Genomic DNA, 144179 nt, shown 5'->3' on the forward strand with positions numbered 1-144179 from the left:
AATGGATGGGGTATCTGGACGAGCACTCAGATGCTGTGCAGACCAGCTGGCGGGGGTATTCACGGATATCAGCCACCGCTCTCTTCAACAATCAGAGGTTCCTATCTTCTCAAGAAGACGACCATCATCCCAGTACCAAAGAGAAGCAAAGCAGCGTGCCTTAGTGACTAAAGTGCGCTGGCTTTGACATGCATCATTATAAAACGTTTCGAAAGGCTAGTCATGGCACCAATCAATTACAGCCACCCGGACTGCCTGGGCCCACTACAGTTCGTCTACCGCCGCAAATGTTCACATCAGACGCCATCTCCCTGGCCCTGCAGTCAACCCTGGAGCACTTAGAAAGCAGAGACACTGAAGAAGGGAAAGGGTTAAAGTTTTTTGTACTCAATGTATTTTGTACCTCAGGGTTTTAATGTATTTTGTACCTAAAAGGTTGAACTTTGTACTTAGAATGTGTCACAAGCATAACCCTTCATTGTGGCTAATCTCCTCAGGTTTATACTGTTTTTGACATGAATAAAGTTATTCTTATTTGTACTGCTTCTGACATTAATACAAGTTAACTTTTATTCTTATTACAATAGATAGTCAATGTAAATGTGAGTGTGTTTGTGAAGTCTTACCTTTCCTACAAGTTTGCGTGTGGTTTGCAGAAGACAGGCGATTCCATGGTGTGGAGCGCGATATCAGCCGTTTGAAGAGCAACTCCTGTTGAGGCAGCTGGCAGAGCATCGGAACTTCACAGGGGAACCGCTGGAAGACCAGAAAACAGAAGACCTGCGTTTCGTGTGCTGAGGATGCCAGGTACACTGGTTTATGGTCAAGAAGCTATCAATGTATTTTTTGTAGTTGGTCTGGAAGCTTGCTTCGTGACCAGCAGTTGTAAATTGCATTTCTGAGTCGTGACTGGTCTGGGGTTTGACTCATGGCCAGACCAGCGTCGTGACTGGTGCTGGGAGACATAATGTACATATATCCCCATTTTTCTGTGTTCAGAGAGAATTTTGGCTTCCGCTTTCAAGGGGTCAAGTCCTCCCGCAGGCTTGCGAGAAAAAAGCCTTACTGTTTTTTGACTCAGACTAGCCTTAGAGGTATTTTTACCGACTTCAGACACCTTTGACTGATTCCTATTTATTGACTGCAGCAGGGCCTTCAACACCATTTGTCCTGCGAAACTCGTCTCTCAACTCCCTGGTCTGGGCCTCAGCTCCTTTCTCTGTGACTGGTCCTGAAATCCTCAACCCACAGACTCAAATCAGTAAGGATAGGCAACAACACCTCCTCCACGATTATCCTCAACATCAGTGTCGCAAAAGCCTGAGTTCTCAGCCCCTACGATACTTCTGATACTCTTACGACTGTGTGGCCAAATTCCCCTCCAATACGATTTTCAAGTTTGTTAACGACACCAATGTAGTGGGTCGAATCTCAGACAATTCCGAGACAGAATAGAGGATTCAGATAAAGAATCTGGTGAACTGCTGCGGCGGCAATAATCTCTCCCTCAGTGTCAACACAACGAAGGAGATTGCCATCGACTTCAGAAAGCATAGATGTAAGCACACAGCTGTCTACATCAACGGGAGCAAAGTAGAAAGGGTTCAAGCTTTTCAGTGTCCAGATCACCAACAGCCTGTTCTGCCCAACCTTGCCAACACCATAGTTAAGAAAGCCCACCATTGTCAGAAGAGAAAGGAAATGTTTCATTTCAGCTGTGACTCTCACGAAATTTTACAGGTGCACCATAGAAAGCATTCTTTCTTGTTGTATCACAACTTGCTATGGCTCCTGCTCTGCCCAAGACCGCAAGCAACTATAAAATATCGTGAAGGTCGCCCAATCGATCACGCAAAACAGCATCCCATCCAGTAATCATGTCCACCCTTTCCGCTGCTTCAGCAAATTAGCCAGCAGAACTAAGGACCGCTTGCACTCCGGACATTCACTGTTCCACATTCTTCCATCCAGATAAACATACGAATGTCTGAGGTCATGTACAACCGACTCATGAACAGCTTGTTCCCGGCTGCTATCAGATTTGAATGGACCTAACTTGCACAAAGTTGATCTTTCTCTCCACCCTAGTTATGACTGTAAATCTACATTCCGCACTCTGTCGTTTCCTACTCTATGAACGGTATGCATTGTCTGCAGAGGGCGCAAGAAACAATACTTTTCGCTGTATGCTAATACATGGACAATAATAAATCAGATCAATTTAATTCAAATCAACACAATCAGACACACAAAAGCAGTGGAAGGCGAGGTAGGAAATTGCAATGCTCAGATACAAATATTGAATTCCTCCGTGACCATGGCGGAAATGCCAGATATCTTGTGGACGTGCAATATTTCTCCAATTTTCAAGAAGGGTGGCAGAGACCAACCAGGAAACCAATTTGCCGAGTCTCACGGCAGTGTCAGCGAAACTGTAAGAGACATTTCTGAAGGAGAGTATCAATATAAACGTCGAAACTCATGGGTTTATGACAGATATTCTTCATGGCTTTATTAGCGGCAGGTCACGACTAAGAAATCTGTGAGAACAGTTCCGAAAAGTGATGAACTGTGTGGGTTACAGAAGTTTAGCTGATGTTGCTTATGTGGATTTTCGCAAAGTATTTGATTATGTCCTCTTTTGGGAGATTGAATACGTTCATGAAATTAAGGGAAAGATGGTAGATGGTTCATAAATTGGTTTAACGATAGGACAAAATCGTGGAAGCAGGCAATGGCCTCGTTGAATTGTCACCAAACCATTAATTCAGAAACTCAGCTAATGTTCTGAGGACCCGGTTTCAAATCCCTCCACGGCAGATGGTGGAATTTAAATTCAATAAAGAAAATCTGGAATTATGTATCTGCTCATGACCATGAAACCATTCTCGATGATCAGAAACACCCATCTGGTTCACTACTGTCATTTAGGGAAGGATGTCTCCTGCGCTTACCTGGTCTGGCTTACATGTGACTCCAGAGCCACAGAAATGTGGTTGACTCTCAACTGCCCTCTGAAAAGACCTCGCCTCGGACAACAGGGATAGGCAATAAATGCTATCCAGCCAGCGACGCTCATGTCTCATGGGTATATAAAACAAGGGTAGCAGGCTGTTCGAGTGAATGGAGGCACGTGTCCAGTGATGTGACACAAGGATCAATACTGAGGCCCCGATTCATCATTATAGACGTAACTGATACACAGCTGGGAGTGTTGCTAGTGCAGTTCGGGGGGTTTAAACTAGTATGGCAGGGGGGTGGGGATCTAAATATTAGGTCTACAAGTGTAGAGGCTGGGGACGAGCTTGGGGCTGGGACAAGGCTGGCAAAGAAGGAGAGCACTCTGGGGGAGGATGACCTCACTGGGCCTGGATGTCTGGAGTGCTTATACTTCAATGCAAGGAGCGTAGCAGGTAAGACAGACGAACTTAGGGCCTTAATGCTCACGAGGAATTTGGATGTGGTTGCGGTGACAGAGACTTGGTTGAAAGAGGGACAGGTCTGGCAGCTGAATATTCCGGGGTACAACTGTTTTAGGCGAGACAGAGGAGGGGCCAAAAGAGATGGGGGAGTAACAGTGTTAGTTGGAGAGCATATTACAGCGGTGCAGAGGGAGGAGAATTCAGAGGGGTCGTCTAACGAGTCACTCTGGGTGCAGCTTAGAAACAGGAAGGGCGCAGTCACTATGTTGGGGGTATACTACAGGCCCCCCAACAGCCCAAGGGAAGTGGAAAAACGGATATGTCAGCAGATACTGGATAGGTGCAGGAAAAATAGGGTTGTTGTCGTGGGAGACTTCAATTTCCCTGGTATGGACTGGAAATCACTGAGAGCTGGGACTCTGAATGGGGAGGACTTTGTAAAATGCGTACAGGAGGATTTTCTGGAACAATATGTAGATAGCCCGACTAGAGAGGGGGCTATACTGGACCTAGTACTGGGGAATGAGACCGGTCAGGTCTTCAAAGTTTCGGTTGGGGAACATGTGGCAAATAGTGACCACAAATCTGTTAGCTTTAGGATCGGGATGGAAAAGGATGAGTGGTGTCCCAAGGGTAAGATGCTGGATTGGGGGAAGGCTAACTTTAGTGGGATTAGGCAGAAATTGGCAGCTCTTGATTGGGAGAGACTCTTTGAGGGTAAATCCACATCAGGCATGTGGGAGTCTTTTAAGGAACAGTTGTTCGGGCAACAGGACAGGCATGTGCATGTAAAAAAGTAGGATAGGAAGGGTAGGATTCGAGAACCGTGGATAACCAGGGAAATTGAGGGACTGGTCAAAAAGAAAAGAGAGGCGTATGTTAGGTCTCCGCAGCGAAAAACGGAGGGAGCTCTGGAGGAATACAAAGAAACTAGGAAAGAACTCAAACGGGTAATTAGAAGGGCAAAAAGGGGTCACGAAATGTCCTTGGCAGACAGGATTAAGGAGAATCCCAACGCACTTTAGTCATACGTTAGGAACAAAAGGGTTGTCAGGGAAAAAATCGGGCCTCTCAGGGACAAAAGTTGTGAATTATGCTTGGAGCCCAAAGAAGTAGGGGAGATCCTAAATGAATACTTTACGTCGGTATTCACAAAGGAGAGGGATGTGTTGACTGGGAGTGTATCGGAGGGGATTGTTGAACCGTTGGAGAAAATCTCCATTACAAGGGAGGAAGTGTTAGGTTTGTTCGAGAATATAAAGACTGACAAATCCCCAGGGCCTGATGGAATCTATCCAAGGCTGCACAGGGAGACGAGAGATGAAATTGATGGGCCTCTGACGCAAATCTTTGTCTCGTCACTGGACGCAGCTGAGGTCCCAGACGATTGGAGGATAGCTAATGTGTTCCCGTTATTTAAGAAGGTTCGGAAGGATAACCCAGGTATTTATAGGCCGGTGAGCTTGACGTCCGTGGTGGGGAAGTTGTTGGAGGAGATTCTTAGAGATAGGATGTATGTGCATGTAGAAAGGAATAAACTCATTAACGATAGTCAGCATGGTTCTGTGAGAGGGGGTCATGCCTCACTAACCTGGTGGAGTTTTTTGAAGAAGTGACCAGAATGGTTGATGAAAGAAGGGCCGTGGATGTCGTCTATATGGACATTAGTAAAGCGTTTGACAAAGTCCCTCATGGTAGGCTGGTGAAAAAGGTTGGATCTCATGGGATAAAGGGGGAGGTGGCTAGATGGGTGTAGAACTGGCTTGGTCGGTTGCATACTTGGACACACGCATCTCCATTAAGGACGGTCACCTCAGCACCTCACTGTACCGCAAGCCCATGGATAACCTCACGATGCTCCACTTCTCCAGCTTCCACCCTCAACACGTTAAAGAAGCCATCCCCTACGGACAAGCCCTCCCTATACACAGGATCTGCTCGGATGAGGAGGATCGCAACAGACACCTCCAGACGCTGAAAGGTGCCCTCATAAGAACAGGATATGGCGCTCGACTCATTGATCAACAGTTCCAACGCGCCACAGCGAAAAACCGCACCGACCTCCTCAGAAAACAAACACGGGACACAGTGGACAGAGTAGCCTTCGTTGTCCAGTACTTCCCCGGAGCGGAGAAGCTACGGCATCTCCTCCGGAGCCTTCAACATGTCATTGATGAAGACGAACATCTCGCCAAGGCCATCCCCACACCCCCACTTCTTGCCTTCAAACAACCGCACAACCTCAAACAGACCATTGCCCGCAGCAAACTACCCAGCCTTCAGGAGAACAGTGACCATGACACCACACAACCCTGCCACAGCAACCTCTGCAAGACGTGCCGGATCATCGACACAGATGCCATCATCTCACGTGAGAACACCATCCACCAGGTACACGGTACATACTCTTGCAACTCGGCCAACGTTGTCTACTTGATACGCTGCAAGAAAGGATGTCCCGAGGCATGGTACATTGGGGAAACTATGCAGACGCTGCGACAACGGATGAATGAACACCGCTCGACAATCACCAGGCAAGACTGTTCTCTTCCTGTTGGGGAGCACTTCAGCGGTCACGGGCATTCGGCCTCTGATATTCGGGTAAGCGTTCTCCAAGTCGGCCTTCGCGACACACGACGGCGCAGAGTCGCTGAGCAGAAACTGATAGCCAAGTTCCGCACACACGAGGACGGCCTCAAACGGGATATTGGGTTCATGGCACACTAATTGTAACCCCCACAGAGTTTCACTGGCTGTCTTGTCTGGAGACAATACACATCTTTTTAGCCTGTCTTGATGCTCTCTCCACTCACATTGTTTTGTTTCTTAAAGACTTGATTAGTTGTAAATATTCGCATTCCAACCATTATTCATGTAAATTGAGGTTGTGTCTTTATATGCTCTGTTTGTGAACAGAATTCCCACTCACCTGAAGAAGGGGCTTGCAGCTCCGAAAGCTTGTGTGGCTTTTGCTACCAAATAAACCTTTTGGACTTTAACCTGGTGTTGTTAAACTTCTTACTGTGTTTACCCCAGTCCAACGCCGGCATCTCCACATCTTGGTCACAGAAGACAGAGGGTGGTAGTGGAAGGGTCTTTTTCCGGCTGGAGGCCTGTGACTAGTGGTGTTCCGCAAGGCTCTGTATTGGGACCTCTGCTGTTTCTGATTTAAATAAACGATCTGGAAGAAGGTATAACTGGGGTGATCAGTAAGTTTGCGGACGACACAAAATTGGCAGGACTTGCAGATAGTGATGAGCATTGTCAGAAGCTACAGAAGGATATAGATAGGCTGGAAATTTGGGCAAAGATATGGCAGATGGAGTTCAATCCTGATGAATGCGAAGTGATGCATTTTGGTAGAAATAATGTTGGGAGGAACTTTACAATAAATGGCAGAACCATAATGGGTGTAGATACGCAGAGGGACCTGGGTGTGCAAGTCCACAGATCCTTGAAGGTGACACCACAGGTGGAGAAGGTGGTGAAGAAGGCATATGGCATGCTTGCCTTTATAGGACGGGGCATAGAGTATAAAAGTTCGGGTCTAATGTTGCAGATGTATAGAACTTTGAGGCTTTGGAGAGAGTCCAGTGGAGGTTTACCAGGATGTTGCCTGGTATGGAGGGGCTTAGTTGTGAGGAGAGATTGGGTAAACTGGGGTTGTTCTCCCTGGAAAGACGGAGGATGAGGGGAGACTTAATAGAGGTGTATAAAATTATGAAAGGCATAGATTGGGTGAACGGTGGGAAGCTTTTCCCCAGGTCGGTGGTGACGTTCACGAGGGGTCATAGGTTCAGGGTGAAGGGGGGGGAGGTTTAACACAGATATCAGGAGGACATATTTTACACAGAGGGTGGTGGGGGCCTGGAATGCGCTGCCAGGCAAGGTGGTGGAGGCGGACACACTGGGACCGTTTAAGACTTATCTCGATCGCCATATGAACGGAGTGGGAATGGAGGGATACAAAAGAATGGTCTAGTTTGGACAAGGGAGCGGCACGGGCATGGACGGCCGAAGGGCCTGTTCCTGTGCTGTATTGTTCTTTGTTTTTTTTTGTAGAAACATAGAGTATAGGACCGGGAGGCGGGCGTTTGGCCCTTCGACCCTGCTCCACCATTCATTACAATCATTGCTGAACGTCCAACTCAATATCCTAATCCGGCTGTTTCCCCATAAGATTTGATCCCATTCGCTCTAAATAGGGAGGCAATGTCCCAGTGGTATAATCACTGGACTATTAATCCAGGAACTCAGTTTATGTTCTGGCGAGTTGGGTTCGAATAACGCCACGGTGACAGGTGTAATTTGAATTCAATAAAAAATATTTGTAATTCAGAGTCTGTGGATGACCATGAAACCATTGTCGATTGTCAGAAAAATCCCTTGGGTTCATTAATGTCCTTTAGGGAAGGGAATCTGCCATCCTTACCCGGTCTAGCCTCCAAGAGCCACATCATTCCGAATGACTCTCAAGTGCTCTCCATGGACAACTAGGGACGGAGAATAAATGCTGGCCAGCCAGCGACGCCCATGCCCCATGAATGAATGCAAAAAAATGCTATATCTCGCCGCCTCTTGAATACATGCGATGTCTTCCAATCAACTACTTCTGTGGTGAACTATTCCACATGCTCACCACTCGTTGGGTGAAAACATGTCTCCTCACCTGCGTCCTCAATGGTCGACCCTGATTCCTCAGACTCTGACCCCTGGTTCTTGACTCCCCTATCATCGGGAACATCATCCATGCATCTAAGCGGTCTCGTACGTTTAGAATTGTATAAGTCTCTCCGAGATCCCCACTTCTTCGTCAGAACTTTCGCAAAAACAATCCTAACCCAGTCAATATCTCCTCGTACATCAGTCCCGCCATCCCTGGAATCAGCCTAGTCAGCCTTCGCTGCACTTCCTTGTGAGCAAGGACATCCTTCCTCAGAAAAGGAGACCAAAACTGCGCAGAACAATCTAGGTGTGGCCTCACCAAGGCCCTATATATTTGCAACAACAAATCCCTACTCCTGTACTCCAAATCTCTTGCAATGTAGGCCAACATACCATTTGCCTTCTTTACTGCCTGCTGCACGTGCATCCTTACCTTCAGTAACTGGTGCACAAGGACAGACTGGTCCCGCTGCATGCTCCCCTCTCCAATTTTATAGAAATTCAGGTAGTAATCTGCCTTCTTGTTTTTGCTTCCATAGTGAATAAGTTCACATTTATCCAAAACACAATGCATCTGCAATTGAATTGACCACTTACCCAACCTGCCCAGATCATTCTGAAGGATGTCTGCATTCTCGTCACCCTCCCACCAACTTGGTATCATCTGCAAGTTTTGAGATGTTACATTTTGCTCCCTCGCCCAAATCATTAATATACATTATGTATAGCTGGGGTCCAAGCACCGATACCACTGGTACACCACCAGTGACTGCCTGCGAAGTTGAAAAGCACCAATTCATTCCTCGACTTTTTATCCTCTCCGCCAACCAATTTTCTATGCATCTCAATGCACTTCCCCGAATTCCATCCACTTCAATCATGCCCGAATCTTTATTCTGCTGGACTTTACAACATTTACATAACAGTATCATTAATCAATCTAAATATAGGTTTGCAGATGTGATGACTCGATAAAGCAAATTACAAGGGACAGCAATCAGAACCAGTAAGGAATACTATCCTGCTTGAATACTCTGAAGTACACATTGTATTCGCCACTCTAAAGTCATCCAATCCATATCTCTGGAGAGCCAGTGAAGCGCCGGTAGAATGACTTTTCCATTGCTGCAACATTACGATCTATTGTTTTCAGGTTCCAATGCTTTGTAATAACATTAATGTCTATTGTTCTGCGATTCTGATCAGTTTCTGTAACACCCCAATCCATTGTTCTCACAATCTGATGCATTGTTGGAACATTCAAATCTGTTTTCTCTCATATTCTACTGTATCTTCTCCCTGATTCTGGACCACTGCTTTCTGTTCATGCTGGAAATGTTGTTCCTGCTGACACGGAAGGTATCGCAAAAGATGGAACCAAATGTAAGGGGAGCATGGAAACCCTCCAATGTGAACTTTGGCGTTCATGAAGCTTCTGATTCATTGCAGTCACTGAACAAACAGGTCTACCTAATCCCTTTCAATCCAGCACTTGTTAAACAGCTATTAAGCAGAACATTTACCCGGCCTGAATGTGATGCTGAGAGAAGAAATGGTGATACGGTGATGGCACTGACCAAAATCGTTCAACCCTTCTCGCACATGGCAATAGTTCAAAAGACTGGACGTTATACATATTCCAATGTGCTAAAAATGGGAGTAAGTGATAAACTGTTGTACTGTCTAACAGTCAGAATTATTCTGCCAAACTTCAGGGGCGTTAATGTATGAGCAAATAGTATGTGCCTCCTGGAGCAACTTTGGCTTTGTAAAGAAAATCCAACGCGAATAATCCAAAGGAAAATCGTAAATGGAAAATTGCATGTAATTTTTTTATGCACTCGTGGCGAATGTATAGGGAGAATCGTCTTGAAGATTTTATGTTGATCAAACAATTGAAAGCCGGATGGGAGGATGTGCTTCAGGAGAATGCAGAGTTATTTCAAAGTTATTTGGATAAGTTGAATGAGTGGGCAGATCATTGCAGAGTGGATATCACGTTACCACTTTGGTACCAAAAAAGGAAGGTAAATTGTCATTATTCGAATTGCCATAAATTAGGAGAGGAAGATGTGCAACGAGAGCTGGATGTGCTTGTAAACCAGTCACTGAAGGCTGCAGGTGCAGCACGCATTAGAAAAGGCAAATTATATGTTGGCCTTCATAGCGAAAGGATTCCAGTAGAGGAGCAGGGCTGTCTTAATTCAGGAGTTTATTGAGGCCACACCTGGAATATTGTGTGCAGTTTGGGTCTCCTTATTTGAGGAAGGATGTAGCTGTCCTACGGGAAGTGTAGACAAAGTTGACCCGACTGACTATGAGCATGGTGAAACTGATTTATGAGGAGACATTTTAATGGTTAGGGTTGTATTCACTGGAGTTCAGAAGCATGAGGTGGGATCTCACAGAAACTTACATAATCCTATCAGGGCTAGTCAGAGTAGATTCAGCAGAATGGTACCGGTGGTGGGGGTGTCTAGATCCAGGGGTCACACTGTGAGGGTACTTGGTAGTCCGGTTAGTAAAGAGATGAGGGGAAAGTTCTTCACCCCAGAGAGTTGTCAGCCTATGGAATTCGTTAACACAGAATGTGATGCAGCCAATCCCTTGAGTGTTTACTAAAACACAGTACGATATAACACTTGAGGTGAATGAGCACAAATTATGTGGGAGGAATCTGGGATCAGGCCCTTGAGCTGAATGATCACCATAATCATAATGAATGGTGGAGCAGGTTCAAAGGGCAATCGCCTGCTCCTATCTTCTGCGTTCATTTGTTTCCATGATATCATGTGTCATGTAATGATTAATTTATAGGCCACAGAACACATGGGTTAAATAAACAAGGGGTACTAATTAGGAAGGAGTTTCATTGCGCCAGGTCTTATTTCACAGCGAATTCATGTTGCAATTCGTGATTGTCTGACATCCTGATCACGTTTCTATGCTGACAGTTTAACTCATGATGCTTTGACACATTTCACTTCTTGTTGCTGTGTTTTTCCTGGTTAAGATATCACGTCATAAACTTTTGAATTCCCAGAATTTAAATGGTCATTTGTTTCCGCACAGATATTTTGAAGTGAGGTCCTCGCACTTTACAAATTGTATACACATCCTCAGAAAGGTAATGTGGATAATTATGCAGCCAAGAGGCAGTCAGAGAGAGAGAGATAAAGAGATGCAGAAGTGGTATAGATACGTATGGGGATAACAGGCTGTTGGAGCACAATGTGTGTCTCGATGTGTGAGAGGCGGGAGACAGCGGGGAAATGGATGGAGCGATGGAGATGGATTGCAAACATATATCAATGAGTCTGGTTGAACCCACACATTGCTGTCATTTATGAACTCAGGTAATGGCTAATTGTTCCAGAGTCAAGTAAACCCAACCTTCACTTAACCACGCATCGACAGAAAAAAATTGTTAATAGTCACAAAAACTCTCACTATTTACAGTTATGAAAATCTCATTGGGAAATACGCAAATATTAAATCTTCATTGAGGCAGCGATTTTCTGTTTATATATTTTTTTCGGACCCACTCTTCCAATTGATAGATTTAATCTGGATTTCTGTTGCCAGCACTTGGTGTGAAGTGTGCAATTTGATTCAACATCACTTTGATTTGATTTGATTTATTATTGCCACTTGTCTGAACAGACAGTGAAAAGTATTGTTTCTTGCACGTTATACAGACAAAACATACCGGTCATCGAGGAGGAAACGAGAGAGTGCAAACTGTAGTGTTACAGTCAGAGCTAGGGCGTCGAGAAAGATCAACTTAAAGCAAGGGAAGTCCAGTCAAAAGTCTGACACCAGCAGGGAAGGCGCTGTTCTTGAGTCGGTTGGTACGTGACCTCAGACTTTTGTATCTTGTTCGCAAAGGAAGAAGATGGAAGAGAGAATGCCCGGGGTGCATAGGGTCCTTAATTATGCTGGCTGCTTTGCCAAGGCAGCGGGAAGTGTAGACCGAGTGGATGGGAGGCTGGTTTGCGTGATGGATTGGGCTACATTCACAACCTTTTGTAGTTCTTTGCGGTCTTGGGCAGAGCAGGAGCCATATCATGCTGTGATACAACCAGAAAAAATGCTTTCCATGCTGCATCTGTAAAAAAATGATGAGAGTCGGAGCTGACATGCTAAATTTCCTTAGCCTTCTGAGAAAGTAGAGTTGGTGGGCTTTCTTAATTATAGTATCGGCATGCGGTGACCAGGCACGTTGTTGGTGATCTGGACACCTAAAAGCTTGAAGCTCTCTACCCTTTCTACTTCGCCCCCGATGATGTAGACAGGAGCATGTTCTCATTTACACTTACAGAAGTCACTGGCAATCTCCTTCGTTTTATTGGCATTGAGGGAGAGATTTTTGTTGTCGTACTGGTTCATCGGATTCTCTATCTCATTCCTGTACACTGCCTCGTCATTTTTTGAGATTCGACCCACTACGGTGGCATCGTCAGCAAACTTGAAAATCGAATTGGAGGGGAATTTGGCCGCAAAGTCATAGGTGCATAAGGTTTATAGTCGGAGGCTGAGAACACAGCCTTGTGTGGCACCGGCGTTGAGGATGATCGTGGAGGAGGTGTTGCTTCCTCTCTTTACTGATTGTGGTCTGTGAGTTAGGAATTTCAGGGTCCAGTCACAGAGGGAGGTGCCGAGGCCCAGGCCACGGAGTTTGGAGATGAGCTTCATGGCTATAATAGTGTTGAAGGCTGAGCTATAGTCAATAAATAGGAGTCTCACATAGTTGTCCTTGTTATCTTGGTGTTCCAAGGTTAAGTCCAGGGCCAGGGAAGCCGTGTCTGCTGTGGACATGTTGTGGCTTTAGGCAAACTGTAGTGGATCCAGGTAGCCCGGGAGGCTGGAATTGATTCGTGCCATGACTAACATTTCAGTTTTTTTCTCGTCCACCCTAATAATTTGACATTCTTAGGTATCTGTCCAGTGGTAGCTTGAACGTTGCGATGGATATCTGATAAAAGACAATTTCCAAATATCAGCAGCCTATGAGCCAAGGCGTATATCCCCATTGTAACTCCAACATTATCTGAATGATTTTAAATTAGTAAACTCGCGTTTGCATCTGTTGTCGCCATGCTGAAAATATTATCCTTCCCCATTGCTACAACACAGGTACTCATTATTTTGAATGTACCTCTCAAATCGACACGAGGGCTTACCAACAGAACAAAACAACAACTCAGAATTGTGCTGTGCATGCGGCATAACGTTCCAATGTCGTTCGATTTGTTGTCCAAGCCTGTGTGTTTTAAGCTCTGTAACGAATAACCATACAATGTCGACTTCAAGTACATCAACACAATTTCCTTTATTCTGTACTAACTTAAACAACATGAACCAAATACTCACTATCTGTTACTTCACTTATCTGAAGTTTTACTTCCACTTGCAATTAAAGCTTGGCCAGAATTTTGTTGTCACATGGAATCAGTTATTTGTTCGCTTCTCTTTCCTGATGTTGTCTCTTGTGAGCTTGGTTCCCGGGTTCTTCACACTGCCTTTCTGAACAAGGTATTTGCGTCCGCCAAGTGAAAACTCTAAATGTTCCTTGATAACGAGCCGATGATGTGACCAGAATCCCAATTGTACCGTCCGATTAGGCCAATCAAGTCCATCCACAATATCATCATCGGTCACTCCTGACATAATCTCTCTCGGCCTACTAAGTGCATATTGTTTACATCCCAATGGCCAGCTCAGGAACACTGGCTCCCAAATGCCTGTTCAGAACGATTCCCTGCCAAGAACTAGCTGTTGCATCTGACACCTTCTCTCCTTTGACAAATTCCAGGTCACTGGCCAGAACGAAATCCCAGCATAGTGAAAAAAAAGCTGCAACCAAAAATCAGGTTTGCTCAATTGAGGATCTTTCAACATATTGAAAATTAGTACTCCATTCAGCCACAGTATACGACAATCAAAGCATATTACCTGAGATAACGAAACATTTAATATTCGGGCAGATGATGATGATGTGGGTCTGATCAAATGTCTTCATGACAAACAGACAGCCAAGAATTTCAGCCAAATATTGGAATTGGTTTTCGATTCATCAAATTTGGAATTTGGGCTGGGACACGGGCCTTGGATTTGGTGAAGGAGTCGTGCACATGATATTTTAGTGCTGTGCTCACGAGCACTGGAAATGGTGATTGAGTCATGAGTCTTGGAATTGGTGCTGGAGTCAAGGCTTTTGACATTGGTGCTGGAGTCCCTGTCTTTGCAATTGTTGCTAGAGCAACGACACTTGGAATTTATTCAGCATACATTCCACATAATCTTATAGACAAATGACTTCGATGAAAACGTAGCTGGTCTGATTAGCAAGTTTGTGGATGATACTAAGATCGTTCGAGTTGTCGATAGTGATAAATATTTTCAGACAATGCAGCAGGACATCGTTCAGCTGGAAAATTGGACGAAGGAATGGCATGTCCAGACAAATGCGAGATGATGCATCTTGGTAGATCCAGTTCAGGTGGGATCTATGAAATAACTGGCAGAACCATAAGTGCCACAGTCAGAGAGAGGGATTTGGGAGTACAGGTCCACAGATCCTTAAATGTGTCAGCACATGTGGAAAAGGTGGTGAAGAAAGCTTATGGCATGCTTGCCGTTATCAGCCACGGCTTTGAGTAAAAGTGTTTGCAAATTTTGTTGCATTATATAAAACGTTGGTTTGGCTACATTTGGAAAACCGTGTTCAATTCAGGTCGCCACTCTACCAGAAGGACGTGGAGGGTTTGGAGGGAGTACAGTAAAGGCTTTGTTCTGTGTTCATTGATTAGGGAGTGCTAGTGTTTAGAATCGGTTCTGGAGCCAAGGGATCATTTGTAGCCAACTGATTGTTCCCCTGTTAATGATTAGTTTCACCACGCAGCATTTCAAACTCAAGTAGCACAGGTGGCTTGTCAGATCCTCCTTTAGAAGGCAGAGTTCTCCTCTTCATGTCCTCCTCGAGTTCCGGTGCATCCAAATTTCCCACCTAAAAACATTCAAATGAATCCTCTGTTGGTTCTGCAAGTTCGAATTTTAGACAGTCACTCAAACGCACTTTATATTCCTGCCTAATTATTCAAATCCGTTCCCACATGACGTCTGTATTTTACTGGGGTGGCACGGTGGTACAGTGGTTATCACTGCTGCCTCATAGCGCATTGTTCGATTCCCGGCTGAGGTCAGTATCTGCTTGGAGTGTGCTCATTCTTCCAGTGCATGCGTGGGATTGTGTGCTCCGCTTTCCTCCCACAGTACAAAGATGTGCGGGTTTGGTGAAATGGTTATATTAAATTGTCCTTTACTGTCAGGGGACTAGCTGGCATAAATGCACGGAGTTATGGGGATATGACCTGGGTGCCATTGCGGTCGTTGCAGCCTCCATGGGATAATGGCCTCCTGCAGCACTGTAAGATTCTATGATTCTATGACAATTCGCTGTGGCGAATTTTCTGGTCGGTATTTGACATTAACATAAGTAAGATTACCATTGTTTATATAATCCTGGTTATCGCAAAGATTATCGAATACTGACGAAAAAATATTGTTCAAAAATAAACATCTAAAAATCGATGACTGAGCAATGAGTTTTAAATGTTCATGGAGGGATTTCCGGCTCTAATATTCCAGCAGTAGAACGCCTGTCCGCCATTGGCTGAAAGGATGAAACATTGAAATGCCCTTTCCAAGAGATTTTTAAACAACGTTTTTTCGTCAGTATTTGATAACCTTTGCGATAACCAGTATTCGATAACCAATTAGATGCCTAATTGTGTTAATGTCAAAAACCAATCCAGAAAACTCGCCACAGTGAGTTATCATAAAATCATGGAGGGATGGATATATCTCAGGTGTTTGGCCAGCTATAAGACATGACAGTGATAAGGAGGTGAGTTACCATGCGGGATGACGTAGATGAATTCATGTCAGAATCAATGGAATATATTACCCTGGAGAAAGCAAATAGATGAGTAATGTGAGGCAACAATGTTAAGGATTAAGAGGAAGAAAGTTGGGTTGGATTATTAATAAATTCAGAACGAATCAGTTCTATGAGACACGTTCAAAACTGAGAGCGACATGGTTCTGCTTGGAACCATTTCGTGGTCACGAATTGAGGGAAGGTTGTTGTTTTTATAACACATGAACCAATTGAACTGCCAAACAGTCTTGAGGGTGCGAGTGGCCTCATCATGAAACTCTGAATATTGCTCTGGTTTATTTTCATTTTGATTTGTATTCATTTCCATATCAAAATCTACAGAATTGATGGAATTTAGCACGGCCATTGTGCCGAAGGAGAATGTCTTTTGGACTGTGGGAGGAACACGGGGACCCCGGCAGAAACACACTGAGACAAATGGAGAAGTTGCAGACTCCGAACAAACATTGACTCGAGCAGCGACTCGAACCCGAATCCCCGGAAATATGAATGGAAAAGGGATTGAACATATCGTTATGTTAATTTTGTAGTGAAAAAAATGAAGAAAATTTGAATTAAACATATTACACAAACACACACACACGCTCACACATACACACTACACACGCACACACACATGCACACACATGCACACAAACATGCGCAGCAAACTTGCATTGACACATGACCCCTTTCAAAACTAAGGACATTTCAATGTTCCGTGTCTGTATCTCTCTTATTCCTGCCTATTCATGTATCATTCGGGATGCCTCTTAAACGTTGGTATTGCATCTGCTTCTACCACCTCCTCTGGCAGCGGAATCCTGGCCTTTTCCACCTTCTGAACAAAAACAAACTTGTCTCTCACATCTTTAAAATTTCCCCCTTTTCCCTTCAACAAACATTCCCTAGTATTTGACATTTCCACCCGACCCAGGGAAAAAGGAACCGACTTTCAATTGTATCCATGTTTCTCATAATTTTGTAAATTTCTATCCGGGCGCTTCAGAGCCGCCGACATTCAAGTGAAAACAAATAGTATTTGTTCCAATCTCTCCTTATAGCAAATAACATCCAAACCAGGAAAATTCCTGGCAGTGCGCTGATTCGAACTGTGCACGGTATTCCAAATGCAGCCCAACTGAAATTCCATAAAGCTGCAAAATGACTTCATTTTTTTGGCTCCATGCCCCGACCGATGAAGGCAAACACTAAGTACCATTTTTATTATCGTATCTACTTGTGTTGTCATTGGAGGGGAATATGGACCTGTGCGCCGACATTGCTCTGTATGTTAACGACTCGAAATCTCCTTTCACTTACAATAAAATGCCACACTGCATTCGACTTTCCAAGATTAGATTTGCAGATTTGCGAGCGCTACATGGGAGGGTTTAAACAAGATTGGTTGGGGGTGTGATTCTCAGCAGCAGGGAAGCAAAGGAAGGGCAAATGAAAGGAGGTGCAGTGCTCAGCAACAGCAAAAAGAATAGATATGATAGGCAGGAATATAGCAAGGAGTGGGGAAAACCTTTTGGATTGAATTGCATCTCTTCAATACTTTGGGGATAACAGGTCAGGCACATGCACTCAGAGCATGGATAGGAACATGGGACTGGCATATTACAGCGATAACTGAAGCATGTCTAATGGAAGAACAGGATAGCAGTTTCATGTTCCAGTGGATATTTGCTTTACATAGGAAAAAGTTAGAGGAAAGAGAGGTGGGGAGCTGCATTTCTAATGAACGGAAGCAGCACGGCAGTATTCAAATAATTCATTGTTGTGAAATAACCGAGGGAACATCCAGCGAGGCTTTATGAATGGAACTAAGAAATAAGAAGGGGATGGTGAACTTACTGGGGTTGTACCATTGGCCCCCAAATATTCAACGGGAATTGGAAGAACAAACATGCAGGAAGATTGGGTTGACTTACAAGAGTAATCTGGTTGTCTTGGAACAAAGAACAAACAACAAAGAAAATAACAGCAAATTACCGCCCTCCAAGCCTGCACTGACCATACTGCCCGACTTAACTAAAAACCCCTACCATTCCGGGTACCATATTCCTCTATTCTCATCCTATTCATGTCTTTGACAAGACGCCCCTTAAAAGTCACTACTGTTTTCGCATCCACTACCTCCCCCGGCAATGAGTTCCAAGGCACCCACTAATCTCTGTGTAGAAAATCTGCGTCGGACATCTCCTTTAAACCTTGCCCCTCGCACATTAAACCTGTGCCCCCTAGTAATTGACTCCTGGGGAAAAGCTTCTGACTACCCACTGTGTCCATGCCTCTCATAATTTGGTAGACTTCTATCAGGTCGATCTTCAACCTCTATCGTTCCAGTGAGAACAAATCAAGTTTCTCCAACCTCTCCTCACACACAATGCCCTCCATATCAGGCAACATCCTGGTAAATCTTTTCTGCACCCTTTCCAAACGCCTCCACATGCTTCTGTTGGTGTGGCGACCAGAATTGAACATTCCATTCCAAGTGCGGCCAAACTAAGTTTCTATAAACCTGCAACATGACTTGGCAATTTTTAAACTCAACGCCCTGGCCGATGAAGCCAAGCATGCCGTGTGCCTTCTTGACTAACTTCTCAACCTGCATTGCGACTGACAGTGACCTGTGTACCTGTTCACACAAATCTTTTGCTTGTCAATACTCTTAAGGGTTCTGCCATTTCCTGTATATTTCCTTTCTGTATTAGAGCTTCCAAAATGCATTACCTCACATTTCTCCGAATTGAACTCCATCTGCCATCTCTCCGCCCAAGTCTCCAACCGATATATATATACTGCTCTATCCTCTGATGGTCCTCATCGCTGTCCACACAGCCACCAGTCTGAGTGTCGTCCGCAAACTTACTCATTAAACCAGTTACATTTTCATCCAAATCATTTACATATATTATAAACAGCAAAGGACCCAACACTAATCCCTGAGGAACGCCACTTGTCACAGCCCTCCATTCAAAAATGCACCCTTCCAATGCTACCCTCTCTCTTCTTTGACCGAGGCAGTTTTGTGTCCAACTTGCCAGCTCAACTCCGATCCCATGCAACTTCACTTTCTGCAGCAGTCTGCCAGGAGGGACCTTGTCAAAGGCCTTAATGAAGTCGATGTAGCCAACATCCACTGCCCTACCCTCAACAATCATCTTCGTCACTTCCTCGAAAAACTCGATCAAGTTCGTGAGACACGACCTCCCCTTCACCAAACCTTGTTGTCTCCCACAAATACGTCCACTCATTTCCCAGTGGGAATAAGTCCTGTCTCGAAGAATCCCATCCAATAATTTCCCTACCATTGATGTCAGGCTCCCCGGTCTGTAATTACCTGAATTATCCTTGCTAGCCTTCTTAAACAAATGAACAAGATCGGCTATTCTCCAATCCACTGGGACCTCCACTGTAGCCAGTGAGGATACAAATATTTATCTCAAGGCCCAACAATATTCTCCCTTGCCTCTCTCAGTATGCTGGGGCATAACCCACCAGGCCCTGGGGACTTGTCTACCTTAATGTTTCTCTAGTAACCCAATACCTCCTCCTTTTTGATTTCAACTTGACTCAAACTATCTGCACATCCTTTCCCAGACTAATCATCCACCAAGTCCTTCTCTTTGGTGAATACTGACGCAAATACACATTTAATACCTCACCCATTTCCTCTGGCTCCACGCATAGATTCCCTCCCTTGTCCTTGAGTGGACCAACCCTCTCCTTGGCTACCCTCTTGCTCTTCATATATGTATAAAAAGCCTCAGAATTTTCCTTAATCCTGCTAGCTAATGCTTTTAGGGACCCCTTTTAGCCCTCCTTACTCCTTGCTTTCGTTTCTTTCTACTTTCCTTGTATTCCGCACTTGCTCCATGTTTTCCCAGCCTCCAATCTTTGACCAATGCTTCCTTTTACTCTTTGACTAGGCTCACAATATCTCTAGTTATCCAAGATTCCCAAAGCTGCCATACTTATCCTTCATCATTACAGGTGCTGAATCCCTATCAAATTACACTTGAAAGCCTCCCACATACTAGATGTTGATTTGCCCTCAAATATCAGCCTAACATTGTTGTAATTAGTCTTCCCCCAATTTAGCTCCTTAACTTGAGGACTACACTTTCTTCATCCATCAGTACATTAAAGCTTACTGAATTGTGGTCACTGTTCCCTAACTGCTCCCGCACTGAAACATTGACAACCTGGCCGGGCTCATTCCCCAATACCAGGTCCAATATGACCCCTTCCCTAGTTGGTCTATCTTTGAAGAAGCCCTCCTGGATGCTCCTCACAAACTCTGCCAAATCCACGCCCCTGGCACTAAGTGAGTCCCAGTTGGTACAAGGGAAATTAAAATCTCCCATCGCAACAACAAATTTTACACCTTGCCAACATCTGCCGACATATCTTTTCTCTATCTCCCACTGGCAATTGGGTGGCCTATAGTAAACTCCAACATTGTGACTACACCTTTCCTATTCCTGCGCTCTACCCATATTGCCTCGCTTTATGAGCCCTCTGAGGTGTCCTACCGGAGTACAGCTATGAAATTCTCCTCAACCAATAGTGCAACTCCTTCAACCGTTTTACATCCCCATCTATCCCAACTGAAGCATCTGTATGCTGGAATGTAAAGCTATCAACCCTGTCCTTCCTTTAACCAACTCTCTGTAACGTCAACAGCATCGTAGTTCCTACTGCTAATCCAATAGTACTAGGTCCATTTGCCTTACCTGTCACACTTCTCACATTGAAACAAAGGCACTTCAGTCGACCAGACCTTCTTTGATTAGCAACCCCACCCTGCCTGCTTTTTCTCTGAGTCTTACGGGCCCTTCTCTCTGGTTCCCCTTCAGCTAATTCACCTTTGATTTTGTTCCCTCCCCCCTGCCAAACTGGTTTAAATCCACCCGTGTAACACTAGCGAAACTCCGGGCAATATATTTGTACCTTTCCAGTTTAGCTGCAACCCGTCCTTCGTGTACGTGGCCCATCTGCCCCGGAAGACACCCCAATGGTACAGATATCTGAAACCCTCCCTCCGACACCAGTTGTTTTGCCACGTATTGAGTTGCACTATCTTCGTATTCGTAACCTCACTAGCACGTGGCGCAGGGAGTTATCCTGAGAATAAAATCTGAAAGGTCCTGTTTTTTAACTTTCTGCCTCACTCCCTAAACTGCTGCTGCAAGAACACATCACTCTTCCCACCTGTTCTTTGGTACCAATACGTACCACGACCTCTGGCTGTTCACCCTCTCCCTTCATAATGCTTTCTGTCCGTTCAGTGACATCCTGGACCCTGGTACCAGAGAGGCAACATACCATCCTGGAGTCTCTTTCACATCCACAGAAACGCCTATCTGCACCCTTAACGAGAGTGTCCCCTATAACTATTCCTCTAGTCCCCTTTGTCCCTCTCTGCTTAACAACAGACCCAGCCGTGATGCCACTGCTTTGGCTGCTGCAGCTGTTATCCCCTGATAGGCCATATCCCCCAACAGTATCCAAAACGCTCTACTTGTTCGAGAGGGGGATGACCACAGGGTATTCCTGCACTGGCTGCCTGCCCATTCTGGCGGTCACCCATCTATCTGCCTGCAGGTTCGGTGTGACCATATCCCTCACGCTCCTATCCATGACGCTTTCCGCCTCCTTCATGCACCTAAGTGCATCCAACTGCTCCTCCAACCTTTCCATGCGGTCTGTAAGGAGCAAACATTGGGTGCACTTCTTCCACATGTAGTCGTCCGAGACGCTGGAAGCATCATAGTTCTCCCACATCTCACACATGGAGCACTTAACCCCACTGACGGACATTTTGAGCACCAAACAAATTTTTTCAGAAAATTTATAAAACTCTTACCTTCACTTTTACCTTCTCACAGTGGCCTTTTTTTGGTTAGAGGAGGAGAGAGGGAGGGAAACACTAATGTAGTGTTTCCGCCTTACCACTCCTTGACACAAGATCTTCTGCTTCCCACTTTTTGGCAGATGTTGCTGGTCCGATTTCTCCCAGTCTTAGTTGGGGATTTTAATTTCCCTAAACATAGAGTGGGACTGCCAACGTTTTACGGGCATAGGTGGGGTGGAATGTCATAAGTGTGTTCAGGAAAGTTGCTTCAGGCACTATATGGCGGGTCCTACTTGTGAAATGGCAAAATTTGTCCTACTCTTAGGAAATAGGGCAAGGAAAGCAACTGAAGTAAAGGTGGGGGACCACGTTGGGACAAGTGACCAAAGTTTTATTAGTATTATAATATTGATGGAAAGGGAGAAATCTGGCTCACAGGTGCAATTCTAAAGTCTTGCAAGGTGAATTATGATGGAATTAGACTGGAGCTTGCAAGCGTTGATTGAAGTAGCTTTTTTGAATACAAAGGGACCTCCGGCACGTGGGAGGCCTTTAAAAGAGGAAGAATGGAAGCTCAGGTTCTATATGTTCCTGTTAGGGTAAAGGGCAGGGCTGGCAAGATTTGGGAACCCTGGATGACAAGATATATTGTGATTTTGACCAGAAAAATGAAGCAAACATGGCACAGGCACAAGCACCGAGAATCAATGGATTCCCTGGATGTGTCCAGGGGGTACAGGGTTATTCTCAAGAAGGAAATTAGGAGGGAAAAAAGTGGGCACGAGGTAGATTTGGCTGAGAGGATTAAGCTGAATCCAATGGGATTCTTTAAGTATTTGAAAGGGAAATTAATAACTAGAGAGAGAATTGGACCCCTCAAGGACAAAAGCGGGCACGTGTGTGAAACTGGAGGAGATGGTTGGGGTTCTCAAAGAATATTTTTCATCTGCGCTTACTGTGGAAAAAGGATATGAAGATTGGGAACCTTGAAATGTCAGTGGTGATATATTGGGGACAGTTTGCATTACAACAGAGGAGGTAATCATAGACATCATAGAAACCCTACAGTACAGAAAGAGGCCATTCGGCCCATCGAATCTGCACCGACCACAATCCCACCCAGGTCCTACTCTCATATCCCTACATATTTACCCACTAATCTACGCATCTCAGGACACTAAGGGGCAATTTTAGCATGGCCAATCAACCTAACCCGCACATCTTTGGACTGTGGGAGGAAACCGGAGCACCCGGAGGAAACCCACGCAGACACGAGGAGAATGTGCAAACTCCACACAGACAGTGACCCAAGCCGGGAATCGAACCCAGGTCCCTGGAGCTGTGAAGCAGCAGTGCTAACCAGTGTGCTACCGTGCCGCCCCTGTTAGTAATGAACTTATTAAAATATATAAAGTTGGATAAATCTCCTGGTCCTGACCACATATGTCCAAGGATACTGCCTGAGGCTAGAGAAGAAAATGCGGGGGCCCTGGCCAAGATACTTGCCTCATCATTACCCAGGGTTGAGGTACCAGAAGACTGGAGGTTAGTAATTGCTGTGAACTTATTTCGGAAGGCTGCAAAGAAAAACCTGGGAATTATACACTGGTATTCCTTACATCTGTCTTGGAGAAGTTGCTGGAGAGGTTTCTAAGGGACAGGATATACAGACATTTGAAAAGACAGGGCTTGAATCGGAGTCGTCCTCATGGCTTTGAGCATGAGAGACCATGCCTTTCAAATGTTTTAGAGTTATTTGGTGATGAGGCCTGGAAGATTTTGAGGACAGCGCGTTAGAAGTAGTCTAAGTGTACTTGTAAGAGGCATTTGATGACGCTTCACGTGGTACACTGCTCAGGAATGTTAGATCACATGTTAGCGAGAATAGGACCCCACAAGGACAAAAATAGGCACGTGTGTGAAACTGGAGGAGATGGTTGAGGTTTTCAATGAATATTTCTCCTCTGTGTTTACTGTGGAAAATTGATATGAAGATTGGGAACCTTGAAATGTCAGGGGTGAGCTGGCAAATTGATTATACAATTCGCTTGACGACAGAAAGCAGGGGATAACGGTGTTAGGATGCTTGTCAGACTGGAAAGCTGTGACTGGTGGTGGGCCTCAAGGATCAGTGCTCGCCAATTGCAGTTTGTCAGCTATTTCAACGATTTGGATGAGAATGTGCAAGGCATGATCGGTAAGTTTGCAAATGACATTAAAATAGTTGGTGCTGTAGACATTGATTAAGGTCATTAAAATAGCAGCAGCATCTTGATCAGTGGGGGAAGTAGTCCCATAAATGGCAAGGGGAGTTCAGTACACATAACTGTGATGTGTTGCATTTTGGAGAGTCAAATTATGGTAGGACTTTCATGGTGAATGGTAGGACCTTAGGGAGTCTCGTGGAACAGAAGGCAGTTTATGTAAACGGTTCTATCAAGGTGGAGTCACAAGGTCGCAAGTACAGTGAATACGGATTTTGGCATGCTGGACTTTATCAGTCAGGGCATTGGGTATAAACGTTGGAAAGTAATGTTGCAGTTCCACAGGACGTTGATGAGGCCGCGCCTGGACCCTTGTGTTCAGTTTTTGTTGTCTTGTTGTAGGAAATATTCTATTAACTTGGATAGTGCAAACAAAATTTACAAAGATGTTGCAGGACTCAAAGTACTGAGTTATCGGGAGAGATTGGACGGACATACTATTTCCATTGGAGCGTTGGAGTTTGATTGGTGATTTGATCGAGGTGCATAAGATCATGACAACTATGGATAGGGAGAATGCACTCAGTATTTTTTCCAAGTGTTGGGAAATTGAGAACTAGATGGCATAGGTTTAAGTTAACAGGTGAAATAATTAATGGCAACTGGAGAAACAACTTTTTTTTAACACTGAGGGCGGTACACATGTGGAATGGGCTACAGATGAAATGGTTGAGACATTGACGACATTTAGATGGTAATTGGACAGACACATGGATAGAGATATGGGTCAAATACAGGAAAATGGGTTTAGTTTTGGTTGGCATGGACCATTTTGGGTGGAAGGCCCTTTCTCTGTGCCATAGCTTATATTAATCTCTTATTAATTCATCTCCATCCCACAGTCTCTCGGTAATTCCTGCAGCCTCTCTAATACACTGTACGTGGTCTGGCACACTTCAATTTCAAACGCAATTATTGTATTTCAATTAAATCTTTGCCAAATATCTAGCACAGCAATTCAGCCAGTTGCAATTCCTCGTGAGTTCTGTAACTCTGCAATTTTTAATGACGTGTGATGTAAGTATCTATTTCCCTTTTCATTCCTCTCAGGCACTGCATTACCGATTATAAGGAATTACTCCATAAAACAGTGTTCCTGACTTCACCATTGGTTATTTTTGCAAGGATAATATATCTATGCCCTTTGATTGCGGACATTACTGCCAAGGGAAGAGTTTCCCGGTGTTTACTTAGTAGAGCTGTTACGATTTTGAATAACACTAATGGGCTGCCATATGCCAACTGCTCTCTATGAGGGACAATCCCCGCTGTTCACGCCACTCAACAGCTTCTAACCTGGATATATCATTTGTAATATTTTGATTGACTCCCGAAGACCATCACTTCCTGCCGGAGGTGCAGTGCTCATAACTTTCACCAACACTCCAAGTGAGACGAAGCGCGAGCTTCATAACAGGATATTTTCGCGGAAAGTACCACACCTTTACTGCTGAAGGTAGCAATGCTGTAGGATTTTCTAAACAACTTCAGAGGCTTCACTTCTCCGTTCATTTTTTTGATTACATATGGCTCTCCGGAGCCATCTTTGTGTACTCGTTTTGGAACTTTGTCATTCATTTGACATTGTTTCAGACAGTGCTTTCACAGAAATATACCACTTCTGTCTTCTCTGCATTTCCAACAAATTGCCGTTGGAATTTGTTCGGCCGAAATAAGCCGTCTTGGTGTCTATTCCTGTTTTCAACACATTGTATTTCAATGTTTCTCTCCATGTATCTTTTGAAACGTTACTCTCTACATCCAAGTCGCGGCCAATAATATAGAGCCGTAGAGTCATGAAGGTTTCCAACATGGAAGCAGGCCCTTCGGGCTAATTTGTCCATGCAGCCCTCTTTTAACCCCTAAGTCCATATTGCCCGCCGTTACCCATATCCTTCTATGACGTCTTACCTATATAACTGTCTAAATGGTTTTGAAAAGACAAAGTTGCACCTGTCTCCAATCGTCCCCCTGACAGCTTGTTCCAGACTCTCAACACCGTCTGTGTGAAAATGTTGCCCCTCTGGAAGCTTTTGAATCTCTCCCCGCTCATCTTAAACCTATGTCCTCTGGTTTCAGACTCCCCTACCATTGGGAAAGGATGTTGACTATCTCGCTGATCTATGCCCTTAATTGTTTTATAGATCTCTATCTGATTACCACAAAGCGTCCTAAAATCCTGGGAAAAAAGTCCCGGTCTCTCCAGCCTCTCCTTATTTTTCAAACCATCAGGTCCCGATAACATCCAAGTAAGTCTTTTTTGCACTTTTTCTAGTTTAACGATATCCTTTATGTACTAGGGTGACCAGAAATGTAACTGCATTGCAAGTGTGGACTTAATATTGTCCTGTACAACTTAAAAAAGATGTCACAACTCCTGTATTCAATGTCATGACTATTGAAGCCAAATATGCCAAATGCCTGCTTCACCATTCTGTCCACCTGTAACTCCAATATCAAGGAGCAAGGAACTTGGACCCCGAGATCGCTTTGTTCTATAATTCTCTCCAACGCCCTCGCATTAACTGAGTATGTTCTGCCCTGTTTCGCTCAACCAAAATGCATCACCTCATGTGAAGCTAAATCAAACTTCATCTGTCATTAATTGGTCTAATGGGCGAATTAATCAAGATCCCGTTGCAATCCTGGATAACCTTCTTCACTGTCCACTATGCCACCAATCTTGGTGTCATCCTCAAACTTGTTAATGCTGCCTCCAAAATTCTCATCCATAATAATTCATATTAATTATAAGTAACAGTGGACCTTGCACCGACGACTGAGGCACAACGCTTGTCACAGGCCTCCAGTTTGAAAAACAACCCTCTACGTCCACCCTTTGTCTTCTGCCATTAAGCCAATTCTGCGTCAATTTGGTTCCTCAGCCTGTAATCCGTGAGATTTAACCTGACCTTACAACCTTCCACGTGGCACCTTGTCAAAGGCCTGGCTGATGTAGAAAACATCAAACTGCTCTGCCCTCATCTAACTTTTCGTTTCCCCTTCAATAAGCTCAGCTAAATTTGTGAGACATGATTTGCCACTCACAAAGCCATGATGACTGTCCCTGATCTGTCCTTGCCTCTCAAGTGCCTGTAGCTCCAGTCTCCCTGAATACCTTCTAAAATCTCACCCACTACAGATGTTAAGGTCATCGGCATGTTGTTCCCACGCTTTTCCCTGCAGCCCTTCGTAACCAAAAGCACAAAATTTACCATTCTCCAAACTGCAGGCACCTGACCTGTGGCTATCAATAATTCAGACACCTCTGCGAGCGGACGCACAATTTCGTCGCTGGCCTGCCACAAAGTCCTGGGATACACTTCTTCACCTCCCAGAGATTTATCTACTTTGATGCGTTTTAAGACTTCCAGCAGCTCCTTCACTGTAATATGTGCACTCCTAAAACCATCACTATTTATTTCCCTCCGTTCACTAACATCCATGCCTTCCTCAACAGTAAATACTGATGTGAAATATAATTTTGGGACCTCACTCATATGTAATGTAAAATAGTCTCCCTTGGACTTATTGTTGCCGAACACAGGGTTCTACTTTCCCTTAGCACCTTCATCCCACCCCGCCACCAAATAGAATCCGTACACGCCAGAGAAACCCAACATTTCAGAAGGAGACTATTCACCCCATCGAATCTGAACCCACCCTACGAAAGAGAAGACTTAATAAGCCCACTGGCCTGCTGCATTCCTGCCAACCCGCACGTTTACTAAGGCCGATCCACCTAACGTGCACATTCTCAGGCTGCGGAAGGAGACTGGACCACCCGAAGGAAACCCATGTTGACACCCGGAACAAGTGCAAACTCCACACAGTTACCTAAGACTGTACTTGAACCCGGGTCCCCGGCACAGTGCGGTAGCAGTGCTATATGAGCAGAAATAATTGTGTATAAACTTGTAGAAATAATTTATGTGTGCTGCATTGAGCAAAAGATGTGTCCATGCTGCAACTATATATTTAACTTGGTGCGTCTCATGTTTGTGTTTTAAGTCCTACTTGTAGGACTAAAATTATCAATGATTTTCGAACGTCATTTTAAATCGTATCAACTGAATCAGTCCACTATCTTTCCTATTAAATTTGCACTCTCCATTTACTCCAACAGGAATGTTCCTTACACCATGTGCTCAATATGGCGTGAGACAATTGCTACATATTGTCGTTGTGACTTGATTAGCATTTCCGTACGGAAACAGAACTTTCTGCTGCCTGCAGGGTGGATAGCTAAGTCGCATTTTGCTCAGAGGTCAGAAGCACAAGTCATACTTTCCAAAAAAATGTGAACGTAATTAACACCTCGCTGATGAAGAATGGTGGTGGTAGGGCGCATTGCGCTCGGAGCAGTGAACAACTTTGTGCTTTCGGCCAGTGGGAGTCACATGGGCCTGATGGACAGCGAGTAACTTTGGGTCCAGTTCCGTGGGAACAATATTTACTCAGTGCAGCTACTGTGAAGAACTTGATCAAACACACTTTTAATGTGATGCTGGTATGACAACATTTTGCTCTTTAAAGGTGCAGTCTCTTTGTGCTGGCTGAGCTTATTTGTGCTTGGCCTGATGGGAAACAATTTGTTCTGGATTTTGTGGAGCTCACTTTGTGCGTGATAGGAAAGGAAATACACATTCCATGTTGAATTTGTGGGTGACAGAGAAATGCAAATAATGGAAAAATGTTATCCTTGCTTTACAGGAATATGTTCTTCCTGCAGAGCGAATTTGGGAACATTTCTTTGGTATTGCCATTCATGAGCAGTCATCTATTCTTGACTGGATCTCGCAGTCTGCCATTGTAGCTCTTCGGCATTTAATAATATACCTCCTGTCTTTTTATGGTTCATTTGTTTTCTGGCAATGGATGATGATAAGTATAAAGGCTAATTTAAGATGAAAATATCAAACTGTATCATTGACCTCATGAGAAAATGAGCCGAACACAATATGGGACAAGATTGAGTACAAATGCAAAAAAAAAATCATCTTGAGTTCTTCTTATCCTGTAATGAATGTTACTATTATTACAGTAAAATATTTCACAAGATTCTTTAACTGCACTCTGAACTTCGTTTGCGTGATTGAATCAATAAAAGCGTTCATGCAATATCTTAATAGCTGCGGCATATATGCACGAATGCACAAAATAAGGTATTGATAAAGTCTCAAACATGAAACTCACATTCTCCGCCATGTTGGACACAGCATGAAAACAAACCATAACAGAATGAAATTCCAGGACATAAAGAAGACAGCAAAATATACGTTTTCCTTCATCCCTCCATCTCTTGATCTTTGCGATTCTTCATAATATAGCTGCGTAGTGTCATGCGAGCTCTGCTTACCAATAAAATCATTGAGAAGCATAAATAGACCAAATGGAAAGCATGGGGTTGGAGGATCATGTCCACAAATCTATCAAAGTGGAGTGTAACGGTTAACCAGACTGTGCAGGCGGTGGCTGAGTAAAGCATGAGTAAAGCTGAGTAAAGTCATAGATATCAAACAAGGGGGTGCATTTCATTAATGCATTTGACCTCCGGCTAAGTGGCTGGCATTATTTGTGAGTGGTCGGGACAGAGAGATGGAGGGAGAGACAGAGAGAGAGACATAGACGAAGCGAATACTTGCCTAAAACTCTCCACCTCACAACATTGCTAGCGATGTGAAAGAACAACCCTTTTTTAACACGTTTTTAATCGACATTCTGGGCACATGGCCATGACCTGCAAGTTCCTGTCATGCTCGATTGATGCTTTGCCAACGTGGACTTTGCATTTTTTCAAACAGGACACAGAGTAAGAAAACCTCTCAAAGTTTTTGCTCTGTCAATCTCTCCTCCCTCTCTGTCTCTCTGTCTCTCGCTCTATTATTCTCTCCTCTCACCGCTGGTGCCGCTGTCTCACAACGCCCCACTCCACTCTCCCCCCAACCCCCCTCCACCCCCCTCCCCCCCCCGCCACCTCCCCCACCCCCGTCTTCTTCTGCTACAAACGCCAAAAGCTGACAATATTATCCAATATTCACACTTCAGCAGCCACGTCCCAGATGGAGGCATGGGAGTTCCTAAACTCGTCTGAGGATCACAAATAACAGCACCTGAATTAGAGGTGAGCCGACAGCGGATGGTGGCACAAAAACTGATTTGTTATTGTCCAGTGGATGTCTATGCAAAGCCAACGTCTCAACAAAACACATGAACTGTTCTGCCAGAACTCCCCAGGATGAACGAAAATTTTGCAGGCTATTCTCTGGGTTAACTGGGTTTCTTTCTGGTTATAATGATCATTTTAAGACTGACTGCCACCTTCATTGTCTGCTTAGTTCAGGGAAGGCTTTAGAGTTTTGAGGAGTTTTCAGAATTGGGGCGATTTGTCGTGCTTTCAATAGTCCAAAGTGGTCGGGATACTACTTGATTTTGAAACTGTTGTAGACAATGGCTTTTAAGTGGAATGCACCAAAAGGCAACCTGTGACACCATGGGTGGCATAACTGTACAGACGTGGAGGAGGGAGAGGGTCGGACAATAGTGGGAAGGGACTCAATTTCAATGGGGCAGTGAGGTGTTCTGGTCGCCACAACAGTGATTTCAGGATTGTATGTTGCCTTCCTTGTTTTTGTGTCCAGTATGTCACAGAGCGGCTGCAGAACATTTGGAAGGGAGGACAACATGCTGATCGTCATGGAACAAACAGGTAGAAATGGCATACGTAAAAAAAGAGCTTATCAACGCTGAATACGGGATATGTTTGAAGCAGAACCTCTGAGGCAATGATATCAGATTATGCCAATTGCCATACATTAGAGGAAACAGAAGTAGAAGGATAGGTATAATATGTTCTTTGCTCGAGAGAGATTATAGGAGGATGGGTTTCAGATTCTGATTAGGACAGGTTTTGGTAAGGTGGCGATTGTACAAACTTGATTTATTCCTCCAAAAGACTCAGGGACAATATTATTGTCAGGGTGATTGCAACTGCTGGTCAAGGGGCGTTAAACTTGTAGGACTGAAGACTTGTAGATGGATTTCTCAGCAGTGCGTTGGAGGCGATGGAATCTGGGTTAAATCTAAAGGCGGAAGAAATGAACTGAAGCAATGAATAAATGGGAGTAAATAGGTAAAAATAAACCGTGGCTCTATTGTCTCTGGAGATGGGCTGAATGTGCCGAAAAACTGTAGGAATACAAAATTGACAGTTCTGTATCCGAAAACAGCCATGATAAATGAACTTGCGGTACACATAGAATTAAATCGGTATGATCTCATAGTGATTACAAAGAAATGGCTGCTTTGATGTCAAAGTTGGGAAATCAATAATCAAAGTTGATGGCATTTAGGAGGAGAACTTGTGAAGGATGATAGAGTGGGGTCACTGTGCTTACAAGAAAGGAAACTAGTACAGTTCTGAGGGTCAATCTACGAAAAATATAGGAACACAGAAAATAGATGCAGGAGTAGGCCATTCGGCCCTTCGAGCCCGCATCATCATTCGATATGATCATGGTTGATCAAGTACTTTCAGTATCCCATTCCCACTTTATCTCCATTTCCCTTGAACTCTTTCATTGCAAGGACATCGGCCAGCTCCCTCTTAAACATATCTAACTAATTGGCCCCAAAATATTTCTGTAGCACAGAACTGCACAGGTTCACAACTTTCGGAGCGAATTAGTTCTTCCTCACAGCAGTCCTCAAAGGCTGGCCTCTTACTCTTAGACTGTGACCCCTAGTTCTGGACTTCCCAAACATAAGAATATTCCTCCCGCATCTAGCCTGCTAAGTCCCATCAGGAATTTATATTTTTCTTTGAGATACCTCTCATTCTTCTTGGAGGACACAGAAACACTCCGGTGGAAGTGACAAATAGCATATAGGTAAGAAAGTGGTATGAGTATTCCAGAGACCCTAGAAAAGTAGGCACACTGAAGGAATGTGTTTAAAAAACACGCTTACAAATGTTTATTTGGACTGCACTGAGTTGATCATTGCTTCCTTTAAATTTCATGTCGATTGGATGACTGGTGCCAATGACATCGGTAAAAAGCACATTAAAATAGAATATGGGGCGGTTACGTGATACATTAAGAAACAGGGCTTCTGAGGTACTGATCTCAGATTACGCCCACTGTCATACATTTGCGAGAGCAGGAAAAGGATAGATAGGATGAGTGCTTGGCAAGAGAGAGACAGTAGTTGAACGAATTTGGAAAAGGCAGCCAAGGGAGTGAGTTTTTAGAATGCATCTGGTATTTTTTTTATTTTGAAACAACATGTGATGGAACTTTCTATGGATTAGTCTATTTTAAATTTGGTGGCGCGTAATGTAGGTTTCACAATTATCCAAAGGTTAAAGCAATCCCAATAAGTAGTGATCACAGCATGAGTGAAAAAAAGTAACATTCAGCGAAAGTGGGAGCAATTAGGGACTGAAATGTCATGGTTGGACAAAAACAAAGGGCATTAGGAAACGGTGAGGATGGAATTGAACAAACGTTCTTACCTTAATTGCCCTGTGAAACTTGCAAGAAACTCACGTTTCCAGCCAAGTAATTTCGAAAGATGTGCATCATGAACAGAAAGTCTTACCAGTGACATCAGAGTGATGTCCAGATGTGGTTGTTTCGAGTGAAGGCATATTTCAGCAGAGAGGTGAGTACCTATCTTATTTCATTCAATCGGTGTACGGAGGTTGGATGATTAACAGTTAGAAACGTGATATGAATCATTTATTGAATTAAACACTTCGAATAAAAGGATACTTCAGCGCACTCTTCAACTGTTGCCTGAACTTAGTCTGGGTCACAGCGTAAATTGCAGTGTTTGTACAACAACTCAGGAGCTGCATCATCAAACCCAATTCCTGAACATATAAATTAATAAATGGAGACTCATACCCAGAATCATGCATTAAGCGCCATACAGAGTAAACCATTGATATTGACCATAACAGGATAAAATTGACAGAGATAGCCAAGAGTAAAACAATGGATTTCCATCGACTTTCCATCTCGGGGTCCCTGGAACTCTCCACATTGCTGTGAGACCGGAGTCTCCTGCGGGCTCTGCTGCTCACTACAATGTGCTTCACGGTGCACATATTGAGCAGCAGAATGAGGATAAATGGAACACATGGGTTTAACATATTGTGGAGAAACTCGATTGCTGTCCAGACTGGCGAATCAAGAACAGCCATTGTGTGATTACAGAACCAGCGGCTGTTGTTCAGCGAATAATAACGTGTTAACATAAAATACCAGAAAACGTTTTTTAAACAACTCAGTACAGTCACTGTTCCCAGGACCACAGCGGCCGTTTTCTCGCTGCAATATTTAATTTTCAGCTTCGGGCAACAAATCAACACAAACCGATCAAAGGTGAAAGTGATGGTGAACCAGACAGAACAGTCAGTTGCTGCATAAAGCAGGACAGCGTGGATGTTACACACTGGGATGTATGGCAGGAACCCAAACTTTTCTGGATAAGCAATCGGAACCTGTCTCAAAATCAGGTCAAGGATAACGACCAGTAGATCCGCCAGTGCCATTGCCACCAGGTAACCTGTGACACATTTGGACAGACCACAATTTTTGCATTTCAGGATCACAATTGTAATTAAGTTCACTGTGAGGAAGAGTAATAAATAACCACGTTATACATCAGATTGCGAGGAGCTATTGGTACTTTCCTAATTGTCATTACATGCTGTGATATGCTGAAATCCATATCCCAGAAAAAGAATCACAAGGTTTGTGATACTCTGGAAAGAATCAAGAGATTTTGTTTTTAAAGTTGAAGGTGAGGAGGGAGAGGGGGAATGTCGTGGCGCAGTGAGCTCGGATGGAATAGCATAAAATGCAGGTGCGAAGAGGGAGCTGGGAATAACAGGATGGGTCTAAGTATCATCGGTGTGTTATAACCAGAGGATTTGTCATAATTTACGTTGATGTCCCACTTCTGCACTTGCTGCTACAGGATTATTTTCTGCGAAAGACTGATTCACCCTTCCAGTGTTGTGTTTTAACATGCAACATATATTTTTAGTAATAATCATTCAATGGCTTCTCTTGTAAATTCAAGAATCAAATCAACTGATAATTATATCTTTTTTACAAAGCGAGAAATGCTAAAAGTAATATGCACTCACTCTTCAAGCACACAATTCACACAAAATAAATTAAAAGTTCGAAGAATCAGTATGAACTGCTATTGTTATAAGTGTAGAACAGAAACGTTTCACTTATTTGCAGTCCTTACATGGTGGAAGAAAACTTTGTGACCAGGCAGAATTCTCCACTTTTTTGAGGACAAAATTAACGTTTGAAATTATATTTGAACATCTGTAGCGAAGTAATATAATCACTGAGAGAAACATACACACATGCACATAATCAATAAGCCTCGACAGCTCCTCAAAACTTTAACTCAACTTTATTCGGCATGACCTCCCTCTGACGAAGTCATGCTAACTATCCCTGATCAAGCCTTGCCTATCGAAGTGGAGATAGATGTTCCTCTTCAGAATTTTCTGCAATTGTTTCCCTAAAACTGGCGTAAGGCTCACTGGTCTGTAGTTCCCTGGGTTATCTCTAACACTTCTTAAATAGCCAACCTACATTACCTGTTCTCTAGTCCATTGTCAACACCAAAGGGGCCAGAGAAGAAATAAAGAAATTGGGGCAGAGCCCATGCAATCTCCTCCAATGCTTCTCACTGCAGCCCGGTATTCAGATCAGTCGGAGCTGGAGATGTGACCACATTTAATCCTGCAGCACCTCAAAGAACTTGCCGTCTCTGTGTCAATTTGATCAGCACTTCGTTTCTTCTCCACCTGAGCTTTATATCTCGATCCTCACTCTCTTTGGAGAAGGCAGATGTCTCTGGCGTCATCCACAGATAGCCCTCTTGCTACCTAATGGGCCCTACTCTTTCCATGGTTATCTTTTCATATTGATATACTTATCGTATATGTTGGGGTTTTCACTACTTATACCATTCGGAGTGTTTTCCTATCTCATTTTGTCTTTCCTAATTACTTTCTTAATCTTCAGCTGGCACTTCGTGTACTTAGAAATTTCCTCCGCTGATATGCTCCCCCTGCACCTGTTAAAGGCCTTCCTTTCCCTTTTCATCGAATCCTGAAATCTCTGGCCATCCATAGTTCTCTGGGAAAGTTACTCCTATCGATCACCGAAGAGGAACATGCAGTGCTTGTCCCCTCCCCATTTCCTTTTTGAGAACTATTTGCTGCTATCCTACAGATCACCCGACTCGCAGCTGATCCAAGTCGACTTCGGCCAGAATCTGCATTATTTAATGAAATCTACTCTCCCAAATCTATTTTTGCTACTTTTCTATTTATTTTTCAATAACAAGCTTAAATTATACGGTGTTGGGATCGTTATCATTAAAATACTCTTCAACCTACCATCTCAAGCACCTGTTCGGATTAGCTATTATAATTATCGGTTGTTCTTAATTTTAAACTCTTCCGTGACTCGTGCCCACTTTTGCTTTTGAATAGCCCTCTGACTATCTGGCAGTCTATAATAAACACCAAAAAATGTGGCTGTCCCCTTTTCACCTCTATATCGACCCACAAAGCTAAATTTGATGCCCCCTCCAAGATATAATCCCTCCTCACTGCAGTTACTCAGTCCTCAACACTCTTGAAACTTGACACAGCTAACCTCCCTCTGACTTGATGGTTTTACTGCATAATACTGTGCCTTTATTCTGCTAAGAGTCTGTCCCCCCCCCCCCTTACCTCACCCCTCCCGCCCGCCAGCCACGCCCCACCGAATTAGTTCAAACTCCTCTGAACAATTGTACCAAACGTCCAACAATGATGTTAGCCACGCTATGGTTCAGATATGGACGATCCAACTTTTACCAGTCCCACGTTCCGCAGAAATAGTCCCAATGTTCCAGGAATCTAAAACCCTCTACGCCACACCTCATCATTACGAGGCTCCTATTTCTGTGCTCGGAAGCAGTTGGAATTGGGAGTAATCCGGAGACAGGAAAGTTAGACGTCCTGCTTTTCAGTCAGCTGTGTCGCTCGTGGAAATCTTGATGCATGACATCATCCCTTTTTCTACCTCTGTCATTGGTACCATGACATCTGCCCCTACAGGATGCCCTGTAGCCCTTCAGTGACACCCTGTACCCTAACACCAGGGACGTAACACACTATCCTGGAGTCAAATTGACAGGCAAAGTAGAGCCTGCCTCTTAGTACCCTTATTACTGTTCCCCTTCCTCTCTTTTCCCACCAGTACAGAAAGCTTTGTTCCATCTGCGCTCCCTGGACGAGCCAGGGCCTTCATCAGTCTCCAAAATGGTATTCCGATTTGAGAGCGAGTACCAGGGGATTCCGGAACTATGGAACTATCTGCCCACATAATCTGGACACGCTGGTGACCACCCATTCCCTTCCCTCCTCAGTTCCCTCCAGCTACGGTGTGACAAACACGCTAAACATGCTATCTACAATGCTCACAGACTCGCCCATGGTTCACTGCTTTCCCAGCCGCTGTTCCAGCTGATACCCGATTTTCCAGGAGCTGCAGCTGGGCACATTTCATGCACAAATGCTGGCCCCGGACATGGAAAGTGTGCGCGACCTCCTAGAAGGCTGCGGGCTCTCCTGCCATGACTTAACCCTTTTTAAGCACGAAAGCATTCGAAGACTTTCAAAAAAGTTTTAAATCGACTACATTCCCAACGTTTCTGTAACAAGGACTCGCAATTTCATATAATTTTGAAATACCCGCCAGGAGCTACTCACCAATCAGCAATGCCCATTGGGAAATTGCATCCCAGCGATCGTGTCTGCCAGAACACTTTACCCTGAGCTCTGTTTCTTCCTCCTTTTCTCACACATACAATAACCCACAACACCAGACTCTCTGTCTCTCTCGTTTTCTCTCTCTCTCTCTCTCACACAAACACACCAGCTAACTGACATTCACACACACACACACAATCATACCCAATAATGAAGACTGCACACATGCATTCACTCACAAAAATATGTGGAAAGACACAAGCTTTCAGATGCACAGGTAAGAAACACTGTCTCGTGCATATGTAAACACGCATTCATTCATGGACACAAAGAAAGTTGCATGTAGAGGGAAGCAACACATACAGGCATATGCACAAAATGCACATATGCATTGAAATGCCTTCACACAGGGAATCGCGCAGTCACTCGCAAAAACATATTCAGATGTCACATCACACACGCTGTGTCGAACACATATGCAGGCACACACATGATCAGACACACATACACTCTCAGACACAAACACACACTTGCAATGAATCAAACATCGGACCCTATTTTACCATTTTGATTCTCAGTCCTGGGCGGACTTGAAAATGGAAGTGTTTTAGATCCGAATTTTAGACGCGTTCTTAGGGGTCCCCATATGCACTCTGCCTGAAAGAAAATCAGCAAAGGCATGGATGAGGATTCCTGGAGCTTATTCAGGGTGTAGTCAGGTGATGTTACACACGTGTCAGCAGGCGGCCTTTGTGATGGGTTTAATATATGAGACCAAGTCTGTGAATGCATCTAGTTCAGCACGAGATAAATGCTGTGAAGGAGGATTGAGTTGGGAGCTGTGGAAACATGTTTCAAGTGAATGATGAAAACAGTGACGTCAGTCTCCGAGTAATGAATTGGAATGATAGATGTGTGAGTGTGAGGAGGGTGGAAATTGACATGGAATCCAACTTAAATGGTTCACATTTGTTGAGAGTGCAGTTACAGATCGACCGAAGGGTACTTGCGTACAAAACTCTCACCATGACGTGACAGTTTAACAAAACTGTGAACGGGCCAGATGGATCCTGAATTTTAACATTGAAATACAGTTTATGAAAGACGGGAAGCCATGGTGAACCTGCATGAAAAATGTCCCTTAATCCCGCCTGGAATATTTAGCCCAATACTGAGCCTCAAATTTCAGGGAGTATGTGAAAAATTTGGTGAGTGCATGGACAATGTTTAGTGGCATATTCCCAGATAGCTAGTTCTGTGTAAAGCAGAGAAGATTAATCTGACATTTGATCGAGGTGTTTAAAATTATGAAACATTCAGTTGAATTAAATAGAGACAACCTGTTTCCACTGGGAGAAAATTCGATAACCACCTGACATATATTGCATGTGATTGGTTACATAAGTAAATGTTGTTTGAGTCATATGTCCTTTACCCAGCCATTGGGTTGGAATTGGAATGCAACACCTGATAGAGTGGTGGATGAAAATTCTGCAATGGCATTTCATTGTGAACATGACAAACATTTAAGGAGAATACTCATCCAAAAGGGGAAGTATTCAAGGAGTGGAATTGATTTGGATTTTCGACGGGGTCTAATACAGAGTCGATGGACAGAATGAAATCCTTAGCTCGTGTTCTCTCATGTTATTCGAACCTTGTTACTGTCCGGGTTTCGCCAACTTCCTTATTCTTTCAGGAGTTGTTTGAGGAAGTGTCACACAACAGGCTTGCTATCAAAATTGAAACATATGGGATTAAAGCTGTCGATCAGAATTTGGGAGGGAGATATTTCCATTGGGCGATATGCCTATTATGCAATGTATTTTTGTAAAATGTAATATATTGCTGTTCTGCAGAGAGGTGGAGATGCCAGCGTTGGACTGCAGTGGGCACAGTGAGAAGTCTCACAACACCAGGTTAAATTTCAACAGGTTTATTTGGTACCACGAGCTTTGGGGGCGCTGGTCATTCATCAGTGAATGAAGAGTTGGGTAACGCAACTCTCTACTCAACCGATGAAGGGGCAGCTCACCTGATGAAGGCGCAAATCAGATTGATGATTTGGATGAGAATATAGGAGGCATGGTAAGTAAGTTTGCAGATGGCATGAAGATTGGTTTCACAGTGGACAGTGAAGAAAGTTATCTCCAATTGCAACGGGATCATGATCAATTGGGCCAGTGGGCTGACGAATGGCAGATGGAGTTTAATTCAGACAAATGCGAGATGATGTATTTTGGTAGGTTGAACCAGGGCAGGACTTACTCAGTTAATGGTGGGGCGTTGGGGAGAGTTACAGAACAAAGACATCTCGGGGTACATGTTCATAGCTCCTGGAAAGTGGAGTCACAGGTGGGCAGAGTAGTGAAGAAGGCATTCGGCATACTTGGTTTCATCGGAAAGAACATTGAGTACAGGAGTTGGAATGTCTTGTTGAAGTTGTACAAGACATTGGTAAGGACAGACTTGGAATTCAGTGTGCAATTCTGGTCACCCTATTATGGAAAGGATCTTATTAAACTAGAAAGAGTTCAGAAAAGAGTTACTAGGATGCTACCGGGACTTGATGGATTGAGTTACAAGGAGAGGCTCGACAGACTGGGACTTCTTTCTCTGGAGCTTCGGAGGCTGAGGAGTGATCTTATAGAGGTCGATAAAATAATGAGGGGAACAGATAAGCTAGATAGTCAATATATTTTCGCAAAGGTAGGGGAGTCTAAAACTAGATGGCATTGGTTTCAGGTGAGAGGGGAGAGATACAAAAGTTTCCAGAGGGGCAATTGTTTTCACACATAGGGTGGTGAGTTACTGGAACAACTGCCAGATTTAGTAGTAGATGTGGGTACAATTTTGTCTGTTAAAAAGCATTTAGATAGTTACATGGGTACGACTGGTGTAGACGGGTAGGGGCCAACTGCGGGCAATTGAGATTAGCTTAGGGTTTACAAAAATAAAGGGCGGCATGGACAAGTTTGGTCGAAGGTCCTGTTTCCATGCTGTAAACCTCTATGACTCGTCTATGAATTTCCCAATGCTCGCGATGCCAAATAAACATGTTGGACGTGAACATGGTGTTGTGAGAATTCTTACTGTTATGCCGAGGAAATGGGCGTGGAAAGTATATGGCAAAATGGTAAATTGTATTATACTTGCTGTAATGTTCAATTGCAAAGATCCTGTAAAGTACATTTAATCTTTTATAATCTAAAGTGTGCAATGAAAAACATTAGTTCCTTCAGACTGGAACTTTATACAGTTGCAGATATCGGAAAGCGATGGAGAATGTTTGCTTGTTTAGATTACAGGGAAGGGTCCAGGGGGGAAGAGGTGTCAGTGCTTGCCCCTCTATTCCGCTCATGTATTTTAATGCCATGGTCAAATTTACCATTTGACCATTGAAAGGTGGTCCTTTCAAATGCTTGAGATGATAGCAAACTCTGAAATGTTAACAGCCAGGGAGCATGCTTGTAGCAGATTTCAAGAAGAGAAATACTGATTACTCCATTTGAGAGACAATTCAGCGATGCAAATTGAATCCCGGAGTTGTCAAGTGATTCGTTTTGGCAGGAAAGATGAAGCAAGACAATCCAAGCGAAATAAAATCATTTGGAATTTGGTACACGCAGAGAAAGATATGAACGAGTTGGTTTCTTTAACAAAGAGAAATAATGATCGATGAACTCTGCAGGCCTGGCATTGTTGTATGGAGAGAGAAAAACACCATTTCGATTCTGTATGAATCTTCTCAGCGCTAACGAATGGGAGAACTGTGATGGACACACTGTATAACATGGGGTGGCGTAGTTGGAGTAGGGTAGACGGCCAGACATTAATAATAGCAAGGAGCGATTGTGACTGATATGTGTAGGTCACGAGACAGAGGAAGCATGAATAGCTTGGATTCTGAGTTGGACACTTCCCACCTTTGGAAACTTGCTCCAACCCTTTCCCTTGACTCTTGTCATATTCCGTGTTGAGAAAACCTGGAGGGGATAAGAGAGTACTGTGGAGCCATACAATCATAGAAAATATACCGTGCAGAAAGTGTGAATTCAGCCCATCCTGTCAGTGCCAGATTAGAAGAGAAAACAGAAACTAGCGCCCATTTTATTCCCATTTTCCCGGACCTGGTACAAAGACTTGCACGGTACAGCACGTCGCATGATGAACCAAGTAACATTTAAATGCTTTGAAAGTTTCAGCCTCAGCAACCAACGTCTGCAGTGAATTCCAGAGGCCCATGGGTGAAAAATATTTTATCTGATGTCCCCTCCTCTAAAGCTTTGATAAATGGTTATCTCGACTCGAAACGCCAGCCCTTATCTCTCCTTACAGATGCTGCCAGACCTGCTGAGATTTTCCAGCATTTGTTCTTTTGGTTTCAGATTCCTGCATACGCACCAATATGTCTTCATTTCAATCTTTTACATTGCTGCTTTGTCAAGCTACCAAAAGATTCTTGAAGCCTCCTGTGAACGCTCTCGAAAGAAAACAGATTTCTCCTTTAATGTGGTGACCAGAACTGTGCATAGAACTCCAGCTGTTAGCCTATTCAATGTTTTCAAAGTTTCCATCATTACAATCTTGTTTTGCATTCAACACCACGCCCGAAAAATAAAGTATTCGATGGGCTTTCTTTACCACATTTGCAGCTGCCCTGCCACCTTCAGGGACCTCTAGACACATATTCCAATATTTCTCACTTCTTCAACCATCGTCAATATCTTCCTGTTCCTGTCCATTTCATTGCATTTATTGCCCTCCCCAAATGCAATACCTCACAATTCTCCGCATTGACTTCCACTTGCCACTTCACTAAACACTCAAACAATTGATATAATTCCGGAGTTGACGGGTTTCCTCTGTACTATGAGCTGGACGGTCATCTTTTTCCGTCATCCACAAATTTCCGAATCATGCGACCCACATTTACATTTAAATCATTAATACATCCAACAAAAAATACGCCCCATACTGAGCCCGGTTTACCACAACTGGAAGTGGTTTGGCACTCACAATAACGTCCATCTAAAATCATTCTTTGTTGTAATCACAGCCATTGCGTCATACAGCACAGGAAAAGGCCCTTCGGTCCATCAAGGCTGCACAGGTAATATTGCACAAACCCTATTTTCTGCGCTTGTAACATATCCTGGAATGTACGCATGTTTCAGGTGATCATCAAAATGCTTGTTAAAGGTCATAGTAGTTCCAGCCTCCAGTACCTTGCGAGTCAGTAAATTACAGATTCACACTACCCTCTAGGTGAAAATAAAATGGTTCTCAAATGCCCGCTGAATCTCCTGATCCTGACCCTAAAACTAAGCTCCTTCGGATTGACCCCTCAACCAAGGGCAACAGCTGTTTCGTTATCACGCTGCCTATACCCCTAACTTAACGCATAAACCGTAATCATGACCCCCCTCAGCCTTCTCTGTTATTGAGAAAGCAATCCAAGTCGATCCAATCTCTCCGTACCGCTCAAATGCTCCACCCCAGCAGGGTCCTGGTGAATTTTCCCTGTAACCAATCTATAGCAGTAAAATCCTTCCTATCGTGAGGTGACGAGAATTGCACACAGTACTCCAGCTGTGGGCTAACCCATCTTCACCACAGCTCCAAGATTATCTTCTTGCTCTTATACTCTATGCCACGGCTGATTAAAGCAAGCGCTCATATGCATTCTTAACTACCCCATACAGCTACTGTTCCATCTTGCGAGATCAGTGAATACGTACCCCAGTATGCATCTGCTCTTCTGAGCTTCGCTGTATCCTGCCACTCATCAAATTCACCCTTGCCTTGTTACTTCTTCATTTGTGCATCACCTCGCACTTGTCAGGGTTAAATAGAATCTGACAAGGCTCTGTTCATCTGACAAACCCATCTATATCTGCCTGTAAGCTGCTACCATTTTCCTCACAATTAACCACTCAAGCAATTTTGGTGTCATCGACAAACGTGCTTATCATTCCCCTACATTGTTATCTGTATCATTTATTTATATAGCAAACAATAAGGGTCCCAGTACTGAAGCTCGTGATATGCCACTGGACAGGCCTCAAGTCACTAAAACAGCCTTCTTCCACCACTATTTGTGTTCTATTTGTGAGCCAGTTTCGGATCCATCTCGCCAAGTTTCCATCAATTTCATTCGCTTCAACATTCTCAGTTAGAATGTGGGAAATTCTCACAGGCTTTGCTAAAATCCGTATAAACTATACCAACTGCCATTCCTTCATCGAGACACCCATCACATTTTCGAAACATTCTGTTAAATGTATGAGCCATGACTTCCCTTCGACAAAGACAGGTTTACTACCCTAAAAAAACTGATGCCTTTCCAAGTGGAGATTAATTATCTTCTTCAGAGTTTGCCCCAATAACTTACCAACCACTGACGGGGTACGCACCAGGTTGAAATTTGCACGTTCATGCCTACCACCCTCTTGAACATTGGAAGCACCTTCGCCGTCCTGCAATCTCTAGTACGTGCCGATGGACAGAAAAGAATGATAAGAAAGAATGTTTCAAAGTTCCTGCAATTTCCTGCCTCGCCTCCCACACAGCCTGGGATGCAATTCTTCCAGGCCTGGAAATTTGTTCATTTGTGAGCCCGACTGAGACTAAACTACCTCTTCATTTCTTAAGACAAACTGGGCAAGTACCTCAAAGTTCAATTTCCTAAATTCTATACCAACGTTCTCCTTTTCCTGAGTGAATACTGATGATAAATATGTACTTACTACTTTCCAATGCCGCATTTTGCACGAATCTTTGCCTGGTTAACACTTTCCTATCGTTTATTTATAAAATATCCACAAAACCTCCCGAATATTAACAAATTATTGCGGATGCTGTAATCTAAGAGTAAAACAGAAAATGCTGGAAAATCGAGACAGGCCTGATTGCATCTGTGGGGAGAGAATAGAGCCAAAGTTTCGAGTCTGGATATGCCTTTGTCAGAGGTCTGACGAAGGGTCATCCAGACTCGACACTTTGGGAACATGTTGGAACTCAATGCTCCCCAATTATTTTCTGAATGCCTACTCAGTTGGAGACGTTTCTGTGAGGTGATTTTCCCAGTCAACTGTGGCCATATCCTGCCCGCACTGCCACATTGAACACTTCTCCAGATTTGTTCTCCAGAACCAGATCCAACACTGTGCCATCCTTGCTGGGCCATATATATATATATATATATATATAATGATACACAAAATTCCCCTGGATACATTTCAAGAAATCCCATCTCTCTACACACTTTACACTACGACTATCCAAATTTCACTTGAGGAAGTTGACGTCCCTTAACATAATAACACGATTAATATTCTTATGCACCTAAATGTACTGGCTGCATATTCTGGTACAGCTCTGGTTAGCAGTGGTGCGTCACAGCTCCATAAGCCCGGGTTCGATATCGGGCTCCGATCACATTCTCTTTGAAGTTTGACGTTCTCCCCGTGTCTGCACGGGATTCCTTTTGGCGCTCTGGTTTCCTGCCACAGCCCGAAGATCTGTGGGTTAGCTGGATTGGCCATGCTCAATTGTCCCTGAATGTCAGGGAGGTTAGCCAGGTGAATATTTGGGATAATGTGGATGGGGCCTGTTCTCGGTGCAGGTTCGAAGGGCTAAATGGCGCCTTTCTTCACTGTTGGGATTCTATGATTCTAAGGTATTTGCCCTTTTATTCCCCACTGCATCTTGAGGGGGCAACAATACGCGGCCAATAAAGTGGCTGGTCCCTTTATATGCCTATGCTCCATCCACAAAACCTCGTTTGAAGATCCTTCCACCGGATCATCTCTCCTTATTGTAATAATTAACACTTTAATGAATAGTGTTATAACACATCATATAATATCCACTGATCTCTGTGGCTGGAAAATCCAGTCCCTCGTAATGTTGAGTTGTCAGTCTGATCCTTCACTCAACCATGTTTCTGTGATGGCAACAGTATTAAACTTCTTTGTGTCAGTCCACGTGCACAACGCAGCAGTCTTACTGAGAGCACTCGTAGCATTTAAGACCAACCGGTCTTGCCTTACTGCCTTGACACGCAACATATCTGAATTCACTCTGGCTTGCTTCATTTAATATCGCACGATGTGTCTCTATTTGGTTATAGCTCTATGCCCCCACTCTCTCCACCCCGCCGCCCCCCCCCCCGATTATGGGACACAGAGCCAATGTCACTGGACCAATAATGGAGTAATCGGCTATCGCTGTCCCCCAAGTGATGACATTTTTCTTACCAGTCTGCACGTGAGGCCTTGTCAAAACCCTTACTGAAATTCCTATAACCTATGCTATGCGCACTACCCTCACCAATGATCCATTTTGCTTTTTCAAAATACTTCTGTTAAATTGGTAAACAAAGAACAATCGTCATCTTCCAAATCCCCGATCAATGTGTGCCTTTCCCAAAAATGTTTCCTAAACTTTGCCCACAACTGAATTCAGATTGACGATTATTATTTTTTGGCTTATCCCTCGCACGATTTATTCTTTTATAATGGTGAAATGTTCATGTAACTCCAATCAACTGGGACCTCAGCTGCATCTGATGGCATTTGGAAAATTATCCGCAGTTCATCTAATCTTCACACCCCTTTCAAATATCCCAGTGCCGCGAGTACTTTGGTGTTGGTTCCGATTCCCCTTTTTGGGGCGGGCTCAACTTCGTCCACTGAAAAGCTAATTTCCGACGTTCAATTCTGTTCCTGGGTACCGCTGGCAAGTATAGTCTTTGCCGCTCGTCTGTAATTACCATTGAACTGTAAAACTTGGCGCATATTTCAGAGGGCAGTTAGGCATCCACCATATTCCTGCTGGTGTGGAGTCATATGTAGATTTGATTGGCGATGGGCGGAAGATTTCCTTTCATATGTGAACCGGACATTTGTGTACTGGATGTGATCTTTCTTCCAACAATTCATGATTGTCACTTGGTCACAATGATCAAAGTTAGTTTTCAATTCAAGGTCAGGAAACATAAGATCCACAAGATCTCGGATGAAGAGTAGCGATCTGGCCCCTCGAGCCTGCTCCGCCATTCAATACGATCATGGTTGATCGTTTCGTGGATGCAGCTCCACCAAGATTGTTTCATTGAATTGAAATTCCAGCAGCAGCTGTGCTGAGAATGGAAACCGTGTCCCGATGACATGATCGTGTGATACACAATTCATTCTCTGAGTGGCAATTTGTGGTCATGTTCCTGTAAATATTTACTGTGCATCTCACTGATGACTGAACGTTGTTGTGATGGGAGAGGTGGCCCATTAATAACTTTTTTTTCATTTATATATTCATTAGTTATTATTGTGCCGACTGTTCAACTCCAATGTATACCCGCCTATAAGTAACTTTTACTGCTCTCCCCAAAACGACATTGGCTTTTAACGAATCATAACGTTTCATATGACAATGTTCCACTGGTAACGACTGGAGACCTTTTCAACTGCTCGATTCCTCATTCACAGCTCCATCCATCCGACACCGATAACAGACATTGGAATACATTATCCCTCTCACGAGGCAGCAAACATAATCAATTCTGTCCCTCCCGCACAAGCCAAGCCAAGAAAGATTTTCATAGCCTTCGGGAACTACTTGTATTGGTAACATCGCTGATGTCTTCGGACTCTGTCATTTATCAAACAATTCTGGGTATACTCAGCCTGTGTCGTGTGTAGTAAATTTCATGTTTAATAATTATTATTACTGGCGTGCAGTTTGGTTGTGGCATTATTCAGAAAATCAAAGTATGGAAAGCAGATATGGATTTACGCTGAATTCTGGGACACGATCACATCATATGACTTCATCTGAGCAGCACACTCAAATATGACATGGCAGAATATAAACATTGTCCTTAAGCAAGTGGTGCAAGTGCAATTAAGGTTGAACAATTACTGACATGGAACAATCCACCTCCCTCATAAATAAAATTAAGAGTTCATTTTTCTTAATTTAGATACATATTTTGCAAGAAAATAAAACAGATATTAATTATTCAATAAGTAAAATTAGATGAACTTCAACTTGTGATCTTTAAAATAAGTCAATTTTTCACGTTATTTAATCATCCTAGATATTGTAACTTCAGAATTAAATTCTGTTGGCTAGCTTTTGCAAATCTATGGTTGTTTATTTTTTATTTTATGATCAGCTAGTTGAAAATGCTCGAATAATATTGAACACAGCAATCACTTTCAGACATTGATGGGTCACGTATTTTACACATAATTTTGGAATTTCAGAAACGTCTTAAATTTCGAAAAAAAAATAGTCTGTCTTTTTAAATGACTTATAGCAACCACTGAATGTTACAAAAAATAATATTCTGTATTCTCAGCAGATGATCCCAAGATTGGACAGTGAAGAAAGTTATCCAGGACTGCAACGGGATCTTGATCAATTGGGCCAGTGGGCGGGCGAATGGTAGATGGAGTTTAATTTAGATAAATGTGAGGTGATGCATTTTCCGAGATGGAATCAGGGCATGGCTTACTCAGCCAATGGTAGGGCGTTGTGGAGTGTTAAAGAACAAAGAGACCGAGGGGTACAGGTTCATAGCTCCTCGAAAGTGGAGTCACAGGTGGACAGAGTGATGAATACGTCATTCGTGATGCTTTGTTCCATTGGGCAGAACATTGAATAGAAGAGTTGGGACGTCTTGTTGAAGTTATACAAGACATTGGTAATGCCACACTTGAATACTGCATATAGATTGCCCAATATCATTTGAGCATATTCAACGCTATTATATCAAGGATATTATTAAAGTAGAAAGAGTGCAGAAGATATTTACTATTATGCTCCCGGGACTTCATGGTTTGAGATATAAGGAGAGGCTGGATAGACTGGGACATTTATCTCTGGAGCATATGAGACATTGAGGAGATCTTAAACCGGTCTATAAAATAATGAGTGACATAGATCAGCTCGTTGGTCAATATATTTTCTCAAAGGAGGGGAGTCTAACTAGAGGGCATAGGTTTATGATGAGAGGGGAGAAATACAAAAGGGTCGAGAGGGGCATCTCTTTCACACAGAGGGTGGTGAGTTTCTGGAAGAAGCTACCAGACGTAGTGGTAAAGGCAGGTAAAATGATGTTTTTTAAAAAGAATTTAGACATTTAAATGGGTAAGATAGCTATGGTGGCATGAACCAAACGCAAGAAAGTTGGACTAACTTCGTGGGCGGCATGGACAAGTTGGGCCTCAGGGTTTGTTTCCATGCTGTTAAACATCCATGACTCTATGATTCTAAATATATTGAACAGCTCCCGTTCTAATGGTGTTCAACACAAAATAATAAAATCTATCAAAGAATAAGATATCCAATGAATCAATGTTGCCAGATATCGAATTCTGCCCCACCTCAGATCCTGATATCAAAACCATTCTCAATTATATTAAATGCATGTTTTATATTAACACATTGTTCAAAAGGCAGCAGACGATAAGGAGAGAGAACAGAAACTGTGTCAACTTGCAAGGAAGGCTGAAATGTATGTAATACTCATGTCCCGCCCTGTTTTTAATAAGCATTAACGTTTCTTGAGTTACTTCAGCAAACTGTATCCTATTGAATAAAGTGTTAAAATCTCTATGTAATATGATGCGAATTTTAATTAAAATGATGCCTAAACTTGCACATGCCAGTCCTTCCTCATATTTCACACACAGAGCTCCAGTGCCCACTCACCAACCATATATTCCGCGAAGCTAACAATTGAGAAAATCATGAGAACCACACCGTTTGGACCATGTGCCTCTCATATCTTGAACCCAGTACGGCAGAAAAAGGAAGTCGGCTGTATCAGCTAAGTAGCTCCACCACTTCACGGAGCACGACCTGGGCAGAATGGACAAGCACAGGGAAATTGTATTCCAAAAGAGTCGAGGTTCTCCACGGCCAGCATAAAATATGCGTATTCGAATAAAATGGATTCATTTTTTCTGCTGGTGACGATCAATAGAACAGCACACAATGGTGTAAGTGCTTCAGCGACATTCTGAATTCCGCCAGGTGACTGATTTGTCCCTTTTGGGCAAGGAGTCTGGCACCATTGCATGCACAATATCAGGCCCCGGGTGAACACGATGTACATGATGCTCAGCAGTACTACAACAGCATATGTCTGTTGCTGAGGTGAAGAAAACAATGTCATTCGATCTGTGGCGGAACGGGCAATCCACATTGCCGCAATACCATCCTGGGAACGTGCGGGTACTGCCTGTTCCCCCTCCCATTTTCAGATGGGCATGGCGGTGATGTCATTCCAAAGGAGGTGACACATGGACTTTCGGGGGGAAGGGGAGCGCTGGATTTGCGGGGTGTGATTGCTTATGTGTAATTCCAAGCTACGATGTTGTTTAGCCATGGAGGCAGAAAATGGGTGGTACCGATCACTGGGATACTCTGGAAGCATGTCACTCTGCATAACCTCATCTCATGACTTTGTTGCGTTACCCTCACATTTCCAGTAGCTGCAGTCCATCTTCCCATAGATGAGTAAGTAGTCCACAATGAAAGGAGTGAGGCGTGTCCTCTGATGTACCAACACCACCATCTCACTCAGCAGACACCAGCCCAGAGACTCACAACCAAGTTCGTACAAGTGTAACCTTCGAATGGGGAACACTTGGCAGACATGGTACAAAAACGTTTCAGAGACAGTACATAGTTAGTGGTGTGGTGAGGACAGACACATGGATCTACCTTGCAGCAGCAAGGCAGAGTCTCTGGAGTTTCATTTTGGGATACACGATTTGCCACAGGAGGCGAGTAACACACTTATTGAGTTCCTTGAGGCAGTCAGAGTTCATGCATTCTGACCGGAGGAGTCCATAGCGGTCATGACATCAACGTATCTGTTGTTGGAGAGCGGATGATGTTCAGACATGAGGTAACAGCCAACCTCATGCTGACCAAATGCAGCAAGCGTTGGATCTCTTACGCAGTGACACTAACTCCACTGCAGTGGTGGGAACTGAACAGGACAATCCCTCGTATAGGAAATCGGTGCCTTGAGGAAATGGAACCTTTACCTGATCAGCGTGTCCAGCTATACGGACACCAGTCCAAGTTCTAAACCATTTGAGAAGGAGCGCTGGTGATCCATGAATAAAGTGGTGATCTCACCTTCTTCTGATTCTTCGGCCACTCAGGAAGAACAACCATTTTATACCAAGGACTGAGTCAGGGTGGATGCCCCTGCAGAGTGCAATTATAGGGAGGATCTCAGCCAATTCCGTTACAACGAGATTGAACACCACGATGCTTTCGCATATTGTCAGAAAGGTTACTATCCATCCCCTCTGAGGTAACAGGGAAAAACAATATAAGAATGTTTCTGAGCGGAGGACACCACGGTAGTTCTTACACTAATTGGCTGACAGTGTTGTTTCGGTGCGTTAATGCATTGTCCAGAAAAGAATCAAGCATCCATCTGTTGTGAGAGAAAAACTACCTCATTTGAAAATACTTCAAACTATTTAAACAATATTTGCAAGATGGTGAAATCACTATGTGGGTCAGAGGGCATCGTTTCCTCACCGACATCCTGTGGGCAGAATCCAGCTAATGTGTGATATGCCAACAGATGCATGATCGACGCAATGCCACGTCCTTCATGTCTCTAGCTCCCTTCCAGCTCTTGGTTCACCCACTTCCTCACGTTTCTCCGGTTGCAGTGACAGATCTATTACGAACTCCAGGTGATGGAATAAGAATCTACAGTCATATAGGAAACACGGGCAGGTCTGCACTCTCGCGGTGATATTGTGTATGTGATGTATCTGCACCATACCCTGAGCCAATGGCCTATACAGTGAGAGCGCTTCCATCGAGAGGAACTTTCACGCGACCAGAAGGAGCGAGCAGCCCACACAGCAGTTCACATATTTCCGTATATCGATCTTTGCAACACGCATGGCTATTAGACATAATAATCGAAGTGGACAGACAATTTTGACCGACGTTTCCTGAACAGTTCAAATGCTGAGAATTATTTTCATAACTCGATGACGGACAATAGTTTTCACAATCCTTGACAAATCTCCAAGACCAGTGAGGAAGGAGAAGTAGCACAGTGGTTAGCACTGCTGCTTCACAACTCCAGGGACCTGGGTTCGATTCCCGGCTTGGGTCACAGTCTGTGTGGAGTTTGCACATTCTCCTCGTGTCTGCGTGCGTTTCCTCCGGGTGCTCCGGTTTCCTCCCACAGTCCAAAGATGTGCGGGTTCGGTTGATTGGCCATGCTAAAGTTGCCGCTTAGTGTCCTGGGATGCGTAGATTAGAGGGATTAGTGGGCAAAATATGTAGGGAAAAGGGGGGTAGGGCCTGGGTGGGATTGTGGTCGGTGCAGACTCGATGGGCCGAATGGCCTTTTTCTGTACTGCAGGGTTTCTACGATTTCGATGATAAAAAGGAGGTTTCACCTTTTCTTTATCAGGACGATTTCGACAACAATGGATGTGCACATGGGCATGCTCATGGTTCATGACTTAAACCTGTCTCTGTCTCTCTTCCCATCCACATGAATATGATGTGTGAGCTAAATTAATTACAGCATATTAAAGAAAAACTTCCAGACTCTTGAAGACAATCTGTACTGAATCGCAGGAGTGCCTGCTGCGGACTGCGAAATCTGGAATTCAGAGAATCATAGAATCCCCGCAGTGCTGAAGAAAGCCTTTCGGTCTGTTGAGTCTGCACGCACCTTCCGACAGAGAATCACACCAAGGCACACACACACACACACAAAACCATGCCCAGAAGAACACCGCACGAATTTAGTCGCTAAATGGAACAAGAATGATGAGCTGGATATACTGAAATGGGACACGAGGCGATTGGATATATCTGTCATTAAACAGTGGCACCAATTGAAAGGATTGTTCAGGATGCTCACAATAAGTGTGAATGTACCAACCCTGTATGACTAAATAAGGAAATGGAATCATCTCACTTGAGGAAGAAGCACACTAGAATAAAAGTGAAGAGGATAGATTGGAGTGGTTTGATTGTTTTCCTCGGACAGAAGCAGGTTAAGGGGAAACTCGATACAACTGCTCTATGAACAGCAATTTGGCAAAGTGGTTAGCGCCATTGTGTTACAACACCAAAGATCCGGATTCGATTGCGGCCCTGGCTGACTGTGTATGTGGTGTTTCCACATTATCCAGGTGTTTTATTTCCATCCAAGGAAATGTAGAGTAGATGGATTGACGATGCTAAATTGTCTCTTAGTTTCTTAAGATGTGCAGCTTAGATTGATTCGCAATGTAAATGTATGACGTCACATGGATAGGGCGGGGAAAAGGGGCTGGACAGATTACTCTTTCTGAGAGTCGATGCTGACTCGGTGGGCCAAATTGTTTCTTCAGCACTTTCAGGATTATATGACTCGATGATGTTCAGAATCATGTTTGCTCTGCGTAGAGTATAGAGGGAGAAACTGCTCCAGCTCGGGGAGAGAAAGATTAATATACAGGGGGCGCAGACATAAAGTGATTTGCAAATCAAGAAAAGTAGATCGTACAAATAAAGTTTTCACGCAAATATCGGATCTGATATGCATTGCAGGTTCAATCCAGGCATTCGAGGGTCATTAGCTGAATATGTGAATGAAAATAATGGGCACAGGTGCAAGGTAAAGACAGTGGGAGTGGAATGTCAACAAGTCATGATATCAAGTAGACACATCATTTTTAGATTTTCTTGTTACTGTTTTTGGTATTGCGCCCACAACCACACAGCCTAACTCTCCCAACACTCTTCGTGGAACATTGATCCACTGGGAGTGGGATTAAGAAACTCCACTTACTCCTCCCTCGTCCGGGAATATTAATAACATTAAGGAACTTCAGGTACTGCAGATGCTGATTCTGGAACAACATATATTACCGTTTTGCTTACTGTTCTATTAAACTCACCAGATCCTACTTACCAATTGGTAGGGTCCCAGACTGCTTCACTGAGATCTGACTGCAGAACACTCTTCCAAGTATCAAGTCAATGAATCAGCCATTGTTTCTGAAATTGAAACGGCAGCGGCAACGGCAACATTGTCAATCAGAATGATTGAGAGTTTCACCAATCATGCTGGGAACTTTATCCAAGTTGTGTTAAAAACAGATGCAGGTGACGGAAGGCTGCAGCAATCTTGACCTGTCCTGTGAGATGTGACTTGACATTTTTGTGTTCGCCAAAGAAGGATGGTTGTTTGGGCTGATGCTGGACACACAGGACCCATTGATTTCATATATGGTGAAGCTATGGAATTTACATGCAGCTTTGTATAAATAGTTGGAAGTTGTTTGCGAGAAACTCCATTGGCTAAAATCCAAACATTGTGAGCAGTTTCTGGTGGGGTCATTGCGGACTGACAGAGGTCTTTATGGAAGAATGTGCAAAGTTTAAGATTATGTATTCTCAGTGGAAACTGGAGAATCACATTTGCAACGTGTTCTCTGAAGATCATCCTCAGAGAAGGAAAAGAGAAGCACGAGGAAGATGCATACCCAAGGTAATCCTGGCTGGTTCGGTCAAGTGGGTAGGATTTGTTTTCAGCAAAATATGTCAAATGAGTTACATTGAGAGTTAAAGTGCTACGTGAGTTAAAATGGTGAGGTTTAAATGAGTTAAAGTTAATCTTCATGTAAAAGGATTAAGTTTGGTTACTTAAAATAATTGTTTGCAACTAATGTAGGTTTGTGCTGAGTATTGGTACCGAAAGTTCAAAGTAAAGAGGAAGATTGTGTTTAAATGAATTCTGAGTCGATTCTCTGTCCTTTTGTTTGTCAGACAATGGGAGCAACATCTGGGGGTTTCTTTTGAAGCATTCCAGGTAGGTAGCACCATAGTTCAATGAGTGGTGAAGGAGAGTAGGCCAGCATGTAGCATCAGGAATACCTAAAATGAGGTGTCCACCTTCTGAAGCTACAAAACAGTAGCTGCATTCTCAACAGGACAAGCAGAGATAGGATCTTCCTCGGATCAGATCAAATCTCAGCAGTCCTGCTGCAACCTGCTGTGAATGGTGGTGGACAATTAATCAACTCACTGGCGGAGTTGACTCCAAATGTTTCCTGAGCATTTTCTATAATTTTTTTGCCAGATGTGTGGAGTGAATATCGATATCAGCCTCCTGATCTTTGATGTCAGACTTTAGCCTATTCTGTTCTCTTCCCGTGTATTGACACCAATCAGTATCTTCTTCAATTCTCCGTTGCAGAGTGTCTGATTGTCAGTCCAAGCTCCTTGAAGCTCCAGGAGAACCACTGTACAAGGAGATGTCAGTGAACATCCGTGTGGGATGTCAGTGCGGTGTCAGTGGCAACCTGCAACTCCTGAACAAGGACGTTGCACACTTTGATCTTCCCGTGCAGCGTTGCCAAGTTAAGCGCCTTGCTATCAGCCCTGCCATACCGCTGGACAGCAGGATCCGCTATCTGCGAAAATCGAGGAAAGGTTTTGTTCACAATTCTTAACAAGTAGTTATAATGGTAATTGTTACATTCAAAGACATCTCCTTTGCCTTTGGTCCAAGGTGACCAATTTTACATTATTGATGTCTTGAGACTCAATTTATTCCATTCACCAGAGATCAGATGTTCATAGAGATGCCATCGCAGTGTTTCGTTTCCACTTTTGATGATTTCAGGCGGAATGCCATATTTTCATGTACTTTACCACTGACAGTATAGTGAATGGTCTTATTGAATGCAAATATGGTGTGATTATTGTCCAGCTCCTCCAAGGAACGAACGTCTGGAATGGCACTGTGATCTTCTAACACTTGCCTACCCATGTGCTGGATTTCATCAATTTTAATCATTCCTGTCAAGTGCGCTGAATGGAAACTACTTGACACGTAGTTATCTTTAATCCTTCTTACAGCTTGCCAAGATCTTTGAAGGGAACGAATATTTAAGATTTGAACAAAATTCAGGTTCAAGTCATTTTAGATAAATCAATGTAAAAAATTGACTAAAAGGGGGAAATTATAAGAATTCAACTGTCTTAGGAGTGACTTGCGAATTAGCTTAGCAGCACGAAAACAAAATTATTGAAGTGAATGTGGGGAGGAATGCAGTGTGGACATTTACGTGCTAAACTGTCGCAAAGGTGAATTCAAAATGTGGATGACAATACAATTTCCACATATGAACTAAATGCCTGGTCCAACACTTGTTTTTTTAGCTACAGTAACATTTAAAGATAAACATGTCATATCGCTAGCAGGGATATTTACAGTGGTGGAGAGGATAGCAACTGGTAAGCAGTCATGACCAAAGCCATTCCCATTTGGGAAGCACAATTATCACAATGCACAAAATTCCACATTAGAATATAATAGAATCCTACATTGCAGAAGGAGACCATTCGGCCTATCAAATCTGCACCGGCATAAATACGCTCCAGGCCCTATCACCAAAGCCCCACGTATTTATCCTACTAATCTCCCTGACACTGAGGGCAATTTACCATGCCCAATCCATTTAGTCCACACATATTTAGATTGTGGGAGGGAACCAGAGCGCCCAGAGGAAAGTCAAGCGGACACGAGGAGAAAGTACAAAATCTATCAGACAATCACCCAAGCCGGGAGTCGAATCCGGGTCACTGGCGCCTCATGGCAACATTTCTAACCACTGTGCCACTGTGCCGCCCACATTCCTAGCCGTTGAGTGCAAACCTGGCAGAAAATATACCCTGAACCAATTAAATGCTGCCGAAACGGGAGGGGAACTCGTGAATCGTAAGAATTTGTTGGATTTCCCTCATTATTGTTTTATTATTAATTCATATTGCACGGAATGACACTGTGCAACAAACGACTCGTCTCTGTGATTGGTTCACAGTGTCAGAGTTTTATTGCACAGCAAGAGGATATTCTAATGCCATTTACAGCGCATCATCCATCGCTTTGTGTGCTATTCCTTTACACGTGTTCATATAAATGTTTTTGTATGATTCCAGGAACTTGTGTGTAATCATTATTTTGCTGCAGTGGACATTCTTTCGATAGTGCATATTTTGTTGCTGTTTGCTTTCATTTTCGTTAATCGCTGTTTTATTTTTCTTTTGGACAGCTAACATCGAAACTTTAAGATCCCTTACCAACTTTCAAATCTTTCCTCATATTTTACCAAATAGCGAAATATGTTTCTCTTTAAATATACAATGTTCCAAGTTAGCATCTTGTACTCTGTGATATGTTCTAATCTAAATTAAACTTGGGTCGAAACAACATCATTTGCTTTTGACCAGATCGGCTTTTTGTATATCACTCACGCCCTGGCACACGATTATTTTCTTTCCAGCAGACACGTCAGGGTACAAGGAGATGTTGCAGTCGGGCAGTGTTTCCACTTTAGATAATTTTCAGTTTGGATACTATTGTTTCTTGGGGAACTGTCACTGGCCGGATGGCCAATGACCTTGTTGAGCTCTCTGCTTTTGGACTCACTGTCCAGCTCTTGCATGACTGGAACGTTTCGAATGAGGCTGAGAGCATCTTCAGTGAAACCAGTCTCTGTGTCCGAGATAGTGATCCACTCGCATGTACACCCGCATGTTCCATTCAGTGATGATCGTCCATGTTTTCTCTTCAAAGGGACTCATTGGACTATTTATTTCCTGGTCCTTTCATGCATCCCCTTAGCAGTCCGGATTCATCTGCAAATTCTTGTTGCAGATATTTAAACAGTCTAGACTTGTGTAGTGTCGCGCAATCTGCTGAGATTTGTTTCCTGGCAGCTTTGAGGGCATCTGGAATTTCTCTTGGCACTTGTTTTTATATCCTGGGGTTTTCGACTCTTGCTATTCTAACTGACTCTCAGTCCAATAATCCTGTCAGAATTCCTTTGATCTCTTTTCCAGTATGCAGTTAGTGTAGATTTATTGACGGTGTTGAGTAGATAATTCCACTTTTGCACTGCACTCTTGCCTTGGGTGTTCTTACATGAAAAAACTTGCTTGAGGATGTCGGGAAACACATGGATCATTTCTGCCTGACCGCTGAGGTAAATGTTGACGCAAAAATGATCATGTTTCTTGGAGATTCATTTGCTGATGACTATGTTGCCAGACACCAGGGAGTGGTTCGTGTCACTATCAGTGCATTGATAACTACAAACAATCAGAAAAAGTTTAAGGTACTGCACCTGGTTATGACGTCTTTCTGGTTCAGGACGCATTTGAGAACGTATTTTTGTTCTCTCTTACACTGGTGAACTTTTGGACTTATTTCCTCAGGAAGCTGTGGAGGTCCAGTGCCGAAACATTTTCAAGAGTCAGATCCATATTGTTTAATCAGTTGGGAACTGGTTATGGATAATAGGCCGGAAATGAGCATAATGAATGTTAGATCAGCTACAAAATGGCAAGTCGGACTGAATAGTCTACTTCTGTTCCCCATTTCTTATGGTGTCATCGTATAATTCAGCCACTCGAATTGTTTATTCAGCAACCTTGGGATGTTCATTCAACCACTTGAGCAGAGGCTATTTATCTCGCGAGCTGACTCCACTCGGAAAGAAGGAGGCCATTCACAACAGTGAGCCTGCTGCACCTGAAGAGGAGGAGATGATTCAGCCACTCCAGGCTCTTTCGGAGGAATATGAGGAGAATGTTCAACTTCCCAGGCATCTACACATTAACATGAGTTCAGCAGTACACTCAATCTCTCGTGAATGTCACTGAGGCACAACAAGTAGTCATTTAGTCTCCTCAGACTATTACGGAGAGAAATGGAACATTCAGTCCCTCGACCCAGTTTCACCTGAACAGGAAAAGGCGTTTAATCCACCCTGAGCGTATCCTACTTCATACGGCTTGGCAATGCCCAGATGGGGTCAGTTTCGATCACAGTTGTCTGGTGTACATGACGAACCGAAGGAAAGTCATTACTAAGTTCCAGAAAATGTCCGTTATGTTCAAGCTGGTGATCTGAAAAACCGGTGATGTCCTGGTTGACTTTTTCCTTCCCTGGTGCAAAGATTCGCACGCTGCCTTTCGAGAGGGGACTCCCTATTTTCCAATGCTCCATAGAAGCATTGGAATTAGGAGCTAGAGTGGCCAACTTACACTTTCGAATCAGCTCAGACATTGTGTATGACAATCGCTCATCTCCAAGGCACCGCAACTCCACTTCCTCACCTTTTCCCCATAGCCCTTACTCTCTTTTTCGATCCAATATTTTTCTATCTCTTTCTTGAATTCATTGATTGATTCTGATTCCACTTCACTCTGCGGCAGTGGGTTCCATGGATTCACAACATTTTCTGAGAGCAGAGATTAAAGAACAGTGCAGCACAGGAACAGGCCCCTCGGACGTCCAAGTCTGCGCCGATCCCCTTTAGTTATCTGAACCAATCGCGTATATCTCTCTATTTACGATATGTTTGTATGCCTATCAAGATAACTCTTAAATGTTGCTAACGTGTCAGCCTCACCCACCTTATTTGCCAGTGCCTTCCAGGACCTCACCACACTGTCCGTTAAAAACTTTCCCCGCACGTCTCCACTGTACCTTTATTCCCTTATCTTGAACTTGTGCCTCTTGCAATTGTCAGTTATACCATGGGAATAAGATTCCAACTTTCACCCTACCTATACCACTCATTATTTAATAAACTTCTGTCAGTTCGTCCCTCAGCTTCCGTCTTTCCAGGGAGAACAATCCCAGTTTATTCACTCCCTCCTCATAACTAATTCCTTCCATACCAGGCAACATCATGGGAAACCTTTTCTGCACTCGCTCCAAAGCCTCCATTTCCTCTGGTAGTGTGGCAGGACTTGCAGATAGTGAGGAGCATTGTCAGAAGCTACAGAAGGATATAGATAGGCTGGAAATTTGGGCAAAGAAATGGCAGATGGAGTTCAATCCTGATGAATGCGACGTGATGCATTTTGGTAGAAATAATGTAGGGAGGAGCTATATGATAAATGGCAGAACTATAAAGGGTGCAGATACGCAGAGGGACCTGGGTGTGCAAGTCCACAGATCCTTGAAAGTGACGTCAAAGGTGGAGAAGGCGGTGAAGAAGGCATATGGCATGCTTGCCTTTATAGGACGGGGCATAGAGTATAAAAGTTGGGGTCTCATGTTGCAGATGTATAGAACGTTGGTTCGGCCGCATTTGGAATACTGCGTCCAGTTCTGGTCGCCACACTACCAGAAGGACGTGGAGGCTTTGGAGAGAGTACAGAGGAGGTTTACCAGGATGTTACCTGGTATGGAGGTGCTTAGTTATGAGGAGAGATTGGGTAAACTGGGGTTGTTCTCCCTGGAAAGACGGAGGATGAGGGGAGACTTAATAGAGGTGTATAAAATTATGAAAGGCATAGATAGGGTGAACGTTGGGAAGCTTTTCCCCAGGTCGGTGGTGACGTTCACGAGGGGTCATAGGTTCAAGGTGAAGGGGGGGAGGTTTAACACAGATATCAGACGGACATATTCTACACAGAGGGTGGTGGGGGCCTGGAATGCGCTGCCAGGCAAGGTGGTGGAGACGGAGACACTGGGAACGTTTAAGACTTATCTGGACAGCCATATGAACGGAGTGGGAATGGAGGGAATGAATGGACCAGGGAGCTGCGCGGGCTTGGAGGGCCGAAGGGCCTGTTCCTGTGCTGTATTGTTCTTTGGTTAACAGAATTGGAGACAGAATTCCAAATGTGGCCGAAACAACGTTTTATACAACTGTAACATAATTTGCAAACTTTTATACTCGATGCCACGTCCAATTAAGGCAAACATGCCTTATGCTGTGTTCACCACCATTTTCACCTGTGCTGTCACTTTTAAGGATCCGTGGATCTGTAATCCCAAATATGTATGCCACATCCACAACTCGTCCCTCATCAATCATTTTGTTACCTCCTCAAATTACTTAACTACATTAATGAGAAATTACCTCCTACGTACCAAACCACGCTGTCTGTCACTAACAAGATCATTCATTTTCAAATGTTGATGGATCCTATTCCTGAGAAACGTCTCCAACACTTTCACTATACTGACGTCAAGCTCACTCACTGGCCTATAATCACACGGGTTATCCTTGCAACCGTTCTTAAATAATGGGGCAACATTGGCTATCCACCAATCCTCTGGTACCTCACGAGTGGCCAATTTATGTTAGAGGCCCAGCAATTTCATCTCTTGTCTCCCTCCGCAATCTGGGATAGATGCCATCTGACCCTGGGATGCTGTTTAATTCACCTCGCACTTCCTCCCTCGTAATGATGACTCGTTCCAAAGGGTTTATACACCCCTCCAAGACACCAACAATCGGCGTGTCCCTTTCCTTTGTAAATACCGGTGCGAAGTTCTCATTTAGGATACCACCCACTTATTTTGGTTCTACACATTTTTTACCTCCTTTGTCCTTAAGTGGACCAATTCTTCCTCGAAAAATGCCTTGTGATTCTCCTAAATCGTGTCTGACAAGGACATTTCCTGACGCCTTCATGTCCTCCTAACTCCCTGTTCGAGCTTTTATACTTTCCCTGTATTCTTCAAATGCTCCATCTGTTTTGAATTGCCTGGACCTCAAGTATAGATCACTTTTAATTTTAACGACAATCACAATTTCCCTGGTCATCCACGGTTCCTGAATCCTGCCTTTCCTGCCCTTCCTTTTCACAGGCCCATGCCTGTCCTGCACTCGGGTCAAAAGCTCCTGAAAATACTCCCACATGTCAAATGTAGATTTGCCCTCAAACAGCCTCTCCCAAACAACAGACTCCAAATCCTGCAAAAGCAGGTTGTTGTTACCCTTCCCCCAATTTAGCAAATCGACTCTCAGACAACACTTGTCCTTTTACATCAGTTTCCGAAAGTTTGTGGAATTGTGGTCACTGTTCGCCAAATGTTCCCCCACTGCAACTTCGATTATGTAGCCGGGCTCATTCTCCAGAAATATGTCCAGTATAACCCACTCTCTAATCGGAGTATCCACATATTGTTCCAAGAAACCTTCCTGGACACATTTAACAAATTCCACACATCTAGACACTTAGCCCCAAAGGATTTCCAGTCAATATTAGGAAAATTAAAGTCTCCCACTACTCCAACTCTATTATTTCTACATCTGTCCAGAATCTGCATATATATACATTCCTTAACTTTATGTGGGCTGTTCGGAGGGTGGAGTATACTCCCGTCATAGTGACTGCCCCCTTCCTTTTTCTGAGTTATGTCCACAGTATCTCATTACATTATTCTTCCAAGGTGTCCTCCTTAGAAGTGGCTCCTCCTTATCTCTATCCTGGACCTCCCCCGCTCAATATAACTACGACCTCTTGTCGTAGGCTGTTCTAGAAGGGAAGGGGTGGGGGCGGGCGGTGGGTGTGGGACGGCAATTGGATAGCAGTAACTTCGTCAATCCCGTTGATTGTTTGATGTATCTCAAACAAATCCCGCTCATACCTCTGTACTCCAGCGAGTGCAAGGCAGAGGTACTCAACTGCTCCTCATACGGCAATCGATTCAAACCTCGAATCAATCTAGTGAACCTCTTCTGAACAGGCTCCAGTGCCACTACACCCTTCCTGAAAGAGGGTGACCAAAACTCTACATCAAGTGTAGCTTAACGGGTGCCTTATACAATGCAACAACACTGATCTACTTTCATATTCTCGACACTTTGCAATACATGCCAAGATTTACTTTGCCTGCCTAATAACATTCCACACCTGCATACCCACTTTCTGAGACTCATGCACAAGGAAAGCAAAATCCCGTACAGAGACGCCTTTTGAATCTGTTTCCAATTGAAATAGTAATTCACCCTTTTATTTTCCGGCCAAAATGGATAACCTCGCGTGTATCCACATTAAACCCCATCTGCCTGATTCTGTCCCATTCCCCTATCCTTTCAATATCCATTTGTAATGCATGTATCTCCTCATCACAACCTGTTTCCCCTCTTATTTACGTGACGTCAGAAAATTTCGCTATGTTATACTCTCTCCCTGCTTGAAGATCATTAACACACAGATTGTAAGTAGCTGTGATTCGGAAACCGAACCCTGCGGGACCCAACGAGTTATAGATCTCCAACTGCAGAAGGACCCATTTATGCCAACACTCTGCTTTCCTCAATCCAAGCCAATACACTACCCCCACCCCTTGGTATCTAACGTTCTGGATCCCGCTCTTGTTTGAGACCTTATAAAATGCCTTCTTGAAGTCCAGATGGATCACATCCTCAGGATGGCCGTTATCTATCTTGCTGGTAACATCCTGAAATAATCTTGCAGGTTTGTCAAACAAGACCAGCCCTTCAAAAAACCGTGCTGACACTGGTGAATTGAGCTTCGCTTTGCTAGATGTTCAGTCACATCCTACTTCATGATTGATTCCAACAACTTCCCCACAACAGAGGTCAAACTGATTGGCTGAGAGTTCCCCACGTTTTGCCTTTCTTCTTTCCAGAATAAGGGGGTCACATTAGAATGTTTCCAGTCCACTGTTACCCTTCCGGAATCTGGGAATTTTGGAATATCATAACTAATGTATACACTGTCGCTGCTGTCACCTCCATTAACACTCTGGCGTGTCTGTCTTCAGGTCCTGGGGTCTTATCTACTTTTTGACCCTTCCATTTACTGCGTACCTTCTCCACGGTTATATCAATTTCACCAAGTTCCACTCTATTAACTGCGGATTTGGGGACAGAATTGTTATCTTCTACTGTGAAGACAGAGCCAAAGTTTTATTTGATGCATGTCCCATCTCCGAGTTTCCCATTATCACCACACCATTTCCGTCTTCTAAAGTGCCAACATCTACTTTCATAAACAAGTAGGCCATGGTGGGACAGCAGCTAAGTGACTGGGTACAGTAGACTGAAACCTAATGAGTTCTCCCAGCGTCGGAAGCAACCTCTAGTTCTTGTGCTGTGCTTCAATCCAGTGGGAGCTCATAAGCGATACTTGTTCATTACTGTCTTGTGCCAACGGAAACCACACAGTGGGCCGTTCTCTATCCAGTACACGTATGTGGGGAAATTCTATGGAAAGCCTGAGTTGTCCAACCATTAAGATCTCGCTCTGGCCATTGCTGGTATTGTTCAATAGGAATGTGCGAAACCAGTAATGGTTGGTATCATTTCTGCTGCAAGTGTTTCTGGAAAGCTGTTTGAATGATGACATATTACGGCCTACAGGTCTTCACTCCATATATTGAGTCACAGTTTACTCTCTCAGCCCTTTTCTTTCCTATGACACCCACAAGACAGTGTGACTATTTACCGATAGCTGGGGTCCTGTTCACAGGTACCATGGCATAGGCACACGTCATTGAGCCTGCATGTCACATGTCTTAGGGCCAGGCTCCACTGAATCTCCTGGAGCTGTGTCAGGGAGGAGTGAACTTTAGGAATGTAACCACGTGGAAACAATAAGCAGGACTTGTTGATGAAGAAGATACATATGGACTGACTGTAGAGATGCTGACATTCTCAGAACGCCTGCTGCAATACACAAACAGTTAATCAGTGATGAGAGCTGATGGCAGCGGTGAGGACCAGAGACAGCACTCTGATTAATCTATTGAAAAATCACATCATGCAGAGTCGCAAACCCCTTCGGGATTTTTACACTGGAGCAGGAGGAGACAGTTCTGTCCCCTGAGTCAGTTTCCGATAACAGGAGGGGAGGAGACTATTCAGCACCTCAAACCAGCAATACAGGAAGAGGATGGGCTGGAGTCCATTTCGTTCCTTGATATAGTTACACAGAAATGAACGGCAAGAGACCATTGAGTGGCTTGATGCATTTATAAAGGAACAAAAGGGGCGAAGGCCCTTCTGTCTCTCCAGCCAGTAAATCAGAATGAGAGGGAAACAGGCCACTCAATTAACATACTTGTTACGATAAGACCAGAAGACCAAATCCATGGGAACAGATTTGGCAATTTGGCACATCGTGTCTTCACCGCCATTCAATCATGGCTGAAGTGATTTTCATCCCCATTCCACTGCCATCTCTATGTAAGCCTTGATCCCATCATTGAGCAAGAACCGATCTACCTCTCTCTTAAATCACCTGGCCTCCACAGCCCTCAATGACAATGAGTTCAAAAGATTCATTGCACTCTGGCTGAAGAAATTTCCCCTCGTCTCAGTTTTAAAGGAGTGTCTCTTTGTGCCCTCCAGTTTCAGTGGAAACATCCTCTCCACATCCATTCTAACTAGGTATCTCAATGTTCTGTAAGTTTCCATTAGATCCTCCTTCATCCTTCGAAACTCCAATTAGTATATAGACCCAGACTCCACAACCGCTCATGTAGTTGAGAATTCTGACTAATTCTTAAGATCCGACATGAGGATAATTAGCAATTCATGTCTTAAAATGCGGTTTAAGCATATTGCAAATATGTAAGTAACATCATAAGGCCTTCAAGAAATGTTTTTGGCATGCCATTCAAATGAAAGATGTATTCATGAATGATATCAGCAAAAGTCAGGCACAAATAATGCAACAAAGTAAGTTAAAAAGTCTCTCAGTGTAGTCTGTGTTATAGGTTGATCTGAGTGAGTTCGCGACCTGTAGTCCTTTCGGTATCTTGTCTGCTGTCTTGCATCTTTGTAGGAATTTGATGTCTGTGTCAATATACGCGACCTTTTTGCAGATCATCTCCACTTGGAGCCGGCAGTTCGCGATGTCGATGGTAGTCATGATGTGGAGATGCTGTCGTTGGACAGGGGAAAACACCGTAAGAAGTCTACAAACACCAGGTTAACGTCCAACAGGTTTATTTGGTAGCAAAAGCCTCTAGCTTTCGGAAGAAGCTGTTCCTTCGTCAGGTGGGTGGGAGTTCTGATCACAAACAGGGCACAAAGATACAAACTCAATTTACATGAATAATGATTGGAATGTGAATCTTTACAGCTAATCAAGTCTTAAAGGTAAAGACAATGTGAGTGGAGGGAGCATTAAGTACAGGTTAAAGAGTTGGTTATTATCTCGAGACAGGACAGCTAATGAGAATTTGCACATGCAGGCAAGTTGTGGGGGTTACAGATAGCGTGACATGAACCCAATATCCCGTTTGAGGCCGTCCTCATGTGTGCGGAACCTGGCAATCCAAACTGGCGTACTCCAGAGGAGGCCAAGATGGGTGGCACGGTGAACAGCTGCGAGCACTGCTGCCTCACGATCCTGGCTTGGGTAACTGTCTGTGTGAAGCCTGCACGTTTTTCCCGGGTCTCCGTGGTTTCCCTCCATGTGCACCGTTTTCCTCCCACAGTCCAAAAGACTGCACTGGTGTTACGAAATCCTCGCTCTGTGTACGCGAACAGATGCCGCAGTATGGCGACTAGGGGATTGTCACAGTAACTTAATTGCAGTGTTACTGTAAGGCGGCTTGTGACAATGAATATATTAACTTAAACTCAGCTGGATTATCCAAACTTCACTTCTGGCTGAAGATTGTGTTGAATGTCTCATCGATATCTTATGCTCTGTTGGCTGGGGACCTCCATTAATGTGGGTCAAGATATTTGTGGAACGTCGTCTTCCAGAGACTTGTTTAGTTGTCCACCACCTTTCTCGAATGCAAATGAGAGGACTGCAGACCTTAGATCAGCTCAATCGGGTCTGGGGTCCACTAACCCTCTCTGTCGAATGCTGTTTCTGCGATTTGGCACACAAGCAGTCCTCTGTAGTCACGGCAACATATTGACTCCCCATTTTACCTATGCCTGATGCTGCGCCTGGCATTCTCTCTTGCACTCTTCGGAGCATTTTTGATGAATCCCTGGTTTACACGAAAGGACAGTGTTTGAAAATAGACAACGGGAAACTTGAAAGCATAAGAGAAGAGGGAGGACGAGGGCATTCGGTCCATGGAGAATTTCTGCCATTAAACAGGAGCACCAGTGCTCCTGTTTCTCAACGCCACATTTCTGAACACTCCTCATCTTTCTTGAACCCTTGCATGTATGGAAATCTGTCTAATTAAGTCTGACATAAAATCAGTTACTTGGCGTCCAAAGACTTATGTGGTCGAGAATTCCACATATTGACCAACTTCTGAGTGAAGACCTTAGACCTCATCTCAATCCTAAGATTTACTGTGAGCCCCTGTTATGAACTCCCCAAGCCAGAGGGAATATCATCATTGCATTCAGTCTGTCAAGCGTTGTCAGAATTTTTCACACTTCAGTGAGAATCCCTCTCACTATTATAAACTGCAGCGAACATAGGCCGAGTCGACCTAATATCTCCTCGTGCGACATTCCAACCATCCCTGGAATCATTCTGGAGAACATTTGCTGCACGGTCTTTATGGCAAGTTGATATTGTTTAGATAAATGGACCAAAACTACACAGAATACTCCAGATGTGATCACACCAAAATCTTGTTGCGCTGCAGCTAAGCATTCTCCTTCCCGCACTCAAGTCGTCTTGCAATGCAAACAACATTCGTTTGCTGTCTTGACAGAGTGCAACACCTGCATGTTTGCTTTCATTGAATGGTGTGCCAGGAAACACAATTCCATCTGTACTTTAAAATCTCCCAATCAATTACAATTTAAGCAATACTCTACTGTTGGGTTTTTCATTCTAAGTGGATAACTTCACTTTTAAACTCGTGATACGGCACCAGCCATGTATTGTCCCACTCACTCGCCAGAGGTGAGGTGAGAGTGACTGGCCTTGAAATCATTGTATCATTATACTGAGGATGACATCAAACAGTCCAAGCAAAACTGAAACATTTTGGAAATAGAGCAGTAAACCTATCGCTGGTTGGAGTCATACCTGGGAAAGAGGAAGATGTCCATTGTGGACTGAGGTCAATTCCCTCTCTCCAGGAGATGACTGCAGTAGTCACTTCGGGTAGTGCCCTCGGATGAACCATTTTCAGCAGTTTCATCAATGACCTTTATTTCATCATAAGTTCTAAAGCAGGGAGGTTTTCTGAAGTGTGCACGATGTTCAGGACAATTCGGAACTGCTCATCCACTAAAGAATTTCATGAACAAATGCAACAAGACCTGGATGGACCACATCCAGGTTTGGGCTGACAAGTCCGGGGTTCGGGGGGGCGGTGGGGGACATTGGGGGGGGGGCGGTTTCTACCTATTTTTCAGACACCTGACTGGACCAGCCAAATATTAATATGGTTAAGAGAGAAGGCAATAGAACAGAAATCCTGTGGCCAGGAACTCAGTTCCCAAATGCCGTCAATCAAAAAATTATGTTTTTTTTTAATGCAATCAAAAATGTTTTCATGGTCACCATTAGCTTTATTTTCCAAATTGTGTTTCTGACCGAATTCCCAGACATATTTTCCCAGCACGGTTACTTGTACTGGCCACAGTGAAAGTAACCAGCTGTGCGGCTGCACCATCTATTAATCGATATTTTCCAAGCACTCAGGGAATGAAAGCAGAGCTTCCCGAGAATTACCCTCTTTCTCAGGGTTTCTGCTCAATCTGCACTCTCGAAAATTCGGGAAGAATAGGACGGAATCTCCCGCTCCATATAGCTTCCCTCCCTGAAGACTCTGCTTCACTTGTTGGTCCTACCACAGATCCAGAAGCACAGTAACTACACTTCAGATACCAAGTCCAGTATTGGGTCATCAAATGCCTTGTCCTGCCTGACCGTTTATAGCAACACAGCCTTCAGAACCCCATCGGCATCATCTGCAGAAACGTTTTTGCAACTGATATAAATAAACAACCCCTACATTGGATGCCTGGGCCATTTCAAAAATAACTAGAGAATGTTTCTCGTGCTGCTGAACACATATTCAGCTAATAATGACTATCAGTGGACAGGCACAGGTCACGATTCTTAAATCTGCGTCAGAGCTACTGAAACCCCCTGGCCAATATGGAACACAACACGGGAGACAGCGGAAACAAGCAAAACCCAAGTGATTTCAAATATTCAGAACTTTGTGGTGCCAGCAGCAGTGGCTCTCTTACTCCCAATCTGAAACCAGGGGGACATACAGAGGGACAGAAATTCACTTTAAATCGCAAATTTGGCACATACTTTGAGGGAACATGTTGGAAACATCGATAAAGGAAGAAATGCGATGAACTGGAAGAGGTATTCAAACACAAAAATCGGAAGAGTAATACACAGGTGCTGCAAAAATAATTGAAAGTGCGTTACTGTGATGGACCTGGGCATATCGGCCCAGGATGGTGAGATGCACAGGCCACATTGAAAGTAACCAGCTGTGCAGCTGCACCATGCATCAATATATATTTTCAAAGCACAGGTAGATGAGGGGCAGTATCAGGGGAAATATCAGTTGGGGGGGGGGGGGGTGATATGGCGTGGGGTTCGTTGCGGGGAGGTCGTGGAGGTGAGTCGGCTGGGGGAGTGGGGGCAGAATTTGTTTAAATGTGAAAGTGCAGGAACGTTTTGGCGAATTTGAAAGGGACTGGGGCAAACAGATGGACAGAGACATGCAGAGATTTGGTCAGATGAGTGAGGAAATTAAAGCATTGGCATAATACTTCTTGATTGAGACCTCTGAGCACCAGGATAACTGATAAACGTGATTTAGTGAGGGTTGGCATCTGGAGAGCACAATTTAACAGGAGATGTGAATTTGCAGCTTTGTAAATGTGAGCCTGGTCCACATAAGTTTGTAATGGTTGAGTCTGGAATTCATGATGGGGGCCAGAGTGAGAGAAAGGATAGTTTTCTGGAGGATTCGTGATTCACTGGCCATGCTGCCATCAAACAGCTCAAGGGCAAAGTTGTGTCAGAGGTTGTAAACTGTCTGGACATGTCTCGGGTCGCGGAATGGAGTTAGGGGAAGGGGGATGGAATTTGTGAGTGGAACTAAGATCGATGGGCTTCCAGAGAATAATTAGCAAAGAGTGTAGTATCTTGAAACAGGCACCAAAATATAATAACTTGACATGGAGAATGAACACCTGCTGCGGAAAAAAATGAAGATAATTCTGATGCAAAAGGTTTTTGGTTTTAGAGATCATAGTTGGAATTAGAGATTCAACAGAAACATCAGCAGCAACAATCAGGGAAGAGTAAGAGGCAAAAAAGTATTAATCTTAAACATTTATTCCAGAATTGAAAACTGGACAGGCTAACCTTACCAGTGACACCAACGATAGCGAAAATTGGATAGTAAATACATTGAATCAACTTCAGTGCATATAGGATTCGATGAGCTGTTGTTGTCCAAAACGACCACCAATCATTAGCAGTCATAAGATTAAACCAGTGCGACAAACTTCTGTCCATTTTTGAAACATGCCAATCTATTGTTCGCAAATTCTGATCCATTGTTGTAACATTGCAATCCATTGTTTCTAGGTTCTGATCCATTATTGTTACATTCCAGTCTAATGTTCTCATGTTCTCATTTCTCCATTCACTGTATATGGAATCAATAAACATTGCTACGTCCAGAGATGATGCTTTGGCTTACATTATGAAAGAGTATGCTCAAAGGAATCTCTTATTAAGAGAAGAGGAATACCCTCCAGTGGCACAATTACGATCCAGCGAGTTAGAGTTTAATCAACAGTCACTTAACAAACAGCTTCAATTAACCCTTTGAACGCAGCACGTTTTCATCTCACAATAAAGCTAACAGTTTACTTGGCCTGGATGTGATTTCTGAGTACTGATGAATGGTGGATTTGTGGAAATAGCAGAGGCCCTAGACATAAACTTTACATACTCATAAATTATTGCAACGCTGTCAGAGGACTGGAATGTTGTAAATATTCAAGCTCTTATAGGGGAGTCGAGAGGTCTGTTAATGGAGATCAGTCAGCATCATGTGATTGACAGAGTGGGACAAATGTTAATTCTAGAACTGTAGAAGAAATATATTCGATGCTTGGAGAGGAAAACAAATTTCCAAATTACAATCGCACAGGTATGTTATTGACAAATAATCTCTGACAAATCTAATGGATGTATAGGACGATGTGGAGAGAGGCTGTGGAGGTGTGTGTCCGATATTCTGCAAATGAACTTTCAATAAATGTGTGATCATTCTATTTAATGTCGTTGAGGTTTTATGCAAACCTCAAACCCACGGATCAAAGTGACAGGGACTATAGCCATACGATATTTACTGAGAGACAAATGCACAAAGGAATTCTGGCCCATGGTTAAATGGAATGTTCCCCAGACATTGGTATTGGGACCATGGTTCGTTTTGACCCTTGCCCATGATTTACGAATCAAATACAAAATTTAAATTTCAAGACAATGCCTGATTCAGAAAACATTAGAACAGAACAACAGTACGATCTGGGAAGAAATAAATACATTGCTGAAATGTTGCAAAAATGGAGGTAGCAGCAGTATTTTGGAGGGCTTAATCATGTTTGTGAAATGCAGGAACCACTGCGGATACCAGCAAGATTTGGGATAAGACAGAAATAATGTAGTAAGTAGTGAGAATAACAGCAGGATTGGTGAGGATCGAGAGAGTTTGATAAAAGTTAGCACACGGTGAGGAAAGCAGAAAGAATTGCGTGGACACATAAACATTTGTGAAATGTAGCAGCATTGAGTTTTAAACGAGGAATTGGGAGGATACAGACAGATAGGCATAATGTAGGAAACAATGTGTACAGGAAGTTTGGGGACCCAAGCAGATTGCGAAATTAGTCAATTCTGAGGCTAATAGCATGATATGGGATGCCACAGTGATATTGGTTTGATGTATTAAACTGCGAGGATAAGAGCAGAATTTGGGGTAAATGGAAAAGCTGGAAAAATGTAGTATACTGTGAGTGTGGCACCGAATTTGGGAGGTTAAAGACAGATTGGAGAAATGAGCAAACAGCGGTGTCAACAGCAGGATTTGTGAGGATACCGATTATTGAGAAGTGGTCAACAGTGGGAATACCAACCAAATTTAGGAGGAATCAGACAGACTGGTTTAATGTTTTAAACATTGGCGATAACAGCGGCATATGGGTGAACAAGGACAGATTGACGAACTGTAGTCAACAATGAGAATAATAGCTGGATCGTTGGGGACGCAGCTATATTGAAAAAAGCAGTACACATTTTGGATACCAACAGGTCATGGCATGACAAAGATAAATTGGTGAAATGTGATAAAGAGTGAGGATTAAAGTCGCTTTGTGAGGACATTGATAGATTGGTGCAATGTAGCAAACAGGAAGCAGAGCAGCAGGAATCTGGAGGACACCTATATATTTGGAGATATGCATTGAACAGTAGGACAGCCGGATTTGTCCTGAACGAGACGGATTTTTGAATTGCTGCATTCAGTGAAGTTTCCACTGAGATGGCAGATGGAATGCTGTCCTTCATTGTATCAAGGAATGGAGGTTAAAAGATGGATGTTATTTTGCAGCTGCAAAAGATGTAGTTGAGGCCACACCTCGAGTACTGTGTGCAGTTTTGGTCTCCCTACTTGAGAAATTATATACCGGCACTGGAATTGGTGCAGAGGAGGCTCACCATGTTGATCCTGGAGATGAGAGGGTTGGCTTATGGGGAAAGACGGAGTTGACTGGGTCTATACTCATTGGAATTCAGAAGAATAAGGGGAGATCTTATAGAAGCATGCCGTATTACGAAGGGAATAGACAAAACAGAAGCAGGGAGGTTGTTTCCACCGGCAGGTTAAACGAGATCTCGGGGGCATGGCCTCAAAATAAGGGGGAGCAGGTTTAAGACTGAGTTGAGGAGGAACTTCTTCACTCAAAGGGTTGTGAATCTGTGGAATTCCCTGTCCTGTAAAGCGGCTGAGGCTACCTCACTGAAAGTTTTTATGGCAAGAATAGATATTTTTGAATAGTAAAGTAATATGATAGTTCTGGTGAGCGGGATGGAGCTGAGTCCATGAAAAAATCATCCATGATCTTATCGAATGGCAGAGCAGGCTCGAGGGAAAAATGGCCGACTCCTGATCCTAGTTCTTATGTTGTTACGTTATAAGATAACACTCAACTTTTGCAGGACACGGACAAATTGTGAGAAACACCTCGAGTAAGGATAACAACAGAATTCGGCAGCAAACATACACAATGGTGAAATGTTACAAGAAGTATGGATTGGCATGATTTTGGAGGGCAAATACAGGTTGATTTAACGTACCAAAGAACAATGAGAGTATCAGTTTGGTGTAGACCCAGATATATTTTTAAATGTAATATATGAACAGGAGTAGCAGTCGGATTTATGAGGGCGTGAAAAGATTGGTGGCGCTTTGAACATAGTGCGGATAGGAGCAGGATTTCGGTGGAAAGGGATAAATTGCTGTATTGTAGATAACATTGAGAGCAGCAGAAGGATATAGCAAGTCACAGAAATATTGATGACATGTATTAAACTGTGAGGATATCTGCAGGAATTGGGAGGTTACATGCAGATTGGTGAAACATAGTAAACAATGAGGATAAGAGCACGAGTTGGTGCGACAATGGCAGATTGTGGAGTTGTCGGAAACAGTGAGGATAATAAACAGATTTTGGGTGAGACGCAGACTGGTGAATTGTGATAAAAGATGAGGCTGACAGACGGATCTGGGAGGACAAAGACAGATTTGTGAAAATCGGTGCAGATGGTGAGGATATAGACCGGAATTTTGAGCACACGGACAGATTGCTGTAAGGTATTCAACAGCAAGGATAGTTATGCAATGTGGAATGCCCCAGGCAGGGAGTTGAACCTTGGTAAACAATGCGAATCACAACAGGATTTGGAAGGACACAGATTCTTGGTGACATGTAGCAGTAGGAAAGGACATAGGCAGGATTTGGGATAACGCAGACATCATGGCGAAATGTTGTTAATACTAGGATCGACAGAAAGATTTCATGGCTTGGTGTAGTGTCGTTAACAGCAAGAATGACAACAGGATTTGTGGCACACAGGAAGATCGGTGAAAGTAGGAAAAAGCATGGAGAACATTGAGACTTGAGAGACACGGGTAGTTTGATGAAAGTTAGTGAACAGTATGCTTACTATGAGCAGAATTAGTAATGATAGAGACCGATTGCTGCAATGCAGGAAACAGTGATGAATGCCGTCCAATTCGTGAAGACACAGACAGATGAGAGAAAGATAATAACATTCAAAATAACTGCAGGAATTGGCAGGAAACAGAGAAAATTGTGAACTGATGTGAGAATGAAGATATATTTAGGATTTGGGAGGGCACTGTCGGTATCGTTCAATGTAACAAAGAGTGAGGATAACAGCAGGATTTTTGAGGATAGACAACTTGAGGAAATGCCGCAAACAGTGAGGAAAATCACACAATGTGTGAGGACACAGACAGATTGAGGAAACGTAGTAAACAGTGAGGACAACAGCAGGGCTTTTGTGGGCCCAGACCGAATGAGGTCGCACAGTAAACATTGAGGATAACAGCAGGATTTGGAGCATAAAGACAGATTGCTGGAATTCAATAAGCAAAGAAGTTATGGGCAGGATTTGGAAGAACATGGACAGATGTAACCATAACAAAACAAATTTGTCATAAGTGTTGTCAACGCTGTGGATACAGACACGATCTCTGTGGACATCGACAGATTGCTCGAAAGCAGTTAGCAGTAAGGCTGTCAATGGGGTTTTGGAGGACACGGACAATCATTCAAATGCAGTAAACAGTGTGCATTACAGCCGAATTTTCGGAGGGTACAGACGGACTGGTGGAATAATTATATAGCCAGGATATCGGCAGTATTGCGGAGACCATACGGTTACCCGCTATGCCGTTCGGGAGGGAATACCAGCATTTAGACCCAGCGACTGCGAAGGAATGGCGATGTATTTCTAAATTGCTATATATTCCTTCGTCGTCCAGTACTTCCCCAGAGCGGAGAAGCTATGGCATCTCCTCCGGAGCCTTCAACAAGTCATTGATTAAGACGAACATCTCGCCATGGCCATCCCCACACCCCCACTTTTTGCCATCAAACAACCGCACAACCTCAAACAGAACATTGTCAACAGCAAACTACCCAGCCTTCAGGAGAACAGTGACCACAACACCACACAACCCTGCCACAGCAACCTCTGCAAGACGTGCCGGATCATCGACACAGATGCCATCATCTCACGTGAGAACACGATGCACCAGGTACACGGTACATACTCTTGCAACTCGGCCAATGGTGTCTATCTGATACGCTGCAGGTAAGGATGTCCCGAGGCATGGTACATTGCGTACCATGCAGACGGTGCGACAACGGGTGAATGAACAGCGCTCGACAATCACCAGGCAAGAGTGTTCTCTTCCTGTTGGGGAGCACTTCAGCGGTCACGGACATTCGGCCTCTGATATTCGGGTAAGCGTTCTCCAACGCAGCCTTCACGGCACACGATGGCGCAGAGTCGCTGAGCAGAAACTGATCGCCATGTTCCGCACACATGAGGACGGTCTCAACCGGGATATTGGGTTCATGTCACACTAACTGTAAACCCCAAAGCTTGCCTGGACTTGCAGAGTCTCACTGGCTGTCCTGTCTGGAGACAATACAAATCTCTTTAACCTGTCTTAATGCTCTCTCGACTCACATTGTTTGTACCTTTAAGACTTGATTAGCTGTAAGTATTCGCATTCCAACCATTATTCTGTAAATTGAGTTTGTGTCTTTATTTGCCCTGTTTGTGAACATAATTCCCACTCACCTGAAGGAGGAGCTTAATGCTCAGAAAGCTTGTGGCTTTTGCTACCAAATAAACCTCTTGGACTTTAACCTGGTGTTGTGAAACTTCTTACTCTGGATATATTTCTCCGTCAGGATGATGAGTGTCTTGGAAGGGAACTTGCAGATGGGAGTGTCCCCATGTATCTGTTGACCTTGTCCTTCGAGATGGACGTGGTCGTGCGATTGGAAGGTGCTGTCTAATGATGTTTGGTGAATTGCTGTCGTGAATCTTGGAGATAGAACAAACTGCTGCTACTGAGCGTCGGTGTCAAAGAGATTGAATATTTGTAGATGCAGTGCCAATCAAGCGGGCTGCTTTGTCCTGGATGGTGTCAAGCTTCTTGAGTGTTCTTGGAGATGCATCCAGCCCGGTAATTGTGAAAAATGCCATTACACTTCTGACGTGTGCATTGTGATGGCGGATACCGTTTTGGGATTCATAAGGTGGGTTGCTTGCCGTAATATTCCTACACTCTAACCTGCTTTTGTCGCCATTGTGTTTAGGTGGTGGGTTCAGTTGAATTTCTGGTCAATGGTAACCCCAAGGATGTTGACCGTGGGTGATTCAGTGATGGTTATATCATTGAATGTCAAGTGACTGTGGTTAGAGTTAATTTCCTCTAGTCAGTTGTCAGCCCAACGCTGGGTATTGCCCAGATCTTGTTGCATTTGAATATGGACTGCTTCAGTATCAAAGGAGTCGCGAATGGTGCTGAACATTATGCAATCAACGGCGAACATCCCCCCTTATGGAGATTGTTGGGCTTCGGACACTCCCGTGAGGAACTCCTACAGAGATGTTCTGGAGCTGAGACAGTTGGCCCCCCACACCACAACCATCTTCATGTGTAAACATGTCTGACTCCAACCAACGGAGTGTTTTCCCTCTGTTACCTATTGATTCAAGTTTTCCTAGGGTTGTTAAATTTCACACTCGTTCGAATGCGGCCTTGATTTTTACGGACTGTCACTCCCACCTCACCTATGGAACTAAGTTCTTTGGTCCCTTTTGAACCAAGGCTGTAATGAGGTCAGAAGCTGAGCGACCCTGCCGAATCCTAATCTGGGCGTCACTGAGCAGAATATTGCTGAGCAGATGCTGTTTGGTAGCACTTTGGTTAGAACATTGAATACAGGAGTTGGGACGTCTTGTTGAAGTTGTACAAGACATTGGTAAGGCCACACTTGGAATACTGTTGGCAATTCTGGTCACACTATTATAGAAAGGATATTATTAAAATAGAAAGAGTGCAGAAAAGATTTACTAGGATGCTACCGGGACTTGATGGATTGAGTTATAAAGAGAGACTGAATAGACTGGGACTTTTTTTCTGGAGCGTAGGAGGCTGAGGGGTGACCTTATAGAGCTCTATAAAATAATGAGGGGCATAGACGAGGTAGATATTCAGTATCTTTTCCCAAATGTAGGTGAGTCTAAAACTAGAGGGCATAGGTTTAAGTTGAGAGGGGAGAGATACAAAAGTGTCCAGAGGGGAAATGTTTTTCACACAGAGTGTGGTGAGTGTCTGGAACAAGCTGCCAGAGGTAGTAGTAGAGGCGGGTACAATTTTATATTTTAAAAAGCATTTAGATAGTTACATGGGTATGATGGGTATGGAGGGATATGGGCCAAATCCGGGCAATTGGGATGAGCTGAGGCGTTTAAAAAGAGCGGTATGGACAAGCTGGGCCGAAGATCCTATTTTCCATGCTGTAAACCCCCATGACTCTTTGACTCTATAAATGCAATGCAAATTTCGGGAAAAAAACATTGTCACATTGTTGCAGAAACTCACGGACATTGTTAAACGTTCCCCTTGAAAATCATTCACTGAATGCATGTTCTGACATATATCGTCAATAAGTAAAGCAGTGGAAGAATTTTGCTGCTTTATTGAACCGAATGGAAAGTTAAATATACCTCTGCACCAATGGCAGATGCCTTAATGTTTGAATTTATGCTACTATTTTTCGGGTTATTCGAGTTATTATCCCGGCCTGTTCTTCCTGTTGTGCCTTTAACACAATTGACTACACCATAATCCTGAAATTCCTCCTGTTATCATTCTGCTAGATAGGACTGCCTCTCCGATCGCATTCATCCGTATTTAATCGTTGTCATAAAGTCTCCATCAATGACATTTAACCAGAATCTGCGCCATTTTGATTGGGACGGGAACCAGATAGCTTTTTTTCTCCTCTCCCGAACACCGTCTCACACAGATCTTGATGGCCAATGAGGCAACTTTCATAATGCGGTGAAAAGGGTTGAGTGGCTATCTGGAAAATCTTTCCATCAAGCCAGTGCGTGGCTGGCGGTAACAGCGGGAGAGACTGCTGGTGAGACAGGCTTGATGTGGAGTGGTGCGCTCAATCTATAATCTTCAGGAGACAGATCAGTGACCTGTTCCAGGAATCACTGGTTGTGGAACCAGATGGAAGTCTGCCTTTGATCGTCACGAAGGAGGAAAAATAATGCGATTGGAACGTTCGATGTAGCACACAGCAAACACGCTTCATCATCACCTCGGAAGGCTAATCTTTGTCAAACACATACCTGTGGGGTGAATGATGGGATTGTTCCAAAGCTCACACAGTGAAGTTGGGGGGCGAGGGGTTGGGCGGAGGGTGGGGGGGGGGGGGGGGTGGAGGTGGGGGGGGGGGGAGGGTGGAATTCAAGAAAGAGACCGTTTTAAAAATATGCATAACATAAATAAAATACACAGAAATTAATGTTAATTTGTACCTTTTCCAGGGTACAAGAGGTCAAGTTCCGAGGGATGTTCCATTCCGGGAAAGATACTGATTGGAAACAACAGTGCCAAAACACTTGAAGCTCAAAAATCCTTGAATCCTTCGGAGTTGCAGATACTGCTTAATCGTGTTTGGCGCATGACAGGTCAGGGAGTTGTGACCGATGCATGGCTAAACAGGGGAATTCAAGTAAATAGTCGAATCAAGCAAAATTCGCAAAAAAAGACCTGAGGATTGGAAGCATTTAGAATCCAGCAAAGGGGGGAGAATGGTTTTATAAAGAAAGGCAAAACACAGACTTAAATTTAGCGAGGGGGAAAATAAATAGCGACGAAATAATTTATACTGGTCTGGAAAGGGAAATGATTGACAAATGTGACTGTCGGCCCCCTACAATCGGAAACGGGATAATTGATAACGAGGAACAAAGTAATTCCTGAGAAAGTAAATTCTTACGTTGTTTCTGTCTTCATAAAGGAAAACATGAGTAATGTATCAGAAGTACTGAAGAGACAATTTTTAGTGAGGAGCTGAAGAAAATCAGTGTTAGAAGAAAAATGATTTTGCAGAAATTGATTGGATTGAAGGTGGCTAAATCTCCAGGTCCTGGTAATTTGCAACCCAGACTACTTAAGGACGTGGCCCTGGAAATAGTAGATCCATTGGTGGTCATTTTCCAAAATTCGTGGGTCTCCGGAATGGTACGTGCAGATCGGAGGGTTGCTCTTGTCATCCTGCCATTGAGAATGGGAGGTCGAGAGAAAAGAGGGAAGTATGCACCAGTGAGCCGAACGTCAGTACTGGAGAAGTTGCTGGCGTAACATAACAAGAATTTCATAACTCAGTATTTGGAAAGCAGTGGTATAATCAAACAAAGTCAACATGGATTTACAAAGAGGTAATCATGCTTGACGAATCTATTGAACTTGGTTGAGGATGTAACAAGAAGAGTTGACGAAGGGGAATGGGTAGATGTGGTTTACTTAGGATTACGGAAGGCCTTTGACAACGTCTCAAGACAGGCTGCTACTTAACGTTGAAGCGTATGGCATTGTGACGAATGTCTAGAAATTGATAAAAAAGATGGTTGGCAGATAAGAAACAAAGAGTTAGCATAAATTAATTTTTTTCTGATTGGCAGGCAGTGCTTACGGAGGCACCGCAGGATCTCTTCTAGGACTGCAACTGTTCACATTATATATTACTGATTTGGAAGAAGGCACGGAAGGCATTATCGACAAGTTTGCAGATGAAACGAAGTTAGATGGGAGGTTCAGCTGGGAGGACCTTGCCGAGATGCTTCACCGTGATTTGCACAGGCTGGGTGAGTGAGAGAATGTATGTCAGAAGATCTATAATGTGGATGAATGTGAGGTTATCTACTTCATTAGCAATCATAGGGAGGCAGATTATTAATTGAATGAAGTAAAGTGAAAGAGTTGGATACTTGAAGAGAGCTTGGCGTCCTCGTGCATTATTTGCTGAACATAAGCACACCGATACACGAGGCAGTAAATAACACTCTCTCTCTCTCTCGCTTTCTCTCTCTCTCTTTTTGAATACTGGCACCTTAGCAGGAACAAGGAATGCAAACATGACACTCAGGTGCGAGCACAAACAAGCAGGCAACCATATTCAAGTGAACACTCACACATTGTCCGGAACAAATATCATTAGGCATAAAGACTTAAACAAAATTCTGGAGAGTCAGAAAGAAGGCTGTCAATAATTTGACGATGTTTGCAGCATTTATCGCGGAAATTTCTTGAATAAGAATAATAATTGCTGCTGTGGAAATGCGGCGAATTTCATTCCACGGAAGACTCGATTCATTCCAAAGGATCGTGGTGAAGCTTAAAAATGGCTTTCAAGTTAGAAGCACGTATTTGGCAGTATTTGGACCTGCGCAGGGAAGCCCCAACGGATTTCTTGTCCATTGCCGTGCTGTCGAAATGAACATAGGAATACAGCAATTCACAGGCAGAAAACGGCTTGAGCGAGTTGGGCCTATATTTATAGAATAAAAAGAAGAACCCTCAGGAGAGTTGACACGCTGAGAGAACTGCGTCCAGGTCCACCGATCACTGAAAATTCAAGGCAGGTGAATAAGATAGTCAATAAAGCATTCGGCAAGCTTGCCTTCATCAATCGGGGCATTGAGTGTAAAAAAAATGGCAGATCATGCTGCAGTAGTACAGAAACTTAGTTAGGCCTCATTTAGACTATTGCGTGCAATTCTGGTAGCCACACTGCCAGAAAGATGTGGATGCTTTGGCGAGGGTACAGAAGAGGTTTACCAGGATGTTGCCTTCGCTGGGGGGTATTAGCTATGAGGAGAGGATGGAAAAACCTGATTTGTTCTCACTGAAACGACGGAGGTTAAGGGATGACCTGATAGACCTCTACAAGATTATGAGTGAAATGGACAGAGTGGATTGTCAAATGCTCTTTCTCAGAGTGGAAAGGTCAGGTACGAGTAGGCATAGGTATAAGGTTTAAAGGAGGTGTGCGAGGCATGTTTTTCACACAGATGGTGGTGAATGTCTGGATAGTGCTGCCTTTGCAGGTGTTGAGAACAGGTACGAAAGCGGCTGTTAAGGGGCAACTGGATGAATACATGAATAGGATTGGAATGGGACTATACGGTCTTCGTAAGTAAATATGGTTTTAGTTCAGGCAGGTGTCATGATCGGCGCTGGCTTGGAGGGCCGAACGATCTGTTCCTTTGCTGTACATTTCCTTGTTCTTTGTTCTTTATCTTCTCTCATCAAATGGTATTTGATTTGTTTAGTTGCACCACCATTTCCTACATTTATGAAGTTATCAAATGGTGGTCGCCTGCATAGATAATTTTGTCTTAATCGCCATACCTACAGAAAAAATAGTCCCAATTGCCGGCGATGTTCCACGGGTTTTATTGCGTAAGTCACCACTGATGGATTACTGCATAAAAATATTTTGAATTTGAAGCAAAAATTAGGAAATAATATCTGATCAATTACTTTATACCTCCCACAGCCCTCATGGTCCCGACAGTAAGGGCAGTGCTGGAATGAGGTATTGTGTTGTATGTTGCTGTTGAGAAAACGATTTGTCCCAAGACCTGTCCGTCTGGAGCTCAATACTTGAAACCAAAGGAACCACGTCATGCATATTTCTGTTTTAACGTTTATTTAATTGAATAGAAGGGAAGCTTTTACAATATTGATTTCAGATATACGTGAGATAAATACGCAGCAAATGTTCATGTATAATAGAGGCTCCGTTCCAAATGCAGGGCAATGTCACAGCTTTAATACGGAGCGCAAAATGTCGATATACATTACAGTTTGCTTTTCGTTGTTGATAGAACACAGCGTTCGCTCTTTCACGCAAAATAAAGAGAACATGCGAGTTAATGAAGCACAAAAATAAGTCCGCCCCATTGATTCAAAAATTAAAATGTTTATAACCTGAAGAGGGCGTCTCCTATGACTTCATGCAGTGAGTCATTGGTCTGAACACGTCACATTCTGGGACTGTTGACGACTATTTCCTGAAGCCACAAAAAATAGAGGAAGCTTTTAAGAGAGTCACACCCAATTCCATTTCCATAATCAGCTAAACACTATATTTATAAGATAGACAGATAGATAGAAAGATAGACAGACAGAAGGGATAAATAGACAGATAGATAGACAGATCGATAGATAGATAGATAGATAGATAGATAGATAGATAGATAGATAGATAGATAGATAGATAGATAGATAGATAGATAGATAGATAGATAGATAGATAGATAGATAGATAGATTGATTGATTGATTGATTGATGTATATAGAGGGAGATGCATACGTACATTCATACATACATATATATTCCACTTCGTCGACGGTTCCCCGAGCAGAGATATTTCAATCATCCAGAGTTAAATGTGAGGTGCCTGAAAATTGGAGGGTGGCAAAATTTGTGCCTTTGCTTAAGAAGGGCTACAGGGAGAAGCCTGGGAACTATAGACCGGTGAGCCTCTGTCGTGTCAGAAGGTATTTTGCCACCATAAGACCATAAGACAGAAGAGCAGAATTAGGCCACTCGGCCCATCGAGTCTGCTCCGCCATTCCAGCGTGGCTGATATTTTTCTCATCCCCATTCTCCTGCTTTTTACCCACAACCCTTGATCCTTTTATTAGTCAAAAACATATCCATCCCGATCTTAAACCACATGACACGTTGTTGCATGAGGTTAAATTTAACGGGATCCAGGGTGGGGTAGCCAAATTGGCTTGATAACAGAAGGCAAAGGGTGTCTGTGGAGGGCTATTTTTCAAACTGGAGGCTTTTGACCAACGGTGTAACTCTGTGATCTGTGCTGGGTCCATTGATATTTGACATTTATACCAATGATTTGAATGTAAATTTCATAGACATGGTTAGTAAGTTTGCAGATGAAACAAAGATCCGTGGTCTAGTGTACAGTGAAGACTGTTATCGAGGATTGCAAGGGGATATCCATCAATTCGGGCAGTGGGGTGAAGGATGGTAGATGGTGTTTATTTTAGATAAATGTGAGGTGATGCATTTTGGTAGACTGAAGCACGGCAGGTCGTACTCAGTAAATGTTTGGGCGTTGGGGAGAGTTAAAGAATAAATAAATCTTGGGGTATCGGTTCATAGATCCTGAAAATGCAGTCAGAGGTGGACAGAGTGGTAAAGAAGGCGTTTGGAAATCTTGCTTTTATTGGTCAGAACATTGAATACAGGATTTGGGACGAACCTTGTTGTAGTTATACAAGCGACTGGCAAGGCCACACTTCGAATACTGTATACAGTACAGTGTGCAGCGTACAACGCTCAGTTCTGTTCACCCTATTTTAGAAACGATATTACTGAACTCGAAAGAGTGGATAAGTGTTTTACCTGGATGCTGCCTGAACTTGATAGTTTGAGTTATAAGAGAGGCAGGACAGACTGAAACATTTTTCTCCGGAGCGTAGGCGTCTGAGGGGTGACCTTATAGAGGTCTTTAAATAATGAGGGGTGTAGATCTGTTAGACAGTCAATATATTTTCGCAAAGTCAGCGGATTCTGGACAGAATAGGTTTAAGGGGAGAGATACAAAAAGGTCCAGAGGGGCACCTGTTCATACAGAGTGTGGTGAGTGCCTGGAACAAGTTTCCAGCAGTAGAGACGGGGACAATTTTGTCTTTTAAAAAGCATTTAGAAAGTTCCATGGGTAAGATGGGTATAAAGGGATATGGGCCAGATGCGGCAATTGGGACTAGCTCAGGCGTTAAAAAGGGGCGGCGTGGACAAGTTGGGCTGAAGGGCCTGTTTCCATGCTGTAAACCTCCATTGCCCAATGACTCAAAGCTGCAAAATTAACATGGAAACGGCTCCGATTGAAGACAGATCTGAGGGGAAGTATTATTTTCTCTGTGAAAGGGTCGTGGGTATCATGGTATCATATAATCCAACAGTGCAGTAGGAGGCCATTCGGCCCATCACGTCTGCACCGACCGCAAGCCCAGCCAGGCCCTTTCCCCATAACCCCATGCATTTGCCCTGATAAGTCTGCATGACACCAAGTGGCAATTTGGTATGTCTAATCCTCCTCATCCCACAACTTTGGACTGTGGGTGGAATCCGGAGCACCGGAGAAAACCCATGCAGACACAGGGAGAATGAAAAATCTTCGTGCTGACAGTAACCCAAACCAGGAATTGAACCCGGGCCCCTGGCGCTGTGAGGCAGCAGTGCTAACCACCGTGCCACCATACCACCCCCTATCAAGATATCTAGATATCCAGATATCGAGAAGACCAATACAGAAAGAGTGGTGGATGCAAGATCACTGGATGATTTTAAGGCATTTGCAGAGATATCTTTCAGCAGCATGTGAGACAGAAGCTACCTCATTGATGCGGGATAGAGGTACAAGCAAATCAGTGCTGACATTATTCCATGGCGAAGCAGGCTCGAGCGGTCCAATATTAGCCATCATGCTCCTCTCTCCGAAGGCCCTAAAATGGGAGAGGGGAGTGTGCACTGGGAGGTTCTGAATGCATTCGAATACTGGAGCAGGAATGTGTTGTTGCAATTATACAGGGCCTTGTCGAGGCCTCAGCTCGAGAATAGTTTGCAATTCTTGCCTCCTTTTCTCGGGAAAGATGTTGGTGCTCTCGTGGAAGCGCAGCGAAGTTTTACCAGACTGAATCCGGGTATGGCAGGACTGATGTATGAGGAGAGATTGACTAGGTTAGGACTGTTTTCGCTGGAGTTCAGGTGAATGGGTGAGATCTCATAGAGACTTATAAAATTCTAACAAGTCTCGACAGGGTAGATGCAGGGAGAATTTTCCTGTTGGTGGGTTTCCACAAGCAGGGGTCATAATCTGAGGATTCGGGGCAGACCATTTAGGACGGAGGTGAGGACACATTTCTGCACCCAAAAACTGATGAGCCTTTGGAAATCATTAGCACAAGATGTAGTTGATGCCAATATGTTGAATGTATTCAAGAGACGGCTAAATATAGCACTTGGGTCATATGGGATCAAAGGTTATGGGAAGAATGGAGTACTAGGTTATTGAGTTAGACAATCATCCGTGATCATGCTGAAAGGTGGAGCAGGTTCGAAGGGCCAAATGACATCCTCCTGCTGCTATCTTCTATATTTCTATGTTGAGACTAGTTTATCTTATTTTGGATGGGTAACACGCATATTAACAGATAGATGCGGTTCAATTCCAGGAATGTACGAGGAATTTGGGAAGATTTCATATAATATATATAAAGAACAAAGAACAAAGAAACTGCAGCACAGGAACAGGCCCTTCGGTACTCCAAACCTGCACCAACCAACCAACTGAACTAAAACAGTCGACCCGTCCGGGGTCATATCCTTTCATTTCATTCAAGTAATGTTATTGTCAAGACGCCCTTAAAAGTCAATATCGTATCTGCGTCCGCTACCTCCCCCGCCAGCGAGTTCCAGGAACCCACCAGTCTTTGTATGAAAATAAACCTGCGTTGTACATCTCCATTAAGTCTTGCCCCTCGCACCTTAAACATATTCCTTCTAGTAATTCATTCTTCCATCTTGGAAAAACGCATCTGTCTATCCATACTTGGAAGCTTCTTGCAGGGCCGATATGTAACCCAGGGTGTTGAGATTATATGGATAGAGAATAGCATACAATTTTACAAATAAATTTAGCGTCAGTGATGTCACATCAACCAAGCATTCGGACATTATAGGCACCTAATGTGGTTGGGAAGTCGCTTTTTGGGAGCAAGTAGTCAGCTAGTTTGAGGGAAGAAAGACATTTGTTGCTCTGCACAGGTCGAATGTATTTTTGCAATGTGAAGTCAGATAGTCAGGAGATGAGTGATAGCGAGTTATGAGAATAGTTGGGAGGTCGTCAGAACTTTTGGATGCATTCAATTTGCACTGAACAGCATTCAATGATAATTCATGTTAGCTTCCGTATTTAGATCGGGAATTGTCATCCAGAAATAAATGAGAGATATTTCAGACAGGGAATTCAATGCATATTTTCAGCACAACAAACTAAATTAGCTCGACGCAGTGATATTCAAGCACAATTATCAAGTTATGACGCGGGAATGGTATTTACTTTAACTTTATTGACCCATCATTGTGTTCAATAACTGTAGACCATGAACATTATCCTCCATATTAGACTTGTTGTTAATTTCCGCACACCTTGAATGGCTCACTGTAAAAACTGCCATCCCACACCAGGCCGTTTGTCTTTCGCGCCGAATCTTGTTACATCTTTTTGCACACTCTCCCAGCTAAAGGTTGACATCCAACAGAGTTCCCTTTTCTTCATACTTCTGATGAAGTTTGAACGAGACTCAGAATATTAACTGTTTTCTCTCCGTGCAGATGCTATTTTTTTTCCGCATTCTGTCTGCTTGGTTGAGTGTCGTAGGCTACTGAACGCAATTCCGTGCTTTGTTTCGTTTTTGTTTTGTACCAATTCATCAGTGATGCAGTAGACTGCTGCAGGGGTAATTGTCTGAGTTGAATTTATCCTGTTAATATTGTGTGCAGAACAAACTCGTGCATTTTCCACATTTCAGCTGAATACCCATGTTTTATCTGACAGTGAAACAGCTTGGCTCAGCGCACAACGTGTGGAGCACACATCTTCTATATTATTGTTGGGGAGAAAATATCAGTGTTCCTACAATGTGCTGTATCCACTGTTTTTATAGTAAGTGAAGTGACACTGTCAGCTGTGGTGCCAAGATGTGTGATCCGCTCGACATTTCCGCTGAAGGAAGATGGAAATGATGCAGCTCTGCATTTTGCACTGATTTGTTGGGCTCCCCCATGGCTGAGAATGGAATCATTTGTGGAAACATTTGCTCTGTTCATTGTCCGACACAAATCAGGAGTGGATGTGCCTGACCTGGAAAGTTTTTGCCGGAATCGTTGATTTTTTTTGGAATCGCTGAACTTCATCAACTTCTTTCAGAATACATCATTCTGCCACAGCTAACCCCGCGTTGGACCTTTACTCGATCCACCCCTTAGCGTCCTGCCTCATGTATGACTGTTCTGCTGCTGGCATGTCCCCCATAATGCTGCAGAGGGTTGGTGATTATGAGGACAGGTATGTTTATCCTCGTCTTGTTGGTTCCTTCGCCACATGTCGGGGAACAAGTCTTGCAGTTACATCAGTCAGGACGATGCTGCTATGAAGCCACTTGTGGTGGCGAGCACTATAGGTCCCTACACAGATTTTGTTTTAAACTTTTCTGTACGTATTGCCTCATTCAAGTGGTCTTTTACATGATGTGGGGAAAATATACAGATGAGTACACTTTAAAAAATGACTGCCTGGCACATAAACAGTCACCTGGGAAAGAGACATTAAACACGCACTGACTTTTAGTACAGACAGCCAGTTTAGATTAACACACAAAGGACAGACAGCTATTTAAACTTAAGCATGGAGGAATCAGGTCGATGCGCGGTGCTCCTGTTTCGTTGACATTTTTGCCTTTCAGGTTAAACAGAATATATTTTGTGTCCATTTCAATGGCTGCATAATATGTAGATGCTGTTTTTTTGTTTATTTGTAATATGAATTTGAGTTGTTGTTTGGTGAAACAGATGTGCTTTTTCAACAATTGATTCACAATAATGATATGATTATTAGAAATTCCTCATTGGCTAAGAATTGAGCAATTAATTCCCCACCAGCCACACACATGTCTTTCGATTTTCCCCTGATCTCTGTCATGTGCAAAACTGAAAATCCATGGATCCATAGTCAAGGCATAGAGTGGGAAGTCGTGCAGTCACCTCTGGGCTTGTTTCAACTGCATTGTTTCTTCACTAGTTTAATAATTGGTGTAATGAGATGTTTCACCGTCTCTTTGACCTGTTCTCTGAACTTGGATTGAGTCACAGCATAAACGACTGTGTTTGTGCAGCAACGAAAATCCTGCAGCATGTATCCCACTTGTTGAAATGTAATTTCAGATTCGGTGTAGTAAGATAAATCTCTCATGATATAATATAAGAAATTTATAAAATACACCAACCAGAGGAGTATGAAACTACCGGAAATGGTGAAAAGCAAAACCCTAGACTTCTGCTGCTCTCCAACTCGGGGTCACTGTGAGCTGACACCTAAGTCCCTTACGGACTTGACTGGTCACTAACATGTGTCTGACTGTCAGAGCGTTGAGCTTTAGAATCAAGGGGAATGGCAGAAATGGGGCTAAAATCTGATTCAACCAATTAAATCCAACACACCACGGATCAGTAAACGAGCTGGACTTTGGATAACAGAACCGTTGGGTAGTGTTGACTGTATCTCCAGTTTCAATTACAAAGTACCAGGGGATGTTTGTTGAGGCTATCAGTATGGCGATTGTTACCAGAATTACAGTCGCATTTTTTGCTGTACAATATTTTGTTTTCAGCTTCTGACTATAATTGGCCTCAAATCGATCAAAAGAGAAAGCGCTGGTGAACCAGACGGAGCAGTCGATGGATTGATCAACCAATACAACGTGAAGGCTACACACAGGGGTCATGTCGAGGAAACTTCCTGGGAAATTATCGGCTTTGATATAGTTCAGTATGACCAGAGTGATGTTCACCTTTAGTACCGCTATTGCCATAGACACGAGGTAGCGAGTGGTGTAGGCAGAGAGGCCACATTTTCCTCGGGACTGTATCAAAATTACGGGTAAATTGACTGCAAGAGACAGATTGGTGGACAGACAGCATATTAGAGGTCAAACTTTATTCATGTCTTTTCCAGGAAGCAAGGACACAATTTTAGCACCAATAATCTATCTGTCGGACAGAGGATAATGTTTTCATTTGGAATCATTTCATTCTCGATCCCAATCCATCTCGAACCAAGGAGAGTGATTGGTAATTTTGATATTTTATGGAGGCATCGATTCTCTGACTGAATCTGCATTTTATGTCCAAGTCTGACCGGCATTATGTCCATATCAGACCTCACATCAACAACAGAGAGAAAGAGCACTGGAAACAGACATGTCATTGGATAAGTGATGGATTGCAGCGCAGACCTGTTTGGACACTTTCGATATTTCACATCGAGCCATGTAACATTCATCGGTGGGAAAGCAACAGTTCTGCTTCATATACAACAAAGATATTGGGAGCTCTCCTCGAAGCGGAGTTCCATCATGATCTGACCTGTGAGGTTATCTTGTGAGCGGAAGTTCCTGAATCAGATAGTTCATATGACTGTACGCATCAGTTCGACTCTCTCCAGGTTCAAACAGACCTCCTGAGAATCAACAACCTTCTCAAGGTCAGATTCATCACATAATCAAATTCCCCTCAGATTAAAAGCAACACAGGACTAAGTGTCATCAGGATCGGAGATACCGAGTTTCAGTCTTCAACAGGATCAAACCTGTCTGAGGAACCATACAGATATATCCGAATACATCATTGTTGGAAAATTTGTTGAATGTACCAGAAACGTTTGAGTATGATGTCTTGAATCTGCAGGCTGGTTGAGTAGAAATTGAGGTCGAAAATACCTTTACCATTCCTGTCTCTGGATTATTAGGAGGGAAAACACGAATACTTGGAATGGGAGCGGAAATGGCCGAGGGTCCCGTGAATCGAAATACTATAGAATCTGGACAGAAGAAGAATGGGCAATATTCAGTCGCACTATTCTGAAAGGGTGTGTCACTTGAACATACGGAGCTAAAGTAATGAAACTACGTGGTACTTGAAAGCTTTTCGAGGAAGTGGGAGTGAGGAAGTGCAGTGAGGTGAGCCATCAAATGCTATGCCCTTGCAGTCGATATTTCGGGCAACGAATTTTGTCTAATGGGCGTTGCTATCTCGTGGAAAGGAACACCATTGTTCGGTATATGAAGTTGAAAGTGGTGGAAGTTGCAGCAATATTGTGAATATACTGACTTAATATTAAAAAAATAAGGAAATTGGACCAATACTTTGATCAAATAGACAGGGAACTTGATCGAGAGTGAAAAAAAAGAATGATCCCAATTTCTTGCTCAGTGTAGCTACCAGAAGCCACCAATTAGACAGCAGAACGATCAAACAGCTGAGGTATTTCCCTATGTTTACACCAGTTGTCCAGATACCTGGACGATCAAAGAAGCTCAAAGCAAATAAACGTCAAAGTTTCAAATTCAAGACGAGCGCTGGAGAAGAGGAAATGATTTGCTTTGCTAATTACTGTGAATAAAACTAAATGAATCTACTTGTCCTATAATTGTTCCAGTGCGAGGTTGTGAAGGGACGGATGGAGTTCCACAGGCAGGTCCCAACCATGATGATTTATGGACAGCTGGGATTCTTGGACCTCTGTGCAGAGTGATACAGGTTGAAATAGAAAGAAAGGATTATGTTTTTTTTTTCTGGAGCTGAACATCGAATACAGAAATAAGATAATTAACTTCTGCGTTGAACAGTGAATATCTGTGTTTAATGATTCACAGCCTGACGCTGGGAGGGAGAGCTCTGAGTAGAGGTACTAAATTGTCAAGTCATAGTGACTACACGAACAAAAATGTTCATGTGGAAACGCTGGTTATATATGAATGCAGTAAGAAGTTTAACAACACCAGGTTAAATCCCAACAGGTTTATTTGGCAGCAAAGGCCACACAACCTTTCGGAGCCTGAAGCCGCTTCTTCAGGTGCGTTTACCCCAGTCCAACGCCGGCATCTCCACATCATATATATACGTGAACAAGGAGATCTTCGTTTGGGTAAATTGCATGATCCTATTCTGAACAATACAGGAGAAACAAAAATGGGCAATGCTTTCAGTGCTGTCATAATTTATGGTGGAACGGTATCAGATATCTGAGAGACAGATCTTGTATAACAATGCAGAAAAGTCGAAATGTTAGAACGGAGGGCTAGTTAACATGAAATACGAAAAGTTACATTCAAAAAGGCAACAGAAAAACTTCTGGAAACAAAATATAAACCTGAAGTCAGCGGCAGTCTAAAAAACTGTCAAGCTTGATAAATATATTGATCTTATCCATAACTGGCATAATTGTCGGTGAGCAGCAGGCTCATGAATAATATCAGAACAAGTGGGTCTGTGGAACAAGCAGCAAACCTAATGAAACTTTGGCAACAATAAACTGGAAACAAGCAGTATGAATGATGAAATATACTCAGATTGAAAGAACTTGGCAAGTGCTGCTGTTCGGGGTTCGGCGCGAGGATCACTGTCCATCTCCATGTATATCAATTATGTGCACTTAGGAAGAAGAAAGATAATTGCTAGTGTGACATGTCCACATTCAGCGAGCAATGAGAAGAAGGGAACATGATAAAACCACAATCATCAACTGCAGGTTGATAATTATATGTAAACTGCAGAGGTCGATAAATCATTTGGCTTGGCACCGTGCAAAAATTGGCAAAACAGCACAGAAGTAAATTGTTCGCCCAAATAAATCATTTCAAAATGTCACCAGATTTTTTACTTTCAATTTGTGAAATCCGCTCTGCTCAATTTTACATCGGCAGAATCATCTAGTTATACATAATCATTGAAGACAGCTAATGCACTCTCATCAGTGGCCCAAAATAAGTAAAAATCTACATTGACATTTAAGGCAAAAAATACTAGTTACTTGGGTCAGGGAATGCAAGCTGCTGAGCTGTTCACGAGAAGCAGAATTAAACGATATCAGATGGCACAGTAATTTATAGAATGTGAGACGTTGCACTTTGCTTCGTGAACTGCGCCTGATTAAAGATCAGGGTCATGATCACTGTGTTAAGTGATCCTCATTAGATATCCAAGCTCAGCTCAATTTAAAATGTGCAGATACCTCGATAATAACAATATGCCTACCTTTATATTCTCCTGCTTGCATTCCTCAGCATCTCTCGCCTTTTCTCTTGAACTCCTGCCTCGAAGCCCCCACTCTCTCTAACACCTGTCAACATCACAAATGATCCTCCCTCTCTCCCTTCAAGTCATCGAATCCACGCACGTCGAAAGCAATATATAAATGGGAAATAACCTTTTTCTCTATTCCATGTTTTATCTTCCCAGAAGATTGCGATCACCTCTTGCAGCTGGAGACAAGCAAACTTGGCGCCACACAAGCGTCACGCAACCGATCATCTACGGCTAGAGAGAATCTTAACATCCCTCATTTAACTCCAATGGAATGATCAACACTGAATACTCCATTACCAATTACTTTGAGATAACCACTGAGCACAAACTGAAGCGAATTAGATGTAATAATACTGCAACTTCAGGAGAATGTCAGAAGCTAGTGATTCTGCATAGAGTAACTCACCGACTGACTCCTCAAATCCTGTCCATCAGCAACAAGTCAGGATTGTAAATAAATACTATCCGCTTGCCTTGATGAGGGCAGCTCCACCAATACCCCATCGAGTTCAGTTGCTCAAAAATAAAGCTCTCCAACGCCCTCGCAAGGGCAATTATGAATGGAAAATAAGTATTGAGCTTGCCAGTAAAGCGGGATAGAAAGTAACCCTCCTCTTTGAGTTCTGATAGGGACAATGTAGTAATGAATTTGTTATTTTATGCTTCAATTTCCACTCTATCAATTAATGAAACGGACCTCACGAGGCATTCACTCAGCTGTGATCTCTATATTCATTTCTTACTTTTTCCTGTGATACATTTGTCATATCGTCTGATCTGAGTCAGCGCAAGGCATCTGATGTCGACAAAACTTAACCTGCAAAATCAGAGAGCACATGGAATGTTCATTAAATAGTCTCACAACACCAGGTTAATGTCCAATGGGTTTATTTGTTAGCACGAACTTTTGGAGCGCTGCTCCTTCATCAGTTGAGTGCAGGATTTGTTTCACAAACAGGGCATATATCGACACAAACTCAATTTAAGATAATGGTTGGAATGAGACAGGTAATCAAGTCTTTAAAGGTGTAGACAATGTGAATGGAGAGAGGGTTAAGCACCGGTTAAAGAGGTGTGAATTGTCTCAAGCCGGACAGTTAGTGAGATTTTCCAAGCACAGGAAAATGGTAGGGGTTACAGAGAGTGTGACATGAACCCACGATCCAGGTTGAGGCCATCCTCAAGTGTGCAGAAATTTACCATCAGTTTCTGCTCGGCGATTTTGCATTGTCGTGTGCTTGAAGGCCACCTTGGAAACGCTTAGCCAAAGATCAGAGACTGAATGCCATTAACTGCTGAAGTGTTCTCCGACAGGAAGGGAGCATTCCTGTTTGGTGCTCGTCGTGTGGTATCCATTCATTCGTTTGTTGTAGCATTTGCATGGTCTCGCCAATGTTGCATGCCTCGGGGCATCCTTTCCTGCAGCGTATCAGGTACAAAACATTGGCTGACTTGCACGTTAAAGAAGCCATCCCTTACGGGCGTTGTTGGGTTTCCTTAATATATGTTGGGATGGGGGGGACCAGGACTGTTTGCTGGTGATCTGGCACCTAAAAACGTCAATCTCGCGACCCTTTGTACTTCATCCCTGTTGATGTCAACAGGGCCATGTTCTCCTGTACCCTTCCTGAAGTCGATGACAATCTCATTCGTTTTGTTGATATTGAGGGAGAGATTATTGTTGCCGCACTATTTCACTAGGTTCTCTATCTTATTCACATACTTTGTCTCATCATTGTTTGAAACCGACCCACTACGGTGGTCTCGTCAACAAACTTGAAAATCAAGTTGGAGAGGAATTTGGTCACACAGTCATAGGTGGATATGGAATCAGGTAGGGGTCTGAGAACACTGTTCTGCGGGAGACCGGTGTTGCGGATGGTCGTGGAGGAGGTGTTGTTGCCAATCCTTGTTTATGGTGATCTGTGGGTTAAGATGGTCATTTGACTAACTGCAGTGGAACTTCTGATCCCAGTGGACACATTTTACTAAGAACACGTGTCAGTGTGACATTGTAGTGAGTGTCGTGACGAGCCGGATTGGAAAGAAGCTGACCTAAGTGCTCGAATTGTACCGAAAGCATATATCAGCGTGGGGATGAACTGGTTGTGATAACCAAGTAGAATGAAATAAACTATTCCAAATTAACATATTTATTTCAGGTATTTCCACAAAATTTGAATTCCGTCTTTTTTACAACATTAGTTGGTCGCTGAAGACAATGGTTGTGTTAGTTGGTTGACGATACCTACAGATTGAAATGAATTGTCATTTCCGTTTTCTTTATTGAAGTACTGCAATTGAAACATAAATTAAATTTCCACTTACAGGTAACGAGGACTAAAACACCCCATAATTCAAATAATCTGAATAATGAAAACAGTAGGCTTGGTAGAACAAATGCAACCACCTTCTGGTGCTGATCTTTCACCTCCTCTGAACAGTGAACCTATTGCCTAAATGAGCTCATTATTACCATACTGTTATACATTACAGGGTTATTGTTATTCATTATTGCACTCCCTAACTGGGTAAGATTTCATGAAGCAGTTCTGATGTTTGACACAGAGGTAATATGCATTTAAATTGTTAAGATCTATGTTGGTACCCCAGTTTACCACGAGGTGAGTGACTTTCCACCTGAGAATCAAACATTGCAGATATCATGATGCAGCTATCAGTTCAGAACTCTAATTAATACGAATAGGAATATTTAATGGACGAAACTAATTCATTGTTTGAACAACATTCTAATTCGATCTCACTCATGTTGTGAAAAGACAGGTTAAAAAATCGGGATTAGGTAATGGATAATTGCATTAACAGGACAGAATCTTGCCATTCCAAACAACCGCCTTCCTTTGAAAATGATAGATGGGTTTCCCGTTCCTGGCACTGCTCTCTGCAGCAATGAGCCAGGGAGCCGATTTCAATTCCAGCCTTGGATGACTGTTTATGTGCCTGTATGGGTTTCGTCCAGGTGCTGCATTTTCCTTCAACGGTACAACGATGTTCAGGTCAGGTGGATTTGCGATGGTAAATTGTGTTTTTGTTTCCAAGGATGTGTAGGTTCCATGCATTGGCCATTCGAAATGAACGAGTTTATAGGGATAGGATGGCTGCTTGAGTTTGGTTCAGATGCTCTCTTAGAGAATCGGTGCAGAGTCGATTCTGCAGTGTCATGTAGTATATCCTATGATTCCCTGCCTCAGTTACTCCAGTAGGACTTCCTATATTCCTCCTTTATGACATAAATTAAATCCAAGCTCAGGGCCGAAACTTACTAATTTAACAAAGTCTTTCCTCAGGGCTGAATGACTCATTTGAATCAGGTTTGGTATTGAAAAAGGGAACACATGAACACACAGGGACACGGAATAGGAGCAGAGATTTGAAATAATGTCGACAGATGGACAAAGGTGCAGCTCAGATTCTAACCCAGGATCTCTTCCCTCTTGGACAGAAGAGTTCATGCACTCACTTATTGCGTAAAATATCAGGCAGGAATTGGAATGTGTTATTTTGAATTGTTTCCCCAGCATGTTGCTGCAATATTGCTGGGTATCCTTCATTTGTTGCGGGTTGTTTGATAGTGTTGACAAATGTCTCGAAGGTGTAATCGATGCGCAAGATAAGACAGGAATTTCTTGAATGTATGAGAAGCTGAGGAATCCATGACCTGCCTGCTCCAATTTCACATGTCTTACAAACGATTCTCTGAGAAGATATTAGGATTATATTTACGCTGATGTGTTTTAGCAGTGGGTCTCCGGATATATTTTGTGCAATTGCTTTCGACTCTCAGGTCCCAAATTCCCAAATTCGTGGACTGATAGAATAGATGCAATACACGTGTAGGCCATTCATCCGTCCTTTATGTGTGCCTCTCTCAAGGAGAAATTTAAGCTGTGCCAATTCCTCCCTCCTACCCTGACCACTACACATTTTATCTCCTCCTCAGCGAACATCCATGTTTTTTACTTCAATACAAAAGAACGAAGAGTGAACTGATGGTGGTTTATATCTTGTTCGGTTTAAAACTGTGAAACTGTTAAAGATTAAGTGAAACTTTGCAGGATGCTGCCGCTGATCCACAGGGATGGAGTCCAGGGCAATATCAGGAAACTCTTTTCACATTAGCTTGAAATCTATAAACGATTCTTTGAAATGACCATGAATGCCACGATTATGAGGAGACGTTTTTCCTGTTTTCACTGAAGCATTCTGCATGTATTACTCCGTTTTGTTCAGAACAAAATTATTTGCTCAAAAGCAACACCAGGACCAAGACTTGGGAATATTCAGATAGCTCTGTAAAAGGAAACTGAACCTAAAATGTTGAAGCTTAAATTTTCAAAAAACTGGATCTCTCTCGAACGTTCCAAATATGCGAGCGATCAATCAGCAAATCATGCTGAATCCTTCACTCACTAAGTTTGATCAGTAATACATGACGATTGGGAAGTTTCAATTAAAGCAGAAAATGTTGGAAAAACTCAGTACATTTTTCTGAATCTGTGGGGACAATCGGAGTTAACGTTTCTGAGCCTTATCAATCTGCTTCAGAGCTGCCAATAGACCTGATGAACATTTATGAAATTTTCGATTCAAAACTTGTTTTCCAGAGCCCGCAGTATTTTGCCTTTCCATGAGTAAATCTACACCACATCTTTAAAAAAAAGTTAATTGATTGAGGGTCATTTATTGCCCAGTGCAGAGAGCAATGAAGTATCAATCACATTGTTGTTTCTCTGGAGTTACATGTAAGCCAGACCAGGCGAGGACGCAGATTTCCTTCCCGAAAGGGCAGGACTGAACCAGATGCGGTTTGTCCTATGAACAAGATCGTGAATAACATTGAGATTTTAAAATATATTGCGACATGATTGGATTTGAAAAAGGATTTATGAAGGAAGAAATACATATTTACTAACATCGCTAAGAAATAGACATAATGGTAGGATGTTTGGAATGAAAGCATGGAAGTTTGCAATACTAATATAGAAAGTCAGTAAACTGTAATATCTACTTTTTTGCAAGATGTCAATGTGCCGGGAAACATCGATAACAAATGTATTAATTTTATGATAAATTTCGAAAAAACATGTTGTTTGTTGGAATTATATAATAGTGAAATCATTTGTACAAACACCAGGATTAGGTAGAAATTCAGCGCTGACATTTTCATCTTAATTAGGATTCCTGTGGTTAATGCTGCTCACCACTCATCAGAAAGGCCTGTGCAAAATTGTACGTTGAAGGGGTTCAGAGGGCACCTACTGTGGTGTTTTAACAGATGAAGTACTTCAGTTATGTGGAGCTTTTGGAGAAGTTTGGGTTTCTTTACTGCGATAATCGAAGATTGGAAATTGATTAATCTTGGATTCCAGATGTGAGGTTTGGAGACAGCAGACAAGGAAACAATTTCATCTGCTTTAATTTCCAGCGGCCTTGTATAGGAAGTCTTGACAGAAGATATAGAGAGATATAGAGAGGACCGGAGCAGAGACATCAATTTCACTCAGAGTTGCTTGGATCTCAGGTCTACCTGAAGAGGTGGCAGCTGTTAATTTCATCAATTATTTTAAAAGGGAATTGGAAATGATTTCGAAGACAAGCATCTCACAGACATACAATAAAAACAATCAGGTGAGAAATGACGAAAACAATGCAGACAGGTACACGTGTGCACGCGCACACACAAACACACACACACACACGCGCGCGCGCACACACACAAACACACACACACACACACACACAGAGGCAGACAGATGTCACTTAGATAAAGGAAAAGCCAAACTCATAAATAAGTCTACAACGATATTCGAAATGTTTCTTGTACTCACGAGAAAATTACGTGAATGAGAATGAAAACAAAAATCTCCAGGTTACGGGATAAGGATGGAGGGGTGGTACTTGGAGAAAGGGGATCAGGTAATTAAACTTCCAGGAAAAGGTCCAACAAGAGTTGGGAACGCTGGCCAGAGCAGAAAGGGAGAACATGAGCAGTTGATGAATTTAATGATGAAGATTGTGTGGGGGGATTTTATTCCAGCACAAGGAGGGAAGTGAATGTGTGAGCCAGAGATTTGCAGCTTTTCGGGACAGAAAAGGGAGACAACATCCATAGAAATGAGAATTATGTTTTCTGAAATTCTTCTTTCTGTGGCATTTTTCTGTAAGCACATTTTCCAGAGTGCTGAAGGTGAGGATTTACCGATGAGGAATCTCAAACAAAACTTCGTCTCAAGATTTGACAGCCTCTCAATTCATCCATGTTGAGTAAAACAGATTGTTCCTCTATGAGAAAAGATTTAAAGCCTCATTGTGACTGGAGAAGGACCGAGCTGCGAACGGAGATGTGAATAAGAGCTTGCCATTGTACTGAATGTGGACAAATCTTGAACCAGTTACAAGGCTGAAAAGCTCATCACACCAGTCACAGTCCCGAGAAGCCACACATATGTCCAGCGAATGCACAATGCTTCATGCTATTGAGCTGCCTGAACATACAGAGGGACACCAGCACTATGGAGAAACCATGGAAATGTGAAGACAGTAGTAAAAATTTAATTGTCACTGCTGCCTGGAATACAATCGATGGAGTAGCACTGGGAGAGGGCGTGGAAATGTGACGATACTGCTGGAATATCGTCGACAGAATCATGCAGGCAAGAGGCCATTCACCTGCTCCCTCTGTGGAGAGGGACTCACTGGATCCTCGGATCTGCTGAAACACAAGCAAGCACACACTGTGGAGCGGCCATACAGCTGCATATCCTGATGGAACAGGTTTAAGCAGGCATCCACCCTCATTGCATACCAGTGGTGTCACACTGTGGACCAGTCAGTCACAAGTTCGATGTGTGAAAGGGAATCACTGGGGCATCGGGCCTTCAATCCACCGAGATATCAGACTGATTAGAAACCATTCAGATACAAGTCCTGCAGAAATATATTTCAGCAGGTATTGAAGCTCATCGCAACGAGCCCATTAACATGAGGGAGTGACCGTTCACCTGCTCCGCTTGTGGGCAGGCATTTATTCATTTGTCGCCCACTCACACACCGAATTCACCCCGAGTAGAAGCCGTTCATTTGCACCTCTTGTGGATAGAGGTTCACGTATTCAACTGCACTCGGTGCTCACCAGCGCATACACACTGGGGAGAGGCAGTTCACCTGTCCCATGTATGATAACGGATTCATTCAATCAACGAACCTTCTGAACCATCAGCACATCCACACAATGAGAAGCCGTTCAGCCGGAAAATATGTGGGAAGAGTCTCAGGCAGTCAAGTCGTACACCCTCACTGCACAACAGCAAGTTCAAAGTGGCGAGAGACCGTTCATCTGGTTGGTGTGTGGGAAGGGATTCACTCAGACTGGCAGCCTGCTGTTACAACAATGCACTCATACTGCAGAAGACAGTTCAGTCTCTATGGCTTTGGAATTGGATTCATAGTCATGATAGCCGCTGAAATCATAATACATAGGAGCTGAAAAAGGTTATTGGACCCATCATGTCTGCTCTGTCATTCAGAGAGATCATGACAGATCGAACGGGATCATCCTCCTCTGCACATTCCCAGTGTATACCTATAACCCTTGACGTCCCTTATTGATTTTTAATCTGTCTATCTGCCTTGAGCATATTGAATAACCCAACCTCTATAACCCTTTGCGGTAAAGAATTCCACAGATTCACTGCATGTGGGAAAATAAATTATTGCTCATTTCTTTCTTAAACCTGCTGACTCTCCAACGCGGTCACACTGGCGAGAGGCCTTTCGCCTGTTCGGTGTGTGAAGAAGGATTCACGCAGTCTGGCAGCCTGTTGTTACAACAACGCACTCACACTGTAAAAGACTCTTCACCTGCTGTGTGTGTCTGGAACTGGATTCACAGTCATTAATCCTGCTAAGACCATAAGACATAGGAGCTTAAAATGTTCATTCGCCCCATCAAGCATGCTCCATCATTCAATTAGGTCAGGATTCATCGAATGGGATAATCCACCGATCCCCTTTCCCATCTTATCCATATAGCCCTTGAGTCCTTTACTGATTAGAACTCTGTCTATCTGCCTTGAACATACTTTACAACCCAGCCTCTACAGCCCTATGCGTTAAGGAATTCCACAGATTCACTATTCTCCTGAAGAATAAATTACTCCTCACCTCTGTCTTAAACCTGTCTTCAACCGGGATATTGGGTTTATGTCACACTATTTGTAACTCCCACAGTTGCGTGGACCTGCAGAGTTTCACTGGCTGTCTTGTCTGGAGACAATACACATCTTTTTAGCCTGTCTTGATGCTCTCTCCACTCCCATTGTTTTGTTTCTTAAAGACTGGATTAGTTGTAAGTATTCGCATTCCAACCATTATTCATGTAAATTGAGTCTGTGTCTTTATAAGTTCTGTTTGTGAACAGAATTCCCACTCACCTGAAGAAGGGGCTCAGAGCCTCGAAAGCTTGTGTGGCTTTTGCTACCAAATAAACCTGTTGGACTTTAACCTGGTGTTGTTAAACTTCTTACTGTGTTAAACCTGTTGATGCAGCAACGCACTCACATTGGCGCGAGTCATATCACCAATGAGCAAAGTGAGTGTTGTTTTTGGATTTTGCTGTTTTTGCTACTCTTTACTCCCATTCAGTGTTGATAGTCTGATGATATCTGCTGATTGTAACAATCCCTCTAACTGGCTGGAGGTTAGTTTAACAAATGGGTATGCCGCTGATGCTTGTGCTGCAGTACCCCTTTCTAAAGCACCATCTGTGTTCTTTACCTTTAACTCAAGAAGTCACAACATGAATTCATCAACATCAAACTTTAACATTTACTTCAGTACTAAATTGATTTGAAATCCAGTGATGACATCATAAATATGTCCTGATTAAGATGTGCTGTTGATTTATATTAATCTGCTCCGTACGCACATTGACACCTCCATTATGAAATTAAATTATCACAGCGAATGAGGTGAAACATTTTACAATAAAAGCTTCATCAATCAACATGCATATGGCTAGATTTTAGTCGCAACAGCACCAATTGGTAAAGGTGGTTTTGAGATTCACACTGCAGAGATACCAAATAGAATTGAAGTGTGAAAGAATGTCTACCGAACAGCCGATATCTGCCAAAACAAACATTTCATGAATTGAACTTAGCTCAGATCGCCATGTGGAAACAAGAGAAGGCTTTGCATTTCAACACTGGGTCAGTCTATGTCACAAAATATAGTGTGTCATCACAATGTTCTATTTTTGATCCGAGAAAGAGAACACTTGATCCTCGCGTCATCGAAGTTGACATATAGAATACCGAAAAACTTACTGCCCGAACTTCGCAATTGTTCCAATGGTTTGAACACTGCTGCCCTCCCCGAAAACTGGCACTTCCCAGTATCTGCATCACTCTGTTCCACAGCTTTTTATCACGGTTGAGTGGGGCAAGGAGCCTCCATCAGCTGAGCCTGAAAGACAGTGCACTGCTTTCGGAGCAGAGAAATGCCCGGCAAGAATGTAATTGCAGCCAAACTGCTCAAGCATGCAATGTGTCATGTACTACCACACCTTCATGACCTGCCGCTCTGTTGGAGGGCATCTGCTCAGGGTATTGGTTTTCTGCCATGGTTCTTCATATGACTGAATAGGCCGAATCACAACCAGCAATCTTTGCGAATTTGGAGCGGGTCCTCTCACGAGGATCCGCTCGTGTCATTCCATCTCTGCCTCAACGATGAAACATTAGGACTGAATTCATGGCACAGCTCGATATGTAGGTTCTGAATGATTGATAACCAATTCCCCCCGTTCGATAAGACCTCTCGTGTTCAATGAGAGTTTCAAATTGTCTATGAAACATTTCAATTTTCCTCCCCTTTAATGTTGTCTGTTTGAAACTTAGGATGAACTGGACGTGATGGAGGAGATCTCCTCTGCCGTGCAGACACAGTCACCAGTCTATCAGAAGTAATTTGAAAGGCATTGTGATCAGGCTTGAAGAAATACACCACTGTCTGTCTGACGATCCTCCCATTCAATCAAGAAGCTGCAGCGGTGGCGTTACTCATAGAAATCATAGAAACCCTACGGTGCAGAAGGAGGCCATTCGGGCCATCGAGTCTGCACCGACCACAATCCTACCCAGGCCCTACCCCCACATATTTTACCCACTAATCCCTCGATTACTGATGGAATTTCTCTCAGAGTTGTGATGGGTCACTAATACGCAGTCCAGTTCACAATGCAGCAGAGAACCATGGGACCAACAACGGCTCCGTACAGCAGAACGTGTGTGAATTGGTGGAAATTTGGCTGAAGAATGTTGAGGATTTTTAATACGATGACAGGCAATATTTTTAGATTGATTATTCTTCAGTTTTATGACTGGAAGGATGGCCGATGGGAACAGAATCAATAAACAATAACGACTGGGAGAAAGTAAGAACAAAAAAAATGCTCTTCGATTCATATTTGATTTGGATTTTTAAGAATTTGTAAGGTGACACGATTGCAGGCATGTCAGAATATTTGCCATTTTGGCAAGAGGTGGAGTGCTGAGTCCTTTTTCAACACTAACATCGGGAAAACTTGGGCAACGTAATTTGCATGATTGACATTTGGCTTAATTTCAATTATTTTTATTGAAAAAGTTTCGGAATGGACGATATGAGAGTTCCCTCTATATATTCCCATGCCGATTCCTTAAATGGCAGGAGCATCGTATAAAGAGAGACTGGCCCTGTATTCACTATAATTTAGAAAAATGAGAGGGGTTCTAATTAAAGCTTGGGTATGAAGCAGAGCCTACTGGGAAAGACAGTAGAACAGCAATGGCAGGAGTTTCTGGGAGTAATTGAGGACACAGTGCAGAGGTTCATCCCAAACAAAAGAAAGGTTATCAGAGGGGGGATTAGGCAGCCATGGCTGACAAAGGAAGTCAGGGAATGCATCAAGGCAAAAGAGAGAGCCTATAATGTGGCAAAGAGTAGTGGGAAGTCAGAAGATTGGGAAGGCTATAAAAACAAACAGAGGATAACAAAGAGAGAAATAAGGAAGGAGAGGATCAAATATGAAGGTAGGCTAGCCAGTAACATTAGGAATGATAGTAAAAGTTTCTTTAAATACATTAAAAACAAACGGGAGGCAAAAGTAGACATTGGGCCGCTCCAAAATGACGCTGGTAATCTAGTGATGGGAGACAAGGAAATAGCTGAGGAACTTAATAAGTACTTTGCGTCAGTCTTCACAGTAGAAGACATGAGTAATATCCCAACAATTCAGGAAAGTCAGGGGGCAGAGTTTAATATGGTTGCCATCACAAAGGAGAAAGTGCTAGAGAAACTAAAAGGTCTGAAAATTGATAAATCTCCGGGCCCAGATGGGCTACATCCTAGAGTTCTAAAGGAGATAGCTGAAGAAATAGTGGAGGCGTTAGTTATGATCTTTCAAAAGTCACTGGAGTCAGGGAAAGTCCCAGAGGATTGGAAAATCGCTGTTGTAACCCCACTGTTCAAGAAGGGAACAAGAAAAAAGATGGAAAATTATAGGCCAATTAGCCTAACCTCAGTTGTTGGCAAAATTCTAGAATCCATCGTTAAGGATGAGATTTCTAAATTCTTGGAAGTGCAGGGTCGGATTAAGACAAGTCAGCATGGATTTAGTAAGGGGAGGTCGTGCCTGACAAACCTGTTAGAGTTCTTTGAAGAGATAAAAAATAGGTTAGACCAAGGAGAGCCAATGGATGTTATCTATCTTGACTTCCAAAAGGCCTTTGACAAGGTGCCTCACGGGAGACTGCTGAGTAAAATAAGGGCCCATGGTATTCGAGGCAAGGTACTAACATGGATTGACGATTGGCTGTCAGACAGAAGGCAGAGAGTTGGGATAAAAGGTTCTTTCTCAGAATGGCAACCGGTGACAAGTGGTGTCCCGCAGGGTTCAGTGTTGGGGCCACAGCTGTTCTCTTTATATATTAACGATCTAGATGACGGGACTGGGAGCATTCTGGCCAAGTTTGCCGATGATACAAAGATAGGTGGAGGGGCAGGTAGTATTGAGGAGGTGGGGAGGCTGCAGAAAGATTTAGACAGTTTAGGAGAGTGGTCCAAGAAGTGGCTGATGAAATTCAACGTGGGCAAGTGCGAGGTCGTACACTTTGGAAAAAAGAATAGAGGCATGGACTATTTTCTAAACGGTGACAAAATTCATAATGCTAAAGTGCAAAGGGACTTGGGAGTCCTAGTCCAGGATTCTCTAAAGGTAAACTTGCAGGTTGAGTCCGTAATTAAGAAAGCAAATGTAATGTTGTCATTTATCTTAAGAGGCTTGGAATACAAAAGCAGGGATGTACTTCTGAGGCTTTATAAAGCACTGGTTAGGCCCCATTTGGAGTACTGTGAGCAATTTTGGGCCCCACACCTCAGGAAGGACATACTGGCACTGGAGCGGGTCCAGCGGAGATTCACACGGATGTTCCCAGGAATGGTAGGCCTGACATACGATGAACGTCTGAGGATCGTGGGATTATATTCATTGGAGTTTAGGAGGTTGAGGGGAGATCTGATAGAAACTTACAAGATAATGAACGGCTTAGATAGGATGGACGTAGGGAAGTTGTTTCCATTAACAGGGGAGACTAGGACGCGGGGGCACAGCCTTAGAATAAAAGGGAGTCACTTTAGAACAGAGATGAGGAGAAATTTCTTCAGCCAGAGAGTGGTGGGTCTGTGGAATTCATTGCCACAGAGGGCTGTGGAGGCCAAGACGTTGAGCGTCTTCAAGACAGAAATTGATAAATTCTTGATTTCTCGAGGAATTAAGGGCTATGGGGAGAGAGCGGGTAAATGGAGTTGAAATCAACCATGATTGAATGGTGGAGTGGACTCGATGGGCCGAATGGCCTTACTTCCGCTCCTATGTCTTATGGTCTTATGGTCTTATGGTCTTATATAATCCTGACAGGGCTGTGCCGACTGGATGTCGAGCTGGAGGATCGAGCACAATCTCAGAATTTGGTGTATGCCAAAAGGGACTGAGATGACAAGAAATTTATCCACTCAGATGTTGGTAAACGTGGAATTCTCTGCCACAGAAGGTTGTGTAGGCCAAGTAACTGAATACATTTAAGAAGGAAATAGAAAGATTTCGAGACTTTGAAGCTGTCGAGGGATATGGGGAGAATGAGGGTGTCCGGTGTTGAGATTAGAAATCAGCCAAGATTGGTTTGAATGGCAGAGTTCAAAAGTCATTTATTGTCTTCTATTTCTGCTCAAATACACGGGGATATCTGAGAGCTAAATATTTTCCAGAGACAGTGTTTCCATAGCATTTTAACCCCGACATTTCACACTGAATCACAGGTAAAGGCAGACATATGTTCAAATATAGCAAAAAATTGTGTTTGTACTTTTCTGTGAGAATGCTGCCATTTGACCTGTCACAATGGGGACATGCACTGGGGAAGAGACGCAGCAACTCTGTGCCTAAAGGAGGAATTGCGTAGAGATATTGCAGATAGAGTCCAAGGGAAACTGTGCTTTCATCGCAGCTCTAACCTTAATTCCTGACATTAACCCATTATCCTTAACCCTGTAAACACCATTGCCGTTTTGCTGGAGAAGGATGGTTAAGGATCGGGTTAATAGTTTAAATCCTGTGTGATACTCACTTACAGTATTGAATAATGCAGCCCCCAGCCGCCGCCCCCCCCCCCCCCGCCCCCCCCCCGCCCCCCCGCCCCCCCCCCCCCCCCCCCCCCCCCCACCCCATCTCTGCCTTTACCTGCCGGAATTCTGATCTCCATTAACATTCACCAGTTGCATGCTGCTTGCCTCCGGAGAACTTCGTTAATGCTGCACAGAAGAGACTCTGTTTGGGACTCCCCAACTAACCACACTTTGAGCACTTGTATACTGCTGAATCGCACGCTATAAGTACTGAAAAGCACCAGTAAAAATCGCTGGTTTGATTCATTTCTCTTTGTTGCATTTAGCAGTGAATTTCAATGTGTAACGAAAACATGTTTTTACTTAAGGGACAGAGGATGCCTTCGTGTATGAACTTCCAAAGGCTGAGATACAGGTGCAGCAAGTAATTTAGAAAAATAATCGAATGTTCTTGTTTATTGTGAGGAGAAATGTTTGCAACAGTCGTGATGTTCTGTTTTAGTCATGCACAGACAGTGAGTAGTCCTCTCCTTAATTCTGCATTGCAAGCAGGTAAGAGCAGGTGCATCAGTCCAATGCCAGGGGTGGGTGGTTTGATTTAGCAGGAAATATTGCCGGGCGAGCATAAGCCTACGGCGTGCAGACACCAACTGTTGTGATTCTCAAATGCATTCAATTTCTGCTTTGTTTTGATTTTTAATATTTAATGACATTTTGTATTTTCTCCACTTATAGAAATGATATGCACCGAGCTACGGTTGTGTTTTGAATAATGAATAATAAGCAGCTGTGAGCATTTTTTTTCAGATCATGGTTTCTCTTTCTATTTTGCTGCATAGCTGTTGTTTCGGTGAATATTTTGTTTCTCATTTTTTTAAAGCTGGAACGCGAATATACGTTGTGCTTTATTTATTGGAAATGCTGATCTGTGGCATTGTGGGAATCGAGGTTCACAGAACAAGCCACAATGTAATCATATATATTGCAGTAAACTGAAGCATCAGAAGGTGAATTTTCGTTGGTGGACATAATACCTGATGAGAAGAAACCATTTAGAGGAAACTGTTTTGGTTAAAAATATGACAGGAGATTTGATTTGTTTGGGAAAAATCCTTGTATCGGCTTAAAGAGGCTGAAGCAGAGCCAGGAATCCAGCATGAAGAGTTTTTGCTCTTGAGAGTTAGCACTGCAGCCAATGTTGAATAGTTCTTCACAGACAAGGGCGGGGGTGGGGGGGGGGGTGGGGGGTGGAAGTGTCAGAAACGAAGTGAATGATTCTCGGGCCCACCCATTGCGGGTACTCAGAGAATTGGTCATTTCTGCACTGGAGAAAAAGCAACACGAGTATCATCTTTGAGGAGTTGCCATGATGCTCTCGAAATAGGAAGTTATTGTAGAGCAGGAACTGCATATTGGCGCTATATATATATATATATATATATATATATATATATATATATATATAACTTGTTAGGCCACAGCTGGAGTACAGTGCACTGTTCCGATCACCACATTATATGAAGGATATGATTGCACAAGAATGGGTGCAGAGGCGGTTCGCTAGGATGTTGCCTGCGATGGAGCATTTCATCTATGAAGATAAGTTGTATGGGCTGTTGTTGTTTTCCTTAGAGCAGCGGATGCTGCTGAGCCGGGGGAGGGGGTGAGCTCCGGACTTCATCGACGTGTACACCATTTTGAGGGACATAGATTGGAAGATAGTAAGAAGCTGTTTATCTTAATAGAGGAGTCAATGATCAGTGGGCATCGGTTTAATGTAAGGCGCAACAGGAATTTTGCTGGAAGACTGTTTCAACCAGAGGGTGGTGGTATTCTAAAATTCACTCTCTGAGATTACGTTAGAGGCGGGAACCCTCACAACTTTTGCAAAGCATTTAGGTGAGCACTTGAAACGCCATAACATACAAGGCTCCGCACCAAATGCTGGAACATGGGATTGGAATCAGTTGGTGTTTAATGGCCTGCATAGACACGATGTGCTGAAGGGCCCCTTTTTATGCTGTAAATCTCTGTGACTATCCTTCTTCTGTATTTCTTATATATGTATGATCAATTATCATTATCATATTATAATCATTATTAGAATCATTATTCAATGCTAAATAAAATTGATGTTTTAACACGATAATTGTCAAATTCAGTCATTCTTGCTATATCCAGAGTACAGCTTTGAACTTTAGAACGGAATGTCCACAACTTCTTACGCTCAGCTGCAGTATAAAATAGTAAGATGTGACTTGATTGAAACATTAATGATCCTGTGTAGGCCCGGACAGGGTGGCTGGAGAGAGGATGTTTCTTTCTGTTTGAGGATTTAGAACTCGGGGTTGCCCTTTTCAGATGAGGTGGAGATCATTTCAGATGGAGGTGAAGAGAAACGCATTGTTCTCTTGAGGGTCATGATTCACTGGAACTTTCTTCCTCAGAAGGCAGTGGCAGCAGAATCTGTGAGTATTTGTAATTCAGAGCTGGACATTTTCTTGGTGCGCCAGCAAGTGAAATATTCCTGGGAGAATTGAAAGTAGCAGATTTGAGGTTACTATCAGATCAGCCATGATCATATTAAATGGCAGAGCAGGCTCAAGGGGATGAATGGCCGACTCCTGCTCCCATTTTTTATATTCATCTGTAGAATAATCAATGAGCAATTGAATGAAAGTAAACAGATTTCAATCTTCAGAAGTGCCATTGACATAGATCTTATGTTGTTACACCTCCCACACGCATCCACACGCACACTCATGCACACTCACAGAAACATACAGACGCACATGCTCTGACACATGCATGCATACACTAGCACAAACATGCACGCTCACATATGCACACAAACAGACATATATATATATATATATATATATATATATATATACACACACACACACACATACACATATACACAGACTTTCACACACATGCACACACACACATTCACAAATGCATTCACACACACGAACTAATGCAGGCACAGAAACTCACTCACACACACATAGCGACAAGCACATATGAAGCAAACCCACATAGACAATGTGAGCACAAATCATCATATGCATACAACCACACAAACACACATACATGCACATAAACATACAATCATGCATGCAAAGTCATACAGAAACACAGATACACACTCATATTTCCCAATCTACAATCAACTTAGAGGCTAACTTATGTTTCAATTATGGCTGGATGCCTAACCACCTGAAGCACACAGGGGTGGCGGGGGGGGGGGGGGGGGGGGGGGGAGGGTGGGGGGGGGGGGGGGGGCTGGTTGAAACGATGTTGCTGCAAACGTTTGTTTGCTTATAATGTAAATCTCACTCTTATCAATAGAAGCAGATAAACATTAAAGATAGGAGCTGGAGGAAGCCATTTGGCCCATCGAACCTGCTCCGCGATTCATGACGATCATGACTGATTATCCAAATCAATAGCCAAATCCTCCTTTTTCCCCATAACCTTTGATCACATTTGCCCCAAATCCTTTATCCAGCTGCCTCACGAACACATTCATTGTTTTGTCATCAACGACTTCCTGAGTAATGAATTCCACAGGATCATCACTCTTTGAATGAAGTAATGTCTCCTCATCCCCGTCCTAAGTGGTCTACCCTAAATCCTCAGACTGTGACCCTAGTTCTGGATTCCCCCGCAATCGGGAATACATGCTCTGCATCTACCCTGTCGAGTCTTGTCAGAATTTTATACGTCTGTATGAGATCCCCACTCATTCGTCTGAACTCCAGCGAAACAAATCCTAGCATGGTCAATCTCCCCTCATATATCAGTCCGGCCATCACTGCAATCAGCCTGGTAAACCTTCGCTGCACTACCGCGAGAGCAAGAACATCGTTCCTCAAAAAACGAAACCAGAACTGCACACAATACTGTAGGTGTGACGTCACCACGGCCCTGTATAATTGTAACAACACATCCCAGCTCCTGCACTCGAAACCTCTCGCATTCAACTTCTTTGCCGCCTGCTGCAGCTGCATTCGTACCTTCAGTGACTGGTGCACAAGGGCAACAAGGTCCCATTGTACACTCCCCTCTCCTAATTTACAGCCATTCGGGTAGTTATCTGACTACTTGTTTTTGCTTTCAAGGTGAATAACCTCACATTTATCCAAGTTATACTACATCTGCCATTGATTTGACCATTCAACCAACCAGTCCAGGTGATTCTGTAGGATCACTTCATCCTTCTTACGGTTCACCCTCCCACCCAACTTGACATAATCTGCCATCTTTGAGATGTTACATTTTGTGCCCTCATCCAAATCAATAATATACATTGTGAATAGCTGGTGTCCCAGCTCTGATCCCTGTGGCAGCCCACTAGTTACTGCCTACCAATTTGAAAAGCACTCATTAATTCCTACTCTTTGTCTCCTCTCTGCCAACCAGTTTTCTAGTCATCTCAATATACTTCCCACAAGCTGATGCACTTTAATCTTGCACGATAATCACTTACGCGAGACTTTGTCAAACGCTTACTGAAAGTCGGAATATACCATATCGACAGGCTCCCCCTTTTTAACACTCCTCGTTACACCTTCAAAGAATTCCAATCGATTTCCCAAACAACATTTACCCTTCATAAATCCATGCCGACTCTGTTTGATCCTGCTAATGCTTTCTAAATGCTCTGCTATAAAATCCTTGGTAATGGAGTCGATAACTTTCCACAGTACCAATGTTAAGCTCACTGCTCCATTATTTATTATTTTCTCTATGCCTCCCTTTTTGCATATTGGAGTGACATTCGCTACGCTCCAATCTGCAGGAGCTGTTCAATGGTCTATGGAAGCCTGGATGATGGCCACCAATGCATGCACTATTCGTAACGCCACTTCCTTAAGTACTCTGGGATGTAGATGATCAGGCCTTGGGTTTTCTATTCGCCCTCAATTCCATAGGGAGGACATTAGATAAAATAAACGAAATCTTTGTAATTACTGTTTTCAAACTACTTAATGCTCATATATCTGTGTACTCCAGAGTGGAATATCAATTGATCATTGGAATGCTGCCTGACTTTCAAATCATTTTTGGAGAGGGAAAATGTACCTCCAGTTGCTTCCCCTCCAAGATGCCAGGGGCCGCTACAACTCTGCCAGCTGTTGTTCCCCTCCACGCTGCTCGGAGATGCTACAACGCTCCCTGTTGTTCTTTATTTCCCAGCGGCTCAGCAGGGAGTGCAGCGAGAGTGATGTGAATGTTGCTTCTAACGTGAAACCCTCCACTCCTTCAATGAGTTGACTAACTTAACAAATAACGTCAGCGGGTATGTCACACCATTTTTTAACTCCTTCCGGAACTTAGCCTGTGTGAGGACATATATAAACGTGTTAGTGCAGGAACTGAGGATTTGGAGCATTGCGCCTGTGCCTTCGAAGATATAACTTGCTTCAGTGATTGTGTAGAGCCCCTGAATATTCATAAATCTTGAATGAATTGTATGCACAACTTGTGTTAACCACAACAGTATAAAACTACTACTTATACTGAATAGTAAAATGATGGAGTTCTTTCTCTGATCCATCTCTGCGTCCTTGTGATTCCTCCCATTTTTGCAGCCCCTGAGTCCCGCCCGGATCCTATTAGCCTCTAAGATACGCCTAACAGTTATGATATTTAGCAGTAAAATGATAAAGAATGGAATACAAGGTGTTAAAATGCGATGAAACAATTCAAATGCAACCCATGCAGGGGATGTAAAGAAGCTCTCTTTTGCGACACAATACCAGGGAAGATTATTAAATATGAAGTATGGTTCCCACGGGAAGTACCAGGGCAGAGACTCTAAACAACTCAGAACACAGACAGTTGATAGAACCACACCGGCTGCTCTCCCTGTGCAATATTTTGTTTTCAACCGCACACAGCAAATAGCCACAAATCGGTCGAAAGTGAAAGCGACTGTGAGCCAGACTGAAACCTCAGTGACTGCAAAAACCAGGAATGTAACAAGACGACATACAGGAGTTGTTAACAGGAATGAATGTGGAAAATAAATCACAGCAGTCGTCCTGAATATAGGATCAGATATAACGACCAAAAGATCCGACACTGCCATTCCCATCAGGTAGTAGGTGATGCATTTGGATAGACCGCATTTCCCTTGGGAAATGATTATAATCACCACCAAGTTGGCTGCAAAACAGAGAAAATGTAGCAGTGAAATAACTGATGCGACTTAGAGGTATACAGGTATCATGAGTTAAGAGGAGTTAATCTGTTCAGATTTGTTCTTGGATCGAATGGTGCAACTGATTCATTAACCTTCATTAACCTTAAGGACGTCAGGACAGAAATTGTTATAAACAAAAGCACCAATAATTCATTGGGAAATTGGAACTCAAAGTTACCAACGAGAGCAGGGCATCATTCGAAAGCACAACGTGAAGGCGAAATGTGGAAGGAGAAGTATTTTTTTACAAAGCTGAACATCACAGGTTAATTCTAAACTTGTGCTCCAGACTGCACGTACAAGTTTTGGGACTGCGGCATTTACAGCTGTTTTGTTGCTCTGGATTAAGCCATCCTTCTTTGTCACATCGTCCTGGGTAGACCACAGTGGACCAATCCAAAGCATCTTTCAGCACCAAGACGTTGTTTGACTGTATTGTCATTGGAGAGAATTTGCCATGAATGGCTGGAATTGGGGGCGAATGGTGAAGCTGGAGAAAGAGTTTAACGTTATCAACTGTCGTATTGAGCAGATAAAGGTGTAAATTGGTAACTTTTTTTCGTAATTCGGGAAGCTGACAGGGTAAAATGGGGAGAAAAAATATTTCTGCTTGTCAGGGAGTCTGGAGATAAGAAGCAAAATCAAGATAACCAGAGAATTCAGGAGCGAGACTAAGATACAGTTCCTCACAAAAGGGTCTCTAAAAATAGGAAATCTTTCCCACAATTGGTAAAGGAGGGCGAAAGAAATTTTAAAATTCAAAAGTGTAATTGATTAAATTTTGTTCAGAAACGTTTTGAAGGGATAGGTGGACAATGCAGCTATCATGAGTTCTGTCCAAAATTTGCAATGATTTCATGGAATGTCTTGCCAGTTTTGAAAGATTATCTTTAAAAAAAAATTATTTCGCGGGTTATTGGCATCGCTGTCCAGGCCGACATTCATTCACCCTCCAGAATAGACGTTGAGAAGGTGGCTGTGAGCGACTTCCAGGCAATATTGCAGCCGATTATGTGCAATTATCTCCCCAAATCAGTCAGAAAGCGTGTTTTAGGATACTGAACCCAAGGGTGGAGAATCAGTGATATAGCTTTTTTTTCAGCATTGTGTCTGGTTCAGAGGGAAATCTGCAGCTGTTGTGTTCCCCTGTGTCAATTTCCATCACTTAGTTTCTCTGTCTTCTTTTCTCTCCATCTATCCCATTCTCTCTCTCTCTCTTCCTCTTTTTCTGTCTCCTCACTCCCTTCTCTCTCCATCTACTTCGACATCATACTGGATCCTGTGTCTGACTATTTATATATGCCCGTCTGTTTGTCTCTCTCTGTCTCGCTATCTCTCTGTCCCCCAATCTGTCACCTTCTCGCTTTTGCTGTTTCTGTTTCTCTCGATGTCTCGCTCTCGTTCTCTGTCTCTCAGTCTATACCTGTCTATCTGTTTTTTTCCCGTTCTCTCCCACTATTTCTCTATTTTTGTCTCCCTCATTCTATCCAACTCGATGCTTGTTTATTTTTATTTTCCAACCGAGTCTCTCTTCTCTATGTTTTTTTAAATATTATCTGTAATTGGCTCGATTCTTTCACAGTGCTCTTTCCATTTACTTCCTCAGTGATCAATTTCCAATCTACGTATATCCTGCGACTGCGTTTTGCATTGAGAAGTCCGTTTTTAGAGTCGGATTCTTTAATAGTGAGACCAGAACAGTTCCCCGAAATCTCTACCTCATAACCCACGTAGTTTGTTCCACGACAATTCATAGAATCAAATAGAATTCAGAGTAACGGATTTCAAAGAACAAACAAAGAACAAAGAACAATACAGCACAGGAACAGGCCCTTCGGCCCTCCAAGCCCGCGCCGCTCCCCGGTCCAGGATTGAATCCTGAATCCAGGATCCCCGCCCAATTTTCCAGCCTATCTACATACCAATATCCTATCCACCGAGCTGTCCCTCACAGCTACGATGCTTTGTTCATTACAACCTATTAACTTACCCCCACCCCCCCATTCCAGACCATGTGATCTCCAGGGAGAGGCGAAAACCCAGAGTGAAAAACCCCAGGGCCAATATGGGGAAAAAAAATCTGGGAAATTCCTCTCCGACCCCCTGAGGCGATCGAAACGAGTCCAGGAGATCACAATGGCCCCGATCGGAAAATGCTTCCCAACCCTAGTCATTTCCACTTCCACGAACACCATATGAATTCCCTGCCCCCGAGACAGGTTCCCAACTATCCGCAGTCTCACTCTGTACTGGCACCAGCAAGATGATCATAGAATGAAGCCTTGAAACGAGAAACCAGGAACAATTAGCCCGCGCCGCTCCCTGGTCCAAACTAGACCACTCTTTTGTATCCCTCCATTCCCACTCCGTTCATATAGCTGTCTAGATAAGTCTTAAACGTTCCCAGTGTGTCCGCCTCCACCACCTTGCCCGGCAACACATTCCAGGCCCCCACGACCCTCTGTGTGAAATATGTCCTTCTGATATCTGTGTTAAACCTCCCCCCCTTCACCTTGAACCTATGACCCCTCGTGAACGTCACCACCGACCCGGGGAAAAGCTTCCCACCGTTCACCCTATCTATGCCTTTCATAATTTTATACACCTCTATTAAGTCTCCCCTCATCCTCCGTCTTTCCAAGGAGAACAACCCCAGTTTCCCCAATCTCTCCTCATAACCAAGCCCCTCCATACCAGGCAACATCCTGGTAAACCTCCTCTGTACTCTCTCCAAAGCCTCCACGTCCTTCTGGTAGGGTGGCGACCAGAACTGGACGCAGTATTCCAAATGCGGCCGAACCAACGTTCTATACATCTGCAACATCAGACCCCAACTTTTATACTCTATGCCCCGTCCTATAAAGGCAAGCATGCCATATGCCTTCTTCACCACCTTCTCCACCTGTGACGTCACCTTCAAAGATCTGTGGACTTGCACCCCCAGGTCAAAAATAATTTCCTTATTTTGTTTCTTAAGATGTCCAACAGTAGCTAGCACTGAGGTTCATTTTGTTACATCATCTCAGCTACTCAGCAACTCCATTGAAACAGAGGACTTCAGATTTAAACGGATCCAAAACAAACTGGTTCACAATAATATCGAACGGTTTTATTTTACTCTGCGTTCCATTGGCTATAAATTCACACTGGAGGAGATGTTAAGAAGGCAGCAGCTTGAACAAAGCTATGCCACAATCCCAGAAAGTGGAAAATATATAATCGAATCTGGGAGCAGAGAGCAGTGATAAATAAATAGACCTGGAGTCAAACTGGACCTTGACATTCGAGCAGCAGGACATTGTACTGCATCTTTGCAACACTATGACAAGCAATTCGCACAAAACAGTAACTAAAACCAAAATGGCTGGAAACGATTGCAGTGTTAACTGATTTCGTGACATCAAATTGTAAACAGCTGATTACTCTAATTTCATCTCGTATTCTGCACACACGATTCCCAATCCATGGAAATAGAGGAGTAGATAATTAAAGTCATTGCAGGTATAATCTTCTTCCCCTTCCCCACAGATGCATTGCCTAAGAGCGCTTTGAAATGAGGGGCTTCGATTGGATCAGTCCATCATTCTACAAGGCAAAATATTACAGAGGTTTGCCGTCACCATCCGCAGTTTGACTGGCTGGATAGCTCGAGCACTATAAACTCCAGCTATTAAGAACATTGGAAGTACTTAAAGGCGAACAACCTACTCTGCCATTTGTATATACCTTCGAGTGCCATAAAATCCTGAATCCAAAAGACAAGACATTGCCATGAAGACTGACACAGATATTACACACACTTATAAAACAACATTTAGTCGCTTGTTCAGAATGTAAAACATATCAGAAAATGAGACACGGAGGTGAGCAGCACTGTCAACCCCGCTTTGTTGAGATAAGAACTTACCAGAAACTCCAATGGCTGCAATAAAAGGGTAGTAAATATCTTCTATCTCATTGAATATTTGAAACCCCATCTCTGTGAGAAGTGGTTACCACTGTTGGCTCAGGTTCCTCAGCTCTGGCCGGCACTGTTATCTGCTACATCCTGTGGTGTCTGTATTATATAAGGGAGGAAGTCTCCATGGACACCGTTATGGATCTGTTCATTGCTATTATCTACAACAGTTGAACAAACAGATGACATCAGCCTCTTGAACTGTAATGGAAACAATGTGCTCGACCAAAAGGAACAATCTCACAGTCGGGCAGTTTATCGCAATTAGGCCTGTTCTGGGGATAAGATTGAAAACTGCCCTCACACATTCCAACAACGTTTTCATTACCATTTGCGGATCATTGCACTGAACATGTCCACAGCTGTTGTTCCATATATAAACGTTAACAACTTCTCGACACGACAAACTCAATTCAGGTGCAAATAACCAATGGATTTCACCCAGTAATTCAGGCTCTCAGTTCAAATTCCAGATTTGACCGTATGACACGGGCTCTGTTGAAGGACACAATCAAGATCCCAGTTTAGAATTCAGGAAGGGTAAGTAATATGCTGAGGTAAACATTAAAAATCACCATTGACATCCACCGCTGTTTTCCTGTAGATTTTTGCTGGACGTTTCTGAACAGGGTAACGCCTCCTGTGAAATAGCACTTGAGCAATTGACAAACATAATGGCTCCAATTGCCTCCTGACTACAGAACGAACCTCCACCTTCCTGCAATGCCAACCTATCCAAACCCTTCTGAACATGTGTTATCCTCACTCAGTCGCCTTCACTGATTATACTTTCCATCATTGACTTCCGTTAGTTCCCACACACCCGGCGCTTCAAATCCAATTTTGATATGTAGGTTAGGTGGATTTGCCATTGGAAATTGATCATAACTGTGCAAGGATATGGAGGTTAGATGGATTGGTCATGCTAATTTAGCCATTAGTATCCAATGCGTGTGTTTACAGGCTCGGGCGCAAGGAAAGGATTTGATCAGATGCTCTTTTGGAACGTCGGTACAGACTATATAGTCTGCATGGCCTCATTCTGCATTGTAAGGATTATGTTGTTGTATGGTGCCTCACACTTCTCCAACTCCAACTTCCCTTCAAACCTTGGCATTCCTGGAAACTTCATGTACACCTGACTCCTTATTTTGAGGTGGCTGCATTGCTACTGACTCGACAATGTCCCCAAGGTCGAAAAACAGCCTATTTTACCAGACAGGAGCACTTAACTGGAACTTTAACGCCTTCTTTTTCTGCTTGCCCATCAACATGAAGTATTTTGGTAATATCACTATCCTCATAAAAACACATCGTTGCAGATACTGTAAGTTGAAACAAAAACAGAAAATTCTGGAAAATCACCAAAGATCTGGCAACGCCTTTGGAGAGTGAAGAGAACGTACGATTTAGGCCTGGGGGACCATAATCAAAACTGAAGACAATAGAAAGTAGGATGATGTTTACAATTTATCGGTGAGAGGGTGAGGCAGATTGGCATTAATATCACGAAAAAAAGCTCAAGCGAGATGTAAGTGAGATGATCGTGGCTATCAGCTGAGAAGGCGTCACATTCAGAGATCAGAATGAGTCAAAGGGAGAAAAAAGTCAGAAGAATTTCAAAGGATAACCTGAGACTTGTAACTGATGGCCCGAACCGATTTGGGGGAGCGACAGTGGTGGAGGGGAAAATATATGTGTATGTCTGTGAGTATTTGAGTGAGTGCCTTTATGTCTTGATTTATCTGTTTTTAATGTATCCGTGTGTACAGGAATACATAGCTTCATGTTGCACTGTGTCCATGTGTGTGCGATTGGATGTGTGCTTAGTTGTGTGTGGAGGAGAGAATGTGTATGTGCATGTGTTAGTGCAGTTGAATGTATGTGTTTATGTGTCTGCTTGTGTGAACAAAGAACAAAGAACAAATGAACAGACTGCAGAGGAACAGGCCCTTCAGAAATCCAAGCCCGCGCAGATCATAACGCCTGCTTAAACTAAACCGGATGTACATAAGGAGTCCTTATCCTTCGAATCCCGTCCTCTTCACATATTCGTCAAGTTGTCCTTTGAATGCCACTTTCCTACCTGCTCCCGCCACGCCCCGAGACAGTTCCAAACATTTCCCAACATCTCTGTTAAAAACGTGCCTCGCCAATGTTCTCTAAAATTTTCCCCACGCACCTCAAACTACAATCCCCTTGTGCTTGACTTTTCTACCCTAGAAAAGGGGATCTGAGTATCCATTCTGTCCATGCCACTCATAATCTTGTGAACCTCTATCAGGTCACCCCTCAACCTTCGTCGTTCCAGTGAGAACAAACCGAGTTTATCCAAATTCTCCTCATGGCTAATACCTTCCAGACCAGGCAACTTCCTGATAAACCTCTTCTGTACCCTCCCTAAAGCATCCTCATCCTTCTGGCATTGTGGTGACCAGAATTGTGCACAATATTCTAACTGAGATCAAACTACGTGTCTGTGCAGCTGCAGCATGACCTGCAAATGTTTATACTCATTGCCTCGACAGATGAAGGCAAGCATTCCGCATGCTTTCTTGACGACCTTATCGAACAGCCCTGTCACTTTCAATGATTGGCAGAAATGTACGCCCTGATTCATCTAATCTCTCACATTTGTCCGGATTAATCTCGATCTGCCATTTGACCGCCCATGTCTCCAACTGATCTATAACTTCCTATATCCTCTGTCAATCCTCTTCACTGTCTGCAACTCCACCAATTTCTGTGTCGTCTGCGAACTTACTAATCAAACTAGCTATATTTCCCTCCAAATAATTTATGCATAGTACGAACAAGAAAGTCCCAGAACTGATCCCTGTGGAACACGTCTAGTCACAGCCTTCCATTCAGAAGGTCAGCCCTCCAGTTCTAACCTCTGTCTTCTATGTCCAAGCTAGTTCTGTATCCATCTTGCCAGCTCTCCTCTGATCCCGTGTGACTTCAGCTTTCGCACCAGTCTACCATCAGGTGTACAATATGTGTACCGTGTGTACACCATCCACTGCCATTCCCTCATCTCTCATATTCGTCACTTCCTCGAAAAACGCAATTAAGTTATTGAGGCACGAACTCCCGCTCACAAAACCATGCTGTCTGTCACTAAGATGTCCATTTTCTTTTCCAAAAGTGAGTAAATCCTGTCTCGAAGAATCTTTTCCAAATATTTCCCTGCAACTGACGTAAGGCTTACTGGTCGACAATTTCCTGGAGTTTTCCTTGCCGCCCTTCTTAAACAATGAAATAATATTGGCTATCCTCCAGTCCTCTGGAACTTTACCTGCATCCAATGAGAATGCAAAGATTTCTGTCAAGACCCCAGCAATTTCCACCCTTGCCTCCCTCAGTATTTTGGGGTAGATCCAATTAGGCCCTGGGGACTAATCTATTTCAATGTTTTTAAGACGCCCAATACCTCCTCCATTTTGATATGGACATGAACCAGATTGTCTACACACATTACCCTAAACTCCTCATCCATCAAGTCCATCTCCTTGGTGAATACTGAAGCAAAGTATTCAATTACTCAAAGGTCTATTTCCTCTGGATTCAAGCATAGATTCCCTTCACTATCCTTGAGTGAACCAACCCTTTCCCTTGTTGTACTCTTGCTCTTTACATCCGTATAAAATACCTGAGGATTGTCCTCACTCCTCTTTGGCAAGGACATTTCATGACGCCTTTTCGTCATTCCAGCTCCTTCCTTAAGTTCCTTCCCAGTTCTTTATATTCTTCAAGGGCTTCATCTCTGCTCAGAATTTTCTTCATTCCGAATGCTTCTTTTTTTTCCTTTTTTGACATAGCATAATGTCCCTCGTTATCCAAGGTTCCCGATACTTGCTAAACGTATCCTTCATCCTCACAGGTACATGCCAATCAAATGACATTTGAAAGGCGCCAACATTGCAGATGTTGATTTACCTTCAAACATCCTCCCCGAATCTCTGCTCTCCAGATCCAGCCTAATGTTGTTGTAGTTAATCTTCCCCCAATTGAAAACTTTTGCCTGAGGATTACGCTTATCCTTATCCACAAGCACCTTCAAAAATTTCTGGAATGATGATAATTGTTCCCGAAATGCTCTCCGACAGAAATTCTGATCACCTGGCCGGGCTCATTCCTCAATACCAGGTCTAATATGGCACCTTTCTGAGTTGGGATATTTACATAGTGTTTCAAGAAACCCTCCTTGACGCTCCTTACAAATCCTGCACCATCCAAGCCTCGAGCAGTATGTGGCTCCGAGTCAATATCGGGACAGGTACAATCACCCTTCAAAACAACCCTGTTGTTTTTGCATCTCTCCATAAAATCTCTGCATACCTGCTCCTCTTTCTTCAGCTGGCCGTTGGGAGGCCTGCAATAAACCCCCAAATTGTGACTCCACCCTTCCTATTCCTGAGCTCTATCCATATTTCCTCGCTGCCTGAACGCTCCGAGATGCGCCGCCCCCCCGCCCCCGCCAGCCACCTCAGTACAGTTGTGACATCCTCCTTAACCAGTAATGCAACTTCCCCAGCCCTTGTACATCCCCGTCTATCCTGCCTGTTGCATCTAAATCCTGGAATGTTTAGCGTTCAGTCCTGCCGCTCTTTCAACCAAGTCTCTGTGACACCAAACAATATCTTAGTTCCAAGTTCTAATCCAAACTCTATGTTTTTCTGCCTTACCTATTATACTCTTCGCATTGAAACAAATGCAATTCAGACCACCAATCTTGTTGTGTTCAGTAACTACTCGCTGCCTGCTTTTCCCCTTAATCTTACTGACCTGAGTCTGCATGTGTGCATCAGCATGTGGATGTGTGTTTATGTATTTGAGTGCAATTGTGTTTATGTGTATGTGTGCCCCTCTGCGTGCATTTGGAACATAGGAATGTGATTATGCACACGTTTTCCTTCATGTTTGCGTATGCGTATGTCTGAATGAATGCCTTTGTGTGCATATGTGTGGGTCTGAGTGTGGGCGTACACGTGTGTATGTCCGTGTGTTTGTCCATGTGTATGTGTTGTGTGTGTGCATAACCGTGTGTGTATGTGTGTCGGTATTGTGAAGGTGGTGGTGACTGTGTTTGACTATGCGTTTTTGTCTGTATCTATGGTCGGCTCTGTGTGTGTGTGTTGTGTGTGTGTGTCCATAGCATCCCTGCAGTGCAGAAGGAGGCCATTAAACCCATCGAGTTTGCACCGACAACAAGCCCACACAGGCCCTATCCCAGTAACCCAACATATTTGCCCCACTACCACCTGTGACCTCTGCATCCCCTGACTCTAAGGCGCCTTTCTTTGTATGTGCATGCGTGTATGAGGGAGGGAATATATTTGCGATTCCATGTGATTGTGGGCGGGATTTTCCGAGTGAGCTCGCCCAGAAACGGGAAATTCCACCTGATGTCAACAGATTTTTAGATGCTCCACCCCCAGCCGCTACGACTCACATGGCGGGACGGAAGGGAAATTTTCTCCTGATGCGTTTCCGTGTTTATGCTTGTGTGTATGTGGGTTTGAGTTTATGTGTTTGCGTGAGAATGTGTAATTGCCTACGTGAGCTTCTGTCTCTGTGTGCATGTGCGAACAAGGAAGACATGTTGAAAGAGACAGTGCCTGTTTTATAAATAATATCTGTCTGTCTGTGATTTAGTGTATATGCGCCTGCATCTGCACATTAGTGAGCGCATGCGTGTGTGTGCGTGTGTGTGTGTGTGTGTGGAAGACTGAGAGATTATTTGCTAATGTATATGCCTAACAGAGAGTCAGGAAGACTGTGTGCGTACATCTTTATGTCCATATAGAATCATAGAGTTTTACAGCATGGTGACTGGTCATTTCGCCAAACCTATCCAAGTCGCCGCGTTTTTATCATTAGGTTCGGACCAATTTCTCGCCTTCGGCCCTGATGCCTCAATACCGATGTAACTGCTGAAGTGCATTTTAAAAGATGGAACTTACTGTGCCTCTGCTGTTATTTCTGGCATCTCGGTCCAGACAATCACCACCCGATGTGAAAGAAATGCCCCTTGCACACTTTTGTATCTCTCCTTATACCGATGCGCACTTGTTTCAGAGTCCCAAAAGCACAAGCGAGAAGTAAGTGGGATGATCGTGGCTATAAGCTGAGAGGGCGTCACATTAGTAGATGTGTTATTTCTGGCACCTTGTTCCTGACAATCACCACCCAATGTGAAAGAAATGCCCCTTACACCCATGTGTATCTCTCCTTAAACCTATTTCCACTTGTTTCAGGCTCCCCTAACTTTGGGAAACATTGTTGACCATCAACCTGATCAATGCCCCTCAATATTTGATTGAGTTCGAGAAGATCACCCCTTAGCCCCCCAATCTCCAGGGGGAAAAAAGTCCTCGTCTATCCAGCCACTCCTTCTAACTCAGACCATCAAGTCCGGAAGCATCCGAGTAAATCTTGCCTGCACTCCTCCTACTTTAGCAATATCCTTCATATCATAGAGTGGCCAGGGCCGTGCACAGTATTCCCAGTGTGGCCTTACCAATGTCGGCTACAACGTCTACAAGACTTGCCAACTCCTGTATTCAATTTTCAGACCAATGAAATCAATGAGTTAGTGCGTGCGTGCATGTTTGTGCGTAGGTATGTGTGCGTGTGTGTGGTTATTTGTGTTTGTACTAATATGTATAGTTACATAGCTCAAGGGTGTGTGTATGCGCGTGTATCTGCATGTGGAGGTCTGTGTGTGGTTGCGTCTGCGGCTGGATGATCGTGATTGTGTTTTTGTGTGGGGCATGGGAGGGGGGTCGTGTCTGTCTGTGACTATTTGTCTGTAGGTTTGCACATGTGCCTGGATGATGGATTGTGTGTGCACGCGTAAGTGTTTTTGTCTATGTGCATCTGTGTGTATATCGCGTGTGTCTGTGTGGATGTGTCTGTGTGTGGTTGCAAGTGCATTTGTGTGCTTGAATGTGTGTATGTGAGTCTGTGTGCACGCATTAGTGTGAGGGTGCTTCTGTTTGTGTGCATGTGTGTGTGTGTGTGTGTGTGAATTTGATTGTGTTTGTGTGTATATGAGTCTCTGTTTTGTCTCTGTGTGTTTGTGTGTTCTAGTTTGTGTGTTTGAGTATGTTTATGTAACGGTGTATGTGTGTTTGACCCTTTGTGCATGTGTTGTGTGTGTTCTCCTGTGGTTGTGTCTGTGTGTGTGAATGTGAGTACAGTTGAAGGATAAAGACAACAAGGTTCGGGAACATTGGATTACAAAAGACATTGTGAGCTGAGTGAAAAAGAAGAAGGAGGCATACATGAATTTCAGGAAATTGAAAACTGATAAAGCTCTTGAGGAATACAAAGGCAGCAGGAAAGAGTTTAAACAGGTTCGTCGGAGGGCTGAAAGCAAACATGGAACGTCCTTGCCAAGCAGGATTAACGAGAGTCGCAAGGATTTCTATGCATAAATAAGGAGGAAGAGGCTCGGGAAAGAAAGGGTAGGCCCAGTCAAGGACAGTCGATAGAATATTTGGATGGAGCCAGATGAGGTGGACGATGTCCTTAATGAGAACTTTGCATCAGTATTCACAAACAAGAAGGATGTGGTGGATGGTGAAGTTAAAATGGGCGATGTTGACATTCTGGAACATGTGGAGATAAAAATGGAAAAGGCATTGGAGGTTTTGAAAATCATGAAAGTGGGCAAATCCCCAGGGCCAGATCGGGTTTATCCAAAATACTGAGAGAGGTGAGAGAACACAAAATTTTGAATCCACTTTCGCAGGGGGCGAGGTACCAGTGGACTGGAGAGCAGCTAACATGTTTTCCTGTTGCAGACGGATGGAACAGACAATCAGGGAAATAGAGGCCCATGAGTCTTTTATCAGTGTTGGAGAAATTATTGGAGAAGATAATTAGGGACAGGATATACTCACGTCTGTCAGAGAATAGGCTCATTCGCGATTGGCAACATTGTTTAGAGAACGGGAGGCAGTATCTCACTAACTTGATTGAGTTATTTGAGGAATTGATGTGAAAAAGTGACGGCGTCAGGGCAGTGGATGTTGTGTACATGGACTTGAGTAAACCCTTCGAACGGGTTTCTCATGGCAGCCTGAAGGTGAAGCCATATGGGATCCGAGGTGAGGTGGTAAGATGGACACAAAACTGGCCGGGGCATGGAAAGCAGGGTTTGGAGTGGGAGGGTACATTGCTAACTGGAGATCTGTCGCATGCGATGAATCACAAGGAGCAGTGCTGGGATGGAAATTAACCCAGGCAACTGTGAGTTGATGCAATTAGGAAGTTCTACTGCAAAAAAGAAAGTATGCAAAAAATGGGACAGCCTTGAAAAAATATGAGCAGACAGAGGGATCGAGACCTGCAGATCCATAGATCGCTGAAGGTGGCAACTCAGTTGGACAGAGTGGTCAAGACGCCTTTTGGCATGGTGGCCTTCAATGGTCGCGGTGTTGAGTAAGCAATTGGAAAATCAGGTTGCAGCTGTACAAGACTTTGGTTGGGCCGCATTTGAAGCTTTGTGTTCAATTCTGGTCGCGACACGACTAGATGGGTGTTGATTAACTGGAAGGGGTGTTGACGAGATTTACCAAGGACGGTGCCTGGTTTAAAGGATGTGAACTATGAAGAAAGGATGAACAAACAGGATTATTTTCACTGTCGCGTCGGAGGATGAGGGCGGACCTGACAGAGGTTTACAAAGTTATGACTTGGATGAAATGGATAGCGAGAATATTATTTTTGCAGGGCCGAAGGCTCAATTACTCGGGGGCTTAGGTTCAAAGTGAAAGGAGGAAAGATTAAAAGAGATGCAAGGGGCACGTTTTTCACATAGCGGGTGGTTAATGCTTCGAAAACTCTGCCAAAGGAGATGGTGCAAGCAGATTCTAAGGCAACATTCAAGAGGCATCTGGACAGGTAAATGAAGAAGCAGGGAATAGAGAGTTATTGGCCACGTGGAGGGAAGAAAATATTAGATTAGAGAGGCACTGGTGTTGGCACAGACTTTCTGTGCCGACTTTCTGTGCTCCTCATTGACAGGGGTCACTCCTCATTGACGTGGGACACTCCTCATTGACTGGGGGCACTCCCCATTGGCAGGGTGCACTCTTCATTGTCATAGGGCCCTCCTAATTGACATGGGGTACTCCTATTTGACAAGGGGCATTCCAAATTGACAGGAGGTATTCCTTATTGACAGTGGGCACTCCTTATTGACAGGGGGCACCCCCTATTGACAGGGGGCACTCCTTATTGATAGGGGGCACTTCTAATTGATGGGGCAGTCAAATTGATAGGGGGCGCTCCAATTAACAGGGGGTACTCCAATTGACACGGGGCACTCCTATTTATAGGGAGTACTCCAACTGACAGGGGGAACTCCTAAACGACAGGGGGAACTCCTAACTGAAAGGGGGCACTCCTCATTGACAGGGGGCAATCCAATTGACAGGGTGCGACTCCTAATTGACTGGGGGCACTCCTAATTGACAGGGGCAGATCTAATTGACAGCGGGCACTCCTCATTGACAGGGGGCACTCCTCATTGACAGCGGGCGTTCCTCATTGACAGGGGTCGCTCCTATTTGGCGGGGTTCGTTCCTAATTGGCATGGGGCGCTCGTAATTGACAAGGGGCGCTCCTAATTGACAGGAGGCGCTCCAAACTGACATGGGGCACTCCGAATTGAAAGGGGGTACTCCTACTTGACTGAGGGCACTCCTCATTGACAGGGGGCACTCCTCATTGACAGGGGGCAATCCTCATTAACAGGGGGCATTCCTCATTGACAAGGGGCGCTCCACATTGATAGGGGGCACACCTCATTAACAGGGGGCACTCCTCATTGACATGGGGACACTCATAATTGACAGGGGGAGACTCCTCACTGACGGTGCGGCACCCCTCATTGACGGGGGGTCACGCATCATTGACTGGGGTGCTCTCCTCATTGACGGGTGGGCACTCCTCTTTGGCGTGGGGGGAATCCTCATTGATGGGGGTGCACTCCTCATTGATAGTGGGGCACTCCTCTTGAGCGGGGGGGGCACTCCTCATTGACAAGGGGCACTCAATATTGACTGGGGGATCTCCTAATTGACAGGGGGCGCTCCTAATTGACAAGGGGAGCACCTCATTGACAGGAGCCTCCTCATTGACACAGGGCAGTCCTAATTGACAGGGGGCGCTCCTAATTGCAAGTGGGACACTCCTCATTGACAGGGAGCACTCCTCATGGATTTGGGGCACGCCTCATTGACTGGAGGCACTCCTCGTTGACAGGGTGCACTCCTCATTGGCATGGGGCCTCCTAATTGACATGGGGTACTCCAAATATACAGGAGGTACTCCTTATTGACAGGGGGCACTCAGTATTGACAGGAGGCACTCCTTATTGACAGGGGGCACTTCTAATTGACGGGGCACTCAAATTGACAGGGGGCGCTCCAATTAACAGAGGGTACTCCAATTGACACGGGGCACTCCAATTGACAGGGTGTACTCCAATTGACAGGGGGACTCCAATTGACATGGGGAACTCCTCACTGACAGGAGGCACTGCACATTGACTTGGGGCACTCCTCATTTACTGGGGGCACTCCTCATTGACTGGGGGCACTCCTCATTGACAGGGGGGCACTCCTCATTGACAGGGGGCACTCATCATTGACAGGGGGAGCTCCTAATTGACAAGGGACACTCCAATTGACATGGGGACTCCTCATTGACAGGGTGCACTCCTACTTGGCAAGATGCTCTCCAAATTGACTGGGGGAACTCCTGATTTATATGGGTCACTCCACATTGACGGTGAGACACTCCTCATTGACGGTGGGGCACTCCTCATTGACGGGGGGGGGCACTCCTCATTGACAAGGGGAACCCCTCATTGACAGCGGCCTCCTAATTGACAGGGGGCACTCCTCATTGACGCGGGCACTCCTAATTGACATGGGGCACTCCAATTGACATGGGGACTCCTCATTGACAGGGTGCACTCCTACTTGGCAAGATGCTCTCCAAATTGACTGGGGGAACTCCTGATTTATATGGGTCACTCCACATTGACGGTGAGACACTCCTCATTGACGGTGGGGCACTCCTCATTGACGGGGGGGCACTCCTCATTGACAAGGGGAACCCCTCATTGACAGCGGCCTCCTAATTGACAGGGGGCACTCCTCATTGACGCGGGCACTCCTAATTGACATGGGGCACTCCAATTGACATGGGGACTCCTCATTGACAGGGTGCACTCCTACTTGGCAAGATGCTCTCCAAATTGACTGGGGGCACTCCTGATTTATATGGGTCACTCCACATTGACGGTGAGGCACTCCTCATTGACGGTGGTGTACTCCTCATTGACGGGGCTGCACTCATCATTGACAAGGGGAATTCCTCATTGACAGCGGCCACCCAATTGACAGGGGGCACTCCTAATTGACAGGGGGCACTCCTAATTGACATGGAGAGCTCGTAATTGGTAAGGGGCACTCCTAATTGAAAGGGTGCACTCCTAATTGACAGCGTGCACTCCTAATTGACGGTGGGCAGTCCTCATTTACGGGGGGGACTCCTCATTGACAAGGGGAATTCCTCATTGACTGGGGCCTCCGAATTGACAGGGGGACTCGAATTGATATGAGGGACTCCTAATTGACAGCGGGCACTCATCATTGGCAGGGGGCACTCGTACAACAAAACAAAGAACAGAGAACAAAGACCAATACAGCACAGGAACAGGCCCTTCGGCCCTCCAAGCCCGTGCCGCTCCCTGTTCCAACTAGACCATTCTTTTGTATCCCTCCATTCCCACTCCGTTCATATGGCTATCTAGATAAGTCTTAAACGTTCCCAGTGTGTCCGCCTCCACCACCTTGCCTCGCAGCGCATTCCAGGCCCCCACCACCCTCCGTGTAAAATATGTCCTACTGATATCTGTGTTAAACCTCCCCCCTTCACCTTGAACCTATGACTCCTCGTAAAGATCACTCCCGTAATTGGCGGGGGGCAGTCCTAATTGACTGGGGGCACGACTAATTGACACGGGGTACTCCAAATTGACAGGCGGAACTCCAAATTGACCGGGGGCACTCCTAATTGTCAGGGGTCACTCCTAATTGGCAGGGGGGAATTCAAAATGACAGGGGGCACTCCTATTTGACAGGAGGCTCTCGGACGGACAGGGAGAACCTCCTAACTGACAAGGGGCACTCCGAATTGAAAGGGGATACTCCTAATTGACAAGAGGCTCTCCTCATTGACAGTGGGCTTCACTCATTGACAGGGGGCTCCTCTCATTGAAAGGGGGCAATGCTCATGGACATGGGGCACTCCTCATTGACAGGGGGCTTTCCTAATTGACAGGGCCACTCCTCATTGACAGTTGGCACTCCACATAGAAGGTGGGGCACTCCTCATTGACAAGGGGAATTCCTCATTGACAGGGGCACTCCTGATTGACATGGGACACTGCTAATTGTCAAGGGGCACTCCTAATTGACATGGGGAGCTCGTAATTGAAAAGGGGCACTCCTAATTGAAAGGGGGTACTCCTCATTGACAGGGGCACTGCTAATTGACAGTGGGCATTCCACATTGACGGGGGGGGGGGAATCCTCATTGACAAGGAGACTTCTTCATTGACAGGGGCCTCCCAATTGACAGGGGGCACTCCTCATTGACAGGGGGCACTCCCAATTGACAGTGGGCACTGCTAATTTTCAGGTGCACTCCTAATTGACATGGGACACTCCTAATTGACAGGGGGTACTCCTAATTGACATGGGGAGCTCGTAATTGATATGGGGCACTCCTAATTGACAGGGGTCACTCCTCATTGACAGGGGGCACTCCCAATTGACACTGGGCACTGCTAATTTTCAGGTGCACTCCTAATTGACATGGGACACTCCTAATTGACAGGGGGTACTCCTAATTGACATGGGGAGCTCGTAATTGAAATGGGACACTCCTAATTGAAAGGGGGTACTCCTAATTGACATGGGGAGCTCGTAATTGATATGGGGCACTCCTAATTGACAGGGGTCACTCCTAATTGACCGGGCCACCCTTCATTGACAGCGGGCACTCCTCATTGACAGGGGCACTCCTCATTGACAGGGGCCTCCGAATTGACAGGGGGACTCCAACTGATATGAGGGATTCCTAATGGACAGAGGGCACTCATCATTGGCAGGGGGCACTCATCATTGGCATGGGGAACTCGTAATTGGCAGGGGGCAGTCCTAATTGACAGGGGGTACTCGAAATTGACAGGCGGACATCCACGTTGACCGGGGGCACTCCGAATTGTCTGGGGTCTCTTCAAATTGGCAGGGGGCAATCCAAAATGACAGGGGGCACTCCTATTTGACAGGGGGCTCTCTAACAGACAGGGGGAGCTCCTAACTGACAAGGGGCACTCCGAATTGACAGGGGGGGCACTCGTAATTGACAGTGATCACTCCTAGGTGACGGGGGCCACTCCGCATTGACAGGGTGCACTCCTCATTGACAGGGGACACTCCTCATTGACAGGGGCACTCCGCATTGATGGTTGGTCTCTCCTCTTGCATGGTGCGGCTCTCCTCCTTGACGTTAGGGCACTCCTCATTGACGGGGGGACATTCCTCATTGACGTGGGGGGAATCCTCATTGACGGGGCGGGCACTACTCATTCACGGGGGGAGGGCGGGGAGGGGCACTCCTCATTGACGGTGGGGCACTGCTCATTGACAGGGTGAAGTCTTCATTGACAGCGGGCTATCCTAATTGACAGGTGTCACACCTAATTGATAGGTGCCACTCCTAATTGACAGGGGGCACTCCTCATTGATAAAGGGCATTCCTCCTTGAAAGGGGGCACTCCTCATTGACAGGGGGCACTCCTCATTGACAGGGGGCACACCTCATTGATAGGTGCCACTCTTAATTGACAGGGGGAGCTCCAAATTGACAAGGCGCTATCCTAATTGACAGGGGCAGACCGAATTGACAGGGGGCACTCCTAATTGATAGGCGGCACTTCTCAGTGACAGGGGACACTCGTCATTGACAGGCGGCACTCCTCATTGACAGGAGGCATTCATACTTGTAAGGGGGCACTCCTCATTGCCAGGGGGCACTCCTAATTGACAGTGGTCTCTCCTCATTGACAGGGGGCACTCTTCATTGACAGGGGGCACTCCCCATTCACGGTGCGGGACTCCTCATTGACTAGGGGTCACTCCTCGTTGTCGGTGGAGCACTCGTCATTGACGGGGCGGGGGGGGGGGTGGGGTCACTGATCATTGACAAGGAGAACTCCTCATTGACGGGGCGTCCTAATTGACAGCGGTCACTCCTAATTGACAGGGGGCATTCCGAATTGACAGGCGACACAATTCATTGGCAGGGGACACTCCTCTTTGTTATGGAACACTCCTCATTGACAGGGGGCAGACCTCCTTGATAGGGGGCTCTCCTCATTGACAGGGGGCACTCGTAATTGATATGTGCCACTCCTAATTGACAGGCGGAGCTCCTAATTGACAAGGAGCTGTCCTAATTGACAGGGGGCAGACCTAATTTACAGGGGGCATTCCTAATTGATAGGCGACACACGTCACTGACAGGCGACATTCCTCATTGACAGGCGGCACTCCTCATTGACAGGGGGCACTCCTCATTGACAGGGGTCATTCCTCTTGACAGGGGCACTCCTGCTTGACCGTGGTCATTCCTCATTGACAGGGGGCACTCCTCATTCAAAGTGAGCACTCCTCATTGACGGCGGGCACTCCAATTGTCGGGGGGGGGGGGGGGGCACTTCAATTGACAGGGTGCACTCCAAATGACATGGGGGACTCCTAATTGACAGGGGGCACTCCTCATTGACAGGGGGAACTCCTCATTGACAGGGGGCACTGCTCATTGGCAGGGGGCACTCCTAACTTACAGTGGACAGTCCTCGTTGACAGGGGGCACTGCTGATTGACAGGGGGCACTCCACCTTGACGGTGGGGCACTCCTCATTGACTTGGGATCACTCCTCATTGACGGTGGGGCTAAGTGACCACTGTCCTAACTGACAGGGGGAACGCCTATATGAAGGGGGCACTCCTAATTGACAGGGGAGACTCGTAATTGACAGGGCGCAATCCTCATTGACAGTGGGCAATTCTCATTGACAGGGGGCACTCCAAATTGACAGGGGACACTCCTATTTTACAGGGGCTCACCTAATTTACAGTGGACACATCTCACTGACAGAGGGGCACTCCTAATTGAAAAGGGGGGCACTCCTAATTGACAGGGATCACTCCTAGGTGACGGGGGCCACTCCTCAATGAGAGGGCGCACTCCGGGTTGATGTCGGGTCTCTCCTCATGGATGGTGCGGCACTCCTCATTGACATTGGGGCACTCCTCATTGACTTGGGGGGAATCCTTATTGACGAGGCGGACACTACTCATTGACGGAGGGGGGAGGCAGCGGGGGGGGTGGGGCGGGGTGCGGTGAGCACTCCTCATTGACGGTGGGGGAAAGCTCATTGACAGGGTGAAGTCGTCATTGACAGGGGGTTCTCCAAATTGACAGGGGTCACACCTAATTGTTGGTACCAATCCGAATTGACAGGGGGAGTTCCTAATTGACAAGGCGCTCTCCAAATGACAGGGGGCACTCCTAATTGACAGGCGACACACCCCATTGGCAGGGGACACTCCTCATTGACAGGGGGCACTCCTCATTGACAGGGTGCTCTCCTCATTGACAGGGGGCATTCCTTCTTGACAGGAGGCGCTCCTCATTGACAGAGGGCACTCCTCATTGACAGGGGGCACTGCTAATTGACAGTGGTCACTCCTCATTAACTAGGGGTCACTCCTCGTTGACGGTGGGGCACTCGTCATTGACGGGGAGGCGGGTACTGCTCATTGGCAAGGGGACTTCCTCACTGAACGGGGCGTCCTAATTGACAGGGTGCACTCCACTTGACAGGCGACACACCCCATCGGCAGGGGACACTCCTCATTGACACGGGGCACTCCTCATTGACAGGTAGCACTCGCCATTGACAGGGAGTACTTCTCATTGACAGGGGAAACTCCTCATTGACAGGGGGCTTTGCTCCTTGACAGGGGCCTCTCCTCCTTTACCGTGGTCATTCCTCATTGACAGGGGACACTCTTCATTCAAAGTGAGCACTCCTCATTGACGGGGGGGCACTTCAATTGTCGGGGGGGCACTTCAATTGAAAGGGTGCACTCCAATTGACATGGGGGACTCCTAATTGACAGTGGGCATTCCTCATTGACAGGGGGCACTCCTCATTGACAGGGGGCACTGCTCATTGCCAGGGGGCACTCCTAACTGACAGTGGACAGTCCTCGTTGACGGTGGGGCACTCCTCATTGACATGGGGTCACTCCTCATTGACGTTGGGGCTAACTGACCACTGTCCTAACTGACAGGGGGCACGCCTATATGAAGGGGGCACTCCTAATTGACAGGGGAAATCGTAATTGACAGGGCGCAATCCTTATTGACAGTGGGCAATTCTCATTGACAGGGGGCACTCCTAATTGACAGAGGACACTCCTATTTTACAGAGGCTCACCTAATTTACATTGGACACATCTCACTGACAGAGGGGCACTCCTAATGGAAAAGGGGGGCACTCCTAATTGAAAAGGGGGGCACTCGTAATTGACAGGGATCTCTCCTAGGTGACGGGGGCAACTCCTCATTGACAGGGCGCACTCCGCGTTGATGTTGTGTATCTCCTCATGGATGGTGCGGCACTCCTCATTGACGTTGGGCACTACTCATTGACGGGGGGACACTCCTCATTGACGTGGGGGGAATCCTTATTGACGGGGCGGACACTACTCATTGACAGGGGGAGCTAATAATTGAAAAGGCGCTATCCTAATTGACAGGGGGCAGACCTAATTGACAGGGGGCACTCTTCATTGACATGCGACACATTCAGTGACAGAGGACACTCCTCATTGACAGGCGGCACTCCTCAAAGGCAGGGGGTACTCTTCATTGACAGGGGGCATTCTTCTTTGATAGGGGGCACTCCTCATTGACGGGGGCACTCGTAATTGACAGGGGGCACTCCTAATTGACACGGGGCACTCCTAATTGATAGGGGGAGCTCCTAATTGACAAGGCGCAATCCTAATTGACAGGGGGCCCTCCTAATTGACAGGCGACACATCCCATTAGCAGGGAACACTCCTCATTGACAGAGGGTTTTCCTCATTGACAGGGAGCACTCCCCATTGACAGGGGGCACTCCTAATTGTCAGGCGACACACCTCATTGGCAGGGGACATACTTTATTGACAGGGGGCACTCCTCAGTGACAGGGAGCACTCCTAATTGACAGTGGGAGCTCCTAATTGACACGGGGCAGACCTAATTGACAGGGGGAGCTCCTAATTGACAGGGGTCACACCTAATTGACAGGCGACACACCCCTTGGCAGGGGACACTCCTCATTGACTAGGGGTCACTCCTCGTTGACGGTGGGGCACTCGTCATTGAGGGGGGGCGGTACTGCTAATTGACAACGGGACTTCCCCATTGACAGGGGCGTCCTATTTGACAGGGGGCTCTCCTAATTGACAGGCGATACACCCCAGCGGCAGGGGACACTCCTCATTGACAGGGGGCTCTCCAAATTGACAGGGAGCATTCTTCATTGACAGGGGGCATTCCTGCTTGACAGGGGGCAGTCCTCATTGACAGGGGGCACTCCTCATGGACAGGGGCACTCCTAATTGATAGGTGCCACTCGTAATTGATAGGGGGCACTCCTCATTTACAGGGGGCACTCGTAATTGACAGGGGGCACTGCTAATTGAAACGGGGCACTCCTAATTGATAGGGGGAGCTCCTAATTGACAAGGCGCAATCCTAATTGACAGGGGGCCCTCCTAATTGATAGGTGCCACTCGTAATTGATAGGGGGCACTCCTCATTTACAGGGGGCACTCCTCATTGACAGGGAGCACTCCTAATTGATATGTGCCACTCCTAATTGACAGGCGGAGCTCCTAATTGACAAGGCACTGTCCTAATTGACAGGGGCAGACCGAATTGACAGGGGGCATTCCTAATTGATAGGCGACACACGTCACTGACAGGCGACATTCCCCATTGACAGGCGGCACTCCTGATTGACAGGGGGCACTCCTCATTGACAGGGTGCATTCCTCCTTGACAGGGGGCACTCCTCCTTGACCGTGGTCACTCCTTATTGACAGGGGGCACTCTTCATTCAAAGTGAGCACTCCTCATTGACGGCGGGCACTCCAATTGTCGGGGGGGGGCACTTCAATTGACAGGGTGCACTCCAATTGACATGGGGGACTCCTAATTGACAGGGGGCACTCCTCATTGACAGGGGGCACTCCTCATTGACAGGAGGCACTCCGAACTGACAGTGGACAGTCCTCTTTGACGTTGGGCACTACTGATTGACAGGGGGCACTCCACATTGACGGTGGGGCACTCCTCATTGACTTGGGGTCAGTCCTCATTGACGGTGGGACTAACTGACCACTGTCCTAACTGACAGGGGGCACGGCTATATGAAGGGGGCACTCGTAATTGACAGGGGAGACTCGTAATTGACAGGGCGCAATCCTTATTGACAGTGGGCAATTCGCATTGTCAGGGGGCACTCCTAATTGACAGGGGACACTCCTCTTTTACAGGCGCTCACAGAGGACACATCTCACTGACAGAGGGGCACTCCTAATTGAAAGGCGGGGCACTCCTAATTGAAAAGGGGGGCACTCCTAATTGACAGGGATCACTCCTAGGTGACGGGGGCCACTCCTCAATGAGAGGGCGCATTCCGCGTTGATTTTGGGTCTCTCCTCATGGATGGTGCGGCACTCCTCATTGACGTTGGGGCACTCCTCATTGACGCGGGGACACTCCTCATTGACGTGGGGGAAATCCTCATTGACAGGGCGGACACTACTCCTGGACGGAGGCGGGAGGCTACGGGGGGGGGGGGGGCGGCGGTGGGGGGGGTGGTGCGGGGAGCACTCCCCATTGACGGTGGGGGAAAGCTCATTCACAGGGTGAAGTCGTCATTGACAGGGAGCTCTCCAAATTGACAGGGGTCACACCTAATTGTTGGTACCACTCCGAATTGACAGGGGGAGTTCCTAATTCACAAGGCGCTCTCCAAATGACAGGGGGCAGACCTAATTGACAGGGGGCACTCCTAATTGACAGGCGACACACCCCATTGGCAGGGGACACTCCTCATTGACAGGGGGCACTCCTCATTGACGGGGGCACTCGTAACTGACAGGGGGCACTCCTAATTGACACGGGGCACTCCTAATTGATAGGGGGCGCTCCTAATTGACAAGGCGCAATCCTAATTGACAGGGGGCCCTCCTAATTGACAGGCGACACATCCCATTAGCAGGGAACACTCCTCATTGACAGAGGGCACTCCTCATTGACAGGGAGCACTCCCCATTGAAAGGGGGCACTCCTAATTGTCAGGCGACACACCTCATTGGCAGGGCACAGTCCTCATTGACACGGGGCAGTCCTCATTGACATGGAGTACTCCTGATTGACAGGGGGCGCTCCTAATTGTCCGGCGACACACCACATTGGCAGGGGACATACTTTATTGACAGGGGGCACTCCTCAGTGACAGGGAGCACTCCTAATTGACAGTGGGAGCTCCTAATTGACAGGGGGCAGACCTAATTGACAGGGGGAGCTCCTAATTGACAGGGGTCACACCTAATTGACAGGCGACACACCCCTTGGCAGGGGACACTCCTCATTGACTAGGGGTCACTCCTCGTTGACGGTGGGGCACTCGTCATTGAGGGGGGGCGGTACTGCTAATTGACAACGGGACTTCCCCATTGACAGGGGCGTCCTATTTGACAGGGGGCTCTCCTAATTGACAGGCGATACACCCCAGCGGCAGGGGACACTCCTCATTGACAGGGGGCTCTCCAAATTGAGAGGGAGCATTCTTCATTGACAGGGGGCCTTCCTGCTTGACAGGGGGCAGTCCTCATTGACAGGGGGCACTCCTCATGGACAGGGGCACTCCTAATTGATAGGTGCCACTCGTAATTGATAGGGGGCACTCCTCATTTACAGGGGGCACTCGTAATTGACAGGGGGCACTGCTAATTGAAACGGGGCACTCCTAATTGATAGGGGGAGCTCCTAATTGACAAGGCGCAATCCTAATTGACAGGGGGCACTCCTAATTGACAGGCGACACATCCCATTGGAAGGGAACACTCCCCATTGACAGTGGGCACTCCTAATTGTCAGGCGACACACCTCATTGGCAGGGGACACTCCTCATTGACAGCGGGCACTCCTCATTGACAGTGAGCACTCCTCATTGACAGGGAGCACTCCTCATTGAGAGGGGGCACTCCTAATTGTCAGGCGACACACCACATTGGCAGGGGACATTCCTAATTGACAGGGGGCATCCACAGTGACAGGGAGCAATCCTCATTGACAGGGGGCACTCCTCATTGACAGGGGGCATTCATACTTGTCAGGGGGTACTCCTCATTGTCAGGGAGCACTCCAAATTGACAGTGGTCTCTCCTCATTGACAGGGGGCACTCTTCATTGACAGGGGGCACTCCCCATTGACGGTGGGGGACTCATCATTGACTAGGGGTCACTCCTCGTTTTAGTTGGAGCACTCGTCATTGACGGGGGGGGGGGGTGGGGGGGTCACTGATCATTGACATGGAGAACTCCTCATTGACAGGGGCGTCCTAATTGACAGCGGTCACTCCTAATTGACAGGGGGCATTCCTAATTGACAGGCGACACAATTCATTGGCAGGGGACACTGCTCTTTGTTATGGAGCACTCCTCATTGACAGGGGGCAGTCCTCCTTGATAGGGGACTCTCCTCATTGACAGGGGGCACTCCTAATTGATATGTGCCACTCCTAATTGACAGGCGGAGCTCCTAATTGACAAGGCACTGTCCTAATTGACAGGGGCAGACCGAATTGACAGGGGGCATTCCTAATTGATAGGCGACACACGTCACTGACAGGCGACATTCCCCATTGACAGGCGGCACTCCTGATTGACAGGGGGCACTCCTCATTGACAGGGTGCATTCCTCCTTGACAGGGGGCACTCCTCCTTGACCGTGGTCACTCCTTATTGACAGGGGGCACTCTTCATTCAAAGTGAGCACTCCTCATTGACGGCGGGCACTCCAATTGTCGGGGGGGGGGGCACTTCAATTGACAGGGTGCACTCCAATTGACATGGGGGACTCCCAATTGACAGGGGGCACTCCTCATTGACAGGGGGCACTCCTCATTGACAGGAGGCACTCCTAACTGACAGTGGACAGTCCTCTTTGACATTGGGCACTACTGATTGACAGGGGGCACTCCACATTGACGGTGGGGCACTCCTCATTGACATGGGGTCACTCCTCATTGACGGTGGGGCTAACTGACCACTGTCCTAACTGACAGGGGGCACGGCTATATGAAGGGGGCACTCGTAATTGACAGGGGAGACTCGTAATTGACAGGGCGCAATCCTTATTGACAGTGGGCAATTCGCATTGTCGGGGGCACTCCTTATTGACAGGGGACACTCCTCTTTTACAGGCGCTCACAGAGGACACATCTCACTGACAGAGGGGCACTCCTAATTGAAAAGCGGGGCACTCCTAATTGAAAAGGGGGGCACTCCTAATTGACAGGGATCACTCCTAGGTGACGGGGGGCACTCCTCAATGAGAGGGCGCACTCCGCGTTGATTTTGGGTCTCTCCTCATGGATGGTGCGGCACTCCTCATTGAAGTTGGGGCACTCCTCATTGACGTGGGGGGAATCCTCATTGGCGGGGCGGACACTACTCCTGGACGGAGGCGGGAGGCTACGCGGGGGGGGGGGGGGGGGCGGTGCGGGGGTGCGGTGGGGGGGGGGGGGGGTGCGGGGAGCACTCCCCATTGACGGTGGGGGAAAGCTCATTGACAGGGTGAAGTCGTCATTGACAGGGGGCTCTGCAAATTGACAGGGGTCACACCTAATTGTTGGTACCACTCCGAATTGACAGGGGGATTTACTAATTGACAAGGCGCTCTCCAAATGACAGGGGGCAGACCTAATTGACAGGGGGCACTCCTAATTGACAGGCGACACACCCCATTGACAGGGGGCACTCCTCATTGACAGGGTGCTCTCCTCATTGACAGGGGGCATTCCTCCTTGACAGGGTGCGCTCCTCATTGACACGGGGCACTCCTCATTGACAGGGGACACTGCTAATTGACAGTGGTCACTCCTCATTGACTAGGGGTCACTCCTCGTTGACGGTGCGGCACTCGTCATTGACGGGGAGGCGGGTACTGCTCATTGGCAACGGGACGTCCTCACTGACAGGGGCGTCCTAATTGACAGGGGGCACTCCTAATTGACAGGCGACACACCCCATCGGCAGGGGACACTCCTCATTGACAGGGGGCACTCCTCATTGACAGGGAGCCCTCGCCATTGACAGGGAGCACTCCTCATTGACAGGGAGCACTCCTCATTGACAGGGGGCACTCCTCATTGTCAGGGGGTATTCCACATTGCCAGGGGGTACTCCTAATTGACAGTGGTCTCTCCTCATTGACAGGGGGCACTCTTCATTGACGGGGGCACTCCCTTTTGACGGTGGGGGACTCCTCATTGACTAGGGGTCACTCCTCGTTGTCGGTGGAGCACTCGTCATTGACCCGGGGGGGGGGGGGGGTGGGTCACTGATCATTGACAAGGATAACTCCTCATTGACAGGGGCGTCCTAATTGACAGCGGGCACTCCTAATTGATAGGGGGCATTCCTAATTGACAGGTGACACAATTCATTGGCGGGGACACTCCTCTTTGTTATGGAGCACTCCTCATTGACAGGGGGCAGTCCTCCTTGATAGGGGGCTCTACTCATTGACAGGGGGCACTCCTCATTGACAGGGGGCACTCCTCATTGACAGGGGGCACTCCTAATTGACAGGCGGAGCTCCTAATTGACAAGGCGCTGTCCTAATTGACAGGGGGCAGACCTAATTGACAGGGGGCATTCCTAATTGATAGGCGACACACGTCACTGACAGGTGACATTCCTCATTGACAGGGGGCACTCATCATTGACAGGGGGCTTTGCTCCTTGACAGGGGGCTCTCCTCCTTTACCGTGGTCATTCCTCATTGACAGGGGACACTCTTCATTCAAAGTGAGCACTCCTCATTGACGGGGGGCACTCCAATTGTCGGGGGGGCACTTCAATTGAGAGGGTGCACTCCAATTGTCATGGGGGACTCCTAATTGACAGTGGGCATTCCTCATTGACAGGGGGCACTCCTCATTGACAGGGGGCACTGCTCAGTGGCACGGGGCACTCCTAACTGACAGTGGACAGTCCTCGTTGACAGGGGGCACTACTGATTGACAGGGCGCACTCTACATTGACGGTGGGGCACTCCTCATTGACATGGGGTCACTCCTCATTGACGTTGGGGCTAACTGACCACTGTCCTAACTGACAGGGAGCACGCCTATATGAAGGGGGCACTCCTAATTGACAGGGGAAATCGTAATTGACAGGGCGCAATCCTTATTGACAGTGGGCAATTCTCATTGACAGGGGGCACTCCTAATTGACAGAGGACACTCCTATTTTACAGAGGCTCACCTAATTTACATTGGACACATCTCACTGACAGAGGGGCACTCCTAATGGAAAAGGGGGGCACTCCTAATTGAAAAGGGGGGCACTCGTAATTGACAGGGATCTCTCCTAGGTGACGGGGGCAACTCCTCATTGACAGGGCGCACTCCGCGTTGATGTTGTGTATCTCCTCATGGATGGTGCGGCACTCCTCATTGACGTTGGGGCACTACTCATTGACGGGGGGACACTCCTCATTGACGTGGGGGGAATCCTTATTGACGGGGCGGACACTACTCATTGACAGGGGGAGCTAATAATTGAAAAGGCGCTATCCTAATTGACAGGGGGCAGACCTAATTGACAGGGGGCACTCTTCATTGACATGCGACACATTCAGTGACAGGGGACACTCCTCATTGACAGGCGGCACTCCTCAAAGGCAGGGGGTACTCTTCATTGACAGGGGGCGTTCTTCTTTGATAGGGGGCACTCCTCATTGACGGGGGCACTCGTAATTGACAGGGGGCACTCCTAATTGACACGGGGCACTCCTAATTGATAGGGGGAGCTCCTAATTGACAAGGCGCAATCCTAATTGAAAGGGGGCCCTCCTAATTGACAGGCGACACATCCCATTAGCAGGGAACACTCCTCATTGACAGGGAGCACTCCCCATTTACAGGGGGCACTCCTAATTGTCAGGCGACACACCTCATTGGCAGGGGACAGTCCTCATTGACACGGGGCAGTCCTCATTGACAGGGAGTACTCCTCATTGACAGGCGGCACTCCTCAAAGGCAGGGGGTACTCTTCATTGACAGGGGGCATTCTTCTTTGAGAGGGGGCACTCCTCATTGACGGGGGCACTCGTAATTGACAGGGGGCACTCCTAATTGACACGGGGCACTCCTAATTGATAGGGGGAGCTCCTAATTGACAAGGCGCAATCCTAATTGACAGGGGGCACTCCTAATTGACAGGCGACACATCCCATTAGCAGGGAACACTCCTCATTGACAGAGGGCACTCCTCATTGACAGGGAGCACTCCCCATTGACAGGGGGCACTCCTAATTGTCAGGCGACACACCTCATTGGCAGGGGACAGTCCTCATTGACACCGGGCAGTCCTCATTGACAGGGAGTACTCCTCATTGACAGGGGGCGCTCCTAATTGTCCGGCGACACACCACATTGGCAGGGGACATACTTTATTGACTGAGGGCACTCCTCAGTGACAGGGAGCACTCCTAATTGACAGTGGGAGCTCCTAATTGACAGGGGGCAGACCTAATTGACAGGGGGAGCTCCTAATTGACAGGGGTCACACCTAATTGACAGGCGACACACCCCTTGGCAGGGGACACTCCTCATTGACTAGGGGTCACTCCTCGTTGACGGTGGGGCACTCGTCATTGAGGGGGGGGCGGTACTGCTAATTGACAACGGGACTTCCCCATTGACAGGGGCGTCCTATTTGACAGGGGGCTCTCCTAATTGACAGGCGATACACCCCAGCGGCAGGGGACATTCCTCATTGACAGTGGGCTCTCCAAATTGACAGGGAGCATTCTTCATTGACAGGGGGCATTCCTGCTTGACAGGGGGCAGTCCTCATTGACAGGGGGCACTCCTCATGGACAGGGGCACTCCTAATTGATAGGTGCCACTCGTAATTGATAGGGGGCACTCCTCATTTACAGGGGGCACTCGTAATTGACAGGGGGCACTGCTAATTGAAACGGGGCACTCCTAATTGATAGGGGGAGCTCCTAATTGACAAGGCGCCATCCTAATTGACAGGGGACACTCCTAATTGACAGGCGACACATCCCATTGGAAGGGAACACTCCCCATTGACAGGGGGCACTCCTAATTGTCAGGCGACACACCTCATTGGCAGGGGACACTCCTCATTGACAGGGAGCACTCCTCATTGACAGTGAGCACTCCTCATTGACAGGGAGCACTCCTCATTGAGAGGGGGCACTCCTAATTGTCAGGCGACACACCACATTGGCAGGGGACATTCCTAATTGACAGGGGACATCCACAGTGACAGGGAGCAATCCTCATTGACAGGGGGCACTCCTCATTGACAGGGGGCATTCATACTTGTCAGGGGGTACTCCTCATTGTCAGGGAGCACTCCTAATTGACAGTGGTCTCTCCTCATTGACAGGGGGCACTCTTCATTGACAGGGGGCACTCCCCTTTGACGGTGGGGGACTCATCATTGACTAGGGGTCACTCCTCGTTTTAGTTGGAGCACTCGTCATTGACGGGGGGGGGGTGGGGGGGGTCGGTCACTGATCATTGACATGGAGAACTCCTCATTGACAGGGGCGTCCTAATTGACAGCGGTCACTCCTAATTGACAGGGGGCATTCCTAATTGACAGGCGACACAATTCATTGGCAGGGGACACTGCTCTTTGTTATGGAGCACTCCTCATTGACAGGGGGCAGTCCTCCTTGATAGGGGACTCTCCTCATTGACAGGGGGCACTCCTAATTGATATGTGCCACTCCTAATTGACAGGCGGAGCTCCTAATTGACAAGGCACTGTCCTAATTGACAGGGGCAGACCGAATTGACAGGGGGCATTCCTAATTGATAGGCGACACACGTCACTGACAGGCGACATTCCCCATTGACAGGCGGCACTCCTGATTGACAGGGGGCACTCCTCATTGACAGGGTGCATTCCTCCTTGACAGGGGGCACTCCTCCTTGACCGTGGTCACTCCTTATTGACAGGGGGCACTCTTCATTCAAAGTGAGCACTCCTCATTGACGGCGGGCACTCCAAATTTAGGGGGGGAGGGGGGCACTTCAATTGACAGGGTGCACTCCAATTGACATGGGGGACTCCTAATTGACAGGGGGCACTCCTCATTGACAGGGGGCACTCCTCATTGACAGGAGGCACTCCGAACTGACAGTGGACAGTCCTCTTTGACATTGGGCACTACTGATTGACAGGGGGCACTCCACATTGACGGTGGGGCACTCCTCATTGACTTGGGGTCAGTCCTCATTGACGGTGGGGCTAACTGACCACTGTCCTAACTGACAGGGGGCACGGCTATATGAAGGGGGCACTCGTAATTGACAGGGGAGACTCGTAATTGACAGGGCGCAATCCTTATTGACAGTGGGCAATTCGCATTGTCAGGGGGCAGTCCTAATTGACAGGGGACACTCCTCTTTTACAGGCGCTCACAGAGGACACATCTCACTGACAGAGGGGCACTCCTAATTGAAAGGCGGGGAACTCCTAATTGAAAGGGGGGGCACTCCTAATTGACAGGGATCACTCCTAGGTGACGGGGGCCACTCCTCATTGACAGGGCGCACTCCGCGTTGATTTTGGGTCTCTCCTCATGGATGGTGCCGCACTCCTCATTGACGTTGGGGCACTCCTCATTGACGCGGGGACACTCCTCATTGACGTGGGGGGAATCCTCATTGACGGGGCGGACACTACTCCTGGACGGAGGCGGGAGGCTACGAGGGGGGGGGGGGGCGGTGGAGGGGGGGGGGGTGCGGGGAGCACTCCTCATTGACGGTGGGGGAAAGCTCATTCACAGGGTGAAGTCGTCATTGACAGGGGGCTCTCCAAATTGACAGGGGTCACACCTAATTGTTGGTACCACTCCGAATTGACAGGGGGAGTTCCTAATTGACAAGGCGCTCTCCAAATGACAGGGGGCAGAGCAACTTGACAGGGGGCAGACCTAATTGACAGGGGGCACTCCTAATTGACAGGCGACACACCCCATTGGCAGGGGACACTCCTCATTGACAGGGGGCACTCCTCATTGACAGGGTGTTCTCCTCATTGACAGGGGGCATTCCTTCTTGACAGGGTGCGCTCCTCATTGACACGGGGCACTCCTCATTGACAGGGGGCACTGCTAATTGACAGTGGTCACTCCTCATTGACTAGGGGTCACTCCTCGTTGACGGTGGGGCACTCGTCATTGACGGGGAGGCGGGTACTGCTCATTGGCAAGGGGACGTCCTCACTGACAGGGGCGTCCTAATTGACAGGCGACACACCCCATCGGCAGGGGACACTCCTCATTGACAGGGGACACTCCTCATTGACAGGGAGCACTCGCCATTGGCAGGGAGCACTCCTCATTGACAGGGGGCACTCCTAATTGTCAGGCGACCCAGCACATTGGCAGGGGACATTCCTTATTGACAGGGGGCACTCCACAATGACAGGGAGCACTCCTCATTGACAGGGGGCAGTCCTCATTGATAGGGGGCATTCATACTTGTCAGGGGGTACTCCCCATTGCCAGGGGGCACTCCTAATTGACAGTGGTCTCTCCTCATTGACAGGGGGCACACTTCATTGACAGGGGGCACTCCCCTGTGACGGTGGGGGACTCCTAATTGACTAGGGGTCACTCCTCGTTGTCGGTGGAGCACTCGTCATTGACGGCGGGGAAGGGGGGGTCACTGATCATTGAAATGGAGAACTCCTCATTGACAGGGGCGTCCTAATTGACAGCGGTCACTCCTAATTGACAGGGGGCATTCCTAATTGACAGGCGACGCAATTCATTGGCAGGGTACACTCCTCTTTATTATGGAGCACTCCTCATTGACAGGGGGCAGTCCTCCTTGATAGGGGGCTCTCCTCATTGACAGGCGGCACTCCTAATTGATATGTGCCACTCCTAATTGACAGGCGGAGCTCCTAATTGACAAGGCGCTGTCCTAATTGACAGGGGGCAGACGTAATTAACAGGGGGCACTCCTAACTGACAGTGGACAGTCCTCGTTGACAGGGGGCACTAGTGATTAACAGGGGGCACTCCACCTTGACGGTGGGGCACTCCTCATTGACTTGGGGTCACTCCTCATTGACGGTGGTGCTAACTGACCACTGTCCTAACTGGCAGGGGGCACGCCTGTATGTAGGGGGCACTCCTAATTGACAGGGGAGACTCGTAATTGACAGGGCGCAATCCTGATTGACAATGGGCAATTCTCATTGACAGGGGGCACACCTCATTGACAGGGGACACTCCTCTTTTACAGGGGCTCACCTAATTTACAGTGGACACATCTCACTGACAGAGGGGCACTCCTAATTGAAAAGGGGGGCACTCCTGATTGACAGGGATCACTCCGCGTTGATGTTGGGTCTCTCCTCATGGATGGTGCGGCACTCCTCATTCACGTTGGGGCACTATTCATTGACGGGGGGACACTCCTCATTGACGTGGGGGGAATCCTTATTGACGGGGCGGACACTACTCATTGACAGGGGGAGCTAATAATTGAAAAGGCGCTATCCTAATTGACAGGGGGCAGACCTAATTGACAGGGGGCACTCTTCATTGACATGCGACACATTCAGTGACAGGGGACACTCCTCATTGACAGGCTGCACTCCTCAAAGGCAGGGGGTACTCTTCATTGACAGGGTGCATTCTTCATTGATAGGGGGCACTCCTCATTGACGGGGCACTCGTAATTGACAGGCGACACATCTCATTGGCAGGGAACACTCCTCATTGACAGAGGGCACTCCTCATTGACATGGAGCACTCCCCATTGACAGGGGGCACTCCTAATTGTCAGGCGACACACCTCATTGGCAGGGGACACTCCTCATTGACAGAGGGCACTCCTTATTGCCAGGGAGCACTCCTCATTGACAGGGAGCACTCCTCATTGACATGGAGCACTCCCCATTGACAGGGGGCACTCCTAATTGTCAGGCGACACACCTCATTGGCAGGGGACACTCCTCATTGACAGGGGGCACTCCTC

The sequence above is a fragment of the Mustelus asterias genome (genome assembly GCF_964213995.1).
Source record: "Mustelus asterias chromosome 26 unlocalized genomic scaffold, sMusAst1.hap1.1 SUPER_26_unloc_16, whole genome shotgun sequence".
Taxonomy (NCBI): domain Eukaryota; kingdom Metazoa; phylum Chordata; class Chondrichthyes; order Carcharhiniformes; family Triakidae; genus Mustelus; species Mustelus asterias.